Source organism: Mugil cephalus, chromosome 16 (assembly GCF_022458985.1).
Source record: "Mugil cephalus isolate CIBA_MC_2020 chromosome 16, CIBA_Mcephalus_1.1, whole genome shotgun sequence".
Lineage (NCBI taxonomy): Eukaryota > Metazoa > Chordata > Actinopteri > Mugiliformes > Mugilidae > Mugil > Mugil cephalus.
Window position 1 is genome coordinate 2,533,891 of NC_061785.1, and position 142,927 is coordinate 2,676,817.

The 142,927-nt window shown below is 42.1% G+C and overlaps 7 protein-coding genes across 8 annotated transcripts; 6 read left to right on the forward strand and 1 right to left on the reverse strand.

Moving 5' to 3' along the window:
* Positions 1–137: 137 nt before the first annotated feature.
* LOC125022698 (neurexophilin-1-like) lies at positions 138–1,391 on the reverse strand. The gene is made up of 2 exons (XM_047609573.1): positions 1,183–1,391; positions 138–1,007 (listed from the first exon to the last, which is right to left on the reverse strand). Exons 1-2 carry the CDS (start codon positions 1,240–1,242, stop codon positions 330–332), a joined length of 738 nt encoding a protein of 245 aa, XP_047465529.1. The 5' UTR covers positions 1,243–1,391; the 3' UTR covers positions 138–329.
* A 6,679-nt stretch (positions 1,392–8,070) lies between these two features.
* On the forward strand, positions 8,071–24,056 carry LOC125023046 (alpha-tectorin-like). The gene is made up of 23 exons (XM_047610118.1): positions 8,071–8,122; positions 8,549–8,679; positions 8,753–9,031; positions 9,121–9,216; positions 9,844–10,009; positions 10,170–10,570; positions 10,657–11,230; positions 11,322–11,905; positions 12,232–12,787; positions 13,332–13,930; positions 14,084–14,241; positions 14,463–14,863; positions 14,962–15,158; positions 15,695–16,090; positions 16,690–16,973; positions 17,428–17,702; positions 17,806–17,931; positions 18,021–18,205; positions 19,728–19,888; positions 21,844–22,098; positions 22,182–22,341; positions 23,212–23,323; positions 23,466–24,056. The coding sequence occupies exons 1-23, from the start codon at positions 8,071–8,073 to the stop codon at positions 23,552–23,554; spliced, it is 6,237 nt and encodes a 2,078-aa protein (XP_047466074.1). The 3' UTR covers positions 23,555–24,056.
* A 6,985-nt stretch (positions 24,057–31,041) lies between these two features.
* On the forward strand, positions 31,042–46,833 carry LOC125023045 (alpha-tectorin-like). Its single transcript, XM_047610117.1, has 25 exons — positions 31,042–31,088; positions 31,223–31,291; positions 31,398–31,421; positions 32,978–33,093; positions 33,203–33,481; positions 33,599–33,694; positions 35,116–35,281; positions 35,468–35,868; positions 35,955–36,528; positions 36,617–37,200; positions 37,570–38,125; positions 38,819–39,417; positions 39,629–39,786; positions 40,009–40,409; positions 40,505–40,701; positions 41,152–41,547; positions 41,739–42,022; positions 42,446–42,720; positions 42,824–42,949; positions 43,039–43,223; positions 43,356–43,516; positions 43,699–43,950; positions 44,034–44,193; positions 45,991–46,102; positions 46,243–46,833. Exons 2-25 carry the CDS (start codon positions 31,246–31,248, stop codon positions 46,329–46,331), a joined length of 6,237 nt encoding a protein of 2,078 aa, XP_047466073.1. The 5' UTR covers positions 31,042–31,088; positions 31,223–31,245; the 3' UTR covers positions 46,332–46,833.
* Positions 46,834–53,033: 6,200 nt separating this feature from the next.
* Positions 53,034–69,459, forward strand: LOC125022484 (alpha-tectorin-like). Of its 2 annotated transcripts, XM_047609170.1 has the most exons (26): positions 53,034–53,077; positions 53,222–53,290; positions 53,394–53,417; positions 54,746–54,861; positions 54,970–55,248; positions 55,332–55,427; positions 57,564–57,729; positions 57,917–58,317; positions 58,396–58,969; positions 59,059–59,642; positions 59,872–60,427; positions 60,919–61,517; positions 61,672–61,829; positions 62,037–62,437; positions 62,536–62,732; positions 62,922–63,317; positions 63,510–63,793; positions 64,210–64,484; positions 64,588–64,713; positions 64,803–64,987; positions 65,343–65,503; positions 65,686–65,937; positions 66,021–66,180; positions 67,316–67,427; positions 67,738–67,871; positions 67,918–69,459. In XM_047609170.1, exons 2-25 carry the CDS (start codon positions 53,245–53,247, stop codon positions 67,824–67,826), a joined length of 6,237 nt encoding a protein of 2,078 aa, XP_047465126.1. In that variant the 5' UTR covers positions 53,034–53,077; positions 53,222–53,244; the 3' UTR covers positions 67,827–67,871; positions 67,918–69,459. The 2 variants fall into 2 exon arrangements, with proteins under 2 accessions (XP_047465126.1, XP_047465125.1); XM_047609169.1 differs by having other exon boundaries at positions 67,738–69,459.
* Positions 69,460–78,693: 9,234 nt separating this feature from the next.
* On the forward strand, positions 78,694–92,077 carry LOC125022486 (alpha-tectorin-like). The gene is made up of 25 exons (XM_047609173.1): positions 78,694–78,725; positions 78,839–78,908; positions 79,021–79,044; positions 79,529–79,644; positions 79,782–80,060; positions 80,151–80,246; positions 81,062–81,227; positions 81,411–81,811; positions 81,898–82,471; positions 82,554–83,137; positions 83,597–84,152; positions 84,794–85,392; positions 85,604–85,761; positions 85,938–86,338; positions 86,435–86,631; positions 86,859–87,254; positions 87,446–87,729; positions 88,146–88,420; positions 88,524–88,649; positions 88,739–88,923; positions 89,279–89,439; positions 89,623–89,874; positions 89,958–90,117; positions 91,427–91,538; positions 91,680–92,077. Exons 2-25 carry the CDS (start codon positions 78,863–78,865, stop codon positions 91,766–91,768), a joined length of 6,237 nt encoding a protein of 2,078 aa, XP_047465129.1. The 5' UTR covers positions 78,694–78,725; positions 78,839–78,862; the 3' UTR covers positions 91,769–92,077.
* Positions 92,078–95,899: 3,822 nt separating this feature from the next.
* Positions 95,900–110,873, forward strand: LOC125022485 (alpha-tectorin-like). The gene is made up of 25 exons (XM_047609172.1): positions 95,900–95,927; positions 96,061–96,130; positions 96,246–96,269; positions 96,576–96,691; positions 96,802–97,080; positions 97,167–97,262; positions 98,854–99,019; positions 99,180–99,580; positions 99,667–100,240; positions 100,333–100,916; positions 101,489–102,044; positions 102,594–103,192; positions 103,411–103,568; positions 103,740–104,140; positions 104,239–104,435; positions 105,054–105,449; positions 106,009–106,292; positions 106,723–106,997; positions 107,095–107,220; positions 107,310–107,494; positions 107,839–107,999; positions 108,157–108,402; positions 108,486–108,645; positions 110,248–110,359; positions 110,670–110,873. The coding sequence occupies exons 2-25, from the start codon at positions 96,085–96,087 to the stop codon at positions 110,756–110,758; spliced, it is 6,231 nt and encodes a 2,076-aa protein (XP_047465128.1). The 5' UTR covers positions 95,900–95,927; positions 96,061–96,084; the 3' UTR covers positions 110,759–110,873.
* Positions 110,874–118,382: 7,509 nt separating this feature from the next.
* LOC125022487 (alpha-tectorin-like) lies at positions 118,383–132,770 on the forward strand. The gene is made up of 25 exons (XM_047609174.1): positions 118,383–118,467; positions 118,607–118,676; positions 118,794–118,817; positions 119,154–119,269; positions 119,407–119,685; positions 119,776–119,871; positions 120,810–120,975; positions 121,149–121,549; positions 121,637–122,210; positions 122,304–122,887; positions 123,419–123,974; positions 124,592–125,190; positions 125,409–125,566; positions 125,738–126,138; positions 126,237–126,433; positions 127,043–127,438; positions 127,995–128,278; positions 128,702–128,976; positions 129,074–129,199; positions 129,289–129,473; positions 129,818–129,978; positions 130,136–130,381; positions 130,465–130,624; positions 132,225–132,336; positions 132,616–132,770. The coding sequence occupies exons 2-25, from the start codon at positions 118,631–118,633 to the stop codon at positions 132,702–132,704; spliced, it is 6,231 nt and encodes a 2,076-aa protein (XP_047465130.1). The 5' UTR covers positions 118,383–118,467; positions 118,607–118,630; the 3' UTR covers positions 132,705–132,770.
* The last annotated feature ends 10,157 nt before the right edge of the window (positions 132,771–142,927 follow it).

A 142,927-nucleotide genomic window follows, 5' to 3' on the forward strand; every position in this document is an offset into this window, starting at 1 on the left:
ATATTTGGAGCTCTGTATTATCTGAATAGCTTAATATTAAATGCAAAATGACAATAATAATGTATATTTATAAATAGCACTAGGCTGAGTTTAATATGGATCCATATATAGTAGGTAGAGGGTCAGTATTTAATTTCTCCATCAGTTTGGGTCCTTGGCCTGAAAAATGTTGAAGACCTCTGCATTATTTTAGAAGAAGAACGTCAAACATAAGATCCAGGAGCCCAAGCTGAACCACCAGAGGGTCCCACTGAGATCCAGAAGAGAAACCCAGAATAGTTCAGTCTGTCCCCTAACGTCCCCTAAAACAGACCTATCAGTTAAAGTGTTTAACCCATAGGTTTGAGGCCCAGACTCCGGGGGCTGTAGTCCGGACAGACTTTCTGGACCAGCCTGTAGTCGGTGCTGTAGAAGGACACGTAAATGCAGATGACCCGGAAAGGTCTGGAGCACATCCAGGTGACGTGGGTCTGGGTTTGCTCCAGGGTGCAGGTCTTGGACGGGTCGTAGTTGCATAGCATTACCTTTTTGCTGCGCTCCGTCTTCTCGTGGTCCACCCTGCAGTTGAACGTCTTGGAGTCCTTGGGCGTGAGCACGCTCTGGCGCTCCAGGTCGAACTCCACCTCTCTGGTCGGCGGGACCAGGCTGACGGACACGTTACCCACCCCCGTGGAGTTGTGGCGGAAGTAGACGCCAAGCGAGCCGTTCCCGTGGTCCACGACCTTCCCCATTATGAGCAGGTTGAGCTTGACTGTCTTGACGTTGGAGTAGAAGTCGCCCCAGATGAACGTCCTGGACGACCCACCAGCCTTCATGAGGGGCTGGAGCTTTATCTTAAGGGACGGGTCGGGGTTCCCACTGAGGATTGTCCAAACCTCCTCCTTCGAAAGGGGGCCGAAGGGATTGAGGGGCAGTTTGGGATTCTGAATCAGCCACTTCTTCTTCTGAGGTGGAGGACGGTCTCTGCTGGAGGGGAAGTCGGTCTGAAGCTGCTGCCCAAGAACCAACTAAACAGAAAACCAGATCGAGACACTTTAAAGAGTTGAATCCTTGAGCAGAAACAAGGCAGAAATCAACCTTGATTAAAAACACAAATGCATTTAAAGACTTCACTGTAAGTAATAACCACAGCTGCAAAAGTTGCATGAAGTAAAACGAAATGTCTCCAATCCTTTTACTCACCAGACAAAAGGTTCCCCTGAGCAGCATCCACACAAAGCAGTGACTGGCCAACGTCCCCATGGTGCATCATTTCAATCTCATTCAGGCCACTTCGGGAAATGTACCATCCTCGATCCCCCAAATGAATCTGTGGGATTCATGAGTTAAAGCAGCAGGAAGCGTCTCTGCTGCTCCCTCCTCTCAGACTGGAAGCCTCTCACAGACCTCCAGATGTTTTAACGCCCAGTCAGTTTCCCGGTGTCTTCCCTCTTTCTCGCCTCCTCACATCTCACACACACACACACACACACACACACAAAAAAAACACGCAATCATCCTTTTCTGTCTTTAATTCAGATGCAGTGCTAATAACGAATATCCTGAGACTGAAAATATCTCCGCATTCCTCCTCCAAGGTGATGAAACAATTCAATTAACACTTGAATAAAATGAGTTCACAGTGGAAACAGATCCGTGATTATGTTGACAACGCTGACATCTAGTGGCCAGATGGTAAAACAGCACAAAGGGAGCAAACTAGAGGCTCCCTCACCATCATAAAAGCTTAATTAAAAACAAACAGAAAAAAAAAAATTGGCTTTATTGCCACTTACACTAATCTGGCATAACATTTTCAACACCTTTCTAATGTTGTGTAGGTCTCCCTTGTTGTGACTCACCAGAGAATGGACATAGACCTTCTGAGGGTTTTGAATGTTGTTAGTGGGGAATCTAAGAGGGGAGGGGCCTCTATGGATCATCACTCAGGCCAGGTCAACACTTTGTGCTGTTCTTCATGTTTTGTTTTGTTTTGGGTTTTTTTGTTGTTCCTAAAGTGTTTTTGTTTGTGTGTCTGTGTCAGGCTGCAACCTGCTGGCGAAGGAGTGTCAGTGCTATGGGGTGAGGATGTCTGGTCTGGTCTGGGTGGGTGCTACATGTCTAAGTAACATCCACATGAATAAATGCCAAACGTTTCTCGGCAGAACACTGAATTGTCACAAGATGGTCCTGTATACTTCAATGTTGAGGGATGTTGTTGTCCACTGCATTGATCTGTTGCGTGGAACAACTGTCTTGATCTTAACCCAGGTTTCGTCTACATACCTGAACCAGTGGGTGGGGGTGGATTCTGTGAAGGTGTTCAGCGCTCTGGTCTCTACTTCCTCCACGTAGAGATTGGCGAGGATCGGTGACACTGGTGACCCCATCGCATCACACGGCCGTGTTTCTGCTCGTAGAATCCTCCATTAAACTGGAAATAGGTGGCGACTTGTTCTGGGGTAAGGTTGGTTCTGTCGACCAAGGTATCATCCTTTCCCATCCTTTCCGGTCCCTGGAATTTTCAATGTGGTGAGGGGTGTTGCCCCCCACCAGAGACAGGATGGAGGCCAAATGCTTGGCGATGTTATAGGTGTTTGGGTTTATGCCGCTGACGATGGGGCTGAGCAGGGCTCCTTCCTTTCCTTGGTGGTGATATTGGAAGGTGGCGTTTTCACACTGACGAGGGCTGATGTTACCTTCAGTCTAAGTTGTTCAGCTTCTGTGTTGTTGAGTTTGTTGCTCTTCATGCCAGATTCGGTGGCAGTTATGAGATCTACCACTGGAATTTGTTCTGGTGTTATGACAAAGTTCAGTCCTTTGGCTAAGACGTCTTTCTCTGTCTGGTTCTAGACCCACTTCTCCTGGATGCCTGTGTTGTGTGGCGTGGTCATGCTTTCTCCTCCATGCCAGTTCTTCAGACTTGTGTTGTTTGTTGTGTCGTTTTTTTTAAATACAGAAATTTGGGTTTCTGCTGTTCCTTAACTTTTGTATGTTGTAAGATTTGGGCCATTTCCACAAATTTGGAAACTTCCTCCAGAATGTCCTCAGGTAGCTGTGATGTCACTTTATTGAAGCAGTGTTTAGCCTGAGATTTGAGAGCGTTGATGGTGAAGTGAACCTGTCTCACTCTCTCGTTGAACAGCTGAGTTTGAGCTTTCTGGAGAATCTGTTCCGCTTTGTAGCCCTTCATCGTGGAGCCTAGGTGTAACCTGGTGGAAATAATCTTGTGTTACCTGCGTCTCAGGTTGAAACGAAGGGGGTTCCTGTAGTCTGCAAGTTTCCGCAAGGTCTGTGAAGGTTCTCAGTCATGCAGGTCACGGTAATCCAAAAGGCATTTGAAGAAAGGCAACTGGACCTGTAGAATTTCTTGAAGACGTTTCACCACTCATCTGTGTAGATTCATCAGCTCTGAGAGACTAGTGGGACGTTGAAATTTAAATAGGAAAACCCTGTTGGTAAAACCCATCAGAAACTTGCTGGACTTCTTTCCCACTTCAATATGGAATATAGAAAGGAGATGATGGTGAAACACAACATGAACAAACCCTCAAGATGTGTGAAAATCCCAACTGGGCAGTTGTCAAAGGCTCAACAAGATATCCCAAAAAGGACAGGGAAGAGGAGCACAGCAAGAAGAAGGACATCGTCATCCCCTACATGGCTGCTGTATCGGAAAAACTGAGTTTTCAGAAAATATTGCATTCCAGTTTATTTGAAACCTGGCGATACAGTTAGACAGAAACTGGTCCACCCCAAAGACAAAACACCCAGGTAGAAACAGAGTAATGTAGTGTTTGCTGTTCGGTGCAGTGAGGAATGTACAGGCGTGTACATTGGGGGAGACTAAACAACCCATCCACGAATGCATGGCCCAACACAATAGAGCCCGCTCATCAGGGAACAACTCAGCAACAAGACAGACAGTTTGAGAGAGGAGTAGAGGAAGCCATCTATGTCAAATTGGAGAAAAGGGGCATGCCCCCATCGGTTATTTGATTTTCTCCATTGCATTGGTACTGAGACAAGCATTTAGAAGGTCGAATTATGAGCAAAGCTCGATTAAGCCGTGCATGTAAATGTACTGACAGACAATGGCTTTGTTAGAGCACCTCCCACCTCTAACCACAGGTAAGTTTCCAGCCGTTAATGAAAATTAGTTTCCAGTTATTATACAAACAAGTCAAGCAAGTTTCTGTGGGATAAGTGTCAAAATGTCTTCAGAAAATCCTACAAGTCCAGTTTCCTTTGTTCAAATATCTATTTGAGTTCATGCACTGAAGACAATACTGCTGTTAAATGTTAAAAGAAAACAAAAAAAAAAACATGCTGCATCAACAACAGCTTTCGCATGGTTGAGGTGCTGCATTATACTTTTTGTTTTTTTGTTTTTTTAACAATGCTCTCCTACCAGCAGACAATCACGTACAATGCAGGAAGACTCACCCAGAAAATACAGCCGAGGAAAACTGATGTATATCAGGAGTGTCAAGCAAACTCATTTTAGTTCAGAGGCCACATGCATCACAGTTTGATCTCAAGTGGCCTGGACCAGTAACATAAGGTCAGATTGGACCTTTTGGTCGGGGTTCCAAAGCCCCTGATATATGTGCTGTTCAGCATATTTCAAGTACAATGACTGATGTACGTCGAGGATGTCTAACATACGGTCTGGGATGAATTTGTAAAGTGCAAAAAATTACTTTATCAATGTCAGCCGCTAAATGTTCACCTGGTATATATAAAAATGTCAGAATATCTGGCAGTTATTTATATTTTTTGCTAGAGGCTCAAGTGGATTTACCATAATGACACCATACTGGCTGTAAAGCACGACGTTTCATCTTCAAGAAAATATGCAGATCAATGCAATCAAAAGTGTGATTTATCTACCAGGGGTCATAACGACACCCTGAGACCTGGAAGTAAAGAGTGAAATTTCACTTATATTCATTAAGAAACTAAAGGTTCTTCATAAAATGTTTTGTAAAAGGATAGCTCATTAAATGTAAAAATCTTCATGATGTTCTTTGCACGAAAACAAAGGATATTTACAGGTTGTTATGTTGTTTTGTTGCTGGTCCACACCCCATTGATGCCCTTGATATACCCTCATTTAAAGCTCAGTTTTCTGTAATTACATATTCTGTCACAGTAGATTATAGCATTAGAAACAGAAGCAATTGTTTGCGATGTACACAAAGATGCAACTATGGGACTTTAACAGTTTTTACCATGCACGCCACTCCAGATGTATTGGAAAATAAATTGCCAAGATTTATGTCAAACTCATTGTCAAACTACTTCTCTGTTCCTCAACATGCCAAGTGAGTCAGGTTCGGTGTTGCCTTTATCTAGACAAGCACATAAGTGTTTCCTCTTAAACATTAATCCATTTAATGACGTGAGTCATACATTCAGAGGAACAGAAGTAATAGTTACACACCCACTTCACATATTTTAAGTTTACGATGCTGTCCTCACCTTGGCACGAAACCTGCATTTCACGCTTAATTGGAAAAACAACGATCATGAGACTTTGTGAAACAGACTGTGGGGGACTTCTCACAGCCAGAAGGTTCTAGGGTTCCAGTCATTCCTGTGTGTACGTGGGTTCTCTTCGGGTTCTCCAGCTTCCTCCCACAGTCCACACTCTAACAAATGAAAAATCGATGTAACAATTTGCACAGATATTTTTAAGGTATTTCAGTTTAGCTGGTATTGAGTTCATGCCACAAGACTTATACTTAGGCCCATTCAGTTAGTACAAGTTAGTATTTAAGTTAAACAAACTTAATTTTAATTGTGTTAAAAGAATAATAATAATGCATCAGTTTTATCTTCCGCTTTATCCGCTTTATACATTGGATGCTTAGACTTTAATGGTCCACAAGGGAAACTGCTTGGTCACAGTAGCGTAACATTACCCTGATGGCTTTTAAGACCTCTCCAACCACCACCAACCAAACATCACGACAATCACACACCAGTGGGGTGTCTTGTGTCTGTCACAACGGACAAACTAGGGACCAGGGACTAGGGCAGAATGGATAAATTTTAAGTTGTGCTACCTGAATACACCTCTATGTTGCGTTTTCATTCATGTACTATTGAGTTAAGATTACTTTATTTATTTTCATTCATACCAACATGTTAAATTAAGTCATCATAACGTATAAACACAACAAACTCTAGAGGATACTATGTACTTAAGAGTCTGATCTTTTAATGGCTTTCACGTTCTAAACCTGAACCTTTATATAAAACAGAGTTGGGGAACGCGGTTTGTGAGGTTGTGATGTTACATGGAAACAGACCAAACCCTGAATACCATCAAAACACATCAAAGCGAGCACAATTGCTGACCCAATATGTCGCACACGCAGACACACCCACGTACACTGGTCCTTACAACTCTAGTTCATAAACCTGATTAACAAACCCAACAACAACATTAATGCAAAAGTAGAGCAATGTCATGCAACTACAAAAAAAATAAAAAAAATCATAATGAGTCCACGTATTTCATTAAGGGACCCCAAGATTCTTACCATTCATGTTGACACTTTAAGGTTGTTAACTCATCCATATGAATGACTGAAACAAGCTCACGCAGCCAAAGCTAAAGCAAGGTGGAGAAGGTGTTTTCCATCCCTGGAGAATTTTTGTCTAGTACTGAGCCCAAAGAAAGACCTGTCAAGATGTATGAACGAAGAGATAGAAAGTCCTCTGAGCATCCAAATAGAGCCAAGTCTCTATCTGGAGAGAGAGACTCCAGTAAAAAAAAGAAAAAAATACTTGACCAAAATGGAAAGATTACCAAACAGTCCTCAAATTAATACATCAAGGTGGCATCATTTGATTTATAATCATCACAAACTGGAGACACCAAAGGATAAAACCCATGTAACGTAACCCTATAATAACAGAAACGATGGATTTGTATTAAGCTCTGTCTAATGTTTATCTTCCGTAATTTGTCAGGTAGTACATATTGCATTTCTCTTGCCCATCCCTTCTTAACCTGGGATGATGACTCACAATCAGAAAAAAAAAGATGTATTTATTTATTTATACAAATTTAGAAAGAAGTTTCTTTCTGTCTGGAGGAAGAAAGAACAGGTCCAGAGCATGGCCAACACAAGTAAATTCAAATTGGGGGATGTTTTCCATTGCAAAATGCTCGAGTTGCATTGCATTGAAGTGCAGCATTATTATATATTTATTTATTTATTTATTCCACCTGTAGTCATGTTTTAAACATTCATATGTCATGTTTAGTCACAACAATAATAGGTAGTTAGATTCAAGTTGCAGCCAATATGACAGGAACTACGTCAAGTCAAAAAAATCTCCACCGTGCGGAAAAACCTGTTCCAGGCATATACATAACACCTGCCCGAACCACAGGTTTAAAATTTTGGCAGAAGATTAAACCAATACAGGTATGCAGCTGTGAGTCTCACGCAACCTTATTTTATTCTTTTCCTTTATCAAATCAGGCAAAACATCTTTTATAAGTGTTAAGAAAACAAGCCGAGGCTAGGCTGCTAACCTGACCTCGTCCTCGGCGGTGAACAGTGATAAAAATTATTTTACTGAGAATAGATAAATAATAAATTAATAAATGCACAGCAGTAAACATTAGTTTCCCACTCAGGTTACTAACATTGTTTTATAATTATTATTATAATTAAAAAATGCTTCAGTTGTTGCTGATCACAGTGACTCATATATCCTTATTATTCTCTAATCTCAAAGGAATGAGCGGTGATTCTAAGGTATGATAATCCTCATCTGATAAAAGAAAAGCTCCATGGACCTGCGCCAGCCTCTTTACTATATATAGTCTGTGTGACTGTCTAGTTTCACCCGAGATGAAGGTTGAACCCATGCCCATGTAAGAAGGTAGATTCAATTTATTTTATTATTTGCAAATTTCTATAAGACAGTGGCATTTTCTTCTGGCTGTAACGAATATTGCATTTGTGTTCATTATTCATTATTATCACATGAATGCATTTAATCTTCTTTCTTTTTTTATCTTTTCATCATTTTATTTTTGCAGGTTTGAGTTTTGAACTTTGAAGAATGGCAAATCAGATCCTGCTGCCTGTGCTTCTTTTGTGGATGATCGGTAAGAATTAAGGCAAAATCAAACAACTTTAAACACATTTTAAAATAAATGTGATCGCTGAACTCGCTTTCGCCGATTTTAATTCCAATTAAATGTGTGCTTTTATGTTTTATAGGTGGAGTGACTCCTCAGGTTTCAAGTAAGTTGAAGCTCTTTAATTCTTGGAATCCTGATACTTCAGTATTACTGTACAACACTTAAAGATACACAGTGACATGCACATATATTATGTTTATACCTATGGTAAAGCTTTTGTGCATGCTGGTGTTAAAAGGTTTTGTACTTAATTATGATTGCATGTGGTTAGTTTTTAGTTATTCAGTCATTCTTTTCTTGGTAGTTTGTGTTGTAGTTGTGCTTTTCCTTTGTTATTCCTGTTGGATGATGGATATTAATAGTTTGGTGTGGTGATATAGAAATGTTAAAAGCAACCTTTGTCCTTTCCAGGCCCCCTCTACCCAATCTCAGGAACAGAAAGCTCTCGATCAGATGATGGAAGTTCTCCTCGAATTACCTTGGAACGAAATTTTGTGTATTTTGGACGGCCCCGCAATAGGATTTATGTACGTAAAAACTTATTTATTTTGAATGTACTTTTTAAGTACATTGTGCAAGAACCTATTTTTATTTTCCCAGGTCAATCACAATGGACACCTGACCTTTAACAACCCGTGGAGCAGCCACATACCTCAGCGGTTTCCAATGAATGGATCAAGAGACATCATCGCTCCCTTCTGGACAGATTTGGACAACAGAGGCAACGGTCATATCTACTATAACCAGTACACCAGTGGCAGTGTTCTCCAACAAGCTACTGCCGACATTAATGGATACTTCCCAGGGTTGAACTTTCACGCTGCGTGGGTGTTTGTAGCAACATGGTACGAGGTGGCCTACTATCCAACCTCTGGAACAGTGAGTAATTTCATTTTAAATATGAACAAATTTATCTTTTATCATATAAACTACAAAAACAACAAAATCTTTTTCTTTTTGTCTTTCAGAGAACAACAGTCCAGGCAGTGTTGATCTCTGGTGGCCAGTACTCATTTGTGTTTATGAACTACGGGACAATAGCCGCAACAACTCGTCATGTGCAGGTAAGAACCATAGACTAAATAAATATGGAGGTGGAACAGCTCTGCTACAGTGAAACCAAAAAAGTAGTGCTCCCCCTGGTGGCTGGCGTCATACGCCCCACCACCACCACCACCACCAAGGTTAATATCATACTGATCTATTCTGACTGTTGTGTTTTAGTTCATACGTTGACACTATAGAAACAGGATGTGACATAATGGTGACCCACAGTTGCAATGCCAACCACTTGATAAAGCGGCCCAAGGAAAAATAAAAAATAAGTTCAGTGTATAACCCAACATCTTTGTGACATCTTTGTGCAGAGCGTAGTATTAATCAAATGGAAATGTGAGTGAGTCTGGAGGAGATGTAGGCGGGGCATCGTTTCTTTTTAGTAAAAGTAACTGCTGTTCCCAATTTTCCCACTAGGTTGCACTGTTTCAGTCAAAGTTACAGACATAACACGACACTGAGACCCAGAACTAAAAAGTGGAAGACAACCGTGTGTTGAAATCGCAACTTTTTTTTAAAAAAAAATAATAATAATAATGATAATTAATTAAACGTAAAAACATTTCATAATTTAAAATGCACAGATTCCACTCCACAAATTCAAAAATAAACAACCAACTCTTTTGTATTTCCAGGCTGGATATGACACAGTCGGCACTGGTCACTATTTCAACATCCCCGGATCATTCACCAGTAATGCAACAGGCAACAATTCAGTTTTCAGCCTCGACAGCAACGTTAATGTTCCCGGTCGCTGGGCTTTCAGGATTGACGAAGGATCAAGAGGCTGCACTTTCAATGGTGAGGCCAGAACAGGTCGAAGATACCCATGGGCACTAGAGTAAAAATACAAAATGCAAAATCTGGACATGCACCTGTCTTTCTCATTGACACCATCATATCAGGAGGTCATGTTGTTTAAACAGTAACAGAGCTTGCCTCGTTGTCATTTTCTTTAAAGGTGAAGCTGTGCAGCTTGGTGATTCATTCTGGACCGACAGCACCTGCTCTCAGAGATGTACCTGCAGTGCCGCCGGTCTGCAGTGTCGCAACCAGCCCTGCTCCTTCTCCCAGATCTGCCGGCCGACTTCCTTTCAGTACTCCTGCCAGACGGTGCAAAGGCGCACCTGCACCATAAGTGGCGATCCACACTACTACACCTTCGATGGGACTCTGTTTCACTTTCAGGGCACCTGCACCTACGTTCTCTCTGAGCAGTGCAACATGGGACAGCCCTACTACAGGATAGAGGGCAAGAACGAGCACAGAGGCAGCACTCGTGTCTCTTGGACCCGACTGGTCAGAGTGAACGTGTACAATGAAACCATTGAGCTTGTTAAAGGACGTCGTGGTGAGGCTAAGGTTCGCATTAGAGAATGGGTTTCCAATTTCCTCTGTGTTTGTTTTGTTTATATATTGAATTCTTTTCCTCTTTTTCATGCTTACAGGTGAATGGAAACTTTGCTGCCACTCCGTTCTCTCTGAGCAATGGCACCGTCCAGGTTTACGAGTCAGGCTTCTCTGTGGTTATCAGCACCAACTTCGGCTTACTAGTATCCTACGACACTAACCACTACGTCCAGATCAGTGTGCCCTACACTTACCAGAATGCAACATGTGGTCTATGCGGAAACTTCAACAATCGTCCTCAAGATGACTTCCGAACCCGTGATGGTGAGGTTGTGAGCTCCGATGTGGTTTTTGCAAACAGCTGGAAGGCACAGGACGATGAACCAGACTGTGAGGCCCAGTGTGCAGGCCAGGACTGTGCTTCATGCTCTCAGAGTCAAAGAGCTCTGTACAGCGATGACGCCCATTGTGGTATCCTCCAGAGCAGTTCTGGACCTTTCGCTGCATGTCACCAACAACTTCCTCCACAGACCTTTGTGGAGAGTTGTGTGTTTGATCAGTGTATAGGAGGAGGGTACCAGCCCATTCTGTGTCAAGCCCTGAATGTGTACGCAAGTCAGTGTCAGCAGAACGGTATCCAGCTACCGAGCTGGAGGAGCCCTGGCTTCTGTGGTACGTCTCTCAGTCATTCAGAATATTTTCTTTGGGTAACATCTGCACAATATCAAGTTTCACTGTGTTTTCTTTGTTTTTTTTCTTGCAGAAATTCCTTGTCCTGCCAACAGCCACTTTGAGTCTTCAGGCACAGGATGTCCACCAACATGTGTCAACCCCAATGCCACCCAAAACTGCCCTCTTCCCAATCAGGAAAGCTGCGTCTGCGATTCAGGCTACATCCTTAGTGGTGGGGTCTGCGTCCCTTACGATCAGTGTGGCTGCAACTTCGAGGGTTTCTACTACCGCTCTGGAGAAACTGTAATCCTCGGTGACAACTGTGAGAGGCGCTGTAGCTGCAGTCACGGCGTCATGACTTGCCAATCCCATGGCTGTGGGCCACATGAAACGTGCAGTGTGGAGGAAGGAGAAAGAGGATGCACACCCAACAGCTACGCCACCTGCTGGATAAGAGGCCCGGGGTCCTATCATACGTTTGATGGACTCACGTACCAGTATCCCGGAGCGTGTCGACTCACTCTCTCCAGAGTAATGGGACTGTCCAGTCACCCGCACTTTAAGGTGACAGCAGAAAAAGAGCCGAGAGGTCAGCAGGGTTTTGCCAGAGTGATAAAGTTTGAGGCGGAGGGAACAGAAGTCTCCATTGAGATGTCAAGCAGCAGCAGCATCAAGGTAAATATATCATCTGCACTGTATTTGAAAATCAGTTGAAGGCATCAGAGAAGGTTTCTACTAAAGTACTTCCATGATTAATCCTTTAAAACTGAGTGTGGCTACATTTGGGTACATTTTTTAATATAAATAAGTATAATTTTAGCTCAGTGCTGCCATCTGGTGTTTAGTTCTGGTGTCTCTTACTCTTAGTGGGCACATGAGGAATAGGAATTTTATTGAATAATTGTAGCGGATGTCTTCCCCCTTCTCCTCTTTCTCTATTTCCCTATTTTCCCTGGAAACTTGACTTTTACTTTTAATTCCTTTTTTTTTATGTCTTTTAGGTCAATGGTCAGCTGACCAGACTTCCGTTCATCTCTGGCTCCAACAGTATCCGCATCTACCACAGCAACATTCACAGCATCATCCTTCAGACCTCCTTCGGCGTTACTCTGCAGACAGTCTGGCCTCACTTTGTTCGTGTCACTGCCCCTGGAATCTACGCTGGTTCACTTGGTGGACTTTGTGGTGATTACAATGGTCTCCCACATGATGACTTCCGTACACCCATTGGTGTCCTGGTCAACAGCTCTCAGGCGTTCGGAGACAGTTGGCGAGATGGTTCCTTAGCGGCACACTGTGTAGAAACCACCAATCCTAATCCTCCTCCAACCAATTACAATTCTAGTGAGTACTGTGGCATTATCAGCTCACCACATGGGCCGTTTCAACCGTGTTGGGCCACAGTGGACCCACTGGAGCAGGTGGACGTCTGTGTGGACATCCTGGGTGGTTCCAGTGATCCGGCATCGACTCTATGCGAGGTCCTAAGAGATTATGCCCTAATGTGTCAACAGAACGGCGTCTCCCTAGGACAGTGGAGGAATGAAACTGGATGCGGTAAGCAAAGAAGAACATGGCTTAAGTTTCATTGGTAGACATGACAGGAAAGAAATGGATGGAGAGGTAAGAAAGGTCAAAGTGGATGAGAAGAAATAGGTCAAGGAGATGAAATGAATAGGACAAGAAGGGTTGGCGGGATGGGTTGAATGGGATAAAAAGAGTTAATGAAATGGGATGACAATGGTGGAGGGGATGGGAGGAAAAAGTTCAAGGTGATGGGATAAAAAGGATTGAAGTGAAGACATGAGGGGTGCAGAATATGCAGATAGATGATAGATGACAGAGGAACCCTAGGAAGACTCAGGATGGGACCACATGTCAGGGACCTTCAGCTCCTTGTCCCCCTGGTCCCTTCAATGAAAAATGGAAGCAGAGAAAACGAACACAGAAGCATGGGGTTGGGCTGAGAAATGAGACAGAGAGAGAGAGGGTTAGGACACACCTTTAAGGGTAACCATGGGAAATAGAATGATCTGGGGACGTGGTCTTGTTCTCAAAGTAATAATAACTCCATTAAATAAACTGTTGTGTTTTTCTTTAGAGCAAACCTGCCCTCTAAACAGCCATTATGAACTCTGTGGAAGCTCTTGCCCTTCAGCCTGCCCCAGCCTCTCGTTCCCCTTCTCCTGTGATGCTCTGTGCCAGGACGGGTGCCAGTGTGATGATGGTTTCGTCCTCAATGGAAACCAGTGTGTCCCACCTACAGAATGTGGATGCTCCCATGAAGGACGCTACCGCAGAGATGGCGAACAGTTCTGGGACGGCGAACACTGTCAGAGCTTCTGCACCTGTAATGGCACCACTGGGCTAGTCCACTGTACCCCCAACTCCTGTGGTCCTCAGGAGTCCTGTCGCGTGGTGGAGGGCGAGTTTGGATGTCACCCCAACCCTCACGGCACCTGCTCTGCCTCCGGAGACCCTCACTACATCACCTTCGATCGCAGGGCCTATGACTTCCAGGGAACCTGCCGCTATGTCCTGGCAACACTTTGCAACGCCACTGGTGGTCTCCAAGAGTTTTCTGTGGAAGCCAAGAATGAGCCATGGTTCGGGCTTCCAGTTTCCATCACCGCTGACGTTTATGTAAATGTGTGGGGCTATCAAGTGCACATGTCCAGAGGCAGGATTGGTACAGTGGAGGTGAGGAATCATGTCCAGATCATTTGTGATTTGTGTAATTATGTGAAAACAGCCTGAAAAGTACAGACCATTCTTTACTGTTTGTTATCAGATAATACTGTGTACTACTATACAACTGTTATATTATTTTTATTATTTTTTACAATCCTACAGGTAAACGGAATAACAAAAAACCTGCCAGTTCTTCTGAATGGAAGTCGTGTGTCTATCTACGCAAGTGGATTTCAAACATTTGTCAGTGCTGATTTCGGCCTGAGTGTCATGTACGATGGATCGAGTACAGTGTCTATTTCTGTACCTTCAGATTACAGGTACCTGCTGATCACCTGAGCTCAAAATAAGTTAAACAACGAACGTTTTCCACACAGTCAGCAACAACCACAGCACTGAAATGTTGCCTAGGACCAGGGTTACTGTTAAACATTACACATTTCAGTTTCAATATTTAAATATTTCCATGGTTGCACCAGACTACTTTTCTGTTGTGCTTCCATGACTGATTTATTTATTTTCTCTTCGTTATCTTCTTTAGAGGACGAACATGTGGACTATGTGGAAACTTTAATGGCAATCCCAATGACGAGTTCCGAAATCCATCTGGAGCAATGGTCACCAGTCCACATGAGTTTGGAACAGCTTGGAAAGTGCCCGGAAACTACACCTGCAGCGATGGCTGTGGTTCCTCCTGCCCCCAGTGCCCCGATGAGGGTCCTGCTAGAGCTCAGTGTGAGGTGATTCGGGCTGCAGACGGCCCGTTCAGCTTCTGCCATGAGCAGGTGGATCCAGCGCCATATTTCAGTGACTGCGTGTTCGACGTTTGTGTGTTGGGAAATCAAGGCCAAGATCTTATGTGCAGGGCCATCGAAACATACATCAGTGCCTGTCAGTCTGCTAATGTCCGAATCTACCCTTGGAGACAGAACACCACTTGCAGTGAGTAAACCAATGTTTTAGACCTGTGGATGAGTGGTACGTTGCAGTTGCACATCTTCAGATTTTTTAAAGTATTATTCTCTTCCTCACTTATTAAGGAGTCGACTGTCCAGCCAACAGCCACTATGAGCTGTGTGGTACTGACTGTGGCCAAACCTGTGCCCATAGCACTGACGCAACCTGTGAGCAGGTTTGCTCTGAGGGATGTTTCTGTGATGAAGGCTTCCGCAGGAGTGGATCCAGTTGTGTTCCCATGGAAAGTTGTGGCTGCCAGTATGATGGATTCTACTACAATGTAAGACACGTTGAAGTGACTTCACCGTTGTTTGTCTAAAATGATCTGATTGAAGTTAATTGACAGTTCACTAACAAAGACCACGCCTAAAAGGAGGTTTCTTGGTAGACAGGATGTGAGGGAAATACAGAGGAGGAGAGACCTAAGTCCACTTTTATTGTCAATTGTGATATGCGCAACACAGTGGATTAAATGACCTTCCCCAAAGCCTATGGTGCAGCAACTAAACAGAAGAAAGTAAACATTTGCAAACATTGACAATATATAAAATAAAAATTATATATAAGTCAGAATTATATAGTAGAGTAGTGAGAGGGAAGGGACAAGAAAAGTATTGAAGGGAATTGTTGAAAAGTGTTTAAAGGAAAGGGATGAAACTTGTATCACAGGTGTTTCTTGCATTGAGATCCCAAAGGAACATTTAAGGAGAAGAACCTAAAGTTCCAACATTTGGAAGTGACGCCTTACTCTTCGTGGCTCACAGTCTTCTCAGAGTTATTATGTTAAAAGTGTCTCTTTTGTCTGCCATGTTTCAGAATGGAGAGACCTTCTGGACCGACGGCTGCTCCCAGCGCTGTGAATGCCACGCTCCTAATGACCTGCGATGCTCTGCTGCGTCTTGCACTCCAACACAAGAGTGCACCATCAGAAATGGCCAGCTGGGCTGTTTTGACACTATGTCCACTTGTACCGTGTGGGGAGACCCACACTACCTCACCTTCGATGGAGCGCTGGCTCATTTCCAGGGAACGTGCTCCTACACCATCACCGAGAGCGTGAGCCATGGGACCAATGAAACCCAATTTCGGGTAATCGCCACCAACAATCACCGTGGAAACAACCGTGTGTCCTTTGTGTCAGCGGTGGATATTTACCTCTCAAACCAACCAGAGGACGTGTACGTCAGGATTGGACCCAACAGACGAGTAAAGGTAAACTCTTTTTTAGTTTCAAGGTGAACAAACCTTTACATTTCTATGTTGGCCTTACCAAAAGGGGGAGAGATAGGGTAGTCGAGTGTAGATATGCAACTAGGGCTGGAAAGTTGAACTATCCCAAAGGTTTCTAACACTTCCTAAAAGCACAGCATGGAAGTGATACAACCCCTCTCCTAGTCTCAATGAAGACCTCTCATCTTTTTTGCAGAGATCGTAAAAATATTTTTAGTCTCGGGGATGGTGTTTGAGTCTTTTTGTCTTTTTTAAACAAAAAACAGGTAACACAAATGTGTTTTAGGATGCTATAAATTGTCATTGCATTGGGTTGAGTTATTTTATATGTTTCATTGGTGATTTCACATGTTGTAGTTTCATACTTACCTTCTACAGTAGATTTCATTCCTTTTCACACTGAGCATGAAACGTCAGAATGACTTTTGGGTGAAACCCCGAGGGGTCAGAGAGAGGGTAATACTGATCACTGACCTTTACTCCTAGAGGCTGAAAAGAAAAAGGATGCTTGTCCCAACTCTGCACACGTGTGGTGACTGCAACTGCAGTTACTCTGTTTAACTTCCTGTCTATCTTCTCAGGTGAACGGCATGGAGGCGTCTCTTCCCATCGCAGCAGGGACATTAGCTCAGGTGACGGCGCAGGGAAGCTACATAGTGGTTGACGCCTCTGACCTAAAAGTCCAGTTTGACGGCCGGAGCACCTTGTTGGTCAGAGTGGGTCAAAACCGTGCAAACAGAGTCGTTGGGATGTGCGGAAACTTGAACAGTGACTCTCATGATGACAAACTCCTGCCCAATGGCACGCTGGCACAAGATGATGACGACTTTGGAGATGGTTGGAAGGCATCCACAAGCCACCCGGGGTGAGCTGGGATATCCTACACACAAGTGACGTCCACCTTTGAAACATGATGCAGACTCTACGTTTGCACTAGTGCACTTTAGATTAAAGTAATTACAGTTCAGGCTACCGGAAACATTCAAAAGGTTTCTAAAATTTGAGACATTGTACTTTCGGTAATTGCACTTGTGCTTCTCCTAGAAGGTCACTACATTATTATAAGATGCAGTAAATTGTAAATAACTGCCAGATACTGAAGGTTTAAGATATTCTGACCTTTTTATAGTTAAAATAAATAATAAAAATAGTCAAAATAAATAATAAAAATAAATTGGTAACCAGCACATATTTAACTTATAACACAGAATTGGCTTACCCATCCTGTACTTTAACATTTTACTGGCAAAAGAGCAATTAGCATTTTTTTTTTTGCCCCAGTTCAGTCCCACTATCAAATGTGTGATATCTGTTCCTAGATGTGGATCAACCGATGAGAGAGGTGGTGGTTTGAGTGACTGTACCTTTATTGAAGAATACTCAGAACTCTGCAGCGTCATCACCAACACCAGTGGCCCGTTCAGTGCCTGTCACCTGCACTCCGACCCTCAGCCCTTCTTCAGCTCCTGTGTCTACGACCTCTGCTTGTACACTCCAGCCAACGGCATGCTGTGTTCCGCCATCGCTGCCTATGAGAGAACTTGCTCTGTTTTGGGGTTGGACATCCCAGAGTGGCGCTCTGCTTTGCATTGTGGTATGTTTACACTGGCCCTAATGAAAGTACGAGATTAAGAAGAAGACAACAAAAGAAGTCAACATTTTCTTCTTCCTTTGTTTTTATCTCACTCTTTCTGCAGCTGATGCTGACTCAGATCCCTGTGATAATCAGAACTGCACCGAGTTTGAGTGGTGTGGCGAGAAGGACGGCGTCTATGGCTGCTTCTGCGACGAGAACCATCATCGGCGCAACAATGACAGTTATGGTGAGGACGAATCTCCTTAAAATCCTCTATTTAATTTGCAGCGTAGCCGGCATTGTTTGAGTACAAACTCTTTCTCGACTTTCTTTCAGACTCTTCGATCTCATGTGTCAGCAGTTCAGGCACAATGTCTGTGTCTCGCTGCCAACTGTTTGAAGCCGGCTTCCACTCTAGTGTCCTCCATCTGCGGGACGACTCGTGCAAAGGGACGCTCGATGACGGGCGCCTGGTTTTCCAATTTGACAACGAGGACCAGCTCTGTGGGACAACTCTCAGGGTACGCTCTATAGACTGTCACAGCATCAGTGCAGACTGAATCAGTTCAGTTTAGTTCAAAAAATTTTATTTATCCTATGCTGGCAGCTCCTAGCACAATAAAACAATCATTAAAACCATCATTTGTTAGACATGCAAATCTTACACTCAATATATGCAATACTCAAAATATGCAAAAAGTTCTTAAACAAGGAAAAGAATGAATAATGAAAATGAAAAAAAAATGACACAAAAACAAAGCACAACCTACTAATTACACCTGACATTCATGAGTCTGATAACTGAAGTGATAGAAGAGTTAGCAAGGTCTCTTCCTCAAGGGCCGTATATTAGAGAAAGTCTGGCCAGCACAAATCATGGGCGCCATGTTTGAGCTGATGGGCTACGTTGAAATATATGTCTTATTTTCACCATTAACGGGCCTATGAATTTTATTGCCAATGTCTGTCAAAGTGTAAAAGGTCCTCACTTAAATATCCCAGCGTCTACTTTAAATATCTTAAATGAGCCTGTAAAATGCTTTGTAGCCCAATCACCTCATCAGTCTGGAGCTATGTTTAAAAGGTTGAAATTACTCAGACGTAGTGAAAATTAAATTAGTCTCACTGTTACTTAGGATTATCGTTATAGCATTAGCATGCTAGCAATAATAACATAATAACGTAAAATTATGTGTCAGTTAAATGTGCCTACCTACATGGACATAAATAACATGCACACATGGGTTTCACAGTATATATGACGCTAGCTGCTATTTTTCTAAGCCTTTAGCCTAGATAACTAGCTAGCATAAGGCTAGCATAAGGCTAGGCTAACTTCAAACTTTATTCATTTCTAAAGCGGTGTTGGGTGTTTTTTAGATCAAGGTTAGCATTAATGATGGTATCACTTTATTTTTCTATATAAAACCTTAACAAACATCAAAGAGAGATATTGACATTTACCTCATCGCATAATAGGGAGAAATCAGTTGACGTCAAGTTCTTCCTTTTAATCTTCTGCTCCATAACTTTCTCTGTTTTTGTTCACTGGGGAAACGGTGGAATTTCCTCCGTGTTTTCCTGATCCTTTGTTGCAGCCGTAGTATTGATAGGTTTCAACAATTTGGACCGATTCACCATGTATCTGGCTGATTTTTGGCTCTGCACTACCTTTTCTGAAATCAATGATCAACTCCTTAGTTTTTGTGCCATTAAGATCCAAGAAGTAGTCATTGCACCATTTAACAAAATCATTTAAAGCCATGCCATAACCTTTCTCTGGATTGTCAGTGTGTATGGATTGTGGGGCATTGTGCAAAATGATCTTGGAAGACATTGACTGCATATTTTCTATAAAAGTAACCGCTATTCCCAATATGTCCACTAGGTTGCACTGTTGTAGTCAGAGTTGTTTTATCATTTCTTACAGATTATGTTATTATCTTACTGCTGCGGTCTCCTAGAGATCCTATAGGGCCGTACGTGGCCCCTGAACTAAAATTACTCCCCTGACTAACACCCTTTAAATTTTCCTTTTTTCAGAGCAATGGAACCCATTTCATATACGAGAACGACATTCTGGGTCAAGTGGATCCTCACGAGGGCCTCATCAGCCGCGAGAGGAGCATCAGTCTGCGTTTCTGCTGTGAATACCCTCTGAATCAGGCTGTTTCCATGTCTGTGGCCATCAACCCCATAGAAAGGTGAATAACCTCGTCCTCTCTGCACATTTTATTTGATCAATTCATTATTTTTAGTATTGCCACCTAAGCCATGAACCAATGAATACTAATTTTACGGACGCGTATGGAATTCACTTTTTACTTTACTTTACTGTTTAACTAGCTCCCTCCTCTCTTTTACAATCTAGGGAGTAGATTTGATTTTAACATTGGTGGAGGCAGCACTCCTGAATACCCTAGAGCTATAAATGAAAAAAAAAACATTTGAACATTTGAACAAGCAGATTATTGTCCACTGGTTCTTATTCAGATTATCGTTACATTACCACTATGTTGATACATGACATATGAACAGATGGTGGTACAGTTATTGCCTCAGTGGGGAAAAAAAAAAAAAGCTTTTACTTTCACACAATTATTATGTGTAATTTACTCCCTAAAAATTGTGGGGGGAAATACAACAAAACCTCAGATCCTAGGTGCTCATTCAAACAGTTGCTCTCTTCCACATAAATACATGAAAATACTAACTTTTTTGTTATCTCTTTTAAATATATATATTTTTTAATTTAATATCTGTATTATTGAGCCTCTACAGTTATATAACATTGAAGTAGCTAATACTTTGACTCCAAAAGAAGTTTCTTATGTTAAAAAAAAAAAGGACACACACAAACAGGAACGCATATAAATATAAATAGAAATGATGCCACTGATATTAAAATCCGTCTAGCTGTCGACAGAACAAAGGCTAAAAAAACAAAAACAAAAACATTTTGATAACTTACAGTTGTAGATAAATGTCCTGGCGCCTCTTGTCGAGATGGACGACCAATCACATGTTAGCGGGAAACCGGGCGAGCCAATCAGAGAGCGATATTTAGGTTAGAGGCGGGGCTTCTAGCAGAGACCGGCCGTTCACCCTTTGTGTCCCATAATTATTAACTAAACATTTCTTTTATTGGTAGTGACGACCCAGTAATAGCTGGATATTTGTAGGAACGTGTCCCCTTCCTACTCACCTCTACGTCCCTGTCTGCTCCCTCCTCTCACTCCGTGTCCGCTCCTTCTATTTCTTCTTCTTTAGTGTTTTCTATGCGGACACTCTGTCCGTTTCCATGGTTTCTCGCGCTGGTTGCGCTGCAGACTGTCGCGTGCCTGCGCGCAGCCAATGGGCGTCTGACACGTCATTAAGCAGCATCAGGGCAGTGTTCATGGGAAATGTAGGAAGTACTGTGATCGATGTGGTGGAGCGGTTTATTTATTTCAAAATTAGATGTGCATCTAGGAGAACCTTAGAGAACCTTAATAACTGAAACTCATTTTAGTTCAGGGGCCACATTCAGCCCGTTATAAGGGTATCAGATATTAGAATAACAACCTGAAGTCATGACATTTGTTTTAGTGCAAAGAAGAACAAGTCACAGACATGTCTGTCTGCTGTTAAGTTCTGGGTCTCTGACTTAAGCAGTGGATAAATTTGAAATATGAGTTATCTTCATTGAAAAGTTGCAGTCTTCTATGCAATTGTTGCACTTTGCAAATTCATGCTGCTCCCAGGCCATATGTTTTACACCTGTGCCCCTAAACTATAGATTAAATTTAGAGGAAACATGAATGCTTCACGTGTTTCCAGCTCAACATTTTCTAACAGATCAATCAATTAATCTGACTTCATGTGTAAAGCACTTTTCATACAAAAAGTAACACAAAGTGCCGTATACAATAATCTCACCTGTTCCCTGTCCTCCATCACACACAGACAAACACCCACACACTATGTCTTGTTCATATATGTTTTTGTATTATTATTATTAATTATCTTGTGACTGTTGGACAAAATAATTTCCCTTCAGGGATCAATTAACTGATCTTGAATCTCTTGAAAAATATCAACACTCTGCAGCCCTCAGGCCAGGTAATGGTAAAAGGCTGTAAGATGTCTTGTGATCCCTGTATGTGTTGTTTTCTTGCAGCATTGTGAGCAAGAAGCTTCCTTCCGGCCAGGGAACCTATCGCATCAGAATGATCCCGTACCAGGACGCCGATTTCCTCTTCTCTCTGGCGAATAGTAGCAACAACATCGACGTGGAGGTGGACCAGAGGTTGTACGTGGAGGTGCGGACGGACGGGGTCGACCCGCAGCAGATCTCCACCGTCCTGGACTCCTGCTGGGCCACGCCAGTCAACAATGCAGACCACCCTGTGCGCTGGGATCTCATCTCTGCAGAGTAAAGGAGCTCCTTCCTCCTCATCCACGATCCAGCCTACTTCTCTGGGAATTAGTTGTAACCCTGATGTCTCTGTCTTCCAGGTGTCCTAACCCAGCAGACGGGACAGTGGAGCTGATTCAGAACGGCATCTCCACCACAGCCCGCTTCTCCTTCAAGATGTTCACCTTCACCAACTTCACCACCATCTACCTGCACTGTAACGTCCACCTGTGTCTCCTCAGGAACAACAACTGCACGGCTGTACGTTTGATTCAGAGAACTTATCCCAAAAGGGCAATAATTAATTTGTAGATTTTCCACAAGCATCCCACACTCAATCAACGAATCAAATGAACAAACAAGCCAAGGAAACGATGATAATAATCGATCACAAAATAAGATCAATGGTAATAATAAAAATCAGTCAATAAATAAATAAATGGAAAAATATATTTAATAAATAAATAGATAAAACCTTAAAAACCTAAAATGGAAAAAGAATTGAGACTTTACATAACGATTTGTCCTACTGACTAATAGGGTTCGAATGGCCACGTGATCGTGCAATGCATTATGGGCAAAAAGCGCCATTTTCATGGTTTTGTTTACATTGGCACTCCATTCACAGTTCTACCACTTTAACGATCGCAGTTAAATTTAACGGAGCAGCACATTGAACCGTTCATATCGGTAGTCTTATCTGTAAGAACGGAATGTCTCGTTATGTTCGGCTCATGGTAACTCCAACAACGGCGAGTTTTTCGGTGTCATTTTACCAAAAGTGTCTCCTGGAGCCACCGGAGAACAGAGCGTTATTTTTGTCGGTTGGACTCTAAAATCGTTAAATAGTCAAATATGGTTGAACGCAGCTGTTTGTTGTCTGAGCTGAAGAGAAGAGCCGCTCCTTCAGACTCACCGTACCATTTTATATCGCTAGCATTAATGTTAACATGCTAAAAGGACAACAAGAAAACTTGTTGCAGTGCAGCGTTGCGGGACATAAACAGACTTTGTAATTGCTCCTTAAGTCCACAATGCATTGCGGTCACAGATGACCCGTTGAACCAACAGACAAAGGAAACGGTTAAAATGCTTTCGATAAAAGTGTTTTTATTTCTTTTTTTCCTGCAGCACTGTTACCCTGGTTACCATGGGCGGGTCAGGAGGGACGTGACCCCCGAAAACACCGCAGCCATCTCACTAGGACCCCTGGTTATGAGTCCACTCAGCAGGAACAGGAGAGGTAAAGCAGCCCATTTTATTAATCTTCCTTCTTTTCCTCCTCCTCCATCTACTTCTCATCCTTTTTCATCTCTTTCTCCTTCCGTCTTCATCCTCCTCCTTCTTCTTCCCAGTAAACATAACTTTGCTTCTTGTTCTTTCAGAAATCCAGATGTCTAGTGCTGCCTCCTGTCATCTGACAGCGACTCTGACTCTGATCATCAGTTTGTTGACGACTAAGACTCTGATCTAGAAACCAGACATGGTCCACACACTAACACACAGTTAATTAAACAAAATTAAGGTTAAAATGAATCAATAATCAAAGGTGTCAATGATCTGAACTTTAAGATAAATCTGTGAACTCTTGCAATAATCACAAATCTTAACTGAATCATAATAAATATAACGAGAAATGATAAAAAGGTTTATTTTAAGACATTCTTGGAGTAAATTCAAATTTTAAGCTTTTGTTTTACCTCTCTTAAGTTCTAGGTTTTGAGGTTCTATTAAACTAATGTTGCTTCCTGGTTCTACCTTCTTCTTTGTCCTCACCACAAACATGACATTCTTAACTTATTATTTCTTATTAACTTATTGTTATTTGGTAGAAAGATGAAATGATCCTTCGCTGTAAACGAGGTGTGGGGTGAACTTTTGTTTTAAGTGTATCACTGTTTTATCATCAAAATCAACTAAATATATTGTTTACAACATATGTCACCTATATATTAAAAGTTAAAAATTGTACATCACATCCAGCTTCACGTTCTTCTGTTCAGAGATGACTTCCACTCTAGTGTGGACGACAACATTTTTTTTAGATGTTACAAAATAAACCAGAACACTTTCTTTATCCAACCAGATCTACCTGCTAGTTGCTGGAGATTAAGCAGTCATGGTAGTTTTCTTTTGTAACAACAGAGGGCAGCATGACATCTTGATAGATAGATAGATAGATAGATAGATAGATAGATAGATAGATAGATAGATAGATAGATAGATAGATAGATAGATAGATAGATAGATAGATAGATAGATAGATAGATAGATAGATAGATAGATAGATAAAAAATATATAAAGATATACAAGAAGACATGTAATTATATCAAATTTGATTGCACTATGCAATAATATCTATATAGAATACATACATACACACACAGTCACAAACACACACATACATGTATATGGTGAGAGAGCTGAAGAAGGTGGTGGTGATAGAAAGAAGATCAGAAAGAAAGAACACCAAAAGGCTGAGAAGTACCCAGGGTTGAAAGAGCAGCTGGAACAGATGTGGAAGGTTAAGGTTGAGCGTGGGCCCCGTGGTGGTAGGAGCACTCAGCAATCCACAAACAGGGAAAGTGGCTCCAACAGATCCCCGGTACAACAAATTGTCAATCAACCTAAGCAGCATCAACCCTAGATGCGCAAACTGCCAACATCAAGTGCGCTATCACCATTGCTGTTCTGCATGGGCCTGAACCCTGAACCCTAAACCTTCAGTCAGCAATACAGGGTACCAATTTTCCGGATACCAATTCTGGTGGAGTGATACCAGCAGCTTACGGAGAAAGCGAAAACACTTTCAATGAATGTGTAATAGAATGACAGCAAGATGTTCTTACTAACAGAAAAAGAGTTCAGTTTCCTTAGCAAGCACATCCTCTGGTGGCACTTCCTCAGGATCCCTTCTGTGTTGGAACAGAACCTCAGTTGGCAGTCCAGGATGGTTCCCAGGTATCTGTATTCCTCAAATGTCTCGACCGGAGAACCAGGGATCATAGTGGTGACAGCTGCCGCCAGTTCCCTTTGGCTGCTGGAGAAGGTCTCCACCATCTCCTTAGTTTTGCTGACATTCAGCTCCAGGCAGGAAGAGTCACACCACTCTACGAACTGCTGCAGACCGGGTCCACGGTGGAGGGAGGAACCGGACAGGAGGGACAGGAGAACTGTGTCGTCAGCAAACTTCACCAGGTGACAGCTGTGGTGCGTTGATCTGTACTCGTCAGTGTACAGAATGAAGAGCAGCGGAGAAAGCACACAGCCTTGTGGGGAGCAAGTGGAGGTGAAGAGGAGATCAGACAGGTTATTGTTGACTCGCTGGGTTCAGTTGGTCAGAAAATCCAGGATCCAGAGGATGAGCTGGCTGCTCATGTTGAAGTTCTGGTGGAGTCTCTCTGCCAGGATGTGCGGTTACAGAGTGTTAAAGGCCGAGGAGAAGTCTGCAAACATGAGTCTGGTGGAGGTGTTGGGAGGCTCCAGGTGTTTGTGGATAGTGTCGATGATGAAGGCTTTGGTATCGGGCATCTCTTGGGAATGAGGACAATAGTTGAGTAACAATAGTACATGGAGAGGCCGGGATAGGGTACAGGAACATCTGTACCCAGTATGGAATGTAAGTACCCAAGTCCCAATGGGTCACACCACAAAAGGTGGTGGGGAACAGGGCCAAGTATAATCTGTGGGCTTTGCTTGAGACCATGCACCTTAGATCCACATGGATCTAAGGTGCATGGTCGACAAGGTGTTGGCAACATTTCTCTGAGGTTTTGGTCCATATTCACATGATAGCATCACACAGTTGCTGCAGATTTGTCGGCTGCACATCTATGATGAGAATCTCCCGTTCCACCACATCCCAAAGGTTCCTCTATTGGATTGAGATCTGGTGACTGTGGAGGCCATTGGAGAACAGTGAACTCATCGTCATGTTCCAGAAACCAGTTTGAGATGATATGAGCTTTGTGACATGGTGCATTATCCTGCTGGAAGTAGCCGTCAGAAGATGGTTCACTGTGGTCATAAAGGAATGGACATGGTCAGCAACAACACTCAGGTAGGCTGTGGCATTTAAACCATGACCCCCACACCATCACATCACCACCACCAGCCTGAAACATTGATACAAGGCAGGATGGATCCATGCCTTCATGTTGTTTAGATTCTGACCCTGACATCTGAATGTAGCAGCTGAAATCGAGACTCGTCAGACCAGGCAACGTTTTTCCAGTCTTCTATTGTCCAGTGTTGGTGAGCCTTTGTGAACCGTAGTCTCAGTTTCCTGTTCTTAGCTCACAGGAGTGTGTTAACCAGCAATTGAACAGGTCTACCAAATAAAGTGGCAAGTAGGTCCCTGCATTTCTCTTTGTTCTCTGTCTAGTCATCTATAATGTCTCATTATCATAACACCGTGGCGTTTCCAGTGTACCACATGCCTCACACTGCTTTGCATCAGTAACCTACTACACTCTATCAAACTTCATGTATTTACACCAGTGTTTATGTTACAGTGGTATCATGATTTAGTAGCGTCATAGACTCTTAAGTACTAAATGCGATGCTGTTTCGTGACAGGGTGGTTTATATGTCGTAAATCATTTGTCCTAACTCAGACTCCAATAAAAACAGAACTGTAGAATGCAAAGGTACATGTGATTGACAGTTGCTCTGACTAATGTATGGTTGGTTTACCGTAAGATAGTGTTATGAAATATTTAAATGGTGCTGCTACATTTACGGGATGTGCTCTGCAAGTTTAGACTGACGTCATTTTTCACCTGAGACGCACAGATTCAAAATCCATCTAACTACATAACTGATTTATCCGTTTGTCTCTTTAACGTCCAATCTATCTATAATGTAACAACGCACAATCTGATACAACACTTCAAACTTTCAAGGCAAATCACATCCACTGAGTGGTCCATCTTGAATGCAGTGTCTTATGTTCTGGACTTTGACATGTATTTGACACCCATGGCGAACAGTGTTGGATGGTTTTAAGATGATACCAATGAATGCAAAGTTTTGAATTTATCAAACTGATCCGTGTTTGGGTCATACAACTTGTAGAAAAACAAAAAGGTTTATTGGACTTAAGTATGATTGGAAGTTAAAAAAAAGAAACCGTAAATTGTGTTCTCATAAAAAACATTTAATTCTCCACAATCTGTCTCATAATAATTTCATTTTTTAATCTTTTATCATGAAGTCTGCTGTTGCTACCATCATTGCTCAGTGCGTGCGTGAAAACAATAATGAAAGAATGATAGCAGGAAGAGTTCTGTCTGACTCAGCCTTTGTTGCGTTTATGTGCTGATCTTTAAAAGGAAACACGCTGCACTGAACCCTCAAAAATATGTATTCAACCTGAACTTGACACGGATTACATCTGCTGACAATAGGCTGAAAAGAAAACACAAACGCACATGTACCTGACACTTAAAAACCAGAATGTCGAGACCTGTGCACAACAACAGTTGAGAGAACAAGTCAAAAAGTGTTCATTCAAATTATTCAGCTTTTCAACAACTCTGTCATCAAGTTGAAAATGAAAATTGTATAAATGTCATTTAATTTTGTTTCATAGAGTAAGACTTAACCTGTCACGTCTCCTGGAATCAACAGAGCACAGGTTGTGTTGTTCCTGGAATTACTGCCTCAGGGCTGATTAACAGTAAGGAAGTAAATAAAACTATTCTCATATATCACTTCGCAACATCTCAGATTTCCCTTACAGGAAAAGCAAGAGAACGCCAGACTTTTAACCGTTGTGCATAAATAATGATGAGAAGAGGAGCGTGTGTGAAAACAAAATAACTCCATCGTCATGGGCAATGGTGTTTATATAGAAACATATGATTTGCTGAACAGAATCCTGCACAACATGGAAACGTGAATAACTCTGCAAACATCAAAGAAAGGGACAATGGACTCAGCTTTGATGCATTCAGGGCACCAACTAGGAAATGAGGAAGAGGACCTGCTCCCTGGATATGCAGGAGCAACGATATACAGTGACAGGTAATTATTACACAACACAATCAAATCAGTGAACACTAGATTCAGTTTCTGCAAACAGAGCCCGGTTAATCCTTCACACACAGATCTGAGATTATTGTGGTTCTAGTGTCAGTGCCAGTAACTGCACGCAAACATAAAAACAAACTCTATCTATCTATCTATCTATCTATCTATCTATCTATCTATCTATCTATCTATCTATCTATCTATCTATCTATCTATCTATCTATCTATCTGACCATTCTGTCCTGAAGTGCAGGGAGTGGCATCTGATAAAACACCTGCTGACAAAACAAAACACTGAAGACATTTTCACGTGCAAGTGATGCATAAAAAAATCTAAAGTATCAACCGCACCTTTCTCGGGATTGAGGTGGTGATGCAATAGACTTTTGTTTTCTAACAATGCTCTCATTCTAGCAGATGATGTTTTTCTTGAGTAATAAAACTCATGATGATGATAAAGTTTTTCCTTTTTTGTTTAAGATGGGTTAATATTCTTAATCTAGTTTACAAAAGGCTTGGCTGGAACAGAACAAATAAACTACAAGATGATATGAGATAAATACTTTTACAGTCACTTTTATGTGGTACGAGGGTGGAGTCCTGTCAGTCCGACTCGCTCAGAGAAATCAAACACTTACTAGTCACTTAATTAGGTTAAGCTTGTTAACACAAATAGCTAATCAGTCAATCACATGGCTGCAATTCAGTGCATTTATTCATGTAGAGGAGATCAAGAGAACTTGCTGAAGTTCAAACTGAGCATCAGAATGAGGAAAAAAGTGTATTTAAGTGACTTTGAACGTGGTCTGGTTGATGGTCTGAGTGTTTCAGAAACTGCTGATCTACTGGGATTTTCATGCACAGCCATCTCTGGGGTTTAACAGAGAATGGTCCAAAAAGAGAAAATATCCAGTGAGCAGCAGTTGTTGATGTGAGAGGTCAGAGGAGAATGGGCAGACTGGTCGGAGATGATAGAAAGGCAACAGTAACTCAAATAACCACTGGTTCCAACCAAGGAATGTAGAATACCATCTCTGAACGCACAACACGTCCAACCTTGAAGAAGATGGGCTACAGCAGCAGAAGACCACACCGGGGGCCACTCCTGTCAGCTAAGAACAGGAAACTGAGAGTTCACAAAGGCTCAACAACACTGGACAATAGAAGATTGGAAAAATGTTGCCTGGTCTGACGAGTCTCGATTTCAGCTGCTACATTCAGATGGCAGGGTCAGAATTTAAACAACATGAAAGCATGGATCCATCCTGCCTTGTATCAACGGTTCAGGCTGGTGGTGGTGGTGTAATGATGGGGGGGATATTTTCTTGGCACACTTTGGGCCCCTTAGTACAAACTGAACATGGTTTAAATGCCACAGCCTACCTGAGTATTGTTGCTGACCATGTCCATCCCTTTATGACCACAGTGAACCATCTTCTGATGGCTACTTCCAGCAGGATAATGCACCATGTCACAAAGCTCATATCATCTCAAACTGGTTTCTGGAACATAATGATGAGTTCACTGTACTCCAACGGCCTCCACAGTCACCAGATCTCAATCCAATAGATAGAGGAACCTTTGGTGGGTAGAATGGAGTTCATCATAGATGTGCAGTCAACAATCTGCGGGACTGTGTGATGTTATTATGTCATATGGACCATAATCTTGGACTTGAAAGTATGCTACGAAGAATTAAGTCAGTTGTGAAGGAAAAAGGGGGTCCAACCTTTCACCAGAAAGGTGTACCTAATAAAGTGGGCGGTGAGTGTAGGTCTCAGTGTTTGTTTACTTAATAAATCTGTGTGAACCCTAAGGATAGCAGTCACTGCAGTTAATTTCTTCAATTTGCATTTTACAAATTGATCCTGCAAGCCAGACTGGCCACTCTGGCGGCCACTTTTGACCTTAAACTTAATTGAACCTTAAAAGTTGAGCAACGCTGCAGTGATGGGTGTTGAGTGGAAACCAAACCAAACCCTGAATACTTCCAGCACTAAAGTTTGTTCATTTTAAGTGTTTCCCCAAGAAAGTTTGTGAAGAGCTGTATCATTTGAGTTTATTTATTCCACCTGCAGGCATATTGTTACTAGCCAGCTTTTAATCAGTCAGAAGACTAATAGTGACGAGGCCAATGTGACGAGAACTGCAGCGAGTTAAAAGAAATCTGCACCGTGAGGAAAAACCTGTTACAGGTGAATGAAACACCTGCTGAACTAGACTGGGAGTTTACAGTTCTAGCAGAAGATGAAGCTAAAAACATGCAGCCTATGGGTCTCAGGGTGCGTGAGAGGATTTATTTATTTATTTTGTATTGTTTTTTGAACCTGTGTTTTATAACAGGAAACAGGACAGGTTTAGTAGGCTGCTGTGAAAAGTCATTTAAAAAGGTCTATTTTACTGAGAACAAATCAATACATAAATCCACAGCAGTAAACATTAGTTTTCCACCCAGGTTGCCAACATTTGGCTTCATGCGAGATTCGTACTGTTATCCTAAATTATTCTTATGTTGTGTTTGTACGAACATATCCCGTCAGATTCAACAACTAATTAACTAGAATAACTAACTAGACTAATTTCATGTGACTCTTAACGTCTGGACCACTCGTAAATTGTGCTCAAAAGAAAATTCTAAATACAAAAAAAGAATAAAAAGTTCCCCTAAATCGTTCGTAAGAAACACTTAGAATCACATTTCTGAGTAAGAATAGTTCTTGCATGAGGCCCATTGTTTTATAAAAAGAATTTTTTAACTCTTGCTGGTCACAGTGACTCATATAATCCTTATTATTGTTTAAGCCTAAAGAATGAGTACAATCACGAGGAAACAGTAGATTTTAAGGTGTGACACGCCTCACCTGATAAAACATCATGGACCTGTGCCAGCCTCTTCACTATATAAAGTCTGTGTGACTGTCTCCAGTTTCACTTGAGATTAAGACAAAACTAAGGAAGAAGCCCATGTGAGAAGGTACATTTAATTTAATCCATTATTATTTTTAAGACAGCAACGTTTTCTTCTAGTTCCAACGAATATTGCATTTGTGGTCATTAGTATTCAGATCGACATGCATTTAACCCTCTTTTTATTTTTTATGTTTGCAGGTTTGAGATTTGAGCTTTGAAGAATGGCAAGTCAGATCCTGCTGCCTGTGCTTCTTTTGCTGATGATCAGTAAGAATTTGATTAAGACGAAATCTAATGAATACATTTGATTCACTGATCTCAGTTTTTTCTCTAATTTTAATGCTAATTAATTGTGTGATTTTATGTCTTATAGGTGGAGTGACTCCTCAGGTTTCAGGTAAGGTGAAGTTCTTTTAAATTCTTTGAATCCAGATACTTAGGATTACGAAACTCTCCACTGCACATACAGTCCCCTCCAAAAGCATTTGAACAGCAAGGCAAATTCCCTTGTTTTTGTTTTTCACTGAAGACATTTGGGTTTAAGATCAAAATAGTTTGAGACAAGAGTTCAGAATGTCAGCTTTTATTTCATCTAAATAAACAGCTTAGGATATATCACTGTTTGCATTACACCACAGCATTTGTATGTGAGCAAAAGTAATGGAACAAATAATTTCAAAGTAAATAACATTTAATATTTGGTGGCATAACCCTTGCTTGCGATGACTGCCTCAAGCCTGTGACCCGTCGACATCACCAAACTGTTGCATTCTTCATTTGTGATACTATTCCAGGCTTTACCGCAGCTTCTTTCAGTTCTTGTTTGTCTCGGGGGGTTTCTCCCTTCAGTCTCCTCTTCAGGAGGTGAAATGCTGCTCAGTTGGGTTAAGGTCAGTTGATTGACTTGGCCAAAACCTTCCCCTTTTTCTCCCTGATGAAGTCCTTTGTTTTGTTGGCAGTGTGCTTTGGGTCATTGTCCTGCTGCAGGATAAAATTCCTCCCGGTTAGTTTGGATGCATTTCTCTGTAAATTGGCAGACAAAATGTTTCTGTACACTTCGTAATTCATTCTGCTGTTACCAGCATCAGTTACATCATCAATAAATACTAATGAACCTGTTCCAGAAGCGCCCAAGACATGACATTACCTCCACCATGCTTCACAGATGAGCTTATGCTTCGGTTCATAAGTGGTTCCTTTCTTTCTCCACACTTTTCTTTCCATCACTTTGGTAGAGATTAATCTTGGTTTCATCAGTTCATAAGATTGTGTTCCAGAACTACTGTGGCTCATCTCTGTACTTCTTTGCAAATTTCCTTCTGGCCTCTGATTCTTACTACTGATGAGTGGTTTGCATCTTTTGCTATGGCCTCGATATTTCTGCTCTGAGTCTTCTTCCAACAGTGGACTGTGATACCTTCACCCCTGCTCTGTGGAGGTCATTGGTGATGTCACTTACTGATGTTTTGGAGTTTTTCTTTACAGCTCTCACAATGTTTCTATGAACTACAGTTGTTTTCCTTGGCCGACCTGTTTGACGTCTGTTTCTCAGTACACCAGTAGTTTCTTTCTTATTCAGGACATTCCACATTGTTGTGCTCATGCCCAATGTTTGTCCAATGACTCTGACTGATTTTCCTTATTTTCTCAGGTTGAAAATTGTTTGCCTTTTCTCCCATAAACAGCTCTCTGGCCTTCATGTTGGTTTGTCCTCTTTAACAAGAAATGCCTAATTTATAGGTTTAAACTCAGGCCAAAAAGTAGACTAGTCATGCAGAGCTATTTAATGTTTGAACGATCAACCTTAAAGGCAACACCTGGTCAACAAGAAACACCTGTCAGTCACGTTTCATTACTTTTGCTCACCTAAAAATGCTGTAATGTAATAACAACGGATGTTAATAGTTTCGTGTGGTGATCTAGAAATGTTAAAACAGCTTTTGTCCTTTCCAGGCCCCCTCTACCCAATCGAAGGAACAGAAAGCTCTCGATCAGATGATGGAAGTTCTCCTCCAATTACCTTGGAACGAACGTTTGTGTATTTTGGACAGTCCTACAATGTGATTTATGTATGTAAAAATTATTTATTTTTTTATTGTTAAAGTTTTTATACATTGTGCAGGATTTTTCAAATCTGCAAATCTCTTCCACAATAAGAGCCTATTTTTATTTTCCCAGGTCAATCACAACGGACACCTGACCTTTAACAACCCGTGGGGCAGCTTCACACCTCAGCTGTTTCCAATTCATGGATCAATAGACATCATCGCTCCCTTCTGGACAGATTTGGACAACAGAGGCAATGGTCATATCTACTATAACCAGTACACCAGTGGCAGTGTTCTCCAACAAGCTACCGCCGACATTAATGGATACTTCCCAGGGTTGAACTTTCACGCTGCGTGGGTCTTTGTAGCAACATGGTACGAGGTGGCCTACTTTCCAACCACTGGAACAGTGAGTAATTTCATTTTAAATATGAAAAAAATTATCTTTTATCATATAAACTATAAAAACAACAAAAACCTTTTCTTTCTGTCTTTCTTTCTTTCTTTCTTTCTTTCTTTCTTTCAGCAAACAACAGTCCAGGCAGTGTTAATCTCTGGTGGCCAGTACTCATTTGTGTTAATGAACTACGGGACAATAGCCGAAACAACTCGTCATGTGCAGGTAAAAACCATAGACTAAATAAATATGGAGGTGGAACTGCTCCTCTATAGTGAAACCAAAGAAGTAGAGCTCCCCCTGGTGACTCGTTGCAGTACAGGTCTTAAGCCCCACCCTCTCCATGTTAGTAGGCGGGGCTTGGGCCGTAATAAAACACTCAAATATATGTCAGATATATATTTTTTTAAAGTTAATATAATACTGATGTGTTGTGTTCCCAAGAGTTGGAAAAGTTAAAAATAAGTTCAGAGTATAATCCAACAATGTACAACATACAGCAGAGTGTGGTATTACTTAAAGGAAAATGTGAGTGATGTAGAGAGGAAGTGTTGGTGGGGCATTGATATTGTGGCTCCGCCCTCGGACCATGCTGATGAGACTCTGGCTCCAAAGTCACAAGATGACGCCTATTTTCCCCAGGAAAATACGCTTATGATTAGGACTATTTAAAGCAGTTTCTTGAAGCTGAGATGTTGCACTTGACAGCCAATATGGTGTCACACACATAACCCATATTTATACTGATTGTGCAATAACTCATCTTCACTTTCTTTTCATATACTTGTACATATTTCCTTATATATTTATTGCAAAACCCCATATTCAATGTTATTATAGAACAACAACTCGGAACACATGTTCACTTACTGTGTACTTGTACATATTTTTAGATATATTTCTTAGATTTTTTACATGCTGTGTATTCTAACTATAATTGCCTACTTATTCTTACTTATTTCCTACATTGCTCTTTGTTCTGAAGACCGGTACACTTTGAGTAGCTGAGTGTAGCTTGAGGAGCTGCTGTAACAAAAAGTTAATTTCCCCCTGGGGGATCCATGAAGTAATTCTGATGATGGTAGTTTCACTTTCACCTCTCCTAGAAGGTTATTATACTCTTATAGCGTGCAGCAAATTGTAAATAACTTCCAGGTGGTATTGAAAATACCTGGTTTTCTGGAAAACATGGGCCACAGCTTTTAGTCATTGACATTTTTATAGTCAAAATAAACGAAAAAGAAATCAAGGGTTGACTGCTATTCTTTTTGATAAAAGTACCTGCATTTCCTTATTTTCCTAGTAGGCTGCACTGTTTCAGTCAGAGTTGCAGATGTAACGCAACACTGAGACCCAGAAATAATCAGCAGATAACTGCAAAATGTTGAAATTGCACTTGCAAAAAAGTGCAATTGCAAAAAAAATTCATTAAGTGTAAACATTTTTATAAAGTTCTTGTTGTTCTTTGCACTAAAACATGCTGTTACGTTACTGGTCCAACTCCTTTGAGATCAAGCTGGGCTGCAGGTGTTCCCTTGACCTAAAGTTATAGTTTATATATACTTTATATATAACATATGATTCAAAATGCACACATTCCACTCTGCAAATTCAAAAGTAAACAAGCAAATCATTTGTATTTTCAGGCTGGATATGACACAATCAGTTCTCCTCACCATTTCACCATCCCAGGTTCATTCTCCAGTAATGCGACAGGAAACAACTCCGCTTTTAGTCTCGGCAGCAACGTTAATCTTCCTGGCCGCTGGGCTTTCAGGTTGGACCACGGATCAAGAGGCTGCACTTTCAATGGTAAGGCCAGAACAGGATGACGAAACCCATGGGCACTAGAGTAAAAATACAAAATGCAAATTCTGGACATACACCTGTCCTTCTCGTTGATACAGAAAAATGACACCAAATATTGGCAGAAAAGGCCGAGGAGGTCATCTTATTTAAACAGTAACAGAGCTTGCCTCATTATCATTTTCTTTAAAGGTGAAGCTGTACAGCTTGGTGACACATTCTGGAGCGACAGCACCTGTTCTCAGAAATGTACCTGCACTTCCACTGGTCTCCAATGTCACAACCAGCCCTGCACTTTCTCCCAGATCTGCCAGCCGACTTCCTTTCAGTACTCCTGCCAGACGGTGCAAAGGCGCACCTGCACCATAAGCGGCGATCCACACTACTACACCTTCGACGGGACTGTGTTTCACTTTCAGGGCACCTGCACCTACGTTCTCTCTGAGCAGTGCAACATGGGACAGCCCTACTACAGGATAGAGGGCAAGAACGAGCACAGAGGCAGCACTCGTGTCTCTTGGACCCGACTGGTCAGAGTGAAAGTGTACAATGAAACCATTGAGCTTGTTAAAGGGCGTCGTGGTGAGGCCAAGGTTCGCATGAGAGAATGGGTTTTCACTTTCCTCTGTGTTTGTTTTGTTCATATTTTTAATTCTAATCATTATTTTCATGCTAACAGGTGAATGGAAACTTTGCTGCCACTCCATTCTCTCTGAGCAATGGCACCGTCCAGGTTTACCAGTCAGGCTTCTCTGTGGTTGTCAGCACCGACTTTGGCTTAGAGGTATCTTACGACACTTACCACTACGTCCAGATCAGTGTGCCCTACACTTACCAGAATGCAACATGTGGCCTGTGCGGAAACTTCAACAATCACCCTCAAGATGACTTCAGAACCCGCGATGGTGAGGTTGTGAGCTCAGATGTGGTTTTTGCAAACAGCTGGAAGGCACTGGATGATGAACCAGACTGTGAGGCCCAGTGTGCAGGCCAGGACTGCGCTTCATGCTCTCAGAGTCAAAGAGCTCTGTACAGTGATGACGCCCATTGTGGTATCCTCCAGAGCAGTTATGGACCTTTTGCTGCTTGTCACCAACAACTTCCTCCACAGACCTTTGTGGAGAGCTGTGTGTTTGATCAGTGTATAGGAGGAGGGTACCAGCCCATTCTGTGTCAAGCCCTGAATGTGTACGCAAGTCAGTGTCAGCAGAACGGTATCCAGCTACCGAGCTGGAGGAGCCCTGGCTTCTGTGGTATGTCTCTCAGTCATTCAGAATATTTTCATTTTCATCTGCACAATATCAAGTTTCACTGTTTTTTCTTTGTTTTTTTTTCTTGCAGAAATTCCTTGTCCTGCCAACAGCCACTTTGAGTCTTCAGGCACAGGATGTCCACCGACATGTGTCAACCCCAATGCCACCCAAAACTGCCCTCTTCCTAATCAGGAAAGCTGCGTCTGTGATTCAGGCTACATCCTCAGTGGTGGGGTCTGCGTCCCTTACGATCAGTGTGGCTGCAGCTTCGAGGGTTTCTACTACCGCTCTGGAGAAACCATAATCCTCGGCGACGACTGTGAGAGGCGCTGTAGTTGCAGTTATGGCATCATGACTTGCCAATCCCATGGCTGTGGGCCACATGAAACATGCAGTGTGGAGGAAGGAGAAAGAGGATGCACACCCAACAGCTACGCCACCTGCTGGATAAGAGGCCCGGGGTCCTATCATACGTTTGATGGACTCACATACCAGTATCCCGGAGCGTGTCGACTCACTCTCTCCAGAGTAATGGGACCGTCCAGTCACCCACACTTTGTGGTGACAGCAGAAAAAGAGCCGAGAGGTCAGCAGGGTTTTGCCAGAATGATAAAGTTTGAGGCAGAGGGAACAGAAGTCTCCATTGAGATGTCAAGCAGCAGCAGCGTGAAGGTAAATATATCATCTGCACTGTATTTAAAAATCAGTCCAAGACATCAGAGAAGGTTTCCAATAAAATACTTGTGTGATTAACACCTTAAAATGAATGTGGCTTTGTTTGGATACATTTTTTTATGTATAAGTATTTCAGCTCAGTGCTGCCACGTAGTGTTCTGGTTTCTCTTTCTCTCGCAGGAACAGCAGGAATAGGAGACCATTTTATTGAACAACTGTAGTTGATGTCTTTGCTCTTCTCCTCTTTCTCTTACTCTATTTTCCTCTCTTTTTCATCCTGCCCTTATTATAATATCCTTATTTCTCATTCCCACCTTCCTCATTCCCCAATTGCTCTCCTCATCCTCCTGATTCTTCCTGTTTTAGGTCAATGGTCAGCTGGCAAGACTTCCGTTCATCTCTGGCTCCAACAGAATCCGCATCTACCACAGCAACATCCACAGCATCATCCTTCAGACCTCCTTTGGTGTAACTGTGCAGACAGTCTGGCCTCACTTTGTTCGGATCACCGCCCCTGGAGTCTACACTGGTTCTCTCGGTGGACTCTGTGGCGATTACAATGGTCTCCCACACGATGACTTCACTACACCCAATGGCGTCCTGGTCAACAGCTCTCAGGAGTTCGGAGACAGTTGGCGAGATGGCTCCTTAGCGGCACACTGTGTAGAAAACACCAATCGTAATCCTCCTCCAACCAATTACAATTCTAGTGAGTACTGTGGCATTATCAGCTCACCGCATGGGCCGTTTCAACCGTGTTGGGCCACAGTGGACCCACTAGAGCAGGTGGACGTCTGTGTGGACATCCTGGGTGGTTCCAGTGATCCAGCATCAACTCTATGCGAGGTCCTAAGAGATTATGCCCTAATGTGTCAACAGAACGGCGTCTCCCTAGGACAGTGGAGGAATGAAACTGGATGCGGTAAGCAAAGAAAAGCATGGCTTAATTTAATGAAAGAGGTTTTATTGGTGGACATGACATGGAAATGGATGGAGGCATAAGTAGTGTTGAAGGGGATTTGACAGGTGGATTTGACAGGTGGATTTGAAGTTTGAGGAGATGGAATGAAAACTGTCAAGGGGATGGGAGGATAATGGTTGATGCGATGGGATCAAAGGAGGTTGGAGGGGATGGGATGTAAAGAGCAAAGGTGATTCAACAAAAATGGTGGCGGCCCACGTTTTTATCCCCTGGGATTGAAAAGACTGGCAGAGGGGATGGGACAAAAACGATCGAGGGAATTGAAAGAATGAGATTAAAAGATTAAAATTGTTGAGGGGATGGGACAAAAAGAGGTTGGAGGGGATGGAAGGAAAAGGAGTGAAGTGAAGACATGAGGTCTGCAAAATATGCTGATAGATGATAAATGGTAGAGGAACCCAGGGAGGAAGAATCAGGGTGGGGCCACATCTCAGGGACCTTCATCTCTTTGTTACCCTGGTTCGTTTAGTGAAACATGGAAGCAGAGGAACAGAAATAAGAAGCATGGGTTTCGGCTGAGAACTGAGATAAACAGAGAGAGGGTTGGGAAATAGAATTATATGGGGGCGTGATCTTGTTCTTGATCTCAAAGTTATAATAACTTCATTAAATAAACTGTGTGTTTTTCTTTAGAGCAAACCTGCCCACTAAACAGCCATTATGAACTCTGTGGAAGCTCTTGCCCTTCGGCCTGCCCCAGCCTCTCGTTCCCCTTCTCCTGTGATGCACTGTGCCAGGACGGGTGCCAGTGTGACAACGGGTTTGTCCTCAATGGAAACCAGTGTGTCCCACCTACAGAATGTGGATGCTCCCACGAAGGACGCTACCGCCGAGGTGGCGAACAGTTCTGGGACGGCGAACAATGTCAGAGCTTCTGCACTTGTAATGGCACCACTGGGCTAGTTCACTGTACCCCCAACTCCTGCGGTCCTCAGGAGTCCTGTCGCGTGGTGGAGGGCGAGTTTGGCTGCCATCCTAACCCTCACGGCACCTGCTCTGCCTCCGGAGACCCTCACTACTTCACCTTCGATCGTAGGGCCTATGACTTCCAGGGAACCTGCCGCTATGTCCTGGCAACACTTTGCAACGCCACTGGTGGTCTCCAAGAGTTTTCTGTGGAAGCCAAGAATGAGCCATGGTTCGGGCTTCCAGTTTCCATCACCGCTGACGTTTATGTAAATGTGTGGGGCTATCAAGTGCACATGTCCAGAGACAGGACTGGTACGGTGGAGGTGAGCTGAAACATGTCCAGATCATTTGTGATTTGTATAATTTTGTGAAGACAGCCTGAAATCTAGAGACCATTCTTTACTGTTTGTTATCAGATAATACTGTGTACTACTATGAAATTCTTATATTCCTTTATTAATATCCGCCACAAGTGTTCTGCCTGTAAAAGAAACTTTTATGTCATTCCAACTTTGTTTATTTCCGGTCCCACAGGTAGATGGGATAACACAAAACTTGCCAGTTCTTTTGAATGGAAGTCGTGTGTCTATCTATGGAAGTGGATTTCAAACATTTGTCAGTGCTGATTTCGGCCTGAGTGTCATGTACGATGGCTGGAGTACAGTGTCTATTTCTGTACCTTCAGATTACAGGTACCTGCTGATCACCTGAGCTCAAAATAAGTTAAACAACGAACGTTTTCCACACAGTCAGCAATAACCACAGCACTGAAATGTTGCCTAGGACCAGGGTTACATGATTAACATTATACATTTCAGTTTCAATGTTTAAATATTTCTATGGTTGCACCAGATAACTTTTCTGTTGTGCTTGCATGACTGATTGATTTATTTTCTCTTCGTTATCTTCTTTAGAGGACAAACATGTGGACTATGTGGAAACTTTAATGGCGATCCCAATGACGAGTTCCACACTCCATCTGGAGCAATGGTCACCAGTCCACATGAATTTGGAACAGCTTGGAAAGTGCCCGGAAACTACACCTGCAGCGATGGCTGTGGTTCCTCCTGCCCCCAGTGCCCCGATGAGGGTCCTGCTAGAGCTCAGTGTGAGGTCATTCGGGCTGCAGACGGCCCGTTCAGCTTCTGCCATGAGCAGGTGGACCCAGCGCCGTATTTCAGTGACTGCGTGTTCGACGTTTGTGTGTCGGGAAATCAAGGCCAAGATCTTCTGTGCAGGGCCATCGAAACGTACATCAGTGCCTGTCAGTCTGCTAATGTCCGAATCTACCCTTGGAGACAGAACACCACCTGCAGTGAGTAAACCAGTGTTTTAGATCTGTGGATGAGTGGTACGTTGCAGTTGCACATCTTCAGATTTTTTAAAGTGTTATTTTCTTCCTCACTTAAGGAATTGACTGTCCAGCCAACAGTCACTATGAGCTGTGTGGTACTGACTGTGGCCAAACCTGTGCCCATAGCACTGACGCAACCTGTGAGCAGGTTTGCTCTGAGGGATGTTTCTGTGATGAAGGCTTCCGCAGGAGTGGATCCAGTTGTGTCCCTGTGGAAAGCTGTGGCTGCCAGTATAATGGATTCTACTACAATGTAAGACACGTTTAAGTCAATTCACCATTGTTGGTCTAAAATGGTCTGATTGGAGTTAATTGACAGTTCACTAACAAAGACCACACCTACAAGGAAGTTTATTGACAGGATGTGAGAGAAATGGATGGAAGTCTGAATATAAATGAGAGTAGTGAGAGGGAAGGGAAGGGATGAAAAGTGTCAAAAGGATGGAATGAAAAGTGTTAAAAGGAAAAGATTAGAAAAGTTGAAGCAAAGGGCGGAAAAGTGTTGAAAGGAGGACATTAAAGTGGTTAAAGGAAAGGGATGAAACCTATATTACAGGTGTTTCTTGCATTGAGATCCCAAAGGAACATTTAAGGAGAAGACCTTAAAGTTCCAACATTTGGAAGTGACGGGTTCCTCTTCGTGGCTCACAGTCTTCTCAGAGTTATTATTTTAAAAGTGTCTCTTTTTTCTGCCATGTTTCAGGATGGAGAGACCTTCTGGACCGACGGCTGCTCCCAGCGCTGTGAATGCCACGCTCCTAACGACCTGCGATGCTCTGTTACATCTTGCACTCCAGCACAAGAGTGCACCATCAGAAATGGCCAGCTGGGCTGTTTTGATACTATGTCCACTTGTACCGTGTGGGGAGACCCACACTACGTCACCTTCGATGGAGCGCTGGCTCATTTCCAGGGAACGTGCTCCTACACCATCACCGAGAGCGTGAGCCACGGGACCAATGAAACCCAATTTCGGGTAATCGCCACCAACAATCACCGTGGCAACAACCGCGTGTCCTTTGTGTCGGCGGTGGATATTTACCTCTCAAACCAACCAGAGGACGTGTACGTCAGGATTGGATCCAACAAACAAGTAAAGGTAAACTCTTTTTTAGTTTCAAGGTGAACACACTTTTACATTTCTACGTTGGCCTCCAAAGGGAGGCTGAGAGATAGGGTAGTCGAGCATAGATATGCAACTAGGACTGGAAACTTGAACTATCCCATGGCCACCTGTGGTGACTGCAACTACAGTTACTCTTTTTCACTTCCTGTCTGTCTTCTTCCCAGGTGAACGGCATGGAGGCGTCTCTTCCCATCGCAGCAGGGACATTAGCTCAGGTGACGGCGCAGGGAAGCTATGTAGTGGTTGATGCCTCTGACTTAAAAATCCAATTTGACGGCCTGAGCACCTTGTTGGTCAGAGTGGGTCAAAACCGTGCAAACAGAGTCGTTGGGATGTGCGGGAACTTGAACGGTGACTCTCAAGATGACAAACTCCTGCCCAATGGCACGCTGGCACAAGATGATGACGACTTTGGAGATGGTTGGAAGGCATCCACAAGCCAGCCGGGGTGAGCTGGGATATCCTACACACAAGCTCAACTTTTAAACCATGACACCGGCCCCATGTTCGCGCTAATGCACTTCAGATTAAACTAATTATGGTTCAGGTTACTGGAAGCATTTAAAAGGTTTCTAAAAGTTAAGACATTATACTATAATAAGATGTAGTAAATTGTAAATAACTCCCAGATATTCAAGGTATTCTGGAAAAAAGGGACAAAATCCCTTATATTTACAGGACATTTTCTAACCTTTTTATAGTTAAAATAAACAATAAAATGTATTAAATTGGTAACCAGTAAATATTTAACATGTAACACAGAATTAGCATCCACATTCTGTACTTCAATATTTTACTGGCAAAAAAGCAATTAGCATTTTTTTTTGCCCCAGTTCAGTTCTAGAATCAAATTTGTGATATCTGTTCCTAGATGTGGATCAACCGATGAGAGAGGTGGTGGTTTGAGTGACTGTACCTTTATTGAAGAATACTCAGAACTCTGCAGCGTCATCACCAACACCAGTGGCCCGTTCAGTGCCTGTCACCTGCACTCCGATCCTCAGCCCTTCTTCAGCTCCTGTGTCTACGATCTCTGCTTGTACACTCCAGCCAACGGCATGCTGTGTTCCGCCATCGCTGCCTATGAGAGAACTTGCTCAGTTTTGGGGTTGGACATCCCAGAGTGGCGCTCTGCTTTGCATTGTGGTATGTTTACACTGGCCCTAATGAAAGTACAAGATTAAGAAGAAGACGACAAAAGAAGTCAACATTTTCTTCTTCCTTTGTTTTTATCTCACTCTTTCTGCAGCTGATGCTGACTCAGATCCCTGTGAACAGCTGAACTGCACCGAGTTCGAGTGGTGTGGCGAGAAGGACGGCGTCTATGGCTGCTTCTGCGACGAGAACCATCATCGGCGCAACAATGACAGTTATGGTGAGGACGAATCTACTTAAAATCCTCTATTTAATTTGCAGCATAGCCTGCAGTGTTTGGGTACAAACTCTTTCTCACCTCTCTTTCAGACTCTTCGATCTCGTGTGTCAGCAGTTCAGGCACAATGTCTGTGTCTCGCTGTCAGCTGTTCGAAGCCGGCTTCCACTCTAGTGTCCTCCATCTGCGGGACGACTCGTGCAACGGGACGCTCGATGACGGGCGCCTGGTTTTCCAATTTGACAATGAGGACCAGCTCTGTGGGACAACTCTCAGGGTACGCTCTATAGACTGTCACAGCATCTGGTTCGGTCCCCTTCACATTATATAGGGGCGTACGTAGCCCATTAACTATAATTATCCAGTCCAACTAACACCCTCTTTCATTTTCTATTTTTTTCATTTTCAGAGCAATGGAACCCATTTCATATACGAGAACGCCATTCTGGGTCAAGTGGATCCTCACGGGGGCCTCATCAGCCGTGAAAGGAGCATCAGTCTGCGTTTCTGCTGTGAATACCCTCTGACTCAGGCTGTTTCCATGTCTGTGGGCATCAACCCCGTTGAAAGGTGAATAACCTCTGTGCAAATTTTATTCCGTTGCTGTATTATTTTTACTGTTGCTTCCTAAATCATAATGAATATCAATTTAACCGCACACGAGCACTTGGGATTACCATAATTACATCATGGTATCAGAAAGATTCAGGTGGTTTCTGAACCGTGAACCGTGATGTGTTATTTTCTTACAGCATTGTGAGCAAGAAGCTTGCTTCCGGCCAGGGAACCTACCACATCAGAATGATACCGTACCAGGACGCCGGCTTCCGTTTCTCTCTGGCGAGTAGCAGCAACATCGACGTGGAGGTGGACCAGAGGTTGTACGTGGAGGTGCGGACGGACGGGGTCGACTCGCAACAGATCTCCACCGTCCTGGACTCTTGCTGGGCCACGCCGGTCAACATTGCAGACTACCCTGTGCGCTGGGATCTCATCTCTGCAGAGTAAAGGAGCTACTTCCACCTCGTACACTATCCAGCCTACTTCTCTGGGAGTTAGTTGTAACCCTGATGTCTCTGTCTTTCAGGTGTCCTAACCCAGCAGACGGGACAGTAGAGCTGATTCACAACGGCATCTCCACCGCGGCCCGCTTTTCCTTCAAGATGTTCACCTTCACCAACTTCACCACCATCTACCTGCACTGTAACGTCCACCTGTGTCTCCTCAGGAACAACGACTGCACGGCTGTACGTTTGATTCAGAGAACTTGATTTATCTCAACAGGGCAATAATTCATTTGTAGATTTTCCACAAGCATCCCACACACAGTCAATGAATCAAATAAACAAGCCAAGATCAGTAAATTAAGATCAATAGTAGTAGTAAAAATCTAATAAAAAAATGGATAAATAGATTCAATAAATAAATAGACAAAACCGTATGAATCTAAAATGAATGGGTCTGTATTCCAAAGCTTAATAAAGGTGCATTAAGGTGACTGCCGTCTGGGGCCACGCCCCTTTGAGTAGCAAAGACATGGTGAAAATACAGTAAACACAGACCAACTCATCAACTGTCTCTGAACTCCTGAGAGCAGGACACCATTGGGTGTACTGAAGTCATCATGTGGGAGAACATTGTAATCGCCACAGAGTCCACCGAGAGACCAGGAAAAATGTGGATTATCAAATCAAATTAAGGATAATTGGAAAAGTGGATTAGCCTCAGTTTCTTTAAGTTTTGGACCATTTCATTTATCATAAATGTGGCTAAATAAAGGATGCTAACGCTAAGAACGCTACTGAAAATGTTAGCCATACAATACTGTAGCGTTAAAAAAAATGAATCATCGCAAATATTCTGGTTTTTGTGTTTTTGTTATTTATTGTTGGAATTGAAACAGTTACCATCTGTTGTAACTAGGCTAAAACAACAACATAGACAAACTTATCTGACAGCCCTCCGGGTAATTTAAGAAGTGACTTAAGATATGACTTTACCAAAAAAATACAGCATAAATGAATATTACCTGACATTAAATGTGAACCACAACACCAGGGTTCTGTGCCTGGATTCCAGCTGTTTCTTCAGAATGCAGTGATCCATTTACTTCTCTTTTCTTTAGCTTTTGGGAGCCTGTAAAAATATATCTCTGACTGCTTTTCCAGTCTGTTGGCTAATGCTGCTAATCTTCATGTTCAACTGTCACTGTTTGCCACTCTGTGGCCGTAACCATGGAGACGTCCGCTTGCTGTGACGTCACAGTGATACCCTCCATACCCTCTATTGCATATTAAGGATCAAAAGACTTTACGTAACGATTTGTCCTACTGACAAATAGGAAGACCGGTAGGCAGCAATAAAAACTTGATCGACAAAATATGATCTGGTTCGTTTATTAATGATTTTGCTTGTTCCTTCCAGATTGGGGCTAAAATAGGGCTCAATAGGTCACATGGTCGCGCAATGCATTGTGGGCAAAAGCGCCATTTTTAGTTTGTTTACATTCACTCCATTTACAAATCAGCCACTTTAAGGAGCGCCGTTAAATTTAACGGAGCAGCACATTGAACCGTTCATATCGGTAGTCTTATCGGTAAGAACAGAATGTCTTGGTATGTTCGGCTTACTGTAACTCCAACAACTGCGAATTTTTTCGGTGTCATTTTACCAAATTGTCTCCTGGAGTCGCCCTTATTTGTGTCGGTTGGACTCTAAAATCGTTAAATAGTCAAATATGGTTGAACGCAGCTGTTTGTTGTTTGAGCCGAAGAGAAGAGCCGCTCCTTCAGACTCACTGCACCATTTTATATCGCTAGCATTAATGCTAACACGCTAAAAGGACAAATAAAAATCAAGTGCAGCGTTGCGCAACGTAACCAAAGCTCATTGCGGTTTTATGTCAACCTTTCGGACTATATTTTTCTGCTTAGTGCCAGTAATTCGTGTTCAAGCTATTGTTGTTTTCGGTGTTTTCTTTAAATTTGAGCCGTGACTCAAACGTAGTCCCAAGATAATTGGTTTTGATTTCTTTTTTCCTGCAGCACTGTTACCCTGGTTACCATGGGCGGGTCAGGAGGGACGTGACCCCCGAAAACACCGCAGCCATCTCACTAGGACCCCTGGTTATGAGTCCACTCAGCAGGAACAGGAGAGGTAAAGCAGCCTATTATTAATCTTCCTTCTTTTCCTCCACCTCCATCTACTTCTCATCCTTTTTCATCTCTTTCTCCTTCCGTCTTCATCCTCCTCCTTCTTCTTCCCAGTAAACATAACTTCTCTTCCTGTTCTTTCAGAAATCCAGATGTCTAGTGCTGCCTCCTGTCGTCTGACAGCGACTCTGACTCTGATCATCAGTTTGTTGACGACCAAGACTCTGATCTAGAAACCAGACATGGTCCACACACTAACACACAGTTAATTAAACAAAATTAAGGTTAAAATGAATCAATAATCAAAGGTGTCAATGATTTGAACTTTAAGATAAATCTGTGAACTCTTGCAATAATCACAAATCTTAACCGAATCATAATAAATATAACGAGAAATGATAAAAAGGTTTATTTTAAGACATTCTTGGAGTAAATTCAAATTTTAAGCTTTTGTTTTACCTCTCTTAAGTTCTAGGTTTTGAGGTTCTACTAAACTAATGTTGCTTCCTGGTTCTACCTTCTTCTTTGTCCTCACCACAAACATGACATTCTTAACTTATTATTTCTTATAAACTTATTGTTATTTAGTAGAAAGATGAAATGATCCTTAGCTGTAAACGAGGTGTGGGGTGAACTTTTGTTTTAAGTGTATCACTGTTTTATCATCAAAATCAACTAAATATATTGTTTACAACATATGTCACCTATATATTAAAAGTTAAAAATTGTACATCACATCCAGCTTCACGTTCTTCTGTTCAGAGATGACTTCCTCTCTAGTGTGGACCACAACATTTTTTTAGATGTTACAAAATAAACCAGAACACTTTCTTTATCCAATCAGATCTACCTGCTAGTTGCTGGAGATTAAGCAATCATGGTAGTTTTCTTTTGTAACAACAGAGGGCAGCATGACATCTTGATAGATAGATAGATAGATAGATAGATAGATAGATAGATAGATAGATAGATAGATAGATAGATAGATAGATAGATAGATAGATAGATAGATAGATAGATAGATAGATAAAAAATATATAAAGATATACAAGAAGACATGTAATTATATCAAATTTGATTGCACTATGCAATAATATCTATATAGAATACATACATACACACACAGTCACAAACACACACACACATGTATATGGTGAGAGAGCTGAAGAAGGTGGTGGTGATAGAAAGAAGATCAGAAAGAAAGAACACCAAAAGGCTGAGAAGTACCCAGGGTTGAAAGAGCAGCTGGAACAGATGTGGAAGGTTAAGGTTGAGCGTGGGCCTCGTGGTGGTAGGAGCACTCAGCAATCCACAAACAGGGAGAGTGGCTCCAACAGATCCCCGGAACAACAAATTGTCAATCAACCTAAGCAGCATCAACCCTAGATGCGCAAACTGCCAACATCAAGTGCGCTATCACCATTGCTGTTCTGCATGGACCTGAACCCTGAACCCTAAACCTTCAGTCAGCAATACAGGGTACCAATTTTCCGGATACCAATTCTGGTGGAGTGATACCAGCAGCTTACGGAGAAAGCTAAAACACTTTCAATGAATGTGTAATAGAATGACAGCAAGATGTTCTTACTAACAGAAAAAGAGTTCAGTTTCCTTAGCAAGCACATCCTCTGGTGGCACTTCCTCAGGATCCCTTCTGTGTTGGAACAGAACCTCAGTTGGCAGTCCAGGATGGTTCCCAGGTATCTGTATTCCTCAAATGTCTCGACCGGAGAACCAGGGATCATAGTGGTGACAGCTGCCGCCAGTTCCCTTTGGCTGCTGGAGAAGGTCTCCACCATCTCCTTAGTTTTGCTGACATTCAGCTCCAGGCAGGAAGAGTCACACCACTCTACGAACTGCTGCAGACCGGGTCCACGGTGGAGGGAGGAACCGGACAGGAGGGACAGGAGAACTGTGTCGTCAGCAAACTTCACCAGGGGACAGCTGTGGTGCGTTGATCTGTACTCGTCGGTGTACAGAATGAAGAGCAGCGGAGAAAGCACACAGCCTTGTGGGGAGCAAGTGGAGGTGAAGAGGAGATCAGACAGGTTATTGTTGACTCGCTGGGTTCAGTTGGTCAGAAAATCCAGGATCCAGAGGATGAGCTGGCTGCTCATGTTGAAGTTCTGGTGGAGTCTCTCTGCCAGGATGTGCGGTTACAGAGTGTTAAAGGCCGAGGAGAAGTCTGCAAACATGAGTCTGGTGGAGGTGTTGGGAGGCTCCAGGTGTTTGTGGATAGTGTCGATGATGAAGGCTTTGGTATCGGGCATCTCTTGGGAATGAGGACAATAGTTGAGTAACAATAGTACATGGAGAGGCCGGGATAGGGTACAGGAACATCTGTACCCAGTATGGAATGTATGTACCCAAGTCCCAATGGGTCACACCACAAAAGGTGGTGGGGAACAGGTCCAAGTGTAATCTGTGGGCTTTGCACCTTGCACCTTAGATCCATGTGGATCTAAGGTGCATGGTCGACAAGGTGTTGGAAACATTTCTCTCAGATTTTGGTCCATATTCACATGATAGCATCACACAGTTGCTGCAGATTTGTCGGCTGCACATCTATGATGAGAATCTCACTTTCCACCACATGCCAAAGGTTCCTCTATTGGATTGAGATCTGGTGACTGTGGAGGCCATTGGAGAACAGTGAACTCATTGTCATGTTCCAGAAACCAGTTTGAGATGATATGAGCTTTGTGACATGGTGCATTATCCTGCTGGAAGTAGCCGTCAGAAGATGGTCCACTGTGGTCATAAAGGGATGGACATGGTCAGCAACAACACTCAGGTAGGCTGTGGCATTAAAACCATGCTCAGTTTGTACTAAGGGGCCCAAAGTGTGCCAAGAAAATATCCCCTACACCATTACACCACTACCACCACCAGCCTGAACCGTTGATACAAGGCAGGATGGATCCATGCTTTCATGTTGTTTAAATTCTGACCCTGACATCTGAATGTAGCAGCTGAAATCGAGACTCGTCAGACCAGGCAGCGTTTTTCCAGTCTTCTATTGTCCAGTGTTGGTGAGCCTTTGTGAACCGTAGTCTCAGTTTCCTGTTCTTAGCTCACAGGAGTGTGTTAACCAGCAATTGAACAGGTCTACCAAATAAAGTGGCAAGTAGGTCCCTGCATTTCTCTTTGTTCTCTGTCTAGTCATCTATAATGTCTCATTATCATAACACCGTGGCGTTTCCAGTGTACCACATGCCTCACACTGCTTTGCATCAGTAGCCTACTACACTCTATCAAACTTCATGTATTTACACCAGTGTTTATGTTACAGTGGTATCATGATTTAGTAGCTTCATAGACTCTTAAGTACTACATGCAACGCTGTTTCGTGACAGGGTGGTTTATATGTCATAAATCATTTGTCCTAACTCAGACTCCAATAAAAACAGAACTGTAGAATGCAAAGGTACATGTGATTGACAGCTGCTCTGACTAATGTATGGTTGGTTTACCGTAAGATAGTGTTATGAAATATTTAAATGGTGCTGCTACATTTACGGGATGTGCTCTGCAAGTTTAGACTGACGTCATTTTTCACCTGAGACGGGCACAGATTCAAAATCCATCTAACTACATAACTGATTTATCCGTTTGTCTCTTTAACGTCCAATCTATCTATAATGTAACAACGCACAATCTGATACAACACTTCAAACTTTCAAGGCAAATCACATCCACTGAGTGGTCCATCTTGAATGCAGTGTCTTATGTTCTGGACTTTGACATGTATTTGACACCCATGGCGAACAGTGTTGGATAGGTTTAAGATGATACCAATGAATGCAAAGTTTTGAATTTATCAAACTGATCCGTGTTTGGGTCATATAACTTGTAGAAAAACAAAAAGTTTTATTGGACTTAACTATGATTGGAAGTTAAAAAAAGAAACCGCAAATTGTGTTATCATAAAAAACATTTAATTCTCCACAATCTGTCTCATAATAATTTCATTTTTTAATCTTTTATCATGAAGTCTGCTGTTGCTACCATCATTGCTCAGTGCGTGCATGAAAACAATAATGAAAGAATGATAGCAGGAAGAGTTCTGTCTGACTTAGCCTTTGTTGCGTTTATGTGCTGATCTTTAAAAGGAAACCGTCAAGAATATGTATTTAACCTGAACATGACACGGATTACATGTGCTGATAATATGCGGAAAGGAAACACAAACACACATGTACCTGACACTTAAAAACCAGAATGTCGAGACCTGTGCACAACAACAGCTGAGAGAACAAGACAAAAAGGGTTCATTCAAATTATTCAGCTTTTCAACAACTCTGTCATCAAGTTGAAAATGAAAATTCTATAAATGTCATTTAATTTTGTTTCATAGATTAAAGACTTAACCTGTCACGTCTCCTGGAATCAACAGAGCACAGGTTGTGTTGTTCCTGGAATTAATGCCTCAGGGCTGATTTACAGTAAGAAAGTAAATAAAAGTATTCTCATATATCACTTCGCAACATCTCAGATTTCCCTTACAAGAAAAGCAAGAGAACGCTTTCTGCAGAAATACAAAAATAAAATAAAATAAATGAATCCTGGTTTTATCAAATCTTAAAATATATTCAAAAACTTTTAATTACTTTATATTTACTAATCCATAAATCACAAAGACCTGCTCAAGAACAAAAGAAAGGGAACTCTCTTTTTTTATTTATCCTGTTAAAACGTATTTTACTATCTTCTAATATTTGAAAAGTCAAAGTCAACTTTATTGTCAATTTCTTCACACCACCACCATACAAAAGAAAATTGAAAAAAACATTTCTCACTTCCTGTTGGCATTCTTTCATTATTGTTGTACTAAAAAAAAGCAATAAAATAAAGAGTTCACAGTCTAAGAGTATATGATTTTTCACTCCATTCTATTTTATTGTGTTAATTAATTAAATAACATAAAACATATGGACTTGAAATTCATTAATGTGGAGGAAGACGTTATGGTTAATGAACTTCAATATATCTTTGTACACTGACTGCTGATTAACATATAAAAGTGAGCCTTGAATAATATACATATATATTTAACAATGCTCTCATTCTAGCTGATGTTTTTCTGAGTTTTTCTGAGTAATTGGGAAAAAACTACAAACAAACAAACAAAAAAAACCACATGATGATGATAAAGTTTTTCCTTTTTTGTTTAAGATGGGTTAATATTCTTATCTAGTTTACAAAAGGTTTGGCTGGAACAGAACAAATAAACTACAAGATGATATGAGATATGATGTTTCGTCATCTCATGGGAAAATACTTTCATAGTCACTTTTGTGTCACTCAGAAATCACACACTCACCAGTCACTTAATTAGGTACACTTATTCTATTGCTTGTTAACACAAATAGCTAATCAGTCAATCATGTGGCTGCAATTCAGTGTATTTATTCATGTAGAGGAGATCAAGACGACTTGCTGAAGTTCAAACCGAGCATCAGAATGAGGAAGAAAGTGGATTTAAGTGACTTTGAACGTGGTCTGGTTGTTGGCCTGAGTATTTCAGAAACTGCTGATCTATTGGGATTTTCACACACAACCATCTCTGGTTTCTGGAACATGACAATGAGTTCACTGTTCTCCAATGGCCTCCACAGTCACCAGATCTCAATCCAGTAGAGGCATGTGGTGGAATGGGAGATTCTCATCATAGATGTGCAGTCAACAAATCTGCGGGAACTGTGTGATGTTATTATGTCGATATGGACCAAAATCTTGGTCTTGAAAGTATGCTACGAAGAATTAAGTCAGTTGTGAAGGAAAAAGGGGGTCCAACCTTTCACCAGAAAGGTGTACCTAATAAAGTGGGCGGTGAGTGTAGGTCTCAGTGTTTGTTTACTTAATAAATCTGTGTGAACCCTAAGGATAGCAGTCACTGCAGTTAATGTCTTCAATTTGCATTTTACAAATTGATCCTGCAAGCCAGACTGGCCACTCTGGCGGCCACTTTTGACCTCAAACTTAATTGAACCTTAAAAGTTGAGCAACGCTGCAGTGATGGGTGTTGAGTGGAAACCAACCAAACCCTGAATACTTCCAGCACTAAAGTTTGTTCATTTTAAGTGTTTCCCCAAGAAAGTTTGTGAAGAGCTGTATCATTTGAGTTTGTTTATTCCACCTGCAGGCATATTGTTACTAGCCAGCTTTTAATCAGTCAGAAGACTAATAGTGACGAGGCCAACGTGACGGGAACTGCAGCGAGTTAAAAAAAATCTGCACCATGAGGAAAAACCTGTTACAGGTGAATGAAACACCTGCTGAACTAGACTGGGAGTTTACAGTTCTAGCAGAAGATGAAGCCAAAAGCATGCAGCCTATGGGTCTTAGGGTGCGTGAGAGGATTTATTTATTTTTAACCTGTGTTTCATAACAAGAAACAGGATGGGTTTAGTAGGCTGCTGTGAAAAGTCATTTAAAAAGGTCTATTTTTACTAAGAACAAATCAATACATAAATCCACAGCAGTGAACATTAGTTTTCCACCCAGGTTACCAACATTTGGCTTCATGCAAGATTCGTTCTGTTATCCTAAATTTGTCTGATGTTGTGTTTGTACGAACATACCCCATCAGATTCAACAACTAATTCACTAGAAAAACTAACTCTTAACCTGCTTGAATCTGAAAGAATCTGAAAGAAAATTCTAAATACGAAAAAAAAGCAAGTTCACAAGCTCACATTTGTGAGTAAGAATGGTTCTTACATGAGGCCCATTGTTTTATAATTAAAAAATTCTTTAATTGTTGCTGATCACACAGACACATATAATCCTTAATAATCTCTAAACTCAAAGGAATGAGTCCAATCATGAGGAAGCAGTAGATTTTAAGGTGTGACACGCCTCACCTGATAAAACATCATGGACCTGTGCCAGCCTCTTCACTATATAAAGTCTTTGTGACCTTCTCCAGTTTCACTTGAGATGAAGACAAAAGTAACGAAGAAGCTCATGTGAGAAGGTACATTTAATTCAACCCTTTTTTATTATCATCATTCTATAAGACTGTGGCATTTTTTTCTAGCTCTAACGAATATTGCATTTGTGGTCATTATTATTCAGATCCACATGCATTTAACCCTCTTTTTATTTTTTATGTTTGCAGGTTTGACTTTTGAGCTTTGAAGAATGGCAAGTCAGATCCTGCTGCCTGTGCTTCTTTTGCTGATGATCAGTAAGAATTTAATTAAGACAAAATCTAATGAATACATTTGATTCGCTGATCTTGATTTCTCTAATTTTAATGCTAATTAATTGTGTGATTTTATGTTTTATAGGTGGAGTGACTCCTCAGGTTTCAGGTAAGTTGAAGTTCTTTTTAATTCTTTGAACCCAGATACTTCAGTAATACGCTTCTCTTCACTTACACTTACAAAGTGACATTCATTAACTAGAAAATTCCCTCTGGTTACCTGTGTGGGTGGGGAGGTGTGTATTGGTGTGTGTTGTTGTAACATAAATGTGTGGGACACAGGGATCAGCTGTATTAACAGCAGAGACAGCTGATTAATGAACTGGTCTCAGCTGTGGCCCAGGCCTGAGGGTCAGGGGTTGCCGTGGCAACTCACAGTGGTCGTCAATGACGACGGATGTGCGTGGAGCCGGGACACAGAAAAGAGCTAGATTTTCCCGCTTTTCGCTGGTCTCACATTTTGTCTTACTGTGACAAAACGGTAGCTCCTACCAGAAAAACAAGCAGACCGTGGGCATCATAAGACCTTCCTGAAGACTTTGATATGTTTTTTGTCCTCCTGAAGTAAATATTTTGGACACACTCGCGAGTTAAATACAAAGGTCCTTCTCCTTTTCTCAGAAAATCTTTGCATTGGAGTGAATGGAGAGGAGACAGGTACTTTACCACGAACAGAGGCTAGCAGTTTAAATTCTGGACGTCTCACTGCTTTGCCGAGTGCATTGTGAGAGACATAACAAGTTTGTCTACAACTGTGGAAAAAATCATGTGTCTAGTGTGTAAACTGTGGCCGGGACGAGCGTGGAAAGACACAAATTTCGGGGGATTTCACACACTCTCACTCTAGCAACATTCCAAAAACAAGTTTCATGGTCATGGTCATGGTCAAAAGATCATGGTCATTGAACAGTGATTGATCAACAACGATAAGACCTATCAAAACGAGGAAATGACACTCCAATGCACAAGGCTTGTGTCTACATTTTAAAGTTCAAATGAAGTCTCTAGGTGAAAGTATGCCTGAGCAGTAGACCTGTGAAAAACTGTGTTTTTTGTGTGTTTTTTTTTCGGCAGTCCCATTCATTTTCAATGGGAAATTTGTCACAGTTGTTCGTGACTTATGTCGCAAAAAATTCATATTTCGGAAAGAAAAGTAATAGCACACCGATCCCGATCAAGCCGCATGTTTTGATATATGACTTGATATATGAGGGACGAATAAAAGGAGGAAGGAGGATAACAATAGGGCCTCGGGTGTTGCCCCGTAGCCCTAAATAATTATAATTGCATGTGGTTAGCATTTAGTCTTTTTGTCTTCTTTTCTTGATAGTTTGTGTTGTAGTTGTGTTTTGCTTTTGTTATTCCTGTTGGATGATGGATGTTAAGAGTTTAGTGTGGTGATCTAGAAATGTTAAAAACAGCTTTTGTCCTTTCCAGGCCCCCTCTACCCAATCTCAGGAACAGAAAGCTCTCGATCAGATGATGGAAGTTCTCCTCCAATTGGCTTGCAACGGACTTTTATGTATTTCGGCCGGTCCTACAATGTGATTTATGTGCGTAAAAATAATGTATTTTTTCTTTTTAAAGTTCTTATACATTTTGCAGGATTTTTCAAATCTGCAAATCTCTTCCACCATAAGAACCCATTTTTATTTCTTCAGGTGAATCACAATGGACACCTGACCTTTAACAACCCGTGGTACAGCTACACACCTCAGCTGTTTCCAATTCATGGATCAAGAGACATCATCGCTCCCTTCTGGACAGATTTAGACAACAGAGGCAATGGTCATATCTACTATAACCAGTACACCAGTGGCAGTGTTCTCCAACAAGCTACCGCCGACATTAATGGATACTTCCCAGGGTTGAACTTTAACGCTGCGTGGGTGTTTGTAGCAACATGGTACGAGGTGGCCTACTATCCATTCACTGGAACAGTGAGTAATTTCGTTTAAAAAAAATTATCTTTTGTCATATAAGCTATAAAAACAACAAAATCTTTTTTCTTTCTTTCTTTCAGCAAACAACAGTCCAGGCAGTGTTGATCTCTGGTGGCCAGTACTCATTTGTGCTGATGAACTACGGGACAATAGCTGCAACAACTCGTCATGTGCAGGTAAGAACCATACACTAAATAAATATGGAGGTGGAACTGCTGTTCTAAAATGAAGCCAAAGCAAGTAGAGCTTCCCCTGGGGGGGTACAGGTGGTCTTAAGATCCACCCCCTCCATGTTAGTAGGCGGGGCTTGTGTCATAATAAAACTCATATTGAATTTTTTTTCATTTTTTTTTTCAATATAAGTGAATTAATATAATAAAAGTTCAGAATATAATCAAACAATGTACAACATACAGCAGAGTGTAGTATTACTTAAAGTAAATTGTGAGAGATGTAGAGAGGAAGTGTGGCCGGGGCATCGATATTGTGGCTATGCCTTCGGACCATACTGATGAGACTCTGGCTCCAAAGTCACACGATGACATGTATTTTCCCTGGGAAAATATGTATATGGTTAGAACTATTTAAAGCAGGGGCAGGCATGTGAGTTTGCACAAGTGCATGGTTTACCTGATTGGAAAAATTCAAACAGTTTCTTGAAGCTGAGATGTTGCACTTGACAGTCAATATGATTTCACACACATAACTCATATTTATACTGATATTGTGCAATAACTCATCTACACTTTCTTTTCATATACTTGTACATATTTCCTTATATATTTATTGGACTCTGTGCAATACCCCATATTCAATGTTATTATAGAACAATAACTTGGAATACATGTTCACTTATAGTTGTACATATTTTTACATATATTTCTTAGATGTTTTATGTGGTGTGCATTCTTACTATAATTGCCTATTTATTCTTACTTAATCTTATTGCCTACATTGCTCTTTGATCTGAACACCCGTACACTTTGAGTAGCTGGGGAGGCAACCGCCATTCCCACATAACGCCATTCCAACATTAGGGCCCTAATTGTCGGAATTTAATGAAACATTTAATCAAACGTGCCATCATTAGCACAACTTTTGCCTCCTAAGGTCGGAATGGTGGTATGTTATCCGTTTTTAAAAGTGTTTTAAAAGTGTTGCCATTGCGCCTTTACGCTGGCATCATATGCAACATTAATTATTACAATTAACATGCAGAGACTGACGACTTTGATGCCCGCTCCATTAGCAAAAAAGTTGGAATCTGATAAAAACATTACGGTCATCACCACCAACGAGCGATCCCCTCCCTGTCCTTTTCTAAAACTGCTAGGTTATGATAAGACATAAATGACAGACAGCCATAGATATGCCATACATATGATCGGAGTGTGTGATTGAAAACCACAACGGTCTGCTTCCTGTTCAATGCACCTTCTCCTACGGATAGCGAGACTTTGTGTTTTTTATTTATTAAGCTTCCACTGACTGTATCACATCTGTGCACATGTCCTAAAACATGAAATAAAGAACACACACACACTCGGAAGTATGCACATTTTCTTATGGAAACTAAAGCCTTGTCGGAATGCCAGGACTAAACTTTTGTCAGAATGCTGGGACGTCCGCATGTCTGAATGGCAGTTTGTCGGAATGGTAGCATGTGACCGAGTAGCTGAGAATAGCTTGAGGAGCTGCTGTAACGAAAACTGCTGTAATTTCCCCCCGGGGGATCAATAAAGTAATTCTGATTATGGTAGTTTCACTTTCACCTCTCCTAGGAGGTTATTCTACTCTTATAATGTGCAGCATATTGTAACTTCCAGGTAGTATTGAAAATACGTGGTATTCTGGAAAACATGGGCAACAGCTTTTAGTCATTGACCTTTTTATAGTCAAAATAAAAAAAGAAAAGAAATAAAGGGTTGACTGTTACTGTTTTTCATAAAAGTAACTGCTCTTCCTTATTTTCCCACTAGGTTGCACTGTTTCAGTCAGAGTTGCACACATAACATAACACCCAGAAATAACAGCAGATAACTGCAATATGTTGAAATTGCACTTTTGTAAAATAATAATAATGATAATAACCATTCATTCAGTGTAAACATCATAATGGTCTTGTTCTCCTTTGCACTAAAACATGCTGTTGCGTTACTGGTCCAACTCCTTTGAGATGAAGCTGGGCTGCAGGTGTTCCCTTGACCTAAAGTTATAGTTTATATATACTTTATATATAATATATAATTTAAGATGAACACATTCCACTCTGCAAATTCAGAAATAAACAAGCAATTCGTTTTTATTTCCAGGTTGGATATGACACAATCGGTTCTCCTCATCATTTAACAGTCCTTGGTTCATTCTCCAGTAATGCGACAGGAAACAACTCCGCTTTCAGTCTCGGCAGCAACGTTAATCTTCCTGGTCGCTGGGCTTTCAGGTTGGACCACGGATCAACAGGCTGCACTTTCAATGGTAAGGCCAGAACAAGATGACGATACCCATGGGTACTAGAGTAAAAATACAAAATGCAAATTCTGGACATACACCTGTCCTTCTCGTTGATACAAAAAAATGACACCAAAATATTGGCAGAAAAGCCAGAGGAGGTCATCTTGTTTAAACAGTAACAGAGCTTGCCTCATTATCATTTTCTTTAAAGGTGAAGCTGTGCAGATTGGTGACACGTTCTGGAGCGACAGCACCTGTTCTCAGAAATGTACCTGCACTTCCACTGGTCTCCAGTGTCACAACCAGCCCTGCACTTTCTCCCAGATCTGCCGGCCGACTTCCTTTCAGTACTCCTGCCAGACGGTTCAGAGGCGCACCTGCACCATAAGTGGCGATCCACACTACTACACCTTCGACGGGACTGTGTTTCACTTTCAGGGCACCTGCACCTATGTTCTCTCTGAGCAGTGCAACATGGGGCAGCCCTACTACAGGATAGAGGGCAAGAACGAGCACAGAGGCAGCACTCGTGTCTCTTGGACCCGACTGGTCAGAGTGAATGTGTACAATGAAACCATTGAGCTTGTCAAAGGGCGTCGTGGTGAGGCCAAGGTTCGCATTAGAGAATGGGTTTCCACTTTCCTGTGTTTGTTTTGTTCATATTTTTAATCATCTTTTTTATGCTTACAGGTGAATGGAAACTTTGCTGCCACTCCATTCTCTCTGAGCAATGGCACCGTCCAGGTTTATGAGTCAGGCTTTTCTGTGGTTGTCAGCACCAACTTCGGCTTACAGGTATCCTATGACACTAACCACTATGTCCGGATCAGTGTGCCCTACACTTACCAGAATGCAACATGTGGCCTATGCGGAAACTTCAACAATCACCCTCAAGATGACTTCCGGACCCGTGATGGTGAGGTTGTGAGCTCAGATGTGGTCTTTGCCAACAGCTGGAAGGCACAGGACGATGAACCAGGCTGTGAGGCCCAGTGTGCAGGACAGGACTGTGCTTCATGCTCTCAGAGTCAAAGAGCTCTGTACAACAGTGGTGCCCATTGTGGTATCCTCCAGAGCAGTTCTGGACCTTTCGCTGCATGTCACCAACAACTTCCTCCACAGACCTTTGTGGAGAGTTGTGTGTTTGATCAGTGTATAGGAGGAGGGTACCAGCCCATTCTGTGTCAAGCCCTGAATGTGTACGCAAGTCAGTGTCAGCAGAATGGTATCCAGCTACCGAGCTGGAGGAGCCCTGGCTTCTGTGGTACGCCTCTCAGTCATTCAGAATATTTTCTTTGAGTAACATCTGCACAATATCAAGTTTTGCTGTTTTTCTTTGTTTTGTTTGTGCAGAAATTCCTTGTCCTGCCAACAGCCACTTTGAGTCTTCAGGCACAGGATGTCCACCAACATGTGTCAACCCCAATGCCACCCAAAACTGCCCTCTTCCTAATCAGGAAAGCTGCGTCTGTGATTCAGGCTACATCCTCAGTGGTGGGGTCTGCGTCCCTTACGATCAGTGCGGCTGCAGCTTCGAGGGTTTCTACTACCGCTCTGGAGAAACTGTAATCCTTGGCGACAACTGTGAGAGGCGCTGTAGCTGCAGTCATGGCGTCATGACTTGCCAATCCCATGTCTGCGGCCCACATGAAACATGCAGTGTGGAGGAAGGAGAAAGAGGATGCACACCCAACAGCTATGCCACCTGCTGGATACGAGGCCCGGGGTCCTATCATACGTTTGATGGACTCACATACCAGTATCCGGGAGCGTGTCGACTCACTCTCTCCAGAGTAATGGGACCGTCCAGTCACCCACACTTTGTGGTGACAGCAGAGAAAGAGCCCAGAGGTCAGCAGGGTTTTGTCAGAGTGATAAAGTTTGAGGCGGAGGGAACAGAAGTCTCCATTGAGATGTCAAGCAGCAGCATTGTGAAAGTAAATATATAATATGCACTGTGTTTAAAAATCAGTTCAAGACATCAGATAAATTTTCTACTAAAATACTTCAGTGATAACCCTTTAAAACTGAACGTGGCTTTGTTTGGGTAAATTTTTTTAATATAAATAAGTGTAATTTCAACTCAGTGCTGCCATCTTCCTCTTTTCCCAATTGCTTCTACTCATCCTCTTTCTCTTCTTCCTCCCCCTTCTTCTTCATGTTTAGGTCAATGGTCAGCTGACCAGACTTCCGTTCATCTCTGGCTCCAACAGAATTCGCATCTACCACAGCAACATTCACAGCATCATCCTTCAAACCTCCTTTGGTGTAACTGTGCAGACAGTCTGGCCTCACTTTGTTCGCGTCACCGCCCCTGGAGTCTACACCGGTTCACTTGGTGGACTCTGTGGTGATTACAACGGTCTCCCACACGATGACTTCAAAACCCCCAATGGCGTCCTGGTCAACAGCTCTCAGGAGTTTGGGGACAGTTGGCGAGATGGTTCCTTAGCGGCACATTGTGTAGAAAACACCAATCGTAATCCTCCTCCAACCAGTTACAATTCTAGTGGGTACTGTGGCATTATCAGCTCACCGCATGGGCCGTTTCAACCGTGTTGGGCCACAGTGGACCCACTGGAGCAGGTGGACGTCTGTGTGGACATCCTGAGGGGTTCGAGTGATCCGGCATCGACTCTATGCGAGGTCCTAAGAGATTATGCCCTAATGTGTCAACAGAACGGCGTCTCCATAGGACAGTGGAGGAATGAAACTGGATGCGGTGAGGAAAGAATAAGTTTTATTGGTGGACATGATGGGAAAGAAATAGATGGAAGTGTAAGAAGGGTCTACCGTTAGATAGATTTGAGGTTTGGATGGGATAAAAAGAGGTTGGAGGGGGTGGAATGTAAAGGGAAAAGGGGATTCGACCAAAATTGTAGTGGCCCACATTTTTATCCCCTGGGATAAAAAAGGGTTTGGATGAAAAGGGTCAAGGGAATTGGATGAATGGGATTAAAGGTTTTGAGAAGATGGGATAAAAAGAGGTTGGAGGGGATGGGAGGAAAAGGACTGAAGTGAAGACATGAGGGGTGCAAAATATGCTGATAGATGATAAATGGTAGAGGAACCCAGGGAGGAAGACTCAGGGTGGGTCCCCCTGGTTCCTTTAATAAAAATGGAAGCAGAAGAAATTGAATGAGAAGCATGGTGGTGGTCGTGTTCTCAAAGTAATAATAACTCCATTAAATAAACTGTTGTGTTTTTCTTTAGAGCAAACCTGCCCTCTAAACAGCCATTATGAACTCTGTGGAAGCTCTTGCCCTTCAGCCTGCCCCAGCCTCTCGTTCCCCTTCTCCTGTGATGCTCAGTGCCAGGACGGGTGCCAGTGTGATGATGGTTTCGTCCTCAATGGAAACCAGTGTGTCCCACCTACAGAATGCGGATGTTCCCATGAAGGACGCTACCGGCGAGGTGGCGAACAGTTCTGGGACAGTGAACACTGTCAGAGCTTCTGCACCTGTAATGGCACCACTGGGCTAGTCCACTGTACCCCCAACTCCTGTGGTCCTCAGGAGTCCTGTCGCGTGGTTGAGGGCGAGTTTGGATGTCACACCAACCCTCACGGCACCTGCTCTGCCTCCGGAGACCCTCACTACTTCACCTTCGATCGCAGGGCCTATGACTTCCAGGGAACCTGCCTCTATGTCCTGGCAACGCTTTGCAACACCACTGGTGGTCTCCAAGAGTTTTCTGTGGAAGCCAAGAATGAGCCATGGTTCGGGCTTCCAGTTTCCATCACCGCTGACGTTTATGTAAATGTGTGGGGCTATCAAGTGCACATGTCCAGAGGCAGGATTGGTACAGTGGAGGTGAGGAATCATGTTCAGATCATTTGTGATTTGTATAATTATGTGAAAACAGCCTGAAAACCAGAGATCCATTCTTTGCTGTTTGTTATCAGATAATATTGTGTACTACTATACAACTGTTATATTATTTTTATTATTTTTTCCAATCCTACAGGTAAACGGAATAACAAAAAACTTGCCAGTTCTTCTGAATGGAAGTCGTGTGTCTATCTATGGAAGTGGATTTCAAACATTTGTCAGTGCTGATTTCGGCCTGAGTGTCATGTACGATGGCTCGAGTACAGTGTCTATTTCTGTACCTTCAGATTACAGGTACCTGCTGATCACCTGAGCTCAAAATACGTTTTCCACACATTCAGCAACAACCACAGCACTGAAATGTTGCCTAGGACCAGGGTTACTGTTAAACATTACACATTTCAGTTTCAATATTTAAATATTTCCATGGTTGCACCAGACGACTTTTCTGTTGTGCTTCCATGACTGATTTATTTATTTTCTCTTCGTTATCTTCTTTAGAGAACAAACATGTGGACTATGTGGAAACTTTAATGGCGATCCCAATGACGAGTTCCGAACTCCATCTGGAGCAATGGTCACCAGTCCACATGAGTTTGGAACAGCTTGGAAAGTGCCTGGCAACTACACCTGCAGCGATGGCTGTGGTTCCTCCTGCCCCCAGTGCCCCGATGAGGGTCCTGCTAGAGCTCAGTGTGAGGTGATTCAGGCTGCAGACGGCCCGTTCAGCTTCTGCCATGAGCAGGTGGACCCAGCGCCATATTTCAGTGACTGCGTGTTCGATGTTTGTGTGTCAGGAAATCAAGGCCAAGATCTCCTGTGCAGGGCCATCGAAACGTACATCAGTGCCTGTCAGTCTGCTAATGTCCGAATCTACCCTTGGAGACAGAACACCACTTGCAGTGAGTAAACCAATGTTTTAGATCTGTGGATGAGTGGTATGTTGCAGTTGCACATCTTCAGATTTTTTAAAGTGTTATTTTCTTCCTCACTTATTAAGGAATCGACTGTCCAGCCAACAGCCACTATGAGCTGTGTGGTACTGACTGTGGTCAAACCTGTGCCCATAGCACTGACGCAACCTGTGAGCAGGTTTGCTCCGAGGGATGTTTCTGTGATGAAGGCTTCCGCAGGAGTGGATCCAGTTGTGTCCCTGTGGAAAGCTGTGGCTGCCAGTACGATGGATTCTACTACAATGTAAGACATGTTGCAGTGAAAGGGATGAAACTTATATTACAGGTGTTTCTTGCATTGAGATCCCAAAGGAACATTTAAGGAGAAGAACCTAAAGTTCCAACATTTGGAAGTGACGCCTTACTCTTCGTGGCTCACAGTCTTGTCAGAGTTATTATTTTAAAAGTGTCTCTTTTTTCTGCCATGTTTCAGGATGGAGAGACCTTCTGGACCGACGGCTGCTCCCAGCGCTGTGAATGCCACGCTCCTAACGACCTGCGATGCTCTGTTACATCTTGCACTCCAGCACAAGAGTGCACCATCAGAAATGGCCAGCTGGGCTGTTTTGATGCTATGTCCACTTGTACCGTGTGGGGAGACCCACACTACGTCACCTTCGATGGAGCGCTGGCTCATTTCCAGGGAACGTGCTCCTACACCATCACCGAGAGCGTGAGCCACGGGACCAATGAAACCCAGTTTCGGGTAATCGCCACCAACAATCACCGTGGCAACAACCGCGTGTCCTTTGTGTCAGCGGTGGATATTTACCTCTCAAACCAACCAGAGGACGTGTACATCAGGATTGGATCCAACAAACGAGTAAAGGTAGACTCTTTTTTTAGTTTCAAGGTGAACACACTTTTACATTTCTACGTTGGCCTCCAAAGGGAGGCTGAGAGATAGGGTAGTCGAGCATAGAAATGCAACTAGGACTGGAAACTTGAACTATCCCATGGCCACCTGTGGTGACTGCAACTACAGTTACTCTGTTTCACTTCCTGTCTGTCTTCTTCCCAGGTGAACGGCATGGCGGCGTCTCTTCCCATCGCAGCAGGGACATTAGCTCAGGTGACGGCGCAGGGAAGCTATGTAGTGGTTGATGCCTCTGACTTAAAAATCCAATTTGACGGCCGGAGCACCTTGCTGGTCAGAGTGGGTCAAAACCGTGCAAACAGAGTCGTTGGGATGTGCGGGAACTTGAACGGTGACTCTCAAGATGATAAACTCCTGCCCAATGGCACGCTGGCACAAGATGATGACGACTTTGGAGATGGTTGGAAGGCATCCACAAGCCAGCCGGGGTGAGCTGGGATATCCTACACACAAGCTCAACTTTTGAACCATGACACGGGCCCCATGTTCGCGCTAATGCACTTTAGATTAAACTAATTACGGTTCAGGTTACTGGAAGCATTCAAAAGGTTTCTAAAAGACATTATACTATAATAAGATGTAGTAAATTGTAAATAACTCCCAGATATTGAAGGTATTCTGGGAGAATAGACAAAAGCCCTTATACTTACAGGACATTTTCTAACCTTTTTACAGTCAAAATAAACAATAAAATGTATTAAATTGGTAACCAGTAAATATTTAACATGTAACACAGAATTAGCATCCACATTCTGTACTTCAATATTTTACTGGCAAAAGAGCAATTAGCATTTTTTTTGCCCCAGTTCAGTTCTAGAATCAAATTTGTGATATCTGTTCCTAGATGTGGATCAACCGATGAGAGAGGTGGTGGTTTGAGTGACTGTACCTTTATTGAAGAATACTCAGAACTCTGCAGCGTCATCACCAACACCAGCGGCCCGTTCAGTGCCTGTCACCTGCACTCTGACCCTCAGCCCTTCTTCAGCTCCTGCGTCTACGACCTCTGCTTGTACACTCCAGCCAACGGCATGCTGTGTTCCGCCATCGCTGCCTATGAGAGAACTTGCTCAGTTTTGGGGTTGGACATCCCAGAGTGGCGCTCTGCTTTGCATTGTGGTATGTTTACACTGGCCCTAATGAAAGTACAAGATTAAGAAGAAGACGACAAAAGAAGTCAACATTTTCTTCTTCCTTTGTTTTTATCTCACTCTTTCTGCAGCTGATGCTGACTCAGATCCCTGTGAACAGCTGAACTGCACCGAGTTCGAGTGGTGTGGCGAGAAGGACGGCGTCTATGGCTGCTTCTGCGACGAGAACCATCATCGGCGCAACAATGAGAGCTATGGTGAGGGCAGATCTGCTTGAAATCCTCAATTTAATTTGTAGCGTAGCCGTCATTGTTTGAGTACAAACTCTTTCTCGACTCTCTTTCAGACTCTTCGATCTCATGTGTCAGCAGTTCAGGCACCATGTCTGTGTCTCGCTGCCAGCTGTTCGAAGCCGGCTTCCACTCTAGTGTCCTCCATCTGCGGGATGACTCGTGCAACGGGGCGCTCGATGACGGGCGCCTGGTTTTCCAATTTGACAATGAGGACCAGCTCTGTGGGACAACTCTCAGGGTACGCTCTATAGACTGTCACAGCATCAGTGCAGACTGAATCGATTCGATGGACCCCTGCATATTTTTGATCTACCAGGAGAGGGGTCCAATCTGGACCATAGGAGGAATTTAGAAAGTGCAAAAACAACCTAGAAAACAATGACTGTATATTTTGCTGCATACTTTACATAAAAGTCATTCCCATTTTGTCCACTAGGTTGCACTCTTGTAGTCAGTGTTGTCCATTTATTATAGATCATGTTATTATCTTACTGGTTCGGTCTCCTTGAGATCATATAGCCGTGCGTGGCCCATGAACTATAATTTTCCTCCCTGACTAACACCCTTTTTCATTTTCTATTTTCAATTTTCAGAGCAATGGAACCCATTTCATATACGAGAACGCCATTCTGGGTCAAGTGGATCCTCACGGGGGCCTCATCAGCCGTGAGAGGAGCATCAGTCTGCGTTTCTGCTGTGAATACCCTCTGACTCAGGCTGTTTCCATGTCTGTGGGCATTAACCCCGTTGAAAGGTGAATAACCTCTGTGCACATTTTATTCCGTCGCTGTATTATTTTTACTGTTGCTTCCTTAATCATAATGAATATCAATTTAACCGCACACGAGCACTTGGGATTACCATAAGTACATCATGGTATCAGAAAGATTCAGGTGGTTTCTGAACCGTGAACTGTGATGTGTTGTTTTCTTGCAGCATTGTGAGGAAGAAGCTTGCTTCCGGCCAGGGAACCTACCACATCAGAATGATCCCGTACCAGGACGCCGGCTTCCGCTTCTCTCTGGCGAGTAGCAGCAACATCGACGTGGAGGTGGACCAGAGGTTGTACGTGGAGGTGCGGACAGATGGGGTCGACTCGCAACAGATCTCCACCGTCCTGGACTCCTGCTGGGCCACGCCGGTCAACATTGCAGGCTACCCTGTGCGCTGGGATCTCATCTCTGCAGAGTAAAGGAGCTCCTTCCACCTCGTCCACTATCCAGCCTACTTCTCTGGGAGTTAGTCGTAACCCTGATGTCTCTGTCTTCCAGGTGTCCTAACCCAGCAGATGGGACAGTAGAGCTGATTCACAACGGCATCTCCACCACGGCCCGCTTTTCCTTCAAGATGTTCACCTTCACCAACTTCACCACCATCTACCTGCACTGTAACGTCCACCTGTGTCTCCTCAGGAACAACGACTGCACGGCTGTACGTTTGATTCAGAGAACTTGATTTATCTCAACAGGGCAATAATTCATTTGTAGATTTTCCACAAGCATCCCACACACAGTCAATGAATCAAATAAACAAGCCAAGATCAGTAAATTAAGATCAATAGTAGTAGTAAAACTCTAATAAAAAAATGGATAAATAGATTCAATAAATAAATAGACAAAACCGTATGAATCTAAAATGAATGGGTCTGTATTCCAAAGCTTAATAAAGATGCATTAAGGTGACTGCCGTCTGGGGCCACGCCCCTTTGAGTAGCAAAGACATGGTGAAAATACAGTAAACACAGACCAACTCATCAACTGTCTCCGAACTCCTGAGAGCTGTTGACCAGGACACCATTGGGTGTACTGAAGTCATCATGTGGTAGAACATTGTAATCGCCACATTGTCCTACTGACAAATAGGAAGACCGGTAGGCAGCAATAAAAACTCGATCGACAAAATATGATCTGGTTCGTTTATTACTGATTTTGCTTGTTCCTTCCAGATCGTGGCAAAAATAGGGCTCAATAGGTCACACGATCACGCAATGCATTGTGGGCAAAAGCGCCATTTTTAGTGTTTGTTTACATTCACTCCATTCACAGATCTGCCACTTTAAGGAGCGCTGTTAAATTTAACGGAGCAGCACATTGAACCGTTCATATCGGTAGTCTTATCGGTAAGAACAGAATGTCTTGGCATGTTCGGCTTACTGTAACTCCGGCAACGGCGAGTTTTTTCTGTGTCATTTTACCAAATTGTCTCCTGGAGTCGCCCTTATTTGTGTCGATTGGACTCTAAAATCGTTAAATAGTCAAATATGGTTGAACGCAGCTGTTTGTTGTCTGACCGAAGAGAAGAGCCGCTCCTTCAGACTCACTGCACCATTTTATATCGCTAGCATTAATGCTAACACGCTAAAAGGACAAATAAAAATCAAGTGCAGCGTTGCGCAGCGTAACCAAAGCTCATTGCGGTTTTATGTCAACCTTTCGGACTATATTTTTCTGCTTAGTGCCAGTAATTCGTGTTCAAGCTATTGTTGTTTTCGGTGTTTTCTTTAAATTTGAGCCATGACTCAAACGTAGTCCCAAGATAATTGGTTTTGATTTCTTTTTTCCTGCAGCACTGTTACCCTGGTTACCATGGGCGGGTCAGGAGGGACGTGACCCCCGAAAACACCGCAGCCATCTCACTAGGACCCCTGGTTATGAGTCCACTCAGCAGGAACAGGAGAGGTAAAGCTCTCTCTTCTTCCTCATCTGATTCTTATTAATGACACAGAGGTCAAGCTCAGTGCTGCCACCTCGTGTTTAGTTCTGGTTTCTCACTAGAAAAATCTTCACTGCAAGTTCTGCAGTTTCTTCTTCATTTTTCCTTTCTTCCTTCTCTTCCTCCTTCCCCATCTATTTATCCTTCTCCTCCAGTCTGTCTTCTCATGTTCTGCTTCTTCTCGTCTTCCTCTTCGCCCTTCCTCCTCATCTACATCTTCTCCTCCTCCTCCTTCTTCTTCCCAGTAAACAGTAACTTTGCTTCTTGTTCTTTCAGAAATCCAGATGTCTAGTGCTGCCTCCTGTCATCTGACAGCGACTCTGACTCTGATCATCAGTTTGTTGACCACTAAGACTCTGATCTAGAAACCAGACATGGTCCACACACTAACACACACACACACACACACAGACACACACACACACACACACTAACACGAACACACACACACACACACAGTTAATTAAACAAAATTAAGGTTAAAATGAATCAATAATCAAAGGTGTCAATGATCTTAACTTTAACATAAATCTGTGAACTCTTGCAATAATCACAAATTAAAACTGAATCATAATAAATATAACTAGTAAAATAATAAAGTTTATTTTAAGACATTCTTAGAGTAAATTCAAATTTTAAGCTTTTGTTTTACTTGTCTTAAGTTCTAGGTTTTGAGTTTCTATTAAATTAATGTTGCTTCCTGGTTCTACCTCCTTCTTTGTCCTCACCACAAACATGACATTCTTAACTTATTATTTCTTATTAACTTATTGTTATTTAGTAGAAAGATGAAATGATCCTGGGATGATAAACGAGGTGTGGGGTGAACTTTTGTTTTAAGTGTATCACTGTTTTATCATCAAAATCAACTAAATATATTATTTACAACATATGTCACCTATATATTAAAAGTTAAAAATTATACATCACATCCAGCTTCACGTTCTTCTGTTCAGAGCTGACTTCCACTCTAGTGTGGACAACAACATTTTTTTTTTAGATGTTACAAAATAAACCAGAAGACATATTTTATCCAACCAGATCTGCCTGATTGTTGGTGGAGTTTATGCAATCACGATGAGTTTTCTTTTGGAACAACAGAGGGCAACATGAGATCAAATAGTAGATAGATAGATGCTACATAAAGTAACTATAACTAATTACTTTTTAAAAGTAACGTGCCCAACACTGCTCATCTCTGTACTCTGCAAATTTCAATCTGGCCTCTGATTCTTCCTACTGATGAGTGGTTTACAGTATATCTTTTGGTATGGCCTCTATATTTCTGCTCTCGGAGTCTTCTTCCAACAGTGGACTGTGATACATTCACCCCTGCTCTGTGGAGGTCGTTGGTGATGTCTGTTTCGGGGTTTCTTCACAGCTCTCACAATATTTGTGTCATCAACTACAGTTGTTTTCCTTGGTCGACCTGTTCGATGTCCGTTGCTCAGTACACCAGTAGTTTCTTTCTTATTCAGGACGTTCCAAATTGTTGTTCTCATGCCCAATGTTTGTCCAGTTGCTCTGATTGGTTTTCCTTCTTTTCTCCCATAGACAGCTCTCTGGTCTTCATGTTGGTTTGTCCTCTTTAACAAGAAATTCATACTTTATAGGTTTAAACCCAGGCCAAAAAGTAGACTAGTCATGCAGAGCAATTTTTTTATTATAATTTTTTGGGGCTTTTCAGCCTTTAATGGACAGGAAAGTGGAGAGTGACAGGAAATGGGGAGGCAGAGAGGGGGGAACGACATGCAGCGAGGACTGTAGCTCAACACGTGGGGAGGGTGCTCTACCCACTGAGCTAAACACCACCCCCACGCAGAGCTATTTAATGTTTGAACAGTCAACACCTGGCCAACAAGAAACACCTGTCAGTCATATGTACAAATAATTTTGCTCACTTGAAAAATGGGTGGGTTCAAACAAAGGGTGGTATGTCCCGAGTTATTTTTACACATCAAGATGTAAATACCAGGAAATAAAAGCTGACGTTCTGAACTCCTGTCTCATACTCATCTTTTGATCTTAAACCCAAATGTCTTCAGTGAACAACACTAAACAAGGGAATTTGCCTTGCTGTTCCAATACTTTTGGAGGGAACTGTACCTTTCCTTACCTCCAGCGTCTTAAGTTCTGGATTTTAAGTTTGTCCTGGGTTTCAATGTCATGTCATGTCCACAATTCCAGGGCAATGAAATTTTTGCGATTTGCAAGTTCATCCACAAGGGTGGATCCTCTGGACAGGCCGGTTTTGGCCCGTGGGACACATATTTGACACCTGTGGTGAACAGTATTAGATGGTTTTAAGATGATACCAATGAATGCTTTGAACCTATCAAACTGATCAGTGTTTGGGTCATATAACTTGTAGAAAAACAAAAAGTTTCATTGAACTTAATTATGATTTAAAGTTAAAAATGAAACTGCAAATTGTGATCTCATAAAAAAACATTTAATTCTCCACAATCTGTCTCATAATGATTAAATTTTTTAATCTTTTATCATGAAATCTGATAATGCTACCATCTTTTCTCAGTGCGTGTGTGAAAACAATAGTGAAAGAATGCAAGCAGGAAGAGTTCTGTCGGACTCAGCCTTTGTTGTGTTTGTGTGCTGATATTTAAAAAGAACACATTGCACTGACCTGTCAAGAATATGCAACCTGAGCCTGACATGTATCTGCTGATGAAAGGCAGAAAGAAAACAAACATGTACCTGACACACACCGGCCGTGTGTGCAGCGGCAGAGAGAGAATAAAACAAAACTGGTTCATTCAAATTATTCAGCATTTCAACAACTCTGTCATCAAGTTGAAAATGAAAATTCCATAAATGTCATAGATTAAAGACTTAACCAGTCAAGTCTCCTGGCCTCCACAGCTCATGTCTCTGGCCTGATATACAGCAAGTAAATAAAAGTATTCTCAAATGTCAGTTCTCTGTCTCAGGTTTCCCTCACAAGAAAAGCAAGAGAACGGCTTCTGCAGAAATGCAAAAAATAAAAATAAAATAAAAGAATCCTGGTTTTATCAAATCTTAAAATATATTCAAAAACTTTTAAATTAACTAATTAATAAATCAGACATTCTCAAGAACAATTTATCCTGTTAAAACATATTTTACTGTCCCCTAATATTTCAAAGTCAAAGTCAACTTTATTGCCAATTTCTTCACATGTAACAGATATACAAAAGAATTGGAAAAAAATCACTATCCCACAGTGGGGAGGTAAAGAAAACAGATGAACACAGACATTTTCTTAATACTGAATCAAACAATAACTAAAGTGTACAGCAAACTTTTACTAAAAAGGCAATAAAATGAAGAGTTCACAGTCTAAGTCTATATCATTATTCACTCCATTCTATTTTATTTAACAGAATTATTTTCTTCACCTGGGGCTATTGTCCGGTGGTGCGAGGAATCCTTTGAGGAGCTCCTCAAGCCAGGTGATGGAGATTGTTGAGTTCAGTGATCGGAGGATCTTGTCCTCGAACTACAACCTCCAGCTATTACTGGGGTGATTCGCAGCTGAGTGTGAAGTGGCTGGGATGAAGATCAGCTCCTCCAAGTCTGAGGCCATGGTCCTCAATCGAAAAAAGGGTGGATTGCCCACTCCGGGTTGGGGAACAGCCTGCCCAGAACCCCTCCTTAGCTCTTTTTTAACCAGTTTGAGCATGTTTCACTTTCTGCACCCACTAAAATAGTTGAACACCTACATCCTGCTAACTGCCCGTCTGACAGCATCCCATCCCGTTTGTTTAAAAAGGTTTTTAGCTCAGTTGGGGCCAATTTCCAAACTCCCTTTTATTTCCAAGGTTTTAGAGAAAGTTGTTCTTAACCAGCTTCAAGATTTTGTAGATCGGGCCAATGTTGGTGAACTGTTTCAGTTTGGTTTTAAGCCTCTCCACAGCACTGAAACTGCTCTTTTAAAGGTTTTTAACAATTTTTTAAAGCTTGTCTCCAGCAATTGTGCCTTTTTAATTCTTTCAGACCTTAGCGTTTGACACAGTGGATCAAAAAATCCTCCTGTTGAGCCTCAAGCACTGCGTAGGCATTGAAGGTACTGCATTGGACTGGTTTAAATCTTACCTCACAAATAGATCCTTCTGTGTGCAGTTGGGACAGTTTTCCTCCCCAGTTGCTCCTCTGACCTGCGGGGTCCCCCAGGGGTCAGTTCTGGGCCCTGTACTGTTCTCACTTTACATACTACCCCTGGGATCCATATTTAGGAAACATGGTATTCCTTTTCATTGTTTTGCTGATGATGTGCAGGTGTACTTGCCACTAAAGGTCCCTTCTTTGGAATCTCTTCACGCTGTGTCCAATTGAATGAGGGACATTAAAACATGGATGAACTTAAATCTTCAAAAGCTGAATGAAAATCAAACTGAGATTTTCCTGTTTGGTCGCCCTGACGTGGTCGAGGTCCTTGCCAGCTCCCTTGGCCCACTAGCATCTTCAATAAGATCCCAGGCAAAGAATCTTGGTGCAATTATTGATGGGGAACTTAAATTGGACAAGCAGATAAGCTCAGTGGTCAACGCTCACCTTTTTCTGCCTCGCTTCCTATCTAAAGTAAACCCTACCTGACAATATCAGATCTAGAAAAAGTTATCCATGATTTTATTACATCACGCTTAGACTACTGCAATTCCTTGTACGTCACCATCGGCCAATCGGAGCTCAATCATCTCTACCTTGTTCAGAACGCAGCAGCTCGTCTCCTAAGGACTCCTGGGACAAAGAAACGAGAACATATAACACCAGTTCTTTCCTCTCTTCATTGGCTCCCAGTTAGGTACAGGATTGATTTTAAGATTCTTTTATTTGTTTTTAAATCTCTGAATGGGCTGGCCCGAGAATACCTTTCTGACCTTTTGAGCGTGCATCATCCGTCCAGAGCCCTTAGGTCAGCGGACCAGATGGTCCTGGATGTTCCTTGCTCCCTCCTCAAAACTTGAGGGGATTGAGCTTTTGCAGTGCCGGCTCCCACACTGTGGAACACCTTGCCTCCTGCTATCCGGTCTGGACCTAGCCTTCTCACCTTTAAAACATGCCTCAAGACCCACCTTTTTACCCTAGCCTTTGGCTGAGAGAGTCACCTGCTTTATTTGTATTTATTTTGCTGTTTTTACGGTGTTACTCTTATTATTGTTTTTATTGTTAATTATTTTATCCTGTTAAGACTTTGGTTGGCCTTGGCTTTTTAAATGTGCTATATAAAAAGTGATATTGACATTGACATAGAGACAGCGTTAGGAGCTCAGACACTCGGGAGGAGCTCAGACTAGAACCGCTGCTCCTCCACGTTGAAAGGAGTCAGTTTAGGCGGTCCATGTATCTGGTAACAATGCCTCCTGTGGTGTCCCGGGCATGTCCCACCGGAAGGAGGCCATGGGGTAGCCCCAGGACTCGATGGAGGGATTATATCTCCTGTCTGGCCTGGAAGCACCCAGGGATTCCTCTGGAGGAGCTACTGGAAGTGGTTGGAGAGAAGGCCGTCTGGACTTCCTTTTAATGTCCAGTCGGACGCTATAGTATTGTATGGCTAACGTTAGTTCTCAGTAAAGACCCAATCCCAAATTTTCCCTCTCAGTCCTTCCCCTTAATTTTGTGCGTTCATGTGAGAGGTAGTGGTGTCCAAATTCTACTTCTACTAGTTCATACTACTGGTTGAGAGCTAGGGCTGAGGGGAAGGGCTATATAGCCCTAGAGAGATTTTCTTGGAGCTCACTTGAAACAAAGGGGTACAACAGATTTTTCATCATACAAACGCCACTACAGCTGGCGGCGCCATCTTGGATGTTTGTTTACAGTTGTCGCCTCCACAAGCAAACAGCAATACGTGATGACGTAACAGCAATTGAGTGCCATCTCGTTTCCTAGGGGAATGTTTTCTCCCCTCAACCCTGTCGCTCGAAGCAGAGGGCCGAGGGAAAGGGGTAGATGAAGGGGAAGAGCTAAGGGGGAGAATTGGGATTGGGCCTAAAGCTCTTAGCATTAGCCTTTTTTTAAAAGGCGAATCCTTTTTTAGCTACATCCTAAAAATCGTTACTGTGTAAACAAGGTCTGTCAAGTTACCGACCTCCAACAAGCTAAATGGTGAAGCCCCATTCGAACAGGATTAGTTTAACCTGAGGACGTCCTGTGACTCAGACATTAGCCCCTACGTCTGTGTTCCATGTGGGAGATTCTCATGGGATAAACAAACCCTGTGTTTTACTCAAATTCATCAATCAAGTTTTAATTACTTTGAAAATTATAATGGATGACAAAAATATATTTTTGATACTGTTTATCCCGGCGAAGAAATGACCAACAACCTGTCAGTATTTAAATCAGCTCCACCTTTGCCGATGAACACATTAATGATTGATGTAATATTTCATCCGAATGAGTGTGTGAATAGACATCTCGACTTTGCGCTCTAACATCTGTCCAAAGAATTATAGCATATCCTCCATATCTTAAATGACAAGGGGCAGAAAAAAGATGCAAATCAAACAAATGTTGTGGAAAAAGTAAAAACTCACGCAAATCACGGACATGGAAGATTTGCATGGGATTAAGATCACAGACGACCTTTCTGATTATTACAAATTAACGGAGTTCCCCTGGTAAAACTAGTCCTGTATAAGTCATTTCAGGTCACTTTTCCTATATAACACGTCTGGATCATGTTTTTTTTTTAATAAATAATGAGGTTACTGATCTAATTTAAGCAAATATACTTTTAACATACAGGTGAAACAGGTGATTCCTCTACAGGAACACGATTGGCTGGCAAGTGTGAAGTAGTGATGTTCATACCATTGATTTCCTTTCTGATCCAACACTGAGTAAAATTCAGGCTGGTATCGGCGATACCAATCCAATACCAATACTTTGTGTAAATACGCACTAATGTGTCTGGTAAACCTAAAAAAAAGTGTGTAGTAGTAGTGTATTTAAAATAATAGCTTCATAAAGAATACAAGACATCAGAGTAATTTATAAACTCTGAAGTCTATTGAGGCCTCATTTACTATATAGCTGAGCTACAACAGAAAAACCAAACGGAGACACAATCATACAACATATGTGAGAAATTATGTTTCAAACATAAAGAAAATGAATAAGTAAAATAATAAGACCATTAAAATAAATGATTGTTAAACTATTAAGAACTACTATAAAACGAAACCTTGCGTCTTAAATGTAGCCCTGTTCTCTCCTCTTCTGTCATTCTCATCATACCTGACTCATATTCTGAGTTGTGGTTTAACCTGAGGTGTTTCACCACCTTTGGTGTTCTGCCACAACTCAATAGTTTAATTACTTTCCACCGTGTTCCTACGTTACCTCCAATGACTGTGCCTAAGCACACAAACAAGTCAAGCAAGTCTTGTCTCTGTTGTCTCAGAACTGAAGAAGCTACTCGGATGAGTCGTGAAAGGTCTTGAAGAAATTCTACGAGTCTAGTTGCCTTTCTTCAAATGTCTTTTGAATGTCACATTGATGTTTCTAGGTAAAAGATTCACATAGTATTTTATCTTGAAAATCAACTGGAACCTATATGTTTTCCAATGACAGACTTCCAACACAGTCAACATCAGTGGTGGACCATGTATTTTCCACTCAGGCCTTCAATGCCCTCCAGCTTCAGGCCCAGTTCATAGTCAACGACGAGTGCTTCAAGAAATTTTCTGACCTAAGTGACCATCCTGACTTAAAAAAAGATACGTACACACTGAGAAACTTCACCTCAAGTGTTGGAAGTGGCGCCTGATAAATAACCTGCTAACAAAGTAAAACACGGAAGAAATTCTCAGAATTATTTTGAGGAAGCAAAAAAAAAAAAAAAAAAAACACTTTCGATGTAATTCACAGCAAATGACGCATAAAAAACCTGCTGTATCAACCACACCTTCTTCAGGGTTGAGGTGCTGCATTAGACTTTGTTTTTTGTTTTTATTTTTAACAATGCGCTTGTTCTAGTCGTTCTAGTTCTTATTTGTAAAGTGCCAAAATTAAATGGAAGACATTAACCCTGTATCACCTGAGCCTCTAAATGTCCAGCTGGACTGTTTTTGCTAATTTCAATTATAAAAATGTCAGAAAATGTCCTGTGAGTAAAAGATTTTGCATTTTACTTTCAGCATCAGGCAGTTATTTACGTTTTACTGCATGTTATACGAGTATAATAACCTTCTGGGAAAGGCTCAAGTGAATTTACCCTAATTACGGTAATCCATAGTGTGCTTTAAACAGTTGACTGCAAATGAGATCTGTGTTACGTCATCCACCAATCCTAATCAAGGCCGGGGACAGGATGAAAGCTGGTTAAGACCAGCAGTCTTGGCTAACCAGTGGTCAACCCAGTGCCAGTTTTGGTGAAACCGTAATGTGAGAGATACAGACATTAGCTCCAGTTTTGTGTGAGTCTAGTTGAATTCAGTTTTCGTTGAGACCATTTTAGTTTGTGTCAGATTTGTGTTCCATTCCCTAAAAAAAAGGATAGGTCATTAATGTAAAAATCTTCATGATGTTCTTCTTTCACTAAAACAAAGGGAAACATCTGTTTTGTTTTGTATATACCGGTATATGTTACTGGTCCCTTGATGTACACTCATTAATAATTAAATATTCTGTCGCAGTAGATTGTAGAGGTCTAGTAGAAGTAGGAGCAATTGTTTGTGATGTACACAAAGATGCACTATGAGACTTTCAGTTTTAACAGTCACTCTGGAAGTATCAGACAATTACTTATCAAACTACTTCTTTGCTCATTAACTTGTCAAGTGAGTCAACCAGGTGTTCTTTGTCTACATAAGTACATAAGTGTTTCCACATAGTTTAACTCCGTGAGTCACAAATCCAAAGTTCATGGTGCGGAGACACATGAATGAAGGCTCATGAGAGTGATCTTTAAGGGGCTTGCAGGGCCTAAACCAGGGGGGTCGAAACCATTTTAGTTCAGGGGCCACATACAATAATATAACCAGACCTCTAATGTTTCCCTTTATTTTAGTGCAAATAGTACGGTATGAAAATGTTGACACTGAATGAACTGCATTATTAGAAAACATGTACAATGTGTAATAAACAGTGGGACATTTCTTAGATGAAATGTCCCCCTTCATTGGGGTAGATGAAGGGGAAGAGCTAAGGGGGAGAATTGGGATTGGGCCTAAAGCTCTTAGCATTAGCCTTTTTTTAAAAGGCGAATCCTTTTTTAGCTACATCCTAAAAATCGTTACTGTGTAAACAAGGTCTGTCAAGTTACCGACCTCCAACAAGCTAAATGGTGAAGCCCCATTCGAACAGGATTAGTTTAACCTGAGGACGTCCTGTGACTCAGATGTTAGCCCCTACGTCTGTGTTCCATGTGGGAGATTCTCATGGGATAAACAAACCCTGTGTTTTACTCAAATTCATCAATCAAGTTTTAATTACTTTGAAAATTATAATGGATAACAAAAATATATTTTTGATACTGTTTATCCTGGGGAAGAAATGACCAACAACCTGTCAGTATTTAAATCAGCTCCACCTTTGCCGATGAACACATTAATGATTGATGTAATATTTCATCCGAATGAGTGTGTGAATAGACATCTCGACTTTGCGCTCTAACATCTGTCCAAAGAATTATAGCATATCCTCCATATCTTAAATGACAAGGGGCAGAAAAAAAGATGCAAATCAAACGTCTTGAAGAAATTCTACGAGTCTAGTTGCCTTTCTTCAAATGTCTTTTGCATGTCACATTGATGTTTCAAGGTAAAAGATTCACATAGTATTTTATCTTGAAAATCAACTGAAACCTATATGTTTTCCAATGACAGACTTCCAACACAGTCAACATCAGTGGTGGACCATGTATTTTCCACTCAGGCCTTCAATGCCCTCCAGCTTCAGGCCCAGTTCATAGTCAACGACGAGTGCTTCAAGAAATTTTCTGACCTAAGTGACCATCCTGACTTAAAAAAAGATACGTTCACACTGAGAAACTTCACCTCAAGTGTTGGAAGTGGCGCCTGATAAATAACCTGCTAACAAAGTAAAACACGGAAGAAATTCTCAGAATTATTTTGAGGAAGCAAAAAAAAACAAACAAAAAAAAAACACTTTCGATGTAATTCACAGCAAATGACACATAAAAGAGCTGCAGTATCAACCACACCTTCTTCAGGGTTGAGGTGCTGCATTAGACTTTGTTTTTTGTTTTAATTTTTTAAGAATGCTCTCCTTCTAGCAGACAGACACGTTTGATGACAGTTTTTCTGAGTTATTAGAACAACAACAAACAAAAACATTTTTACTTTCTGTGTTTAAGATGTGTTAATGATCTTTATCTAGACACTTAAAGTTTACGAAAGAGGTTTGGCTGGAACAGTCTTGCAGTCAATGTTTGCAGTCAATGTTTGGAAAACTACAGCGAGCTAAAAAATCTGCACCATGAGGAAAAACCTGTTACACGGAACACACGGAACACACGCAACACCTGGACCTGGAACACCTGCCGAACCAGAAGTTCAAAATTTTGGCAGAAGATGAAACCAAAGGTATGCGTCTCGTGTGACAATTTTCTATTTATTTTTTCCATCAGGTTCAAATTTATAATTGTCCAGCAAGGAAGAAAGGGTTAGGCTAGGCTGCTGTGAAAACTCATTAAAAAAAAGTTTGTTTATTTTACTGAGAATAAATAAATAAATCCACAGGAGCAACATTTAGCTCCATGCAAGAACATTTTCATATCGTTATCCTACCTCACCTTTTTTCTTATGTTGGGTTTGTACGAATATGCCCCGTTGGATTCAACAACTAATTAACTAGACTAACTACCTAGACTAATTTCATGTGACTCTTACGTCTGGACCACTCGTAAATTGTGCTCGTACCTGAAATAAAATTCTAAATACAAAAAAAAAAAAAAAACGCTGAATGCAGCCAGCAAGTTCTCCTAAACCATTTGTAAGCAACACCTAGGATCACATTTGTTCGTAAGAACAGTTCTTGCATTAGGTCCATTGTTTTATAATTAAAAGAAACCTTTAATTTGTTGCTGATCACAGAGACACGTATGATCCTTTTTAATCTCTAAGCTCAAAGGAATGAGTACAATCCTGAGGAAGCAATTATATTCTAAGGTGTGATACACTTCACCTGCTAAAACATCATGGACCTGTGCCAGCCTCTTCACTATATAAAGTCTGTGTGACTGTCTCCAGTTTCACTCGAGAAGAAGATAAAACTAACGAAGAAGCTCATGTGAGAAGGTACATTTAATTTACTTTGTTTTTTTTTTTACTATTTGCAAACTTCTATAAGACAGCAGCATTTTCTTCTACCTCTAATGAATATTGTGGTCATTACTATCATTATTATCCAGGTTTGACTTTTGAACTTTTGAAGAATGGGAAGTCAGATCCTGCTGCCTGTGCTTCTTTTGGGGATGATCAGTAAGAATTTAATTAAGACAAAATCTAATAAATAAATTTAAATAAATGTATTGACCGATCTCGCTTTCTCTAATTTTAATGCTAATCAATTGTGTGATTTCATGTCTTATAGGTGGAGTGACTCCTCAGGTTTCAGGTAAGTGGAAGTTCTTTTTAATTCTTTGAATCCAGATACTTCAGTATTACGTTACTCTCCACAGTACATAAATAACATACATACACAGTGACACGCATATATATTATGATTATACCTATAGTAAAGCCTCTGTGCACGCTGGTGTTAAAAGATAATGCACTTAATTATCATTGCATTTAGGATGCATTCAGTTTTTCAGTCACAAGAATCCTGATTGTTTTTTTGGTAGTTTGTATTCACCTGTGCCTTCCTTTTGTTATTCAATGAAATTCTATTCAATTCAGTTTTATTTATATAGCGCCAATAAAAATACAAATTGTCTCATGACGCTTTACAAAAACTGGCCTGCAACCTCCAGAGCAAACATGAGGGCAACAGTGGCAAGGAAAAACTCCCTTTTCCTGTTTATTCCTGTTGGATGATGGATGTTAATAGTTTAGTGTGATGATCTAGAAATGCTAAAAACAGCTTTTGTCCTTTCCAGGCCCCCTCTACCCAATCTCAGGAACAGAAAGCCCTCGATCACTTGATGGAAGTTCTCCTCCAATTATCCTGCAACAGCCTTTTGTGTATTTCGGACGGTCCTACAATGTGATTTATGTACGTCATATATTTTTGTCTTTTTTAAAGCCTTTATACATTGTGCAGGAGTTTTCATCCCCTACAAATCTCTTCCAACATAAGAACCTTTGTAAAAATTTAAACATAAAACTTAAAACATATTTTTATTTTCCCAGGTCAATCACAACGGACACCTGACCTTTAACAACCCGTGGTACAGCTACATACCTCAGCGGTTTCCAATGTATGGATCAAGAGACATCATCGCTCCCTTCTGGACAGATTTTGACAACAGACTCCAAGGTCATGTCTATTACAACCAGTACAACAATGGCAGTGTTCTCCAACAAGCTACAGCCGACATTAATGAGTACTTCCCAGGGGTGAACTTTAACGCCACACTGGTCTTGGTGGCAACATGGTACGAGGTAGCATACTACACATCCTCTGGGACAGTGAGTAATCTCTTTTAAAATATGAACAGATTTATGTATTATTATATGAACTATAAAAACAACAATAAAATCTTTTTTTCTTTCTTTTAGAAAACAACAGTCCAGGCAGTGTTGGTCTCCGGTGGCCAGTACTCATTTGTGCTGATGAACTATGGGATAATAGCCTCAACATATCAGAATGTGCAGGTAAGAAAATATACATCCTCTACAGTGAAGCTAGAGCTGGTAGAGCTCCCCCTAGTGGCTGGCTGCTGTATTGGTCATAAGCTACACCCCCTCCATGTTGGTAGGCGGGGCTTGGATGGAAATAAAAGACTAAAATATGCAGATATTTCTTTCATGGCGTCCACCAGTTGCCATGCCAACTGCTCTGTGAAGGGTACTGTGAGACAATCACGATTGGAAAAATCAAAAAATCTAAATGCAGTGCAGTGTGTAATCCAACATTTACTTGCAAGTGGTGTAGGTGGAGCAGAGTGTAGTATTAATTGAAGGAAAACGTGAGTGAGTCTGGAGGAAGTGTGCTGCAATGTGTTGAAGTTATACATTTATACAGTATATTTATAATTCAAAATGGACAAACTGCAATTTGCACATAACTCCAATATTTGAACACCGCCCGGGTTCAGATCAGGCAGGCCGTTCCTCCTAGTCACATCCCTCCAGGTCACACTGTCGTTGCCCATGTGAAAAAAAGGTGGTTACTCTGAACTGCTGTTCAGCACATGAGTGCAAACAACAGTCAGGACCTGTTACCTGGTGCAAAGGTGCAGGAGAGCGACCCTTTCTGGACCCTCTCCTCCTGCGGGTGGTGGGGCCACAGAGAGGTGAGTCCATGTATCCTGTTTGGACTGGGGCCAACCAGGTGCTCGCCCAAAACCCCAGCCAGAGTCCTGACTCTGGGGTGGGGGCGGTAACCCTTCGGGTCGGGTACACATTCTCTTTTTGTCATTCCACTTTGCAATTCTTAAAGTAAACAAGCAATTCATTTTTATTTCCAGGTTGGATATGACACAATCAATTCTCCTCATCATTTAACAGTCCCCGGATCATTCTCCAGTAACGCGACAGGCAACAACTCCGTTTTCAGTCTCGGCAGCAACATTAATCTTCCTGGTCGCTGGGCTTTCAGGATTGACCACGGATCAACTGGCTGCACTTTCAATGGTGAGGCTAGAACAGTACAGCAATACCCATTAACACTAGGGTAAATATACAAAATGCAAAATCTGGACATATACCTGTCCTTCTTATTGATACAAGATGACACCAGCATACAGGCAGAAAAGTCCCAAGAGGTCATGTTGTCAAACAGTAACAGAGCTTGCCTCGTTGTCATTTTCTTTAAAGGTGAAGCTGTGCAGCTTGGTGACACATTCTGGAGCGACAGCATCTGTTCTCAGAAATGTACCTGCACTTCCACTGGTCTGCAGTGTCACAACCAGCCCTGCACTTTCTCCCAGATCTGCCGGCCGACTTCCTTTCAGTACTCCTGCCAGACGGTGCAAAGGCGCACCTGCACCATAAGTGGCGATCCACACTACTACACCTTCGATGGGACTCTGTTTCACTTTCAGGGCACCTGCACCTATGTTCTCTCTGAGCAGTGCAACATGGGGCAGCCCTACTACAGGATAGAGGGCAAGAACGAGCACAGAGGCAGCACTCATGTCTCTTGGACCCGACTGGTCAGAGTGAACGTGTACAATGAAACCATTGAGCTTGTTAAAGGACGTCCTGGTGAGGCCAAGGTTCGCATTAGAGAATGGGTTTTCACTTTCCTCTGTGTTTGTTTTGTTTATATATTTAATTCTTTTCCTCTTTTTCATGCTTACAGGTTAACGGAAACTTTGCTGCCACTCCGTTCTTTCTTAACAACGGCACCATCCAGGTTTATGAGTCAGGCTTTTCTGTGGTTGTCAGCACCAACTTCGGCTTACAAGTATCCTATGACACTAACCACTACGTCCGGATCAGTGTGCCCTACACTTACCAAAACGCAACATGCGGCCTTTGCGGAAACTTCAATAATCACCCTCAAGATGACTTCCGAACCCGTGATGGTGAGGTTGTGAGCTCAGATGTGGTTTTTGCAAACAGCTGGAAGGCACAGGACGATGAACCAGACTGTGAGGCCCAGTGTGCAGGACAGGACTGTGCTTCATGCTCTCAGAGTCAAAGAGTGTTGTACAACAGTGGTGCCCATTGTGGTATCCTCCAGAGCAGTTCTGGACCTTTCGCTGCTTGTCACCAACAACTTCCTCCACAGACCTTTGTGGAGAGTTGTGTGTTTGATCTGTGTATAGGAGGAGGGTACCAGCCCATTCTGTGTCAAGCCCTGAATGTGTACGCAAGTCAGTGTCAGCAGAACGGTATCCAGCTACCGAGCTGGAGGAGCCCTGGCTTCTGTGGTACGCCTCTCAGTCATTCAGAATATTTTCTTCGGGTAGCATCTGGATAATATCAAGTTTTTTTGTTTGTTTTTTCTTGCAGAAATTCCTTGTCCTGCCAACAGCCACTTTGAGTCTTCAGGTACAGGATGTCCACCGACATGTGTCAACCCCAATGCCACCCAAAACTGCCCTCTTCCCAATCAGGAAAGCTGCGTCTGTGATTCAGGCTACATCCTTAGTGGTGGGGTCTGCGTCCCCCATGATCAGTGCGGCTGCAGTTTTGAGGGTTTATACTACCGCTCTGGAGAAACTGTAATCCTCGGCGACAACTGTGAGAGGCGTTGTAGCTGCAGTTATGGCGTCATGACTTGCCAATCCCATGTCTGCGGCCCACATGAAACGTGCAGTGTGGAGGAAGGAGAAAGAGGATGCACACCCAACAGCTATGCCACCTGCTGGATACGAGGCCCAGGGTCCTATCATACGTTTGATGGACTCACATACCAGTATCCCGGAGCGTGTCGACTCACTCTCTCCAGAGTAATGGGACCGTCCAGTCACCCGCACTTTAAGGTGACAGCAGAAAAAGAGCCAAGAGGTCAGCAGGGTTTTGCCAGAGTGATAAAGTTTGAGGCAGAGGGAACAGAAGTCTCCATTGAGATGTCAAGCAGCAGCAACGTGAAAGTAAGTACCTGAAATTATCTGTACTGCCTTTAGAAATCAGTTGAAGACATCAGATAAAGTTCCTACTAAAATACTCCCATGATTAATCAGAATCAGAAACTGAATGTGGCTTTGTTTAGGTACATTTTTAATATAATAAGTGTAATTTCAGCTCAGTGCTGCCATCTGGCTTCTCTAACTCTTACTGGACAAATTAGGAACAGGAGACAATTTGATTGAAGAATTGTAGTTGATATCATCCCTTCCTTCTTCTCCTTCTTTCTTTGGTATTTTCATCTTCCTCATCCTCCTCTTTTACATCTTTCTCACTTTCTTCCTCCTTCCTCTTCTTCTCCCTCTTGCATGTTGTGATCTTGTTTTAAACTAATCAAATGTTTTGTACTTGTTTTGTTTTTCTGGTTATGTTAATGTAAACTCTTGTCACCCAGAAAAGTTGACAGTTTTTTTTATGTCTTTAAGGTCAATGGTCAACTGACCAGACTTCCGTTCATCTCTGGCTCCAACAGTATCCGCATCTACCACAGCAACATTCACAGCATCATCCTTCAGACCTCCTTCGGCGTTACTCTGCAGACAGTCTGGCCTCACTTTGTTCGGATCACCGCCCCTGGCGTCTACACTGGTTCACTCGGTGGACTCTGTGGTGATTACAATGGTCTCCCACACGATGACTTCACTACACCCAATGGCGTCCTGGTCAACAGCTCTCAGGTGTTCGGAGACAGCTGGCGAGATGGCTCCTTAGCGGCACATTGTGTAGAAAACATGAATCATAATCCTCCTCCAACCAATTACAATTCTAGTGAGTACTGTGGCATTATCAGCTCACCGCATGGGCCGTTTCAACCGTGTTGGGCCACGGTGGACCCACTGGAGCAGGTGGACGTCTGTGTGGACATCCTGGGAGGTTCCAGTGATCCGGCATCGACTCTATGTGAGGTCCTAAGGGATTATGCTCTAATGTGTCAACAGAACGGCGTCTCCATAGGACAGTGGAGGAATGAAACTGGATGTGGTAAGCCATGAAGAACATGGTTTAATTGATAGAAAGAAGTTTTATCTGTAGACATCATGGAAAGAAATGGATGGATGGTGAATGGTCAAAGGGGATGGGAAGAAATGGATCATGGAAAGGGGATGAGGGTTGGGGGGATGGAATGTAAAGGGCAGAGGGGATTCGACAGATAGATAGATAGATGGCAATGGGATGCAAACGTTTGAGGAAAATAGAATGAAAACTGACGGGATCGGATAAAAAGAGGTTGGAGTGGATGGAATGTAAGGGGCAGAGGGGATTCAACCCAAAATGGACGTGGCCCTATACCACTTTTTTATCCCCTAGGATAAAAAAGGGTTGGAGGAAAAGGATTGAGGAGATGAGATATAAAGGACAGAGGGGATACAACAAAATTGGTACAAGGGATGGGATAAAAAGGGTTGAGAGAACTGATGCCACGGATGAATGGGATGAAAAGGTGGTTCCTTTAATGAAAAATGGAAGCAAAAGAAAAGAAAAGAGAGACATGGGGTTGGGGTGAGAAGTGAGACAAACAGAGAGAGAGGGAAACATGATAGATGACACACCTTGTCACCGATCTTGTTCTCAAACTTAAGTTATAATAACTCCCTCAAATAAACTGTTGTGTTTTTCTTTAGAGCAAACCTGCCCTCTAAACAGCCATTATGAACTCTGTGGAAGCTCTTGCCCTTCAGCCTGCCCCAGCCTCTCGTTCCCCTTCTCCTGTGATGCTCAGTGCCAGGACGGGTGCCAGTGTGATGATGGGTTTGTCCTCAATGGAAACCAGTGTGTCCCACCTACAGAATGCGGATGTTCCCATGAAGGACGATACCGACAAGGTGGTGAACAGTTCTGGGACAGCGAACACTGTCAGAGCTTCTGCACCTGTAACGGCACCACTGGGCTAGTCCACTGTACCCCCAACTCCTGCGGTCCTCAGGAGTCCTGTCGCGTGGTGGAGGGCGAGTTTGGATGTCACACCAACCCTCACGGCACCTGCTCTGCCTCCGGAGACCCTCACTACTTCACCTTCGATCGCAGGGCCTACGACTTCCAGGGAACCTGCCGCTATGTCCTGGCAACGCTGTGCAATGACACCGGTAGTCTCCGAGAGTTTTCTGTGGAAGCCAAGAATGAGCCATGGTTCGGGCTTCCAGTTTCCATCACCGCTGACGTTTATGTAAATGTGTGGGGCTATCAAGTGCACATGTCCAGAGGCAGGATTGGTACAGTGGAGGTGAGCTGAAACATGTCCAGATCATTTGTGATTTGTATAATTTTGTGAAGACAGCCTGAAATCTAGAGACCATTCTTTACTGTTTGTTATCAGATAATACTGTGTACTACTATAAAATTCGTATATTCCTTTATTAATATCCGCCACAAGTGTTCTGCCTGTAAAAGAAACTTTTTTGTCATTCCATCTTTGTTTATTTCCGGTCCCACAGGTAGATGGGATAACACAAAACTTGCCAGTTCTTTTGAATGGAAGTCGTGTGTCTATCTATGGAAGTGGATTTCAAACATTTGTCAGTGCTGATTTCGGCCTGAGTGTCATGTATGATGGATCGAGTACAGTGTCTATTTCTGTACCTTCAGATTACAGGTACCAACTGATCACCTGAGCTCAAAATAAGTTTAACGATGAACGTTTTCTACGCAGTCAGCAAAAAAACACAGCAAGTTTCAATATTTAAATATATTTCCATGGTTGCACCACACTACTTTTCTGTTGTGATTGCATGACGGATTGATTTATTTTCTCTTCGTTATCTTTTTTAGAGGACAAACATGTGGACTATGTGGAAACTTTAATGGCGATCCCAATGACGAGTTCCACACTCCATCTGGAGCAATGGTTACCAGTCCACATGAGTTTGGAACAGCTTGGAAAGTGCCCGGAAACTACACCTGCAGCGATGGCTGTGGTTCCTCCTGCCCCCAGTGCCTTGATGAGGGTCCTGCTAGAGCTCAGTGTGAGGTGATTCAGGCTGCAGACGGCCCGTTCAGCTTCTGCCACGAGCAGGTGGACCCAGCGCCATATTTTAGTGACTGCGTGTTCGATGTTTGTGTGTCGGGAAATCAAGGCCAAGATCTTCTGTGCAGGGCCATTGAAACGTACATCAGCGCTTGTCAGTCTGCTAATGTCCGAATCTACCCTTGGAGACAGAACACCACTTGCAGTGAGTAAACCAGTGTTTTAGATCTGTGGATGAGTGGTACGTTGTGGTTGCACATCTTTAGATTTTTTTAAAGTGTTATTTTCTTCCTCACTTAAGGAATCGACTGTCCAGCCAACAGCCACTATGAGCTGTGTGGTACTGACTGTGGTCAAACCTGTGCCCATAGCACCGATGCAACCTGTGAGCAGGTTTGCTCTGAGGGATGTTTCTGTGATGAAGGCTTCCGCAGGAGTGGATCCAGTTGTGTCCCCGTGGAAAGCTGTGGCTGCCAGTACGATGGATTCTACTACAATGTAAGACACGTTTAAGTCAATTCACCATTGTTGGTCTAAAATGGTCTGATTGGAGTTAATTGACAGCTCACTAACAAAGACCACGCCTAAAAGGAGGTTTCTTTAGGTTCTTTTAAGGAGAAGAACCTAAAGTTCCAACATTTGGAAGTGACGGGTTCCTCTTCGTGGCTCACAGTCTTGTCAGAGTTATTATTTTAAAAGTGTCTCTTTTTTCTGCCATGTTTCAGGATGGAGAGACCTTCTGGACCGACGGCTGCTCCCAGCGCTGTGAATGCCACGCTCCTAACGACCTGCGATGCTCTGTTACATCTTGCACTCCAGCACAAGAGTGCACCATCAGAAATGGACAGCTGGGCTGTTTTGATGCTATGTCCACTTGCACCGTGTGGGGAGACCCACACTACCTCACCTTCGATGGAGCGCTGGCTCATTTCCAGGGAACGTGCTCCTACACCATCACCGAGAGCGTGAGCCACGGGACCAATGAAACTCAGTTTCGGGTAATCGCCACCAACAATCACCGTGGCAACAACCGTGTGTCCTTTGTATCAGCGGTGGATATTTACCTCTCAAACCAACCAGAGGACGTGTACGTCAGGATTGGATCCAACAAACGAGTAAAGGTAAACTCTTTTTTAGTTTCAAGGTGAACAAACTTTTACATTTCTACGTTGGCCTCCAAAGGGAGGCTGAGAGATAGGGTAGTCGAGCACAGAAATGCAACTAGGACTGGAAACTTGAACTGTCCCATGGCCACCTGTGGTGACTGCAACTACAGTTACTCTGTTTCACTTCCTGTCTGTCTTCTTCCCAGGTGAACGGCATGGAGGCGTCTCTTCCCATCGCAGCAGGGACATTAGCTCAGGTGACGGCGCAGGGAAGCTATGTAGTGGTTGATGCCTCTGACTTAAAAATCCAGTTTGATGGCCGGAGCACCTTGCTGGTCAGAGTGGGTCAAAACCGTGCAAACAGAGTCGTCGGGATGTGCGGGAACTTGAACGGTGACTCTCAAGATGATAAACTCCTGCCCAATGGCACGCTGGCACAAGATGATGACGACTTTGGAGATGGTTGGAAGGCATCCACAAGCCAGCCGGGGTGAGCTGGGATATCCTACACACAAGCTCAACTTTTGAACCATGACACGGGCCCCATGTTTGCGCTAATGCACTTTGGACTAAACTAATTACGGTGCAGGTTACTGGAAGCATTCAAAAGGTTTCTAAAAGACATTATACTATAATAAGATGTAGTAAATTGTAAATAACTCCCAGATATTGAAGGTATTCTGGGAGAATAGACAAAAGCCCTTATACTTACAGGACATTTTCTAACCTTTTTATAGTCAAAATAAACAATAAAATGTATTAAATTGGTAACCAGTAAATATTTAACATGTAACACAGAATTAGCATTCACATTTTGTACTTCAATATTTTACTGGCAAAAGAGCAATTAGCATTTTTTTTGCCCCAGTTCAGTTCTAGAATCAAATTTGTGATATCTGTTCCTAGATGTGGATCAACCGATGAGAGAGGTGGTGGTTTGAGTGGCTGTACCTTTATTGAAGAATACTCAGAACTCTGCAGCGTCATCACCAACACCAGCGGCCCGTTCAGTGCCTGTCACCTGCACTCCGACCCTCAGCCCTTCTTCAGCTCCTGCGTCTACGACCTCTGCTTGTACACTCCAGCCAACGGCATGCTGTGTTCCGCCATCGCTGCCTATGAGAGAACTTGCTCCGTTTTGGGGTTGGACATCCCAGAGTGGCGCTCTGCTTTGCATTGTGGTATGTTTACACTGGCCCTGATGAGAGTACAAGATTAAGAAGAAGACGACAAAAGAAGTCAACATTTTCTTCTTCCTTTGTTTTTATCTCACTCTTTCTGCAGCTGATGCTGACTCAGATCCCTGTGAACAGCTGAACTGCACCGAGTTCGAGTGGTGTGGCGAGAAGAACGGCGTCTATGGCTGCTTCTGCGACGAGAACCATCATCGGCGCAACAATGAGAGCTATGGTGAGGGCAGATCTGCTTGAAATCCTCAATTTAATTTGTAGCGTAGCCGTCATTGTTTGAGTACAAACTCTTTCTCGACTCTCTTTCAGACTCTTCGATCTCATGTGTCAGCAGTTCAGGCACCATGTCTGTGTCTCGCTGCCAGCTGTTCGAAGCCGGCTTCCACTCTAGTGTCCTCCATCTGCGGGATGACTCGTGCAACGGGGCGCTCGATGACGGGCGCCTGGTTTTCCAATTTGACAATGAGGACCAGCTCTGTGGGACAACTCTCAGGGTACGCTCTATAGACTGTCACAGCATCAGTGCAGACTGAATCGATTCGATGGACCCCTGCATATTTTTGATCTACCAGGAGGAGGGTCCAATCTGGACCATAGGATGAATTTAGAAAGTGCAAAAACAACCTAGAAAACAATGACTGTATATTTTGCTGCATAGTTTACATAAAAGTCATTCCCATTTTGTCCACTAGGTTGCACTCTTGTAGTCAGTGTTGTCCATTTATTATAGATCATGTTATTATCTTACTGGTTCGGTCTCCTTGAGGTCATATAGCCGTGCGTGGCCCATGAACTATAATTTTCCTCCCTGACTAACACCCCTTTTCATTTTCTATTTTCAATTTTCAGAGCAATGGAACCCATTTCATATACGAGAACGCCATTCTGGGTCAAGTGGATCCTCACGGGGGCCTCATCAGCCGTGAGAGGAGCATCAGTCTGCGTTTCTGCTGTGAATACCCTCTGACTCAGGCTGTTTCCATGTCTGTGGGCATTAACCCCGTTGAAAGGTGAATAACCTCTGTGCACATTTTATTCCGTCGCTGTATTATTTTTACTGTTGCTTCCTTAATCATAATGAATATCAATTTAACCGCACACGAGCACTTGGGATTACCATACTTACGTCATGGTATCAGAAAGATTCAGGTGGTTTCTGAACCGTGATCCCTGTATGTGTTGTTTTCTTACAGCATTGTGCGCAAGAAGCTTCCTTCTGGCCAGGGAACCTACCACATCAGAATGATCCCGTACCAGGACGCCGGCTTCCGCTTCTCTCTGGCGAGTAGCAGCAACATCGACGTGGAGGTGGACGAGAGGTTGTACGTGGAGGTGCGGACAGACGGGGTCGACTCGCAACAGATCTCCACCGTCCTGGACTCCTGCTGGGCCACGCCGGTCAACATTGCAGACTACCCTGTGCGCTGGGATCTCATCTCTGCAGAGTAAAGGAGCTCCTTCCACCTCGTACACTACCCAGCCTACTTCTCTGGGAGTTAGTCCTAACCCTGATGTCTCTGTCTTCCAGGTGTCCTAACCCAGCAGACGGGACAGTGGAGCTGATTCACAACGGCATCTCCACCGCGGCCCGCTTTTCCTTCAAGATGTTCACCTTCACAAACTTCACCACCATCTACCTGCACTGTAACGTCCACCTGTGTCTCCTCAGGAACAACGACTGCACGGCCGTACGTTTGATTCAGATTCAGAGAACTTGATTTATCCCAAAAGGGCAATAATTCATTTGTAGATTTTCCACAAGCATCCCACACACAGTCAATGAATCAAATAAACAAGCCAAGATCAGTAAATTAAGATCAATAGTAGTAGTAAAAATCTAATAAAAAAAAATGGATAAATAGATTCAATAAATAAATAGACAAAACCGTATGAATCTAAAATGAATGGGTCTGTATTCCAAAGCTTAATAAAGATGCATTAAGGTGACTGCCGTCTGGGGCCACGCCCCTTTGAGTAGCAAAGACATGGTGAAAATACAGTAAACACAGACCAACTCATCAACTGTGTCTGAACTCCTGAGAGCTGTTGACCAGGACACCATTGGGTGTACTGAAGTCATCATGTGGGAGAACATTGTAATCGCCACAGAGTCCACCGAGAGACCAGGAAAAATGTGGATTATCAAATCAAATTAAGGATAATTGGAAAAGTGGATTAGCCTCAGTTTCTTTTAGTTTTGGGCCATTTCAGTTATGCTAAATGTGGCTAAATAAAGGATGCTAACACTAAGAACGTTACTGAAAACATTAGCCATACAATACTGTCGCAGAAGGAATAAAGACTTTCCGTAACGATTTGTCCTACTGACAAATAGGAAGACCGGAAGGCAGCAATAAAACCTCGATCGACAAAATATGATCTGGTTCGTTTATTACTGATTTTGCTTGTTCCTTCCAGATCGTGGCAAAAATAGGGCTCAATAGGTCACATGATTGTGCAATGCACTGTGGGCAAAAGCGCCATTTTTAGTGTTTGTTTACATTCACTCCATTTACAAATCAGCCACTTTAAGGAGCGCCGTTAAATTTAACGGAGCAGCACATTGAACCGTTCATATCGGTAGTCTTATCGGTAAGAACAGAATGTCTTGGTATGTTCGGCTTACTGTGACTCCAACAACGGCGAGTTTTTTCGGTGTCATTTTACCAAATTGTCTCCTGGAGTCGCCCTTATTTGTGTCGGTTGGACTCTAAAATCGTTAAATAGTCAAATATGGTTGAACGCAGCTGTTTGTTGTCTGAGCCGAAGAGAAGAGCCGCTCCTTCAGACTCACTGCACCATTTTATATCGCTAGCATTAATGCTAACACGCTAAAAGCTCATTGCGGTTTTATGTCAACCTTTCGGACTATATTTTTCTGCTTAGTGCCAGTAATTCGTGTTCAAGCTATTGTTTTTTTCGGTGTTTTCTTTAAATTTGAGCCGTGACTCAAACGTAGTGCCAGGATAATTGGTTTTGATTTCTTTTTTCCTGCAGCACTGTTACCCTGGTTACCATGGGCGGGTCAGGAGGGACGTGACCCCCGAAAACACAGCAGCCATCTCACTAGGACCCCTGGTTATGAGTCCACTCAGCAGGAACAGGAGAGGTAAAGCAGCCTATTATTAATCTTCCTTCTTTTCCTCCTCCTCAATCTACTTCTCATCCTTTTTCATCTCTTTCTCCTTCCGTCTTCATCCTCCTCCTTCTTCTTCCCAGTAAACAGTAACTTTGCTTCTTGTTCTTTCAGAAATCCAGATGTCTAGTGCTGCCTCCTGTCATCTGACAGCGACTCTGACTCTGATCATCAGTTTGTTGACGACTAAGACTCTGATCTAGAAACCAGACATGGTCCACACACTAACACACTAACACACACACACACACTAAGATACAGTTAATTAAACAAAATGAAGGTTAAAATGAATCAATAATCAAAGGTGTCAATGATCTGAATGTTAAGATAAATCTGTGAACTCTTGCACTAATTAAAACTGAATCATAATAAATATAACTAGTAATAATAATAATGTTTATTTTAAGACATTCTTGCAGTAAATTCAAATTTAATTTTAAGCTGTTCTTGGAGCTGAGTTTTTGTTTTAAGTTCTGGGTTTTGAGTTTGTATTAAACTAATGTTGTTTCCTGGTTCTGCCTCCGTCTTTGTCCTCACCACAAACATGACACTTTAACTTAAAATGACAAATTTTATGAATCTAGTTATTGAGTAGAAAGAATAATATATAATTTTTAACACATCTCACCTTCAAGAGAACAACGTGTGTTACAAAATAAACCAGAAGACATTCTTTATCCAACCAGATCTACCTGCTGGTAGACACTACACTATAATTATGGATATGAAGATATGTGCCAATATTAAACGTACAAATATACTCTCTTGTATAAGAGAGTGTTTGTATGAAAGCTATACAAGATAAATACAAGAATTACAGTCAGGAAGCAAAAAATGTACAAAATACACACACATAAACTATATTTATAAAATATAAAGCATATATATATTAGAATATCCAAAGATATATATAAAATAAAAAATACAGAAAGTATATATGAAAAACGAAACAATAGTCGCGTTGGAGGAGAAAAGGAAATCGATAGAAGGTCTCAAAGAGGAGAAAATCCCTCAAAGTGCAGAATAAACAGAAAGATCAGTTGTGGAGCTGAAAACACGGTGGCAGAACTTGAACAATATTCGAGAATCAACAGCGTCATAATCTCAGGTTTGGACATTAAACCTCTGTTCTTCACCCATGCAGTAACTCAACAAATTCAGTGGACAATGTCAGACTTCCTCCAGACCCATGGAATTACACTGGATATCAACAATATAGAGGCCTGCCATCTTCTTCCTCAGAGAAACAAAAATGACAAATCGTCTGTGATCTATATTTATATCATATAGAAAAAAAACTAAATTGCACCGTGAAAACAAGGTCAACGGCTAAAGGGAAGGAACACTTGACTAAAAAAGAACGCAGACATAGTCCGAAAGTCCGACAACTGAGATACCAGAAGAAGACACATGTTACATGGATGTCAAATTGCAAGATCTTTATAAAACTAAATGGAGACAGACACTGTTACTGATTTTGTGGTGGGAAACAGTGACTGCTGTTACTACCAGGATGATGACCAGGACAACAATAAAGTCATCTATCACATGGAGGGTCAATCATACACCTCAATAGCAGGAGTTTATATGCAAACTTTCATATAAAGGATTACTTGAGATAAATCACTAGACCGTTTAGTGTGGGAGCAATGTCATGACAACAACATGAATTAAATATGAAAAGGGGCCGGATTTTGAAATTGAGAGGCATGAATTTAATTGTTCAAATAGAGTAAACAAAAAAGGAGGGAGGTGACATGTGAAAAAGTATCATCGCCAGCTGTGTTGACAGAAATCCCAGCTCCAGAATAGAATATTGTAAAAATGCCACCGAAGGTTTGTTTGCAAACACTGAACAGAACATTACTTTAATTTGCAGTGACTTCAATGCCGACGTATTAAATCCCAACAAAATAGAATCAATTGATGATTCTTGTGCTGCAATGTACAGTATGAGTTTATACCCTACCATCACAAAACCAAGTAGAATAACAGCTAATTCAGCAACAATTATAGATGACATTTACACCAGTTATTTAGAGGGCAATGCCCTCAGTGAAATACTAGTAAATGATATTCATGATCATTGCCAGTCTTTGTAATATATGACTATGAACTTAAATTTATGAAGAACATGAAATAAGACAGAAGAGATCAAAGACAGAAGAGATGATATAATATAATGAGAAGTGCATAATGTGGCCAAGAATGGAGAAGGGTCTATCAAGCCGTAGGTGTGCTCATGATAACTTTTTGGATATTTTTATCAACATATGACAGAATCTGTCCAATGAAACCTTGCAAGTGGAAATGCCTACAAAAAAACACACTGTATAAAAAAAATAACAGTAAATAGAACTAAGGGAAATGAAGTCAAATATAAAGATAAACATGCAGATATAATTAGGAAATGTAAAAAGGATTATTATAATAATGTACTTTAAAAAAATAATTTTAAATTCAATTATTAGAAAGAAGAAACCCAGCAAGAGTTTCCTTGATTACTTTATAGAGAATGACGAGGCATTCAAAGAGATGTGGTGGAAGGCTTCAACAGTGGCTTCAGAACACACAGATCAACCCAGTGGCTTAAATGGAACTGGCTGAAAAGTTCACAAGTGCAATAGATGATAAGAAGTATCAGGGGGTGTGTTTATAGAACTACAGAAAGCTACTGATACAATAGATCATGACATTTTACTATAAGGTGAACTGGATAAAGAGCTACCTTGAAAATAGACAATAGTTTGTTCAGATTGGTGTTACTAAGTTCACACTTGCAGACATTACACATGGAGTACCACAGGGGTCATTTCTAGGACCAAAATGATTCATTTTGTACATCAACGACATATGCAGTGTCTCTAATATATTGAATTGTGCTGTTTTTTCAGCAGCTTCTGGGGTTTTGTCTCTGGAGAGTTGAAAAAGCTCAAGTTTGATGCAAACCAATTATTATTAACCATAAACAAAGAAATAAATATATGATTTTTGGGAAATCTGATAAAGAACTATAAACACCAACTGAAGTAATGATTGACAGTGTTATCAGACACTGTGTCGTAAGAGTTTATGAGTTTACATTTTTAGGGCTAATCATTGACTACAACTTGAACTGGAAGTCAATGTTAAATAAGTCAGGTCCAAACTTTCACTTTTCAATTTCTTTCAGTACAGCCAGAGATAAAATACCACACAAATCCTAAAACAGACATTAAAAACTTAAAACTGATTGGTTCCTTAAAAATGCATGAGAAATTTTGAGTATTGGGTCATTTTGGTTCCAGTGATCCACTAAAAAAGGCTGTGCTTTTATTTTTTATTTTTCTGTCGCCGTGCTTCGTGTCAAAATAAAGACCTTTGAACGTTCGTCACTCCACTCCAGAAGTATCAGAAAATAAATTCATACAAACATTTGTGTCAAACTACTTCTCTGCTCATTAACCTGTCAAGTGATTAAAGCCATGAGTGGTTCTTCTTAGAGGACATACTTTTATTCCGTGAGTCACAAATCCAGAGAAGTTTATGGTCTTCAAGAATGAATAAATAAATCCATTTGGCTTCATGCAAGAACATTTTTCGTATTGTTATCCTACCTATCTTACCTTTTGTCTTATGTTGAGACATGCCCCGTCAGATTCAACAACTAATTAATTAGACTAATTTCAAGTGACTCTTACATCTGGTACCTCAAAGAAAATTCTAAACAGGAAAAAAAAAGTTCAATGCAGCAAGTTCACCTAAATCATTCGTAAGCAACATTTAATATCACCTTTGTGCGTAAGAATGGTTCTTGCATGAGGCCCATTGTTTTATAATTAAAAAATTCTTTAACTGTTGCTGATCACACCGTATGTTTACATGCACGTGAAAAACAAAACAACAACTAATTTTGCCTTATTCAGACTTCAGCTGGACAATTTAAGTGCCGACTAAAATCAGAATTCTCCTTATGCATTTAAAACACCCAGATAATGAGATTGGAAATCCTTTTTCTCTGCCATGTATACACCTTAATCACACTTTTAACTGGATAACACGTGCGCGCATGCACCACAACTGCTGCGCTTGTGTATGACCCTGGACCAAAAACATCCAAGAAACCTGGTTGCAGAAGAAGAAGGTCAAGAGAGCTGGTAGATGAACCACTTACATAAGAGGTTTATGTCATTCTTATTGTTCTCTGAGATCAAAGGAATGAGTTGCGATCATGAGGGAGCAGTAGATTCTAAGGTGTGATACACCTCACCTGATAAAACAAAAGCTGTGGACCCGTGCCAGCCTCTTTACTGTATAAAGTCTGTGTGACCGTCTCCAGTTGCACTTGAGATGAAGACAAAACTAACGAAGAAGCTCATGAAGGTAATTTTTTTTCATATTATTTGCAAACTTATATAAGACAGTGTCATTTTCTTCTAGCTCTAACGAATATTGCATTCATCGGCATTATCATCTACGTCGACATTTACCCTCTTTTTATTTCTTATTTTTGCAGGTTTGACTTTTGAATTTTTGAAGAATGGGAAGTCAGATCCTGCTGCCTGTGCTTCTTTTGGGGATGATCAGTAAGAATTTAATTAAGACAAAATCTACTAAATAAATTTAAATAAATGTATTCACCGATCTCGGCTCTTTCTCTAATTTTAATGCTAATTAATTGTGTGATTTTATGTTTTATAGGTGGAGTGACTCCTCAGGTTTCAGGTAAGTGGAAGTTCTTTTAAATTCTTTGAATCCAGATACTTCAGTATTACGTTACTCTCCACTGTACATAAATAACACTTAAAGATACAGTGACATTGTGTTTATCTGTAAAGTAAAGCTTCTGGTGTTAAAAAATTATTTATGTAATTATAATTGCATGTGGTTAGCATTTTGTTTTTCAGTCATTCTTTTCTTGGTAGCTTGTGTTGTAGTTGTGTTTTCCTTTGTTATTCCTGTTGGATGATGGATATTAATAGTTTGGTGTGGTGATCTAGAAATGTTAAAAGCAACCTTTGACCTTTCCAGGTCCCCTCTACCCAATCTCAGGGAGAGAAAGCTCTCGATCAGATGATGGAAGTTCTCCTGCAATTACCTTGCGACAGCCTTTTATTTATTTCAGCCAGTCCCACAGTGTGATTTACGTACGTAAAAGTGCTTTCTTTTTTCTTTTTTTAAAATCTTTATGCATTGTGTAGGATTTTTCAAATCTGCAAATCTCTTCCACCATAAGAACCTATTTTTATTTTTCCAGGTCAATCACAACGGACACCTGACCTTTAACAACCCGTGGAGCAGCCACATACCTCAGCAGTTTCCAATGAATGGATCAAGAGACATCATCGCTCCCTTCTGGACAGATTTGGACAACAGAGGCAATGGTCATATCTACTATAACCAGTACACCAGTGGCAGTGTTCTCCAACAAGCTACCGCCGACATTAATGGATACTTCCCAGGGTTGAACTTTAACGCCACATTGGTCTTTGTAGCAACATGGTACGAGGTGGCCTACTATCCAACCTCTGGAACAGTGAGTAATCTCATTTTAAATATGAACACATTTATCTTTTATCATATTAACTATAAAAACAAATTTTTTTTTCTTTTTTCTTTCAGAGAACAACAGTCCAGGCAGTGTTGATCTCTGGTGGCCAATATTCATTTGTGTTGATGAACTACGGGACAATAGCTGCAACAACTCGTTCTGTGCAGGTAAGAACCATAGACTAAATAAATATGGAGGAAATATGGTGGACCAGCTCCTTTATAGAGGGTATGCATTGACGTCACTGGCGTCTGGGGCCTCGCCCCTTTGAGTGGCAGAAACACAGTGAAATTTATCTGTAAACACAACAGGGCCAGTAAAAATGTGGATTATCAGTTGGACTTGACAATGATCCATACGAACTAGTATGGATTTGGAAAAGTGGATTAGCCTCAGTTTCAATTAGTTCAAGTTAGTTTTAGGTAATTTCATTATGATAAATGTAGCGAAATAAAAGATGCTAATGCTAAGACATACACTGAGAAGCAACGTTAGCCATACAATACTGTAGCGTCAGACTGGACGTTAAAAGGATGACGAGGAATGATCGTAAATATTCCGTTTATTATTTTGTTGTTATTTATTGTTGGGAGTGAAATAGTTACTGTCGGGCTGCAACTACGACAAAACAACAACATCCACAAACTTGTCTGACAGCCCTCCAGAACGTAACTTAAGAAGTAACTTAAGGTATGACTTCATCAAAAAAAATACAGCATAAATTAATATTACCAGACACACAATATGAACCACAGCACCAGGTTTCCTGTCTGGATTCCAGTTGTGTCTTCCTAGTGCAGCGATCTTTTTACTTCTCTTTACTTTGGCAGATATCTGTAAAAATACATCTCTGACTGCTTTTCAGATCTGTTGGTTCAGTCAATCACACAACAGCTATTGACCTGTTTTTTGAAATTACTTTTACTAATTAGACACTATTACAGCCTATGATTCAAACTAATGCTGCTAATCTCCATGATCAACTGTCACTTTTTGTCACTCAGTGGCCGTAACCATGGAGAGTTCACTGGCTGTGACGTCACGTTCATGCCCTCTATAGTGAAGCCAGAGCAAGCAGAGCTCCCCTTGGTGGCTGGCTGCAGGATAGGTCATAAGCTCCACCCCTCCATGTTAGGCGGGCTTGGGCTGAAATAAAACACTAAAATGCACTGTCAGATATCTTTTTTTTCCCCAAGCTTAATATGATACTGTGTACATAGATTTTTTCTGATTGTTGTGTTCTAGTTCGCTATAGAAACATCATGTGACATAATGGCGACCACCAGTTGTCATGCCAAGAGCCAAGAGTTGGAAAAATTAAAACACAAAAAATAAGTCCAGTGTATAATCCAACATTTCCTGGTAATTTGTTGAGGTAGAGCAGAGCTCTACATCATGGAGTCTAGGATTACATGAAGAGACAGAAGGATTTGAGGAAGCCAACATCCACAGAAGATCTGTGGTTAGTTCTCCAATATGTTTGGAACAACCTACCTGCTCAGTTCCTTCAAGAACTGTATGCAAGTAGAAGAACTGATGCTGTCTTGAAGGCAAACGGTGGTCACACCAAATATTGATTTGATTTAGATTGATTAAAATAAACTGTTCACACTTCCATTTTTGAAAACCTTCTTAGTTCATAGCATTTTTTCATACCTAACTAAAACTTTTGCACAGTACTGTGTAGAATTCACAATTCACATATTGCACTCTGCAAATGCAAAAATAAACAAGCATTTTTATTTATTTTTTTCCGAGGCTGGATATGACACAATCGGTTCTCCTCACCATTTCATCATCCCTGGATCATTCTCCAGTGCTGCAACAGGCAACAACTCAGTTTTCAGCCTCGGCAGCAACGTTAATGTTCCCGGTCGCTGGGCTTTCAGGATTGATGAAGGATCAAGAGCCTGCACTTTCAATGGTAAGGCCAGAACAGGACGACAATACCCATGGGCACTAGAGTAAAAATACAAAATGCAAAATCTGGACACGCACCTGTCTTTCTCATTGACACCAACATATCAGGAGGTCATGTTGTTTAAACAGTAACAGAGCTTGCCTCGTTGTCATTTTTTCTAAAGGTGAAGCTGTGCAGTTCGGTGATTCATTCTGGAGCGACAGCACCTGCTCTCAGAAATGTACCTGCACTTCCACTGGTCTCCAGTGTAACAACCAGCCCTGCTCCTTCTCCCAGATCTGCCGGCCGACTTCCTTTCAGTACTCCTGCCAGACGGTGCAGAGGGGCACCTGCATCGTAAGCGGCGATCCGCACTACTACACCTTCGATGGGACTCTATTTCACTTTCAGGGCACCTGCACCTACATTCTCTCTGAGCAGTGCAACATGGGGCAGCCCTACTACAGGATAGAGGGCAAGAACGAGCACAGAGGCAGCACTCGTATCTCTTGGACCCGACTGGTCAGAGTGAATGTGTACAATGAAACCATTGAGCTTGTCAAAGGACGTCCTGGTGAGGCCAAGGTTCGCATTAGAGAATGGGTTTTCACTTTCCTCTGTGTTTGTTTTGTACATATATTTAATTCTAATCATCTTTTTCATGCTTACAGGTTAACGGACACTTTGCTGCCACTCCGTTCTCTCTGAGCAACGGTACCGTCCAGGTTTACCAGTCAGGCTTTTCTGTGGTGGTCAGCACTGACTTTGGCTTACAGGTATCCTATGATACTAACTTCTATGTCCAGATCAGTGTGCCCTACACTTACCAGAATGCAACATGTGGCCTATGCGGAAACTTCAACAATCACCCTCAAGATGACTTCCGAACCCGTGATGGTGAGGTTGTGAGCTCAGATGTGGTTTTTGCAAACAGCTGGAAGGCACAGGACGATGAACCAGACTGTGAGGCCCAGTGTGCAGGACAGGACTGTGCTTCATGCTCTCAGAGTCAAAGTGCCTTGTACAGCGATGAAGCCCATTGTGGTATCCTCCAGAGCAGTTCTGGACCTTTCGCTGCTTGTCACCAACAACTTCCTCCACAGACCTTTGTGGAGAGTTGTGTGTTTGATCTGTGTATAGGAGGAGGGTACCAGCCCATTCTGTGTCAAGCCCTGAATGTGTACGCAAGTCAGTGTCAGCAGAACGGTATCCAGCTACCGAGCTGGAGGAGCCCTGGCTTCTGTGGTACGTCTCTCAGTCATTCAGAATATTTTCTTTGGGTAACATCTGCACAATATCAAGTTGTTGTTTTTTTTTTTTTGTTTTTTCCTGCGCAGAAATTCCTTGTCCTGCCAACAGCCACTTTGAGTCTTCAGGTACAGGATGTCCACCAACATGTGTCAACCCCAATGCCACCCAAAACTGCCCTCTTCCTAATCAGGAAAGCTGCGTCTGTGATTCAGGCTTCATCCTCAGTGGTGGGGTGTGCGTCCCCCATGATCAGTGTGGCGTCAGCTTCGAGGGTTTCTACTACCCTTCTGGAGAAACTGTAATCCTCGGCGACAACTGTGAGAGGCTCTGCAGCTGCAGTCAAAGTGTCATGACTTGCCAATCCCATGTCTGCGGCCCACATGAAAAATGTAGTGTGGAGGAAGGAGCAAGGGGATGCACGCCCAACAGCTACGCCACCTGCTGGATACGAGGCCCGGGGTCCTATCATACGTTTGATGGACTCACGTACCAGTATCCCGGAGCGTGTCGACTCACTCTCACCAGAGTAATGGGACTGTCCAGTCACCCACACTTTGTGGTGACAGCAGAGAAAGAGCCAAGAGGTCAGCAGGGTTTTGCCAGAGTGATAAAGTTTGAGGCAGACGGAACAGAAGTCTCCATTGAGATGTCAAACAGCAGCAACGTGAAGGTAAATAAATAATCTATACTGTATTTAAAGTGATTTTTAAATCACATCAGAGAAAGTTAACCCTTTAAAACTGAATGGAGCTTTGTTTGGTTACATTTTTTAATATAAATGAGTGTAATTTCAGTTCAGTGCTGCCACCTAGTGTTTAGTTCTGGTTTCTCTTGCTCTTAGTGGGAACATTAGGAAAAGGAATTTTATTGAATAATTGTAGCTGATGTCTTCCCCCTACTCCTTCTGTTACTCTACTTTCTCCTCTTCGTAATTCTTTCTCATTTACATCTTCCCACTTCTCTTCTTTCTCCTTGTTCTTTTTTCGTCCTCCATCTCCTCTTCCTCATCCATCCCTTCATCCTACCCCTTCTTCTCCTTTCTTGTTTCTCATTTTCATCTTCCTCATTCCCCATTGCTTCTCCAAATCCTCTCTTCTTCTTCTTCTTCTTCTTCTTCTCCCTCTTGCATGTTGTGATCTCACTTTAAACAAATCAATCATTTTTGTTCTTGTTTTCTTTTTCTGGTTATGTTAATGTAAACTCTCACCCAGAAAAGTTGACAGTTTTTTTAATGTCTTTTAGGTCAATGGTCAGCTGACCAGACTTCCGTTCATCTCTGGCTCCAACAGAATTCGCATCTACCACAGCAACATTCACAGCATCATCCTTCAGACCTCCTTTGGTGTAACTGTGCAGACAGTCTGGCCTCACTTTGTTCGGATCACCGCCCCTGGAGTCTACACCGGTTCACTTGGTGGACTCTGTGGTGATTACAATGGTCTCCCACATGATGACTTCCGTACACCCAATGGTGTCCTGCTCAATAGCTCTCAGGCGTTCGGGGACAGTTGGCGAGATGGTTCCTTAGTGGCACATTGTGAAGAAAACATGAATCATAATCCTCCTCAAACCAATTACAATTCTAGTGAGTACTGTGGCATTATCAGCTCACCACATGGGCCGTTTCAACCGTGTTGGGCCACAGTGGACCCACTGGAGCAGGTGGACATCTGTGTAGACATCCTGAGGGGTTCGAGTGATCCGGCATCGACTCTATGCGAGGTCCTAAGAGATTATGCCCTAATGTGTCAACAGAACGGCGTCTCCATAGGACAGTGGAGGAATGAAACTGGATGCAGTAAGCAAAGAAGAAGTTTTATTGGTGGACACGGAGGGGTGAGAAGGGTCAAAGGGGACTGGAAGAAATGGGTCAAGGAGATGGGATGAGAAGGGTTAGGGGGATGGGATGTAAAGGACAAAGGGGATTCAACAAAAATGGTAGCGGCCCTCTACCACTTTATCCTCTGGGATATAAAAGGGTTGGAGGGGGTGCAATGAAAAGGGTCGAGGAGATGGGATGCAAAAGGCAGAGGGGATATGATGAAAATGGTAGAGGCAATGGGATAAAAAGAGATTAGAGGGGATAGGACAAAAATGACTGAAGTGATGACACCAGGGGTAGAGAATATGCAAATAGATAATAGATGGTAGAGGAACCCACAGAGGAAGCAGAAGAAAAGAGAAGAGAGACACGGGGTTGGGCTGAGAAGTGAGACAAACAGAGAGAGAGTGGAAACATATGATAGAGGACACACCATGGGAAACAGAACATATGGGCGTGGTCTATTTCTCAAGCTTAATAACTTTCTAATAACTTCATTAAATAAACTGTTGTGTTTTTCTTTAGAGCAAACCTGCCCTCAAAACAGCCATTATGAACTCTGTGGAAGTTCTTGCCCTTCAGCCTGCCCCAGCCTCTCGTTCCCCTTCTCCTGTGATGCTCTGTGCCAGGACGGGTGCCAATGTGACGACGGATTCGTCCTCAATGGAAACCAGTGTGTCCCACCTACAGAATGTGGATGTTCCCACGAAGGACGCTACCGACAAGGTGGCGAACAGTTCTGGGAGAGTGAACAATGTCAGAGCTTCTGCACCTGTAATGGCACCACTGGGCTAGTCCACTGTACCCCCAACTCCTGTGGTCCTCAGGAGTCCTGTCGCGTGGTGGAGGGCGAGTTTGGCTGTCACCCCAACCCTCACGGCACCTGCTCCGCCTCTGGAGACCCTCACTACATCACCTTCGATCGCAATGCCTATGACTTCCAGGGAACCTGCCGCTATGTCCTGGCAACGCTTTGCAACGCCACTGGTGGTCTCCAAGAGTTTTCTGTGGAAGCCAAGAATGAGCCGTTGTCGGGGATTCAACTTTCCATCGTCGCTGATGTTTTTGTGAATGTGTGGGGCTATCAAGTGCACATGTCCAGAGACAGGACTGGTACGGTAGAGGTGAGCTGAACCATGTCCAGATCATTTGTGATTTGTATAATTTTGTGAAAACAGCCCGAAAACCAGAGATCCATTCTTTGCTGTTTGTATTTTATCAGATAATAGTGTGTACTACTATAAAACCCTTATATTCTTTTATTGACATCGGTCTCAAGGGTTCTACCAGTAAAAGAAACTATTTTGTTGTTCCAATTTTTTTTTTCTTCCCAATCCTACAGGTAAACGGAATAACAAAAAACTTGCCAGTTCTTCTGAATGGAAGTCATGTGTCTATCTACGGAAGTGGATTTCAAACATTTGTCAGTGCTGATTTCGGCCTGAGTGTCATGTACGATGGATCGAGTACAGTGTCTATTTCTGTACCTTCAGATTACAGGTACCTGCTGATCACTTGAGCTCAAAATAAGTTAAACAACGAACATTTTCCAAACATGCAGCAACAACCACTGCTTCAATATTTAAATATATTTCCATGGTTGCACCAGACTACTTTTCTGTTGTGCTTGTGTGACTAGTTGATTTATTTTCTCTTTTTTATCTTCCTTAGAGGACAAACATGTGGACTATGTGGAAACTTTAATGGCGATCCCAATGACGAGTTCCGAACTCCATCTGGAGCAATGGTCACCAGTCCACATGAGTTTGGAACAGCTTGGAAAGTGCCCGGCAACTACACCTGCAGCGATGGCTGTGGTTCCTCCTGCCCCCAGTGCCTTGATGAGGGTCCTGCTAGAGCTCAGTGTGAGGTGATTCAGGCTGCAGACGGCCCGTTCAGCTTCTGCCACAAGCAGGTGGACCCAGCGCCATATTTTAGTGACTGCGTGTTCGACGTTTGTTTGTCGGGAAATCAAGGCCAAGATCTTCTGTGCAGGGCCATCGAAACGTACATCAGAGCCTGTCAGTCTGCTAATGTCCAAATCTACCCTTGGAGACAGAACACCACCTGTAGTGAGTTATCCAGTGTTTTAGATCTTTGGATGAGTGGTACGTTGCAGTTAAACATCTTCAGATTTTTTAAAGTGTTATTTTCTTCCTCACTTATTAAGGAATCGACTGTCCAGCCAACAGCCACTATGAGCTGTGTGGTACTGACTGTGGCCAAACCTGTGCCCATAGCACAGATGCAACCTGTGAGCATGTTTGCTCTGAGGGATGTTTCTGTGATGAAGGCTTCCGCAGGAGTGGATCCAGTTGTGTCCCCATGGAAAGCTGTGGCTGCCAGTACGATGGATTCTACTACAATGTAAGACACGTTTAAGTCAATTCACCATTGTTGGTCTAAAATGGTCTGATTGTAGTTAATTGACAGCTCACTAACAAAGACCACGCCTAAAAGGAGGTTTCTTGGTAGACAGGATGTGAGGGAAATACAGAGGAGGAGAGACCAAAGTCAACTTTTATTGTCAATTGTGACATGCTCAACACAGTACAGTATTGAAATTACCTTTCAAAGAGGCCTACGGTGTGGCAACTAAACAAAAGAATGTAAACATAAAATGTGCAAATGTTGAGAAAATATAAAATATAGATGAGAGTAGTGAGAGGGAAGGGATGAGAATTGTCAAATGGACGGGATGTAAAGTGTTTAAAGGAAAGGATGAAAGCTGTTGATGGAAAATGATGAAATATGGGAATGAATGAAAGGAAAGGATGAGAAATGTTGAAGGGAGGATATTACAGTGGCTGAAGGAAAGAGATAAAACTTATGTCATAGGTCTTGCTTGCATCAAGATCTGAAAGGAACATTTGAGGAGAAGAAGCTAAAGATGAAACATTTGGAAGTAACGGATTCCTCTTCGTGGGTCACAGTCTTATTTGTGTTATTACTTTAAAAGTGTCTAATTTTTCTGCCATGTTTCAGGATGGAGAGACCTTCTGGACCGACGGCTGCTCCCAGCGCTGTGAATGCCACGCTCCTAATGACCTGCGCTGCTCTGCTACATCTTGCACTCCAGCACAAGAGTGCACCATCAGAAATGGACAGCTGGGCTGTTTTGACACTTTGCCCATTTGCACCGTGTGGGGAGACCCACACTACGTCACCTTTGATGGAGCGCTGGCTCATTTCCAGGGAACGTGCTCCTACACCATCACCGAGAGCGTGAGCCACAGGACCAATGAAACCCAATTTCGGGTAATCGCCACCAACAATCACCGTGGCAACAACCGCGTGTCCTTTGTGTCGGCGGTGGATATTTACCTCTCAAACCAACCAGAGGACGTATACGTCAGGATTGGACCCAACAAACGAGTAAAGGTAAACTCTTTTTTTAGTTTCAAGATGAACACACCTTTACATTTCAATATTGGCCTCACAAAATAAAACACCACAAACAAAGAAAGGGATATTGGATTTATATATGTCCTTGAGGCCACCGGTCACCCTAGCCTCAATGAGGACTTTGACCTCTCATATTTTTTGTAGACATCATTGTAAAAAGGATTTTTTGTGTTACGTCGGGGGCTTTGAGTCTTTTTGTGTCTTTAAAACTAAAACAGGTGGCTCAAAAGTGTCTTTGGGGATGCTATAAATTGTCATTGCATTGGACTGGGTTATGTAATATGTTTCATTGGTGATTTCACATGTTGTAGTTTCATCTTATCTCCTATAGTAGATTTTTTCCTTGTCTGAGCATGAAAGTTTGTCAGAATGACTTTTGGGTGAAACCCCGAGGGGTCAGAGAGAGGGTAATACTGATCACTCACCTTTACTCCTAGAGGCTGAAAAGAAAAAGGATGCTTGTCCCAACGCTGCACACCTGTGGTGACTGCAACTGCAGTTACTCTGTTTCACCTCCTGTCTGTCTTCTTCCCAGGTGAATGGCACGCAGGCATCTCTTCCCATCGCAGCAGGGACATTAGCTCAGGTGACGGTGCAGGGAAGCTATGTAGTGGTTGATGCCTCTGACTTACAAGTCCAGTTTGACGGCCTGAGCACCTTGTTGGTCAGAGTGGGTCAAAACCGTGCAAACAGAGTCGTTGGGATGTGCGGAAACTTGAACGGTGACTCTCAAGATGACAAACTCCTGCCCAATGGCACGCTGGCACAAGATGATGACGACTTTGGAGATGGTTGGAAGGCATCCACAAGCCAGCCGGGGTGAGCTGGGATATCCTACACACAAGTGACATCAACTTTTGAAACATGACGCAGACTCTACGTTTGCACTAGTGCACTTTGGATTGAAGTAATTACGGTTCGGGCAACTGGAAACATTGAAAAGGCTTCTAAAAGTTAAGACATTATACCTCATAAGATGTAGTAAACTGTAAAAACTCCCAGATATTGAAGGTTCAAGATATTCTGGGAAAATGGACAAAAGCCCTTATACTTACAGGACATTTTCTAACCTTTTTATAGTTAAAAAAAACAATAAAATGTATTAAACTGGTAACCAGCAAACATTTAACATGTATCACAGAAATGGCTTACCCATCCTGTACTTTAATATTTTACAGGCAAAAGAGCAATTAGCAGGTTTTTTGTCCAAGTTCAGTCCCACTATCAAATGTGTGATATCTGTTCCTAGATGTGGATCAACCGATGAGGGAGGTGATGGTTTGAGTGACTGTACCTTTATTGAAGAATACTCAGAACTCTGCAGCGTCATCACCAACACCAGCGGCCCGTTCAGTGCCTGTCACCTGCACTCTGACCCTCAGCCCTTCTTCAGCTCCTGTGTCTACGACCTCTGCTTGTACACTCCAGCCAACGGCATGCTGTGTTCCGCCATCGCTGCCTATGAGAGAACTTGTTCCGTTTTGGGGTTGGACATCCCAGAGTGGCGCTCTGCTTTGCATTGTGGTATGTTTACACTGGCCCTAATGAAAGATTAAGAAGAGGACAACAAAACAAGTCAACATTTTCTTCTTCCTTTGTTTTTATCTCACTCTTTCTGCAGCTGATGCTGACTCAGATCCCTGTGAACATCAGAACTGCACCGAGTTCGAGTGGTGTGGCGAGAAGGACGGCGTCTATGGCTGCTTCTGCGACGAGAACCATCAACGGCGCAACAATGAGAGCTATGGTGAGGGCAGATCTCCTTAAAATCCTCTATTTAATTTGCAGCGTAGCCGGCATTGTTTGAGTACAAACTCTTTCTCGCCTCTCTTTCAGACTCTTCGATCTCATGTGTCAGCAGTTCAGGCACCATGTCTGTGTCTCGCTGCCAGCTGTTTGAAGCCGGCTTCCACTCTAGTGTCCTCCATCTGCGGGATGACTCGTGCAAAGGGACGCTCCTGGACGGGCGCCTGGTTTTCCAGTTTGACAACGAGGACCAGCTTTGTGGGACAACTCTCAGGGTACGCTCTATAGACTGTCACAGCATAAGTGCAGACTGAATCAGTTCAGTTCAGAAAACTTTATTTCAGTGGTTCTCAAATTTTCTGAGGGTCCAATCTGGACCACAGGATGGAAGTGCAAAAACAACCTAAGAGTCATTGAATGAATATTTTCTATAAAAGCAACCGCTATTCCCAATTTGTCCAGTAGGTTGCACTGTTGTAGTCAGAGTTGTCTTATCATTTATTATAGATAATTTTATTATCTTACTGGTTGGGTCCTCTTGAGATCCTATAGGGCCGTACGTGGGCCCTGAAATATAATTACTGCCCTGACAAACACCTTTTAAATTTTCTATTTTCAGAGCAATGGAACCCATTTCATATACGAGAACGCCATTCTGGGTCAAGTGAATCCTCACGAGGGCCTCATCAGCCGTGAGAGGAATATTAGTCTGCATTTCGGCTGTGAATACCCTCTGACTCAGGCTGTTTCCATGTCTGTGGGCATCAACCCCGTAGAAAGGTGAATAACCTCGTCCTCTCTGCACGTTTTATTTGATCAATTCCTTATTTTTAGTGTTGTAACCTAAAGTTCCACAGAAATGGACCGTAATGGTAAAATGCTGTAAGATGTCTTGTAAATTGTACATGTGGTCACTGTATGTGTTGTTTTCTTACAGCATTGTGGGACTTCCTTCTGGCCAGGGAATCTATCGTATCAGAATGATACCGTACCAGGACGCCGATTTCCTCTTCTCTCTGGCGAGTAGCAACAACATTGACGTGGAGATGAACCAGAGGTTGTACGTGGAGGTGCGGACGGACGGGGTCGACTCGCAGCAGATCTCCACCGTCCTGGACTCCTGCTGGGCCACGCCGGTCAACACTGCAGACTACCATGTGCGCTGGGATCTCATCTCTGCAGAGTAAAGGAGCTCCTTCCACCTCATCCACAATCCAGCCTACTTCTCTGGGAGTTAGTCCTAACCCTGATGTCTCTGTCTTCCAGGTGTCCTAACCCAGCAGACGGGACAGTGGAGCTGATTCAGAACGGCATCTCCACCGCGGCCCGCTTTTCCTTCAAGATGTTCACCTTCACCAACTTCAGCACTGTCTACCTGCACTGTAACGTCCACCTGTGTCTCCTCAGGAACAACGACTGCACGGCTGTACGTTTGATTCAGATTCAGAGAACATGATTTATCCCAACAGGGCAATAATTCATTTGCAGCTTTTCCACGCACATCCCACACAGTCAATGAATCAAACAAACAAGCCAAGATCAGTAAATTAGGATCAATAGTTGTAGAAATCTAATAAATAAATAAATAAATGGATAATAAGATTCAATAAATGAACAGATAATAGATGAAACCTGATGTCACTGTCGTGTGGAAATACAGTGAATACAGCTAGACCGCTATGTTGATTATCAGATCAAATTAAGGTCAACTGGACTCAACAATGATCCACACAAACTAGTATGGATTTGGAAAAGTGAATTAGAGGTCTTTTAGGGTAAGTAAATTATAGGTTATTTCATTTATGATAAATGTAGTTAAATAAAAAATGCTTACACTAAGAACATTACTGAAGTGACATTAGCCATACAATACTGTGGTGTACTTTAGCGAAAAAAGTCACTTGAGGTATGACTTTATCAAAAAATACAGGATAAATTTATATTACCTGACAGAAAATGTGAACCACAACACCAGGTTTCGGTGCCTAGATTCCAGTTGTTTCTTCATAATGCAGCAATCCATCTACTTCTCATTTCTTTGGCTTTCGGGAGCCTGTAAAAATATATATCCGTCGGCTTTTTCACTCGGCTGCTTCAGTCAATCGCACAACAGCTCTTCCCCATTGTTTTAAATCTAGTTTTAGACGGTTTTAAAACCGATGACTGAAGCTAATGCTGCTAATCTCCGTGTTCAACTGTCACTTTTTGACACTCAGCGGCCGTAACCATGGAGACGTCCGCTTGCTGTGACATCACGGCCATACGCTCTGTAGCAGAAGGAACAAAAGACTTTACGTAACGATTTGTCCTACTGACAAATAGGAAGACCGGAAGGCAGCGATAAAAACTCGATTGACAAAATATGATCTGGCTCGTTTATTAATGATTGTGCCTAGTTCCTTCCAGAGTGTGGCTAAAATAGGGCTTAAAAGGTGACGTCGTTGCACAATGCATTGTGGGCAACACGCGCCATTTTTAGTGTTTGTTTACATTCACTCCATTCACAGATCTGCCACTTTAAGGAGCGCCATTAAATTTAACGGAGCAGCACATTGAACCCTTCATATCAGTAGTCTTATCGGTAAGAACAGAATGTCTTGGTATGTTCGGCTTACTGTAACTCCAACAACGGCGAGTTTTTTCGGTGTCATTTTACCAAATTGTGTCCTGGAGTCGCTCTTATTTGTGTCGGTTGGACTCTAAAATCGTTAAATAGTCAAATATGGTTGAACGCAGCTGTTTGTTGTCTGAGCCGAAGAGAAGAGCCGCTCTTTCAGACTCACTGCACCATTTTATATCGCTAGCATTAATGCTAATACGCTAAAAGGACAAATAAAAATAAGTGCAGCGTCGCGCAACGTAACCAAAGCTCATTGCGGTTTTATGTCAACCTTTCGGACTATATTTTTCTGCTTAGTGCCAGTAATTCGTGTTCAAGCTATTGTTGTTTTCGGTGTTTTCTTTAAATTTGAGCCGTGACTCAAACGTAGTCCCAAGATAATTGGTTTTGATTTCTTTTTTCCTGCAGCACTGTTACCCTGGTTACCATGGGCGGGTCAGGAGGGACGTGACCCCCGAAAACACCGCAGCCATCTCACTAGGACCCCTGGTTATGAGTCCACTCAGCAGGAACAGGAGAGGTAAAGCTCTCTCTTCCTCCTCATCAGATTCTTATTAATGACACAGAGGTCAAGCTCAGTGCTGCCACCTCGTGTTTAGTTCTGGTTTCTCACTAGAAAAATCTTCACTGCAAGTTCTGCAGTTTCTTCTTCATTTTTCCTTTCTTCCTTCTCTTCCTCCTTCCCCATCTATTTATCCTTCTCCTCCTGTCTGTCTTCTCATGTCCTGCTTCTTCTCATCTTCCTCTTCGCCCTTCCTCCTCATCTACATCTTCTCCTCCTCCTCCTTCTTCTTCCCAGTAAACAGTAACTTTGCTTCTTGTTCTTTCAGAAATCCAGATGTCTAGTGCTGCCTCCTGTCGTCTGACAGCGACTCTGACTCTGATCATCAGTTTGTTGACGACTAAGACTCTGATCTAGAAACCAGACATGGTCCACACACTAACACACACACACACACACACACACTAACACTCACAGACACACACACAGACACACACACACACACACACTAACACTCACAGACACACACACACACACACACACACACACACACACTAACACTCACAGACACACACACAGACACACACACACACACACACACACTAACACAAACACAAACACAAACACACACACACACACACACACACACACACACACACAGTTAATTAAGTAAAATTAAGGTCAAAATAAATCAATAATCAAAGGTGTCAATGTTATTTTAAGATATTCTTGCAGTACAACAAAATTTTGTTTTAAGTTTTGTCTGCGAGCTCCTCCTCTCATTAGTCTCACATGTCTCTCATTAGCTCCTCCCCTCATTCGTCTCACCTGTCTCTTATTAGCTCCTCCCCTCATTACTCTCACCTGTCTCTTATTAGCTCCTCCCCTCATTCGTCTCATCTGTCTCTCATTAGCTCCTCCCCTCATTAGTCTTGTTTTTGACCCTTACCTGTTCTTGGAGCTGAGTTTTTGTCCTCCCTGTCTTAAGTCCTGGGTTTTAAATTTGTATTAAACAAATGTTGTCTTCTTGTCTGCCTCCTTCTTTCTCCTCACCACAAACATTTTCGACCTGAAGGGTATCACTATTTTATCATCACAATCATTTAACATATTTATATTAAAACATCCAAACATAGAGATCACGTCCAGCTTCACGTTCTTCTGTTCAGAGCTGACTTCCACTTTAGTGCGGACTAAAACTTAGATATTACAAAATAAACCAGAAGACATATGTTATCCAACCAGAGGCCGGTATCACGAAGCGAACTCAGCTTCCTCTACCTTATCCAGCTGAATCTATCCACAACAATGACAATCTGGATAGCAGTATCACGACGCTGGTTATCATCTTGGTAACTTAACCCAGGTTTGTCTTGTTGTGAATCAGTGAACGCGCACGTATAAGGGCGGGTTTTAAGGCAGCAGACCAATCACAATCATGAAGACTTCAAGACTGATTCTCTCCAATATGAAGAAGAAAAAGTAAATCTCACTCAAAATCTCAAAAAGTCAAACACCGCGGCTGCATCGAAGAGACGCCAAATGGCGTGTAAAGGATTGCAGATTGAATAAATGTGCAAATTACACATCAATGCCACCATTAGTTTACATTTAACGAAGCCATGAATCTCAATCACTGCGCTGCATAGATGAATCGCGTGTATGACAATTAGTGTCATTCCCCCAGATGTGACCCCTCTGGAGTAAAAAGAAGGTGGGAGCAGATAAAAACCAAGCACAAAAGCATAATTTCATCTGGGGAGTAGGATTTCTATAATGTTACATGTGCTACAATAAAGCTGGAAGCTGATGCCTCAGTTACAGCATATCAATACATCAAGTCTGAGCTGTGTTTGAGCTTAGCGGGGACAAATAGCTAAGATACCCTCTTCTTTGTGTGATTATCTCCTGGAAGATGCGTTCACGCCGTAACGCTCTTCTCATGATTTGTGCTCCATTTTCTCCATTTTCTCAAATCTGAAACATTTTTTACAACATAAAACGTATATGAGAATATCCAAAGATATAGAAAATATATATAAAAAGAAAGATACATAATTATATAAAATTCTACATTATAATTATGGACATGAAGATATGTGGCAATATTAAACGTACAAATATACTCTCTTGTATAAGAGAGTATATGTATGAAACCTATACAAGACAAATACGAGAATTACAGTCAGGAAGCAAAAAATATACAAAATACACACGCACATAAACTATATTTATAAAATATAAAGCATATATCTATAAGAATATCCAAAGATATATATAAAATAAAAAAATACAGAAAGTATATATGAAAAACGAAACAAGCATCACGTCTGAGGAGAAAAGGAAATCGATAGAAGGTCTCAAAGAAGAGAAAATCCCTCAAAGTGCAGAATAAACAGAAAGACCAGTTGTGGAGCTGAAAACACGGTGGCAGAACTTGAACAATATTCGAGAATCAACAGCATCATAATCTCAGGTTTGGACATTAAACCTCTGTTCTTCACCCATGCAGTAACTCAACAAATTCAGTGGACAATGTCAGACTTCCTCCAGACCCATGGAATTACACTGGATATCAACAATATAGAGGCCTGCCATCTTCTTCCTCAGAGAAACAAAAATGACAAATCGGCTGTAATCTATATCTATATCATATAGAAAAAAAAACTAAATTGCACCGTGAAAACAAGGTCAACGGCTAAAGGGAAGGAACACTTGACTAAAAAAGAACGCAGACATAGTCCGAAAGTCCGACAACTGAGATACCAGAAGAAGACACATGTTACATGGATGTCAAATTGCAAGATCTTTATAAAACTAAATGGAGACAGACACTGACACTGATTTTGTGGTGGGAAACAGTGACTGCTGTTACTACACGGATGACCAGGACAACAATAAAGTCATCTAACACATGGAGGGTCAATCATACACCTCAATAGCAGGAGTTTATATGCAAAAAAGTATCATCGCCAGCTGTGTTGACAGAGCTCCCAGCTCCAGAATAGAATATTGTAAAAATGCCACCGAAGGTTTGTTTGCAAACACTGAACAGAACATTACTTTAATTTGCAGTGACTTCAATGCCGACGTATTAAATCCCAACAAAATAGAATCAATTGATGATTCTTGTGCTGCAATGTACAGTATGAGTTTATACCCTACCATCACAAAACCAAGTAGAATAACAGCTAATTCAGCAACAATTATAGATGACATTTACACCAGTTATTTAGAGGGCAATGCCCTCAGTGAAATACTAGTAAATGATGTTCATGATCATTGCCAGTCTTTGTAATATATGACTATGAACTTAAATTTATGAAGAACATGAAATAAGACAGAAAGATCAAAGATGAGATGAAGAGATGATATTTTATAGAGAATGACGAGGCATTCAAAGAGATGTGTTGGAAGGCTTCAACAGTGGCTTCAGAACATACAGATCAACCCAGTGGCTTAAATGGAACTGGTTGAAAAGTTAACAAGTGCAATAGATGATAAGAAGTATCAGGGGGTGTGTTTATAGAACTACAGAAAGCTACTGACACAATAGATCATGACATTTTACTATAAAAGCTGGAAAGATATGGGATTAGGGGAATAGAGGTGAACTGGATAAAGAGCTACGTTGAAAATAGACAGTAGTTTGTTCAGATTGGTGTTACTAAGTTCACACTTGCAGACATTACACATGGAGTACCACATGGGTCATTTCTAGGACCAAAATGACTCATTCTGTACATCAACGACATATGCAGTGTCTCTAATATATTGAATTGTGCTGTTTTTTCAGCAGCTTCTGGGGTTTTGTCTCTGGAGAGTTGGAAAAGCTCAAGTTTGATGCAAACCAATTATCATTAACCATAAACAAAGAAATAAATATATGATGTTTGGGAAATCTGATAAAGAACTGTAAACACCAACTGAAGTAATGATTCACAGTGTTATCAGACACTGTGTCGTAGTGTCATAAGAGTTTATGAGTTTTCATTTTAGGGGTAATCATTGACTACAAGTTGACACGTGCTCAATTACAAATCATTGTACACACTGGAGTACTACGAACACACCAATGCATTGTTACTGAAACCAAGGGCATTGAAGTTCAAGATCTGGTTGATTACAACATTGCACAAATTTTGTATAAAGCATGGCATAATCTACTACCAGGAAGTATTAACAAAATGTTTAGAGATAGAGATTGAATGTAAACCCTAAGATGGAGAGAGTGTCACACCGTGGTGAGGGTGTCTTGTCTTGGGGTTGTTTTGTCCTGTCATTTCCTGTTTTATTTTGAAAAGTAATTCTGCTCTCGTTTCAGGTCACTTGCCCTTCCTCATGTGTCACCAGTCTGATTGTCTTCCCTGATTCCTGATTGTGTCCACCTGTCCCCTATTCCCCTCCATGTGTTTAAGTAGTCTGTGTTCCCCTTGTCTCGTGCCAGAGTGTTATCGTCGTCAACCTGTTCTCGTGCCTCGTTTCATGTCTTCAACCAGAGAAGTTTTCTAGTAAGCCTGTGAATCCTCTCGAAGAGAGAGTTTTTGTTTGTTAAGTCTTTTCTTAGTTTAGATCCTTAGTCCTGAGGTTTTCCTCCATTCGGAGTGTTTTGTGTTTTTTTTTTTTTATTTGTTTCTTTGATTTGAGTTTTCCTCCTTCTGGAGAGTTTTTTTCGTTTTCAGTAGTCAGATTAACGTCTAGGTTTTTTTGTAGCCATTTGTTTGTCCCTCTGTGAGGGATCTCTGAAGAATCCAAATAAAGCCTTTTGTCATCTCTGCATTGTGAGTCCTGCTTTGAGTCTCGGCCTGACAGAGGGAACTTACAACAACCAAGTTTTCATACCACATTTAAAAGTATAACAGTCTTTGGAGTGAAACTACGGAACAGCTTACCAGTGGAAATAAAGGAGAGTAAAAGTGTTGTCCATTTAAAAATAAAATTTAAAAATAACATATTTGAAAAATTTAGACAAATATAAGACTTTTTTTTTTTCTCTTTTCCTTTCGTCTGGTGCCTGTGATTGAGACCTGTGCACCTGTAGACACATTATGTATGTAAATAAGTCATTGACTATTGCCCTGGAGGAGTACTTGGAGGAGGTACATAAAGATAAGCAAAGGTTTAGGAAGATGGCATTCCCCTCTGATATTCCACCAGTTGGGGAGATAGGTAGTCAGTGCAATGAGATTCAGGAAGTGGTGAGGCGTGCAAAAGCCTCTTTATCGCCTGCTTGAGTGAGATTTCTTTGGAAGTTGATGAAGGTAGTATGGAAGAAACAGGTTATTCCCAAAGCATGGTGCAGAGAAGAGGAAATTTTCATTCCTAAAGTGAGGGGTTTGTTAGAGATAAATCACTTTCTTCAGTGGCTTTAATGGAAATGGTTGAGAAATTATCAAGTACACTAGTTGATAGGAAGTATCAGGGGGTGTGTTTATAGATCTCCAGAAAGCTACTGACACATGGAGTACCACAGGGGTCAATTCTTGGACCAAAATGATTCATTATGTACATCAACAATATAAGCAGTGTCTCTAATATATTGAATTGTATTGTTTTTGCTGATGACACAGATGTTTTCTGTACAGGGAAAAAATCTTCAGCAGCTTCTGGAGAGTTGGAAAAGCTCAAGTTGTGGTAAATTATCATTAAAACATATATATATGATTTTTTTGGAAATCTGAAAAAAGAACCAGAAACACCAACTGAAATAATGATTGACAGTGTTATCAGACACTGTGTCACAGTGTCATAAGAGTTTATGAGTTTACATTTTTAGGGGTAAGTAGAATAACAGCTAATTCAGCAACAATTATAGATGACATTTACACCAGTTATTTAGAGGGCAATGCCCTCAGTGAAATACTAGTAAATGATGTTCATGATCATTGCCAGTCTTTGTAATATATGACTATGAACTTAAATTTATGAAGAACATGAAATAAGACAGAAGAGATCAAAGACAGAAGATATAATAAAATGACAATATAATGAGAAGTGCATAATGTGGCCAAGAATGGAGAAGGGTCTATCAAGCCGTAGGTGTGCTCATGATAACTTTTTGGATATTTTTATCAACATATGACAGAATCTTACCAATGAAACCTTGCAAGTGGAAATGCCTACAAAAATGAACACATTGTACAAAAAAAATAACAGTAAATAGAACTAAGGGAAATAAAGTCAAATATAAAAATAAACATGCAGATATAATTAGGAAATGTAAAAAGGGTTATTAATATAATAATGCACTTAAAAAATAATATCAGAGGCACATGGAAAACTTACTTTAGAAAGAAGAAAACCCAGCAAGAGTTTCCTTGAATATTTTATAGAGAATGACGAGGCATTCAAAGAGATGTGGTGGAAGGCTTCAACAGTGGCTTCAGAGCACACAGATCAACCCAGTGGCTTAAATGGAACTGGTTGAAAAGTTAACAAGTGCAATAGATGATAAGAAGCATCAGAGGGTGTGTTTATAGAACTCCAGAAAATAGACAATAGTTTGTTCAGATTGGTGTTACTAAGTTCACACTTGCAGACATTACACATGGAGTACCACAGGGGTCATTTCTAGGACCAAAATGATTCATTCTGTACATCAACGACATATGCAGTGTCTCTAATATATTGAATTGTGCTGTTTTTTCAGCAGCTTCTGGGGTTTTGTTTCTGGAGAGTTGGAAAAGCTCAAGTTTGATGCAAACCAATTATCATTAACCATAAACAAAGAAATAAATATATGATTTTTGGGAAATCTGATAAAGAACTGTAAACACCAACTGAAGTAATGATTGACAGTGTTATCAGACACTGTGTCGTAGTGTCATAAGAGTTTATGAGTTTTCATTTATAGGGCTAATCATTGACTACAACTTGAACTGGAAGTCAATGTTAAATAAGTCAGGTCCAAACTTTCACTTTTCAATTTCTTTCAGTACAGCCAGAGATAAAATACCACACAAATCCTAAAACACACATTAAAAACTTAAAACTGATTGGTTACTTAAAAATGCATAAGAAATTTTGAGTATTGGGTCATTTTGGTTCCAGTGATCCACTAATAAAGGCTGTGCTTTTATTTTTTATTTATTGTCGCCGTGCTTCGTGTCAAAATAAAGACCTTTGAAAGTTCGTCACTCCACTCCAGAAGTATCAGAAAATAAATTCATACAAACATTTGTGTCAAACTACTTCTCTGCTCATTAACCTGTCAAGTGATTCAAGCCATGCGTGGTTCTTCTTAGAGGACATAGTTCAATTCCGTGAGTCACAAATCCAGAGAAGTTTATGGTCTTCAAGAATGAATAAATAAATCCATTTGGCTTCATGCAAGAACATTTTTCGTATTGTTATCCTACCTATCTTACCTTTTGTCTTATGTTGAGACATGCCCCGTCAGATTCAACAACTAATTAATTAGACTAATTTCAAGTGACTCTTACATCTGGGACCTAAAAGAAAATTCTAAACAGGAAAAAAAAAGTTCAATGCAGCAAGTTCACCTAAATCATTCGTAAGCAACATTTAATATCACCTTTGTGCGTAAGAATGGTTCTTGCATGAGGCCCATTGTTTTATAATTAAAAAATTCTTTAATTGTTGCTGATCACACCGTATGTTTACATGCACTTGAAAAACAAAAAAACAACTAATTTTGCCTTATTCAGACTTCAGCTGGACAATTTAAGTGCCGACTAAAATCAGAATTCTCCTTATGCATTTAAAACACTCGGATAATGAGATTGGAAATCCTTTTTCTCTGCCATGTATACACCTTAATCACACTTTTAACTGGATAACATGTGCGCGCATGCACCACAACTGCTGTGCTGGTGTATGACCCTGGACCAAAAACATCCAAGAAACCTGGTTGCAGAAGAAGAAGGTAAAGAGAGCTGGTAGATGAACCACTTACATAAGAGATTTATGTAATTCTTATTGTTCTCTGAGACCAAAGGAATGAGTTGCGATCATGAGGGAGCAGTAGATTCTAAGGTGTGATACACCTCACCTGATAAAACAAACGCTCTGTGGACCCGTGCCAGCCTCTTTACTATATAAAGTCTGTGTGACCGTCTCCAGTTGCACTTGAGATGAAGACAAAACTAACGAACAAGCTCATGAAGGTAATTTTTTTTTCATATTATTATTTGCACACTTATATAAGACAGTGGCATTTTCTTCTAGCTCTATTGGATATTGCAGTCATCGGCATTATCCAGATCAACATGCATTCAACCCTCTTTTTATTTTTTATGTTTGCAGGTTTGACTTTCAAACTTTTGAAGAATGGAAAATCATATCTTGCTGTCTGCACTTATTTTGGGGATGATCAGTAAGAATTTAATTAAGAAGAATTCAAATAAATAAAGGAATTTATATAAATGTGTTCACTGATCTCGTCTAATTCTTATTTTAATGCTAATTAATTGTGTGATTTTATGTCTTATAGCTGGAGTGACTCCTCAGGTTTCAGGTAAGTTAAAGTTAATTTGAATTCTTTGAATCCAGATACTTCAATATTACGCTAGTCTCCATTGTACATAAATAACATACATACACAGTGACACGCATATATATTATGATTATACCTATAGTAAAGCCTCTGTGCACGCTGGTGTTATAAGATAATGCACTTAATTATCATTGCATTTAGGCTGCATTCAGTTTTTCAGTCACAAGAATCCTGATTGTTTTTTTGGGTAGTTCGTATTCACCTGTGCCTTCCTTTTGTTATTCCTGTTGGATGATGGATATTAATAGTTTGGCGTGGTGATCTAGAAATGCTAAAAACAGCTCTTGTCCTTTCCAGGCCCCCTCTACCCAATCTCAGGAACAGAAAGCCCTCCATCACTTGATGGAAGTTCTCCTGCAATTATCCTGCAACAGCCTTTTGTGTATTTTGGACGGTCCTACAATGTGATTTATGTACGTCATATATTTTTGTCTTTTTTAAAGCTTTTATACATTGTGCAGGACTTTTCATCCCCTACAAATCTCTTCCAACATAAGAACCTTTGTAAAAATTTAAACATAAAACTTAAAACCTATTTTTATTTTCCTAGGTCAATCACAACGGACACCTGACCTTTAACCACCCGTGGTACAGCTACATACCTCAGCGGTTTCCAATGAATGGATCACTAGACATCATCGCCCCCTTCTGGACAGATTTTGACAACAGACTCCAAGGTCATGTCTATTACAACCAGTACAACAATGGCAGTGTTCTCCAACAAGCTACAGCCGACATTAATGAGTACTTCCCAGGGGTGAACTTTAACGCCACACTGGTCTTGGTGGCAACATGGTACGAGGTAGCATACTACCCATCCTCTGGAACAGTGAGTAATCTCATTTAAAATATGAACAGATTTATGTATTATTATATGAACTATAAAAACAACAATAAAATCTTTTTTTCTTTCTTTTAGAAAACAACAGTCCAGGCAGTGTTGGTCTCCGGTGGCCAGTACTCATTTGTGCTGATGAACTATGGGATAATAGCCTCAACATCTCATAATGTGCAGGTAAGAACACAGACTATAAATATAGATATAAAAAATTGAAACCAGAGCTAGGTGGGTGGCTGCAGTGTAGGTCATAAGCCCCCCCCCCCACGCTGAAGGTTGTAGTTCGATGAAGTTAGGAGCACCACATCATCCACAAAAAACAGGGATGAGATCCACTGATCACCAAACTTGACAACCTCCAAAATTCAGCTGCACCTAGAAATTGATGATAAACGGCAGCCCTGGCGGAGTTCAACCCTCACCAGGAAAGAGTCCAACTGATAGCCAGCTACACAGCTCCCCAATCTGCCACTCGATATCCCCCACTGTCCCCGGGACATAGTTGAAGTTTGGCTGGAGGTAGACAATCTTGACAGGGTCTTCTGCCAGGCATTCCCAGCAGACCTTTACTATTCATTCAGGCCTATTAGGTCTCTGTACCGTCTTCCCCTAGCCATCTGATCGACCTCACCACCAGGTGGTGATCAGTTGACAGCTCTGCTCCTCTCTTCACTCAAGTGTCCAGAACATACGTCGCAGGTCAGATGATACAACGACAAAGTCAATCATAAACCTACAAGCTAGGTCATGGTGTGAAGAGCACTAATGAACAACCATATGCTTGAACATGGTGTTAGTTAAGGACAAACTGTGACTTGCACAGAAGCCCAATAACTGAACACTGCTCGGGGTCAGATCAGGCAGGCCGTTCCTCCCATGCCCCTCCAGGTCACGCTGTCATTGCCCATGAGTGTTGAGTTCCTCCAGCAGGACAATGTAGTCCTCAGTCGGGGCACAGTCCAGCATCTGTCCTAGGGCCTCCAAAAGGGTGGGTACTCTGAACTGCTGTTATGTACACATAAGTGTAAACAACGGTCAGGATGGTACATATTCTCTTTTTTTTCATTCCACTCTGCAAATGTAAAAGTAAACAAGCAATTCATTTGTATTTCCAGGTTGGATATGACACAATCGGTTCTCCTTATCATTTAAGAGTCCCTGGATCATTCTCAAGTAATGCAACAGGCAACAACTCCGTTTTCAGTCTCGGCAGCAACATTAATATTCCCGGTCGCTGGGCTTTCAGGATTGACGAAGGATCAAGAGGCTGCACTTTCAATGGTGAGGCCAGAACAGGACGACGATACCCATGGCCACTAGAGTAAAAATACAAAATGCAAAATCTGGACATACACCTGTCTTTCTCATTGATTCAACAAGATGACACAAACATATCAGCAGGTCATGTTGTTTAAACAGTAACCGAGCTTGCCTTGTTGTCATTTTCTTTAAAGGTGAAGCTGTGGAGCTTGGTGACACATTCTGGAGCGACAGCATCTGTTCTCAGAAATGTACCTGCACTTTCTCTGGTCTGCAGTGTCACAACCAGCCCTGCACTTTCTCCCAGATCTGCCAGCCGACTTCCTTTCAGTACTCCTGCCAGACGGTGCAGAGGGGCACCTGCATCGTAAGCGGCGATCCACACTACTACACCTTTGATGGGACTGCGTTTCACTTTCAAGGCACCTGCACCTACGTTCTCTCTGAGCAGTGCAACATGGGGCAGCCCTACTACAGGATAGAGGGCAAGAACGAGCACAGAGGCAGCACTCGTGTCTCTTGGACCCGACTGGTCAGAGTGAATGTGTACAATGAAACCATTGAGCTTGTTAAAGGACGTCCTGGCGAGGCCAAGGTTCGCATTAGAGAATGGGTTTTACAATTTCCTCTGTGTTTGCTTTGTACATATATTTAATTCTAATCCTCTTTTTTATGCTTACAGGTTAATGGAAACTTTGCTGCCACTCCATTCTCTCTGAGCAATGGCACCGTCCAGGTTTACCAGTCAGGCTTTTCTGTGGTTGTCAGCACTGACTTTGGCTTACAGGTATCCTATGACACTAACCACTATGTCCAGATCAGTGTGCCCTACACTTACCAGAATGCAACATGCGGCCTATGTGGAAACTTCAACAATCATCCTCAAGATGACTTCCGAACCCCCGATGGTGAGGTTGTGAGCTCAGATGTGGTTTTTGCAAACAGCTGGAAGGCACAGGGCGATGAACCAGACTGTGAGGCCCAGTGTGCAGGCCACGACTGTGCTTCATGCTCTCAGAGTCAAAGTGCCTTGTACAGCGATGACGCCCATTGTGGTATCCTCCAGAGCAGTTATGGACCTTTCGCTGCTTGTCACCAACAACTTCCTCCACAGACCTTTGTGGAGAGTTGTGTGTTTGATCTGTGTATAGGAGGAGGGTACCAGCCCATTCTGTGTCAAGCCCTGAATGTGTACGCAAGTCAGTGTCAGCAGAACGGTATCCAGCTACCGAGCTGGAGGAGCCCTGGCTTCTGTGGTACGTCTCTCAGTCATTCAGAATATTTTCTTAAGGTAACATCTGCACAATATCAAGTTGTTGTTTTTTTTTTGTTTGTTTTTTCCTGTGCAGAAATTTCTTGTCCTGCCAACAGCCACTTTGAGTCTTCAGGTACAGGATGTCCACCGACATGTGTCAACCCCAATGCCACCCAAAACTGCCCTCTTCCTAATCAGGAAAGCTGCGTCTGTGATTCAGGCTTCATCCTCAGTGGTGGGGTGTGCGTCCCCCATGATCAGTGTGGTGTCAGCTTCGAGGGTTTCTACTACCCCTCCGGAGAAACAGTAATCCTCGGCGACAACTGTGAGAGGCTCTGCAGCTGCAGTCACAGTGTCATGACTTGCCAATCCCATGTCTGCGGCCCATATGAAAAATGTAGTGTGGAGGAAGGAGCAAGGGGATGCACACCCAACAGCTACGCCACCTGCTGGATACGAGGCCCGGGGTCCTATCATACGTTTGATGGACTCACGTACCAGTATCCCGGAGCATGTCGACTCACTCTCACCAGAGTAATGGGACTGTCCAGTCACCCACACTTTGTGGTGACTGCAGAGAAAGAGCCAAGAGGTCAGCAGGGTTTTGCCAGAGTGATGAAGTTTGAGGCAGAGGGAACAGAAGTCTCCATTGAGATGTCAAACAGCAGCAACGTGAAGGTAAATAAATAATCTATACTGTATTTAAAGTGATTTTTAAATCACATCAGAGAAAGTTAACCCTTTAAAACTGAATGGAGCTTTGTTTGGTTACATTTTTTAATATAAATAAGTGTAATTTCAGTTCAGTGCTGCCATCTAGTGTTTAGTTCTGGTTTCTCTTGCTCTTAGTGGAACACTTAGGAACATTAGGAAAAGGAATTTTATTGAATAATTGTAGCTGATGTCTTCCCCCTACTCTTTCTGTTTCTCATTTACATCTTCCCACTTCTCTTCTTTCTCCTTGTTCTTTTTTCGTCCTCCATCTCCTCTTCCTCATCCATCCCTTCATCCTACCCCTTCTTCTCCTTCCTTGTTTCTCATTATCACCTTCCTCATTCCCCATTGCTTCTCCTAATCCTCTCCTCTTATTGCATGTTGTGATCTCACTTGAAACAAATCAAAATTTTCATTCTTGTTTTCTTTTTCTGGTTATTTTAACGAAAACTCCTGTCACCCAGAAAAGTTGACAGTTTTTTTAATGTCTTTTAGGTCAATGGTCAGCTGACCAGACTTCCATTTATCTCTGGCTCCAACAGAATTCGCATCTACCACAGCAACATTCACAGCATCATCCTTCAGACCTCCTTTGGTGTAACTGTGCAGACAGTCTGGCCTCACTTTGTTCGGATCACCGCCCCTGGAGTCTACACCGGTTCACTTGGTGGACTCTGTGGTGATTACAATGGTCTCCCACATGATGACTTCCGTACACCCAATGGTGTCCTGGTCAATAGCTCTCAGGCGTTCGGGGACAGTTGGCGAGATGGTTCCTTAGTGGCACATTGTGAAGAAAACATGAATCATAATCCTCCTCAAACCAATTATAATTCTAGTGAGTACTGTGGCTTTATCAGCTCACCACATGGGCCGTTTCAACCGTGTTGGGCCACAGTGGACCCACTGGAGCAGGTGGACATCTGTGTGGACATCCTGAGGGGTTCGAGTGATCCGGCATCGACTCTATGCGAGGTCCTAAGAGATTATGCCCTAATGTGTCAACAGAACGGCGTCTCCATAGGACAGTGGAGGAATGAAACTGGATGCAGTAAGCAAAGAAGAAGTTTTATTGGTGGACACGGAGGGGTGAGAAGGGTCAAAGGGGACTGGAAGAAATGGGTCAAGGAGATGGGATGAGAAGGGTTAGGGGGATGGGATGTAAAGGACAAAGGGGATTCAACAAAAATGGTAGTGGCCCTCTACCACTTTATCCTCTGGGATATAAAAGGGTTGGAGGGGGTGCAATGAAAAGGGTCGAGGAGATGGGATGCAAAAGGCAGAGGGGATATGATGAAAATGGTAGAGGCAATGGGATAAAAAGAGATTAGAGGGGATAGGACAAAAAGGACTGAAGGGAAGACACCAGGGGGAGAGAATATACAAATAGATGATAGATGGTAGAGGAACCCACAGAGGAAGACCCAGGGTGGGGCCACATCTCAGGGACCTTCAGCTCCTTGTCTTCCTGGTTCCTTTAATTAAAAATGGAAGCAGAAGAAAAGAGAAGAGAGACACGGGGTTGGGCTGAGAAGTGAGATAAACAGAGAGAGAGTGGAAACACCATGGGAAACACCATGGGAAACAGAACATATGGGCGTGGTCTTTTTCTCAAGCTTAATAACTTTCTAATAACTTCATTAAATAAACTGTTGTGTTTTTCTTTAGAGCAAACCTGCCCTCTAAACAGCCATTATGAACTCTGTGGAAGTTCTTGCCCTTCGGCCTGCCCCAGCCTCTCGTTCCCCTTCTCCTGTGATGCTCTGTGCCAGGACGGGTGCCAATGTGACGACGGATTCGTCCTCAATGGAAACCAGTGTGTCCCACCTACAGAATGTGGATGTTCCCACGAAGGACGCTACCGACAAGGTGGCGAACAGTTCTGGGAGAGTGAACAATGTCAGAGCTTCTGCACCTGTAATGGCACCACTGGGGGAGTCCACTGTACCCCCAACTCCTGCGGTCCTCAGGAGTCCTGTCGCGTGGTGGAGGGCGAGTTTGGCTGTCACCCCAACCCTCACGGCACCTGCTCCGCCTCTGGAGACCCTCACTACATCACCTTCGATCGCAATGCCTATGACTTCCAGGGAACCTGCCGCTATGTCCTGGCAACGCTTTGCAACGCCACTGGTGGTCTCCAAGAGTTTTCTGTGGAAGCCAAGAATGAGCCGTTGTCGGGGATTCAACTTTCCATCGTCGCTGATGTTTTTGTGAATGTGTGGGGCTATCAAGTGCACATGTCCAGAGGCAGGACTGGTACGGTAGAGGTGAGCTGAACCATGTCCAGATCATTTGTGATTTGTATAATTTTGTGAAAACAGCCTGAAAACCAGAGATCCATTCTTTGCTGTTTGTATTTTATCAGATAATACTGTGTACTACTATAAAACCCTTATATTCTTTTATTGATATCGGTCTCAAGGGTTCTACCAGTAAAAGAAACTATTTTGTTGTTCCAATTTTTTTTTTCTTCCCAATCCTACAGGTAAACGGAATAACAAAAAACTTGCCAGTTCTTCTGAATGGAAGTCATGTGTCTATCTACGGAAGTGGATTTCAAACATTTGTCAGTGCTGATTTCGGCCTGAGTGTCATGTACGATGGATCGAGTACAGTGTCTATTTCTGTACCTTCAGATTACAGGTACCTGCTGATCACTTGAGCTCAAAATAAGTTAAACAACGAACATTTTCCAAACATGCGGCAACAACCACTGCTTCAATATTTAAATATATTTCCATGGTTGCACCAGACTACTTTTCTGTTGTGCTTGCGTGACTAGTTGATTTATTTTCTCTTTTTTATCTTCCTTAGAGGACAAACATGTGGACTATGTGGAAACTTTAATGGCGATCCCAATGACGAGTTCCGAACTCCATCTGGAGCAATGGTCACCAGTCCACATGAGTTTGGAACAGCTTGGAAAGTGCCCGGCAACTACACGTGCAGCGATGGCTGTGGTTCCTCCTGCCCCCAGTGCCTTGATGAGGGTCCTGCTAGAGCTCAGTGTGAGGTGATTCAGGCTGCAGACGGCCCGTTCAGCTTCTGCCACAAGCAGGTGGACCCAGCGCCATATTTTAGTGACTGCGTGTTCGACGTTTGTTTGTCGGGAAATCAAGGCCAAGATCTTCTGTGCAGGGCCATCGAAACGTACATCAGAGCCTGTCAGTCTGCTAATGTCCAAATCTACCCTTGGAGACAGAACACCACCTGTAGTGAGTTATCCAGTGTTTTAGATCTTTGGATGAGTGGTACGTTGCAGTTAAACATCTTCAGATTTTTTAAAGTGTTATTTTCTTCCTCACTTATTAAGGAATCGACTGTCCAGCCAACAGCCACTATGAGCTGTGTGGTACTGACTGTGGCCAAACCTGTGCCCATAGCACTGATGCAACCTGTGAGCATGTTTGCTCTGAGGGATGTTTCTGTGATGAAGGCTTCCGCAGGAGTGGATCCAGTTGTGTCCCTGTGGAAAGCTGTGGCTGCCAGTATGATGGATTCTACTACAATGTAAGATACGTTGAAGTGACTTCACCGTTGTTTGTCTAAAATGATCTGATTGAAGTTAATTGACAGTTCACTAACAAAGACCACGCCTAAAAGGAGGTTTCTTGGTAGACAGGATGTGAGGGAAAAACAGAGGAGGAGAGACCTAAGTCAACTTTTATTGTCAATTGTGACATGCGCAACATAGTCGATTATTGAAATTACCTTTCAAAGAGGCCTACGGTGTGGCAACTACACAAAAGAATGTAAACATAAAATGTGCAATTGTTGAGAAAATATAAAATATAGATGAGAGTAGTGAGATGGAGGGGATGAGAATTGTCAAATGGATGGGATGTAAAGTGTTTAAAGGAAAGGATGTCAGCTGTTTAAGGGAATTGATGAAATATGGGAATGAATGAAAGGAAAGGATGAGAAATGTTGAAGGAAAGTGGCTGAAGGAAAGAGATAAAACTTATGTCATAGGTCTTGCTTGCATCAAGATCTGAAAGGAACATTTGAGGAGAAGAAGCTAAAGATGAAACATTTGGAAGTAACGGATTCCTCTTCGTGGCTCACAGTCTTATTTGTGTTATTACTTTAAAAGTGTCTAATTTTTCTGCCATGTTTCAGGATGGAGAGACCTTCTGGACCGACGGCTGCTCCCAGCGCTGTGAATGCCACGCTCCTAATGACCTGCGCTGCTCTGCTACATCTTGCACTCCAGCACAAGAGTGCACCATCAGAAATGGACAGCTGGGCTGTTTTGACACTTTGCCCATTTGCACCGTGTGGGGAGACCCACACTACGTCACCTTTGATGGAGCGCTGGCTCATTTCCAGGGAACGTGCTCCTACACCATCACCGAGAGCGTGAGCCACAGGACCAATGAAACCCAATTTCGGGTAATCGCCACCAACAATCACCGTGGCAACAACCGCGTGTCCTTTGTGTCGGCGGTGGATATTTACCTCTCAAACCAACCAGAAGACGTGTACGTCAGGATTGGACCCAACAAACGAGTAAAGGTAAACTCTTTTTTAGTTTCAAGATGAACACACCTTTACATTTCAATATTGGCCTCACAAATAAACACCACAAACAGAGAAAGGGATATTGGATTTAGATATGTCCTTGAGGCCACCGGTCACCCTAGCCTCAATGAGGACTTTGACCTCTCATCTTTTTTGTAGACATCATTGTAAAAATGATTTTTTGTGTTACGTCGGGGGCTTTGAGTCTTTTTGTGTCTTTAAAACTAAAACAGGTAGCTCAAAAGTGTCTTTGGGGATACTATAAATTGTCATTGCATTGGACTGGGTTATGTAATATGTTTCATTGGTGATTTCACATGTTGTAGTTTCATCTTATCTCCTATAGTAGATTTTTTCCTTGTCTGAGCATGAAAGTTTGTCAGAATGACTTTTGGGTGAAACCCCGAGGGGTCAGAGAGAGGGTAATACTGATCACTCACCTTTACTCCTAGAGGCTGAAAAGAAAAAGGATGCTTGTCCCAACGCTGCACACCTGTGGTGACTGCAACTGCAGTTACTCTGTTTCACCTCCTGTCTGTCTTCTTCCCAGGTGAACGGCACGCAGGCGTCTCTTCCCATCGCAGCAGGGACATTAGCTCAGGTGACGGTGCAGGGAAGCTATGTAGTGGTTGATGCCTCTGACCTAAAAGTCCAGTTTGACGGCCTGAGCACCTTGCTGGTCAGAGTGGGTCAAAACCGTGCAAACAGAGTCGTTGGGATGTGCGGAAACTTGAACGGTGACTCTCAAGATGACAAACTCCTGCCCAATGGCACGCTGGCACAAGATGATGACGATTTTGGAGATGGTTGGAAGGCATCCACAAGCCAGCCGGGGTGAGCTGGGATATCCTACACACAAGTGACATCAACTTTTGAAACATGACGCAGACTCTACGTTTGCACTAGTGCACTTTGGATTAAAGTAATCACGGTTCGGGCAACTGGAAACATTGAAAAGGCTTCTAAAAGTTAAGACATTATACCTCATAAGATGTAGTAAACTGTAAAAACTCCCAGATATTAAAGGTATTCTGGGAGAATAGACAAAAGCCCTTATACTTACAGGACATTTTCTAACCTTTTTATAGTTAAAATAAACAATACAATGTATTAAACTGGTAACCAGTAAACATTTAACATGTATCACAGAATTGGCTTACCCATCCTGTACTTTAATATTTTACAGGCAAAAGAGCAATTAGCAGGTTTTTTGTCCAAGTTCAGTCCCACTATCAAATGTGTGATATCTGTTCCTAGATGTGGATCAACCGATGAGGGAGGTGATGGTTTGAGTGACTGTACCTTTATTGAAGAATACTCAGAACTCTGCAGCGTCATCACCAACACCAGTGGCCCGTTCAGTGCCTGTCACCTGTATTCTGACCCTCAGCCCTTCTTCAGCTCCTGTGTCTACGATCTCTGCTTGTACACTCCAGCCAACGGCATGCTGTGTTCCGCCATCGCTGCCTATGAGAGAACTTGCTCAGTTTTGGGGTTGGACATCCCAGAGTGGCGCTCTGCTTTGCATTGTGGTATGTTTACACTGGCCCTAATGAAAGATTAAGAAGAGGACGACAAAAGAAGTCAACATTTTCTTCTTCCTTTGTTTTTATCTCACTCTTTCTGCAGCTGATGCTGACTCAGATCCCTGTGAACATCAGAACTGCACCGAGTTTGAGTGGTGTGGCGAGAAGGACGGCGTCTATGGCTGCTTCTGCGACGAGAACCATCAACGGCGCAACAATGAGAGCTATGGTGAGGGCAGATCTACTTAAAATCCTCTATTTAATTTGCAGCGTAGCCGGCATTGTTTGAGTACAAACTCTTTCTCGACTCTCTTTCAGACTCTTCGATCTCATGTGTCAGCAGTTCAGGCACCATCTCCGTGTCTCGCTGCCAGCTGTTTGAAGCCGGCTTCCACTCTAGTGTCCTCCATCTGCGGGATGACTCGTGCAAAGGGACGCTCCTGGACGGGCGCCTGGTTTTCCAATTTGACAACGAGGACCAGCTTTGTGGGACAACTCTCAGGGTACGCTCTATAGACTATCACAGCATAAGTGCAGACTGAATCAGTTCAGTTCAGAAAACTTTATTTCAGTGGTTCTCAAATTTTCTGAGGGTCCAATCTGGACCACAGGATGGAAGTGCAAAAACAACCTAAGAGTCATTAAATGAATATTTTCTATAAAAGCAACCGCTATTCCCAATTTGTCCAGTAGGTTGCACTGTTGTAGTCAGAGTTGTCTTATCATTTATTATAGATAATTTTATTATCTTACTGGTTGGGTCCTCTTGAGATCCTATAGGGCCATACGTGGCCCCTGAACTATAATTACTGCCCTGACAAACACCTTTTAAATTTTCTATTTTCAGAGCAATGGAACCCATTTCATATACGAGAACGCCATTCTGGGTCAACTGGATCCTCACGAGGGCCTCATCAGCCGCGAGAGGAATATCAGTCTGCATTTCGGCTGTGAATACCCTCTGACTCAGGCTGTTTCCATGTCTGTGGGCATCAACCCCGTAGAAAGGTGAATAACCTCGTCCTCTCTGCACGTTTTATTTGATCAATTCCTTATTTTTAGTGTTGTTACCTAAAGTTCCACAGAAATGGACCGTAATGGTAAAATGCTGTAAGATGTCTTGTAAATTGTACATGTGGTCACTGTATGTGTTGTTTTCTTACAGCATTGTGGGACTTCCTTCTGGCCAGGGAATCTATCGTATCAGAATGATACCGTACCAGGACGCCGATTTCCTCTTCTCTCTGGCGAGTAGCAGCAACATTGAAGTGGAGATGAACCAGAGGTTGTACGTGGAGGTGCGGACGGATGGGGTTGACTCGCAGCAGATCTCCACCGTCCTGGACTCCTGCTGGGCCACGCCGGTCAACAATGCAGACTACCATGTGCGCTGGGATCTCATCTCTGCAGAGTAAAGGAGCTCCTTCCACCTCGTACACTATCCAGCCTACTTCTCTGGGAGTTAGTTGTAACCCTGATGTCTCTGTCTTCCAGGTGTCCTAACCCAGCAGACGGGACAGTGGAGCTGATTCAGAACGGCATCTCCACCGCGGCCCGCTTTTCCTTCAAGATGTTCACCTTCACCAACTTCACCACCATCTACCTGCACTGTAACGTCCACCTGTGTCTCCTCAGGAACAACGACTGCACGGCTGTACGTTTGATTCAGATTCAGAGAACCTGATTTATCCCAACAGTAATAATTCATTTGCAGCTTTTCCACGCACATCCCACACAGTCAATGAATCAAACAAACAAGCCAAGATCAGTAAATTAGGATCAATAGTTGTAGAAATCTAATAAATAAATAAATAACTGGATAATAAGATTCAATAAATGAACAGATAATAGATGAAACCTGATGTCACTGTCGTGTGGAAATACAGTGAATACAGCTAGACCGCTATGTTGATTATCAGATCAAATTAAGGTCAACTGGACTCAACAATGATCCACACAAACTAGTATGGATTTGGAAAAGTGAATTAGAGGTCTTTTAGTGTAAGTAAATTTTAGGTTATTTCAGTTATGATAAATGTAGTTAAATAAAATATGCTTACACTAAGAACATTACTGAAGTGACATTAACCATACAACACTGTGGTGTACTTTAGCTAAAAAAAGTCACTTGAGGTATGACTTTATCAAAAAATATAGGATAAATTAATATTACCTGACAGAAAATGTGAACCACAACACCAGGTTTCGATGCCTAGATTCCAGTTGTTTCTTCATAATGCAGCAATCCATCTACTTCTCATTTCTTTGGCTTTCGGTAGCCTGTAAAAATGTATATCCGTCGGCTTTTTCACTCGGCTGCTTCAGTCAATCGCACAACAGCTCTTCCCCATTGTTTTAAATCTAGTTTTAGACGGTTTTAAAACCGATGACTGAAGCTAATGCTGCTAATCTCCGTGTTCAACTGTCACTTTTTGACACTCAGCGGCCGTAACCATGGAGACGTCCGCTTGCTGTGACGCCACGACGATACGCTCTGTAGCAGAAGGAACAAAAGACTTTACGTAACGATTTGTCCTACTGACAAATAGGAAGACCGGAAAGCAGCGATAAAAACTCGATTGACAAAATATGATCTGGTTCGTTTATTAATGATTGTGCCTAGTTCCTTCCAGATCGTGGCTAAAATAGGGCTTAAAAGGTGATGTCGTTGCGCAATGCATTGTGGGCAACACGCGCCATTTTTAGTGTTTGTTTACATTCACTCCATTCACAGATCTGCCACTTTAAGGAGCGCCGTTAAATTTAACGGAGCAGCACATTGAACTGTTCATATCGGTAGTCTTATCGGTAAGAACAGAATGTCTTGGTATGTTCGGCTTACTGTAACTCCAACAACGGCGAGTTTTTTCGGTGTCATTTTACCAAATTGTCTCCTGGAGTCGCCCTTATTTGTGTCGGTTGGACTCTAAAATCGTTAAATAGTCAAATATGGTTGAACGCAGCTGTTTGTTGTCTGAGCCGAAGAGAAGAGCCGCTCCTTCAGACTCACTGCACCATTTTATATCGCTAGCATTAATGCTAATACGCTAAAAGGACAAATAAAAACAAGTGCAGCGTCGCGCAACGTAACCACAGCTCATTGCGGTTTTATGTCAACCTTTCGGACTATATTTTTCTGCTTAGTGCCAGTAATTCGTGTTCAAGCTATTTTGTTTTCGGTGTTTTCTTTAAATTTGAGCCGTGATTCAAACGTAATCCCAAGATAATTGGTTTTGATTTCTTTTTTCCTGCAGCACTGTTACCCTGGTTACCATGGGCGGGTCAGGAGGGACGTGACCCCCGAAAACACCGCAGCCATCTCACTAGGACCCCTGGTTATGAGTCCACTCAGCAGGAACAGGAGAGGTAAAGCTCTCTCTTCTTCCTCATCAGATTCTTATTAATGACACAGAGGTCAAGCTCAGTGCTGCCACCTCGTGTTTAGTTCTGGTTTCTCACTAGAAAAATCTTCACTGCAAGTTCTGCAGTTTCTTTTCCTCCAGTCTGTCTTCTCATCTCCTGCTTCTTCTCGTCTTCCTCTTCACCCTTCCTCCTCATCTACATCTCCTCCTCCTTCTTCCTCTCCTTCTTCTTTCACATTTTCATCTTCCTCTCATCATCCGTGTCCTCCTCTTGTTCTTTCAGAAATCCAGATGTCTAGTGCTGCCTCCTGTCATCTGACAGCGACTCTGACTCTGATCATCAGTTTGTTGACGACTAAGACTCTGATCTAGAAACCAGACATGGTCCACACACCAACACACACAGACACACACACACACACACACACACACAGTTAATTAAGTAAAATTAAGGTCAAAATAAATCAATAATCAAAGGTGTCAATGTTATTTTAAGATATTCTTGCAGTACAACAAAATTTTGTTTTAAGTTTTGTCTACGAGCTCCTCCTCTCATTAGTCTCACCTGTCTCTCGTTAGCTCCTCCCCTCATTACTCTCACCTGTCTCTCGTTAGCTCCTCCCCTCATTACTCTCACCTGTCTCTCATTAGCTCCTCCCCTCATTAGTCTCACCTGTCTCTCATTAGCTCCTCCCCTCATTAGTCTCACCTGTCTCTCATTAGCTCCTCCCCTCATTAGTCTTGGTTTTGACCCTTACCTGTTTTTGGAGCTGAGTTTTTGTCCTCCCTGTTTTAAGTCCTGGGTTTTGAGTTTGTATTAAACTAATGTTGCCTCCGGGTTCTGCCTCCTTCTTTGTCCCCACCACAAACATGACACTCTTTTGTTTTAACGACCTGAAGGGTATCGCTATTTTATCATCACAATCATTTTAACATATTTATATTAAAACATCCAAACACAGAGATCACGTCCAGCTTCACGTTCTTCTGTTCAGAGCTGACTTCCAATTCAGTGCGGACTAAAACTTTTTAGTTTTAGATGTTACAAAATAAACTAGAAGACATATTTTATCCAACCAGATCTGCCTGCTCGTTGGTGGAGTTCAAGCAATCATGGTAGTTTTCTTTTGTAGCAACAGAGGGCAGCATGACATCATGATAGATAGATAGATAGATAGATAGATAGATAGATAGATAGATAGATAGATAGATAGATAGATAGATAGATAGATAGATAGATAGATAGATAGATAGATAGATAGATAGATAGATAGACCAGGTCAAAAATAAAATATATTGAGGTAGAATGCATAAAGGTGTAAGTAAGTTTAAAGACAGTTTAATGGAGTTTATGTATGAAATCTATACAAGATTAATAAAAACAGTACATGAAATGAGTTATTAAATATGTAATGTTCACCTGGTCTTCTGAGTGACTTTAATAATTAATTCAGTATTTACCTCGTGATAATTATTAACACTGAAGATGTAAAATAACAAGTGAAGGAATTGCGCATGACATTCCTGTTTTTTCTTCAGCTGAATGTGGTGCAGGGGGGTTATGTTTCTCTCTTTTGTTGCGAACCCCGTCCCTGCTGTGTCTTCTCTTCATGGGGTGAAATCCATCACCGTCCGTCAGTGCTGCCCTCAGCGTTACGGGACGACACCTGTAGCAGACATAACAACACTTAGCACGCTAGCGCACACAACTTGTGGATTGTCTCTGGTGTTGTGGCGCTGAACAAAACCTTCAAAGAGGAGCCGGCGTGTTCAGGACATTCAGATGAGTTATGTCGAGGCCGCACTCATCGTGTTTCATGTCCCTCGGCAAAAAGCAGCATGAACATCATGAAGAAGATAAACCATTACCATATACCAAAGATAATTTACCTGCTTTTATTAGCTGATATACCAGACGTTCAGCAAAAAAGAAACTCCAAGTATAATCTCACGCCTTAGATCCATGTGAGATGATGAGGCAAGAGAATAACTTTTATAATTACATCCACATAGTTTAGACAATAGAGTTAAAGTAAAGTAATGAAGAGGACATCTCAGGGCAAACCTTCGCCTTTTTATTTCCCTTCTGGGCCTTATTGAATTAACTAAATGTGGCTCCTGAAGCTTCACAGATTTGGCTTCACTCACGTCAAACTTAACGACGTCCACATGCGCGGAGTCAGACCTCGTCTCTGACTTTTAAACTGCTGTCATGTAACGTTTTTATCCTGAGAGGAAAGAAACAATAAACCACACTAAATATATTTAGAACGACATACTGTAACCTTTTACTTCTGAACCATCATGGAGCTGTTTTTACGAGGTGGTGGTGGTGGTGCTGGTGGTGGTGGTGTGGGGGGGATTATTCCCAGGAATGAGGTAACGAGGGAGATGGAAATATAAGTGTGTTGACTTTTACGAGATGCTGAGGGCCCGCTGAGATGAACCGGACCCCGTCTTATAAAGTCCTCTGTGTGGTGTGTTGGAGGGGTCAGCAAGGGTCCCATCTGACGTCTGGCCTGCCCCCCCCCACCTGATTACGTCGTGTCATCATGACGTGGTTTTGAGCATTTTCTGTGACCCTGGTTTCATTTTGTAAAGTTCTTCCTCGTTAACTCCTCTGCCCATGTGAGTATATATATCCAATCCAATCCAACTTTATTCATAAAGCACTTTAAAACAACCACAAAGTACCAAAGTGCTGTACAGAGAAGTAAATAAAACACAACAAATAAGCGATATAACACTCACACAAGGCATAAATACAAGTAAAATAAATGAAAAACATAAAACATCCATAAACAAATACATGAAATAAGACGATATAAATCAAATCTGTCGTTCCCTCTGTCATCTGTGATGTTAGCCCTGTTTGTCTGGATGCCCCATCTTTCCTTTCCTGCAGCCCCTCTTGTTCCTACGGATGTGAAGTCATTAAATTGACATATTTGTCCCCTTTGTGTCCTGCGTTTGTGTCCTACCTCACCAGAAACATCATATTGTAAAACGTTTCCCTCGTTGCTGTCTGCTGTTTAGTTCTGGGTTATTAAGGTCAGTGATACCAAAGCACTGCACCGTGGGAAAGTGTCCAATTTCACTTAACTGGTCAGAAAATTGTTATTAATTTACTGCAAATAATTAGCATTGGTTTGTCTGTGGTGGTGACATAGAGTGACATGACTATTCCATCGTGTTCCACTAGAGGGCAGAATAATTAACCTGTCTTCAAACAACAGAATCAAGAATCTTTCATTTTCATTATGAGAATACAATAAAATTTAACAACATTTAAATAACATGTATGAATACAAATAACACATTTAAAGTAAAAAAAAATATATATATGTACAAAGAAAATGTGAATATTGTAACAATGAACATAAAGTGCATAGTCATTATGATTCCTTGGAGTGAGACCTGGACCTGATTGGGCCTTTTATTTAGTTTTGGCTAATGCGTTTAGTTCTTCTACTTTAGCCCACCTGTGCTTTTCTCTTCTGTGCATAGAAATTTGTGGGAAACGTTGTGGTGTTGTTCTTGGGGGCCTTTTGTTGTGATAAAACCTCCATCTCTGTCTCCTGCTCGCTTCTATGGGGAGTAATTAGATTTCCCCGGTGAATTCTATACTCCTGAGAAGGCCGGACGTCCGTCGTGGGACGAGCGAAGCTGCAACCGTAGAAGTGGTGAAATTCACTCAGCGAGCCATGTGTGAAAAATCAGCTGCGTTATCCTGCAAGGAGACGTGTGTGTGTGTGTGTGTGTGGATTTATTACGACACTTTTTACTGTCCTGAAAATTACATGCCACGAGAGTCTGCTAATGTTTATATTAAAGTGCCCCCAGAGTGTTTATTTAAACAACTTTTGTGTCCTTATCTAATTGAAATAAAGCAGAAACTTAGATCACCGAAGTTGTGTTTGTTAAATGTGGTCATGCTCACCCATTAATCAATTCCATAAAAAATCCATTGTAATAAAAACGCTATAATTATGACTTATGTTGTCTACGGCGCGCTGTTTCCATCAGACGTCCATTTGAAATATTAGATCAGAGGTTACCAGAGGGCTTCCTCTTGCCATCTGGTTTTGCCGTCAGCCCCTGATTGCTTCCTCTCGTCCTCAGACTCATTCAGATTTGTGCGTTGCTAAAGATTTGAACCATTTCCGTCTGTTTGTTTCCACTCAGAAAAACAACATTCTCACCACCAGAAGTGAATCATTAAATGTTAAAATTTGATCTTTTTGATGCTCACACGTGTTCCAGATTTACTCAAGTCGAGGTTTTACATCCTGATAAGTTTTTTAAGATCCAGGCTTCATGCGGCATGTCTATATGTATCCCCTTTAAAGGAGTAATTTTACACCGAGAGTAAAACATCTACGTGTTAATGATGAATCTGAGACACATCTAGGACATAGTCAAAGTAAACCGAATGCTGTTCATGAACAAAAAGTCAAATTCACTCTATATTGTTCTTGAGTAATAAAAGTTGGCACACGGTTAAAAAATAGGAAGAAGTTGTTAGGTTTTGCCTGAATTGTTTGTGTTGGTTGAATCCTGTAATGACTTTTATCAATGAAACCACGAGAAAAAGACTTATTGCATCATGCAGCATTTACTCAACTCGTGTCCAGAGCTCTGATCGGTTCAAAAAGATGCTGCTGTCCCTAAAACCACCTAGAGGAGGTGCAACTTTGTGTGCATTCGCATGAGGAAGCCGGTCAGTTAGCTTAGCTTAGCTTAGCTAGCTAGCATTTATTTGCCACAAGGGCTTGAATGTTTACACTTGCTGGCAGAGGGTTGTAAAACGTAATAAATCTATATCCGTGACCTGAATACTGCGAACAGACAGCTCATGTTCTACATACTCTGAGCTGCAGATATGTACAGCCTGTATAAAAACAGGCAGCACATCAGCACCATTACTAGTATTTAATAGTGCTCCACAGTGTGTTGTTAGATGAGATAGTGTAGCAGGTATTTAATAGACAGATGGACTTTATTAATTAGAATGTGTTCTATTAAATGTGCCCTGACTTATCTTTTATTTCTATTTTATTTATTTATTTGAATAAGAATACATGTACAGTGACAAAAGTTAACATTTCCTTCCCAGTTTTTGCATCACTTACTTGGTCTCATTTTCCGAGTATTTTCAATTTACTTGAAATGCTTTTAGCTAATTTGCCTAGATACTCTAATTGAGTTTGCTCCAGGAATTAGGAGGTCAGGGGCTGATGGAGTGAGTGATGGACTGGGCGGAGGATAATGACAACCCTCCTGCTTTCCCCTTTTCCACTGTGTCACCATATTTGCCCCCTCCGGCCCCGCCCTGCCCCCACCTCCACCACCCTCCAGCGGTGACCATGGGCTGTTTATCGACTGGCTTCTTCTTCCTGTTTGTGGTACTAAGAGGCTGAAATTAGATCTGCATCGGTGAGGATTTGAGATAAATTGGGCAGCGGATCGGTCTTAACCCAATTTACTCCCGGTTTCTGGGAGGGGGGGGGGGGGGGGGGGGGGGGGGGGGGGGGTGGTGGAGGGGTAGCTCTTCATGATGCAGCAGATAGGAAAAAACACCAGGCTGACGCAGACAAAGACGAGGTGAATGTGTGTTAATATTTACAGAAAGGATTTGATTTGGTCTTCAGACGATTATTAGTCTTAGTCACATTTTAGTAATTTTATGTTTCATAGTTTTACTTGTTTAATTTAGTCAAACTGCATTTAACAACATTAATTTAGGTAAACACAGATGTTACACAGATTATTATCATGTTACATTCAATATCTATTATCCCTTTGTTAAAATATGTTGGATTCATGTTAATGTGAATTTAAAGAAATTTTAATTTGTGGGGGAAACTTAAATATATATATATATATACAAAAAATGTCTAATCAACCAAACGTTTTGCGACCCCTTTTGAAGACCTTTGGTTTACTGTATTACTTTGCATTTGGACTTATACGCAAGAAGGACTCAAACTATAACTTTTCAAGCACTTAGATGAGACTAATTTAACTTCGTAGTCAGTTTATTAACCGTGATGGAGGCTGCAGAAATATCAGGGTGATGATTCCTCTATTTTGAATGTTGGATATTGAAATAACATCTTATCATATTAAATACAATTCTAGTCTCCTCTCATTAATGTTTCACATAGTTTTTATCATGATTAGCATTTGTGCTAAATCTGCCAATTCACACTGATGACTAATGCATCAATATTGATTAATGAGCATTGTCCCAATTCGATAAACTAATAATAATACTTATTATTAATATTAATTTTAGATCAACAACTTGATATTTTTGGGCATCGTCTTCAAAATGAACTCCGGCTGCAGTTAAGTTCAAATAATGAGAAACACTTTAAGTTGCAGGTGTGAAACATGCAGCCAGAGGCTCTAATCTAGGCCGCAGCATGAATTTGCAGAGTAATGAATGTAATTACTTCCTAATTTCCTAAACTCCTAATTTGTTTTATTCAGAGAAGTGGATGGAACACAACGCTGAGAGCCAGGACTAGGGACAAGCATCGAGAAAATTTTACTGATATCGATTCTGCTTAGAAAAAGTAGGCGTTGGTGGTTTTATTTTTATTTTTATTGAGTTTCTAAACAAGAGATAAGAACTTGTGTAAGTAAACAAATAGGAAACTGTCTCTGTATCCTAGCTCTCTGGACATATGAATAAATTAAAATCTCTGTCCTAGCGAAAGCTGCACTTGTTTACCAGAGATTGTCCAACACATGCCTCTCCGGGTATTTAGTAGTGTCTCGTCATCAAATACTCCATCATTTTGGTTGCGTTGTCGCTTTTGTTTGAAATTACGATGATGCATAAGCTGAACATTGTGCTGTTACAGTCCTTTCTGCTGAAGTGAAGCCACTTTGGACCGTTTCCAAGCGTCAACCTCCAGGTCTGAGCCATGAAGCCCATGTGTAAGTGCAAAACGCTGCAGTTCATGGAGTGGCCACTAGAGGCTCCAAAAGGGAACAAATCCCCATAGACCCCCATGTTAAGAAAGCCCAACTTTACAGCATCATTTAACATGTTTACAGCCTGGTAGAAAAAATTATTTTGGTCTCAATAGTTTATTTCATTATTAAGATTCAGATTCTGCAAGAAAAGCTTCGATAGACACGAAGGCTAGTGATGAATTGAGCCCAGGACTAAACATCTGCTCCCGATCTTACCAAATTGCACTTATTTTTCGTAAGAAGGATATTTTGTTAAATGGAAACCATCCCCCTAATTTACTCGTTCCTCTTTGCACTATAGCTTATTGTGTTGTTATATTACTTGAAAACAGATTGGTCTGTTTGTGTCCCCCCGAACGCCCCTGTATTAATTAAGTCACGACAGCCTGGCGGTTGCCCGCTGAAGACCAGATATCTTAGCTATGATATTCATATGTGTAATCTTAGCAGAATATTGACAGTGTTGTCAGGGTTGGGGATCAGCTACCTGTGGTCCGGGCCTCATCCCGAGCCGTGTCCTCCCCCCCTTGGGTTGGCCCAAATGGCTGCGATACACGGGGGTAATCGCCCGCTCCCATTACAACTCCCACGGGAGAGGGGTTTTAGCTCCTTAGCTTCTTTGTACGGTTTGAGGTTGGGGTGTGGATCTCACTCTTTTCACTATCCTACTTTGATCTGACTCCAACCCCCGACAGCCGATACTGTAGCTGAACCTGACACTCGCTGCTGCCTCTGTAGAAATCTGGAATTGGGAAGAGGAGAATGGGACTGAGGAGAGCACTGAGAAGAGGGCTGAATGCCAAAGTGTCTGTTGTTTTGTGAGCCAGACAGACGTGCTGACCCTCACGGTTAAAACTCAGGCCGAGGGGTCACGGCCTGCACTGAAAAGGAGAAAAGACCCTGAGGGTAAACAAAGGTTTATATCACTTTTTCCTCTGTTCTCAGCTGATGCAGCAAATATAACTAATTACCAAACAATTAACAAATGATTTAAAAAGATGGACATATAGCAGCATGTTATTATACGTGATGTGATGTGATGTACAGACGTGCTTATTCTGACAGTTTCAGCTGAACGGTTGTAACTTGTAATTGTGTCGCTACCATCAGCACATCCTAGTTGCATGAACCCACATTATACATTTTAATGTTCAATTCAATTAAATTTTATTCATATAGCATCAATAACATTGAACTTCAGAGAAATACCTGCTACACTATCCCATCTAACAACGTACTGTGGAGCGCTATTAAATGCTACTGATGAAGCTAAGGTGCAGCATGTTTTTATACAGGCTATACAGTGTGCAGCACATGAGATGTCTGTTCTCAGCATATGGATTCAATTCAAAAATATAGATGTCTTTACTTTCTGTTCGTTTTTTTTATTGGTGACGTTAAAGTGAAAATGATTATTACTTTCTTGACAGCTCTATTTTCACCTGAAGGGACGTTTCAGAATGAGTTTGAGCTGTCGTCCCTCCACAGGTGCTGCATTTGAGGCCCAGCAGCGTTTACCCTGAAAACGCTGGAGCACATCAGGAATCCGAGCCTCTCTGAATTAAACTGAGAGAAAAGCCCATGGGATCATCCCTGCACGATGTTCAAAGACATTAGCTCCCTGTTGATCAGTTATCAATCACACAACAAAGTCTCTGTGTGTTGAAGCTTAGCAGAGATTATACTCTGTCATTGAGGTGTTGGTGCTTCTTAGAAACACTCAAAGTGAGGCCTTTCACTCTTCAGAAAATATCCTCAGTGCAGAAGAGAAAACATCAGGAGCCGACAAGCTGCAACACATTCTGCCTCAGGTCAACACTAAAACTGTTGAGTGTTGACCGACCGGGCCCCTGTCTGTCATCACGGACCAAGAACACACCTTAACAACAGCATGCAAAGAGGCTAGAAATGTACATTAGTGGGATTCTTTTCAAAAAGGAAAGTTAGGTGCAGTTAGATAAGATTGACGTCGTTTGTGCTGGTTGCAGACAAATGCTGCACCATTTAAATGAACACTGGACCACAAGTGTAAGAATTACACAGAAGACTTTCACTTTGTACATTTTTCGCTTGCACAATTTAATTTAATTTAATTTAATTTAATTTAATTTAATTTAATTTAATTTAATTTAATTTAGTTTAATTTAATTTAATTTAATTTAATTTAATTTAAATGTTTCATTTGTTTTATTTTTATATATATATATATATATATATTTAAACTATCTTTATCCATTTTTCTTTTGTCTTGTGGTTGTCGAGTTTTTTTTTTTTATGTACAACTAAGCTACTGTCACCAAGAAATTTCCCTTGTGGATGAATAAAGTCTTTTTATGTCTTTTTAAGGGACTTTCTGCTGGATACTGAATGTCTCTGTGGCTGTATTCAATCATTAACTGCAGTTTGTCAATAAAACTAACCTCCCTTTTCCTGTGCTTCCATCAGGAACCAACTTTTTCAGAGTATGAGACATAACATAACACTGAGACCCAGAACTAAACAGTGGGTGGCAGCAATGAGCTGAAATCACACTTTTCTCAATTAAAAATCTTCAGGTTGCTTTTAACAAAATGTAAAATTCAGTTAAATTAGATTGACATCATTTGTGCTAGTTCCAGACCTGAAGGGTCTTTTTTCCTTTTTGACGCCTCTTGACTGATTCAAAGACTCAAACTGATTCAAAATGCTGCATCGATTGGAAATCCTCCTCCTTACACACAACGCTCTTAAAGAAGTAGCTCCATTACATCTTGAAGACCTTGTTGTACTATGTCATCCCAATAATTAATTAATATCTAGTGTCCGTCCCGCCACCTACCCAAAAGTTCAATTGAATTTTATCCAAAAAAGATGCTAAAGAAAGGCCTCTGGACTTGTAGAGTTTCTTGAAAACATTTTGCCTTCTCATCCAGGAGAAGCAGCTCAGTGAGGAAAACATTCAGCTGAATCCAAACACGTCCGAATGACAAGGGTCGCTCCTTTAAAGGTGTCCGCATTTTATCCATAGAAGACATCAGTGGAGGTAGACTGAGATACGAGGCTGATAATGAGTCATTAGAAAAGGATTCTTTGGTGAAAGAGGACCGGTTCAACCACAGGTTAATATCTAGTATGTGGTCAGTGGTGTATCCTCAGTCCCCATCTGCTACCCAGGACGCTGAAACTCACTGTTAAAGGTCCCATATTATCCTTTTTGTCAACAATCTCATATAAGTGTCAGAGGTCCAGCATTGTTGTTTTCAAAGTGTTTTACCCCAAATTCAGCCTTGGTCCTGAATGTCAACCAGTCACAAAGTGTCTCTAGTGAGTTCTACTGAGAACAGGCTGCTTCTTTGTCTGTACCTTCAAATGCTAATGAGCCGTGTCTGGCCACGCCCCTCTTGGGCAGAGGATGCAGCTTTCGCTGGCCTTACCATGCTACGCTAATGTTTACGGTGGATTTCTGACGATGGCCGGTAGAGACGCTGTTGTTCAACCAGTTTGAACCAGAGTCCGACCCAGGATGACATGGTTCCTGAACAAGTTAAGACTCTGTAGCTTAAAAATATCATGTATCTGAATATGTTACTTAGTTTGTTTGTATGTGTTGTTACAGAAAGGAGGTGCTC

What these genes read in the sequence shown, in the direction of transcription:
- LOC125022698 (XM_047609573.1), bottom strand. Translation starts at nt 1,242, where the DNA reads ATGGGGACGTTGGCCAGTCACTGCTTTGTGTGGATGCTGCTCAGGGGA. An exon ending in TCAGGGGAACCTTTTGTCTG is followed by an intron (nt 1,008 to 1,182) that starts GTGAGTAAAAGG and finishes TTTTCTGTTTAG; the next exon opens with TTGGTTCTTGGGCAGCAGCT.
- LOC125023046 (XM_047610118.1), top strand. Translation starts at nt 8,071, where the DNA reads ATGGCAAATCAGATCCTGCTGCCTGTGCTTCTTTTGTGGATGATCGGT. An exon ending in AAGAGGCTGCACTTTCAATG is followed by an intron (nt 10,010 to 10,169) that starts GTGAGGCCAGAA and finishes TTTTCTTTAAAG; the next exon opens with GTGAAGCTGTGCAGCTTGGT. An exon ending in GCAGGATTGGTACAGTGGAG is followed by an intron (nt 13,931 to 14,083) that starts GTGAGGAATCAT and finishes ACAATCCTACAG; the next exon opens with GTAAACGGAATAACAAAAAA.
- LOC125023045 (XM_047610117.1), top strand. Translation starts at nt 31,246, where the DNA reads ATGGCAAGTCAGATCCTGCTGCCTGTGCTTCTTTTGCTGATGATCA. An exon ending in GAGGAGCCCTGGCTTCTGTG is followed by an intron (nt 36,529 to 36,616) that starts GTATGTCTCTCA and finishes TTTTTCTTGCAG; the next exon opens with AAATTCCTTGTCCTGCCAAC. An exon ending in GCATCCACAAGCCAGCCGGG is followed by an intron (nt 42,023 to 42,445) that starts GTGAGCTGGGAT and finishes ATCTGTTCCTAG; the next exon opens with ATGTGGATCAACCGATGAGA.
- LOC125022484 (XM_047609169.1), top strand. Translation starts at nt 53,245, where the DNA reads ATGGCAAGTCAGATCCTGCTGCCTGTGCTTCTTTTGCTGATGATCA. An exon ending in TCTGTACCTTCAGATTACAG is followed by an intron (nt 61,830 to 62,036) that starts GTACCTGCTGAT and finishes TATCTTCTTTAG; the next exon opens with AGAACAAACATGTGGACTAT. An exon ending in ACGATGGATTCTACTACAAT is followed by an intron (nt 62,733 to 62,921) that starts GTAAGACATGTT and finishes GCCATGTTTCAG; the next exon opens with GATGGAGAGACCTTCTGGAC.
- LOC125022486 (XM_047609173.1), top strand. Translation starts at nt 78,863, where the DNA reads ATGGGAAGTCAGATCCTGCTGCCTGTGCTTCTTTTGGGGATGATCA. An exon ending in GACGTCCTGGTGAGGCCAAG is followed by an intron (nt 81,812 to 81,897) that starts GTTCGCATTAGA and finishes TCATGCTTACAG; the next exon opens with GTTAACGGAAACTTTGCTGC. An exon ending in GGAACAACGACTGCACGGCC is followed by an intron (nt 90,118 to 91,426) that starts GTACGTTTGATT and finishes TTTTTCCTGCAG; the next exon opens with CACTGTTACCCTGGTTACCA.
- LOC125022485 (XM_047609172.1), top strand. Translation starts at nt 96,085, where the DNA reads ATGGGAAGTCAGATCCTGCTGCCTGTGCTTCTTTTGGGGATGATCA. An exon ending in ACTATCCAACCTCTGGAACA is followed by an intron (nt 97,081 to 97,166) that starts GTGAGTAATCTC and finishes TTTTTCTTTCAG; the next exon opens with AGAACAACAGTCCAGGCAGT. An exon ending in GGCATCAACCCCGTAGAAAG is followed by an intron (nt 108,000 to 108,156) that starts GTGAATAACCTC and finishes GTTTTCTTACAG; the next exon opens with CATTGTGGGACTTCCTTCTG.
- LOC125022487 (XM_047609174.1), top strand. Translation starts at nt 118,631, where the DNA reads ATGGAAAATCATATCTTGCTGTCTGCACTTATTTTGGGGATGATCA. An exon ending in GGTCCTACAATGTGATTTAT is followed by an intron (nt 119,270 to 119,406) that starts GTACGTCATATA and finishes TTATTTTCCTAG; the next exon opens with GTCAATCACAACGGACACCT. An exon ending in GAGACAGAACACCACCTGTA is followed by an intron (nt 126,139 to 126,236) that starts GTGAGTTATCCA and finishes TCACTTATTAAG; the next exon opens with GAATCGACTGTCCAGCCAAC.